The sequence below is a fragment of the Peromyscus eremicus genome, chromosome 8b (assembly GCF_949786415.1).
Source record: "Peromyscus eremicus chromosome 8b, PerEre_H2_v1, whole genome shotgun sequence".
Classification (NCBI taxonomy): Eukaryota; Metazoa; Chordata; class Mammalia; order Rodentia; family Cricetidae; genus Peromyscus; species Peromyscus eremicus.
In genome coordinates this window covers 12,704,560-12,823,692 of record NC_081424.1, presented here as the reverse complement: position 1 = coordinate 12,823,692, position 119,133 = coordinate 12,704,560, and the positions used below count along the sequence as shown (strand labels likewise).

General features: G+C 42.8%; 2 protein-coding genes and 3 pseudogenes across 2 annotated transcripts; 2 read left to right on the top strand and 3 right to left on the bottom strand.

Annotated features, from left to right (window-relative positions):
* Positions 1 to 8,528, bottom strand: part of LOC131918770 (sodium-dependent glucose transporter 1B-like) — a 9,520-nt pseudogene extending 992 nt beyond the window's left edge.
* A 14,671-nt stretch (positions 8,529 to 23,199) lies between these two features.
* LOC131918769 (sodium-dependent glucose transporter 1C-like) lies at positions 23,200 to 39,985 on the bottom strand (annotated as a pseudogene).
* A 16,633-nt stretch (positions 39,986 to 56,618) lies between these two features.
* On the bottom strand, positions 56,619 to 69,921 carry LOC131918748 (sodium-dependent glucose transporter 1). Its single transcript, XM_059272953.1, has 4 exons — positions 69,763 to 69,921; positions 61,808 to 61,976; positions 59,817 to 59,933; positions 56,619 to 58,452 (listed from the first exon to the last, which is right to left on the bottom strand). Exons 1-4 carry the CDS (start codon positions 69,919 to 69,921, stop codon positions 57,446 to 57,448), a joined length of 1,452 nt encoding a protein of 483 aa, XP_059128936.1. The 3' UTR covers positions 56,619 to 57,445.
* A 24,415-nt stretch (positions 69,922 to 94,336) lies between these two features.
* LOC131918766 (uncharacterized protein C9orf85 homolog) lies at positions 94,337 to 97,057 on the top strand (annotated as a pseudogene).
* A 569-nt stretch (positions 97,058 to 97,626) lies between these two features.
* Positions 97,627 to 102,486, top strand: LOC131918746 (sodium-dependent glucose transporter 1A-like). Its single transcript, XM_059272951.1, is given in 4 exon segments — positions 97,627 to 97,994; positions 99,158 to 99,274; positions 101,270 to 102,254; positions 102,256 to 102,486. Coding segments are annotated over 4 exon segments (1,434 nt in total). The 5' UTR covers positions 97,627 to 97,828; the 3' UTR covers positions 102,422 to 102,486.
* The last annotated feature ends 16,647 nt before the right edge of the window (positions 102,487 to 119,133 follow it).

The following is a 119,133-nucleotide window of genomic DNA, read 5'->3' as shown; positions in this document are numbered from 1 at the left end:
ACAGAGAGTCTGAGGTGGCTCCAGAGGATCGGTTCAGCATCAGAGGGACAAAGTCTGTCTCTGTGTGGTTCTGAGTGGATGCTGTCCTACCCCAGGCCAGTTTAGCCAGCAGGGGAGCCAGGGAGGCACCCAAGGCAAAACTGAAGTGCAAGGCCTGCATGTGTGGAGCTCCTTTGTCACCCCACAGATCCAAGATGAGGACGTTCCCACCTGCAAGTAAAGAAATAATGTGACAGGCACTTCTTGACAACAAGAAGAGTTGTCTCTATTAGGTGGTAGGAGTTTGGGATGTTCTGAGTTTACAACCAAAGCCACTCTGTAATTAAGGTGCTCCTACCCACTATCACTGGAGGACTGTGGTAAGTCTCATTTTCATCCACGGAGTTTACAAATCACTAAACCATTACTGGAGCTAGGTCTGTTCGAAACAATATACTATAAACCAGTGGTAATCTCACTGGGGCTTAATACTAATTGTGGATTGAATGAGAACAGCCCCCATAGGCTCACATATTTGCATGCTTAGTCCCCAGTTGGTGAACTGTTTAGGAAGGATTAGCAGGTGTGGCCTTGTTGAAGAGTCTCAGTGGGGGTGGGCTTTGAGGTTTCAAAACTCCAGGCACAGTCAGTCTCTATCCCTTTCAGAATGAGGATGTAAAGCTCTCATTTTCAGTGCCATGCCAGCATTCTCCCTGCCATGATGATCATGGACTAACCCTCAGAAACTGTAAGCAAGCCCCCAATTAAATGCTTTCTTTTATAATCTGCCTTGGTCATGGAGTCTTTTCACAACAACAGAACAGCAAGACACTGATAAATTTGTTTGTATTTTTGAGACAGTTCTCAAATATGCCATACTGACCTTGAACCTGCTATGTAGCTAAAGATGATTTTGAATTTTTGATACTCCACCTGTACCACTTAAATACTAGGATTACAAGAATGTGCCCATCGGTTTATGCAGTGCTGGGGATTGAACCCAGTATTTCATGCACACTAGGCAAGTACTCTGCCCAGCTGAACTATATCCCCAGGTCCATATGTAGATATATGCTAGGCACAACTTTATCTAATGGTGGGAAAACTACCAAAGCTTCAGTACTTCCAATTAGGTTTCAATTCCAATTGAAGAATATTGTTTGCTTAGGTATAAACCAGATGCTAAACACCCAGCTGGGAGCCAGACTTCCCCAGAATTCTGGCATGCTTGTTTTAGGAAACAAAAACAATTTTCAGAATTGTACACTACATAGTTCAACACCCACAAGGTAAAAATCCAGAAGCATCTAGTATTTGGCTGTCATTTAAAAATCAGGTATTTTAGGCCGGGCGGTGGTGGCGCACGCCTTTAATCCCAGCACTCGGGAGGCAGAGCCAGGCGGATCTCTGTGAGTTCGAGGCCAGCCTGGGCTACCAAGTGGGTTCCAGGAAAGCGCAAAGCTACACAGAGAAACCCTGTCTCGAAAAACCAAAAAAAAAAAAAAAAAAAAAAAAAAAAAATCAGGTATTTTGAGATAATCATAAAGTTCCATACTGTAAGTTTACATTCAAATGAAGCTTGAAGTGTAAAATATTTCCATGATCTGTCAAATATCTTTTCTTTCCTAAGAGCAAGAAAGGTGAGGGTGGAAAGCTAGGATTAGGGATAAACAAGATTCACATGTAATTTAGGAGGTCTTCCATGATAGAGTGATACATGGGGATTTTCTGCAGTGGAGAAAGAGAAAACAACTGTATGGGGTGGTTTTTGTGTGTCATCTTGACACAAACTAGAGTCACCAGAGAGGAAGGAGCCTCAGCTGAGGAAATGTCTCCTTGAGATCCAGCTGTAAGGCATTTTCTCAATTAGTGATCAGTGGGGGAGGGCTCAGTCCATGGTGGGTGGTGCCATCCCTGGGCTGCTGATCCTGGGTTCTATAAGAAGGTGGACTGAGCTGGGCGGTGGTGGTACACGCCTTTAATCTCAGTACTCGGGAGGCAGAGGCAGGCGGATCTTTGTGAGTTCGAGACCAGCCTGGTCTACAGAGCGAGATCCAGGACAGGCACAAAGCTACACAGTGAAACTCTGTCTCAAAAAACCACACACACACACAAAAAGAAGGTGGACTGAGCAAGCCAGGGGAAGCAAGCCAGTAAGCAGCTCCCCTCCATGGCCTCTGCATCAGCTCCTGCCTCCGGGATCCTGCCCTGTTTTGAGTTCCTGTCCTGACTTCCTTCAGTGATGAACAGCAATGCTGAAGTGTAGGCCTAATAAACCCTTTCCTCCCCAACTTGCTCTATGGTCATGGTGTTTCATCGAAGCTATAGAAACCTTAGCTAAAACAACCAAAAAAGAAAAGCAAGAATATGGAACCCACACTGGTTTCTCTAAGTGCAGAATCTGGAGTGCATTTGAAGTTGAATGGCTCCTTCTGTGCTTCTGCAGCCATATAATAATTCCATTCTTGTATGGGGGTTTACCTTAGAATGTCCTCCATAGTCTTTGGCATTTGAGTACTAGGTCCCCAGTTGGTGGCATCTTCTAGGTAGGGTTAGGAGGTGGCCTTTCTGGAGAAAGTATGCCACTGGGGCAGGCTTTGAGAATCTAGAAGATCCCTGCCATTTTTAATTGCTCTTTCTGCTCTGTGCTTGTGGTTCAAGATGAGAGCCCAGCTTCCTGCTCCTGCCACTGTGCCTTGGCTCCCCCAGCATGGACTCCAACCCTCTGGAACCCTAAGCCCAAATAAACTCTGTCTCCTATAACTTGCTTTCATCATAGTGTTTTTATCACAGCAATTACAAAGTAATTAATGAACTTTGTCTATCAGATCATCATTTTCTCTTATACTAAAGTGGTGAAACTCTGTCTGACCATGAAAGCCTGCCCATTTGCATTATAATTTCCCACAGAAAGGGAGTCTTTTGATGTTTGGATAATCCAACAATCTCTCATAAAGCAAAGTCCTCAAAGTTCACTTCATAGTTAGATGTATAACAATTGGTTGGTTGTGATTAAAGTTAGTGTGTACCACCATGCCCAGCCCTGAGTGGCAAGAAGTGGCACTGGAACTGTAATGCTGATTGTATGAGTCCATGCCATTTTAATAGCAAGACTAATGACACTACAATTTCATATAGTCTACTTTTCCTTATGGTACAATCCCAAATTCTGGAAATGACACGGAAGGGTTCACTAACCTGTATCCACAACACTAACTGAAGCACCAAAGACAGACATCATGACAATCAGTAAGACTGCTTTCTTGCAGAAAGGAATGAGATAAAACCCAGCTGTGGTAGCCAACATTGACACACCTGAGGAAAAAAAAAGACAATAAAGTGCTGTGGGATGTATGGCAAATGTGTTGCTAATTAATCAATAAAACACTGATTGGCCATTGGCTAGGCAGGAAGTATAGGCGGGGCAAGGAGGAGAATAAAGCTGGGAAGTGGAAAGCTGAGTCAGAGAGACACTGCCAGCCGCCACCATGACAAGCTGCATGTGAAGATCCTGGTAAGCCACGAGCCATGTGGCAAGGGATAGGTTTATGGAAATGAATTAATTTAAGCTGTAAGAACAGATAGCAAGAAGCCTGCCACGGCCATACAGTTTGTAAGCAATATAAGTCTCTGTGTTTACTTGGTCGGGTCTGAGTGGCTGTGGGACTGGCAGGTGAGAGAGATTTGCCCTGACCGTGGGCCAGGCAGGAAAACTCTAGCTACAATAAAGCCAGCTGTAAAAAAAAAAAAAAAAAAAGTATTCATCGGGGTCCAAGGTCACAGGAACTTCATAAAAAATTGTAAAAATGCAAAATAATACTGAATTAACAGGTTGGTCTTGGGCTGTGCATGGTGGTACACACTAACTTTAATCACAACACCTGGGAGGCTGAGGCAGGCGGATCTCTATGAGTTTGAGGCCAGCATGATCTGCACAGATAGTTCAGGCCAGCCAAGACTACAGAGTAAGATCTTGTCTCAAAGACAAACAAACCAAAAAGGCAAACCACCACCACCACCACAACAAAATGTTTCATCATGAGAGAAACAGTTGATGTATATGGTGGTTTTATCTAAATCTTTTATAATATTTGCAGACTATAAAAACGTAAAATACCATGACTTGAATACAATTCTATTATTGCTAATGATCAAATTAGAAATTATAACAAAGATAAATTTTATAGTGTATGAGTTAATTCCAGAAGTATTACTTCAAAGAGAATTTTTATATGAGGCGACAATGTAAAAATAAAACTCAACCATTATAATAGAATATAGGAAAACTCTACCAAATCAGTTCATTTGGGGGATAAAGGGAAGTACAGAAAAAAATAGTCTTCTAACCCACTTTGTAAGTAATTTATTTGTCAGCAATAAAATATTCACCTTGCCTCCAAAGGAGTTTTATCATAGTAATCTAAAATATTTTTAATCATTCCAGTTTATTGAAAAAGGCATGCTAACAGCTCTGCCCTGTTTTCCATGGTCAGGATCTGAAAGGATCAGCCTGTGCTCAACTCTGACATGGGCAGCAGGACTTAAGTTCAGCCTTCATCAGTTCACTACTGTCCTGGGTCCCTTCATCTTCAACCCCAAGTCCACAGAGCCTGGTCAGGTTCCAGGAGTCATTCTGACCCTCATGGCCCCAGAAGCCCTGCCCTACCCCCAGATAAGCAGAGCTTCATGGTCAACCAGTGTGTGGGTCTGGAGCAGAGCCTACATTACAAGAAAGGCCAGCACTGGTCAGGGTTGCCGACATTCACTCCCAAGAAAGAGCTATTCAAGTTTTTAGAAGGTTTGGTATAGGTTCCATCCTATGGAAGCCCAGTTGTCAGGGAGGACATCCACACCCATTTCCATTGTCAGCCATTCTGGTTTATGCTTTTAACGTTTAGAGTCAAGTTAAAATTTTGTTTATAAAAAAAAAGCAAAAAGCAGTGTTTACTTACCCAAAAGTAAAAAATGATTCATATAGTCAAGGAGAATGCCACCAATCATGGTACCACATATGAATCCAGAAGCACGGCCCACAAAAATGAGAGAAAGGCTGCTGATGTTTTGGTTCACATTTTTTGCCAGATCTTGAAATGTAGGCCCAAGGATGGCAATGCTTATTCCCTAAAATTTAAACCAAAAAAAGCTTTAAACTCACAACCATTAAATTGATGTTTATTCAAATGGTAGTGTTTTCCATGATAAACAATGGGAAGGGGAATTGCAATGTAGTGTAGAGATTCCCTTTTTTCAAACAGGACAAAATGTACAACCCTTTCCTATTAGAGGAATACACTCCTGTGAGTTTTTTTCTACTCTATTTTTAAATATTGTCTGGCTTTGGTTGCAATTTTTAGATTTTGAAGAACACCTTACAAGATTTTTCTGCATTTATAGTTAGTAAGATATATAAAATTTATTCTCAAAATATTTTATTTTAGATATACTCCATTTACAACTGATATAGGAATTTAGATGTCAAAGTTTAAATTCTCAAACTTATTGCTCGTGTTGGTTATGTAAAAAACACAATACTCTGGCATAGGTTTCTCTGAACTACACAAATACAATATGCTGGAAATCAACTATCTGAATGTTTCTAAATCTATAGTCTTCTCTAAGGAAAATCCCAAAGCCACCAGGAAGGAATATAGACTCTAAGGCTTTTAAGGAAATAGTACATACATACATGCAAAACGGTTTTATCAATAAAATGTTGCCTTACACTGTGTTAGCAAGAACCAAGGGTTGAAGAGGAATCATTGGTGCTTTCAAGAAAACGTTTCTAAGAAATCAACATTTCCAGAGTAATTGATGGTAATTGGACTGCTCTGCTGCAAACCAGTGTGTCCCCTGTCCTAGCGGCGGGAACCGGGGACTAAGGACTAGAGTGTGGACAGGGCAGCAGCAAGCACCAAGTTCAATGAAAGAGGGCTGAGTACAGATTTTTATCAAGTCCCTTCAAAGGACTTGTGGGACTTCAGCACACAGTGAAGGCTCCCTAGGCACCTGTGGTGTTTTTCCTTCGAAGTTTCTCCCATATCAAAGTAGCCCAAGAAGCAAGCCAGGTGTTGGTGATCTGTAATCCCGGAACTTGGGGAGACTGAGGCAGAAGTACCACATGTTCAGCCTCAGTCTGGGGCTGCTTAGTGACCCAGTGCCTGAAAATTCTATAATCTTAAAGACCTAACCACCGGATGAAGAAGGAAGTTACTTTGCTTCTGCAAACTTGCCAGTTGGTTGAACTTGCTCAGGCCACCAGGAAGAGGTAGTAATTACTATATATTCTCCCAAAGCCAGCACACTATCCCACAGGCTTCATTATTCTTCTACTGTAATATGGGCTGTTCCTTACACACACACACACACACACACACACACACACACACACGCACGCACGCACGCGCACACACACACACACACACACACACACACACTGAACACCTAAGTGATTTGGACTTTGCATGGGTGGTTGCAGAGGAGATCAGGTGGAGGCCCCGGTCCCCTTTGCTGTATCTCCAGCTATCGCACCCAGGTGACCTTGACAGTTTATAGATGTTGGAAAACACATTAAGGCAATCCAGGCAATCCGTTTGGGTTGACAAAAACCCTCCAAGATTAGAACTGTGCTCATTTTCTAGATGGGGAAACAGAGACCCGGGAAGATGAATGCACCCAAACTCCTCCCGTGCAGGCTAGGGAAACTGGTTTGCAGCTGGGGAATGCTCCTCCCCTGTGGGAGCCTCCTGCCCCAGCCCGGGAAGGGGCAGCCTAGGCTCTCTCACCATTCCCACGAAGGCGGCATACAGGACCAGCGTGATGAACCAGTTCAGCCCACACCGGGTCCCACTGCAGCGTCCAGCCGCCGCCGCCCCTCGCTCCTCGCGCGTCCCTGGGTCCCGGTATTCCTGCAGGAGCCGGAGCCCAGTAGCGGGGGCCGGGGCCCCGCGGAACTCCAGCTCTGTCTCCAGCTCCAGCTTGGCGGTTACCAAAGGTTCTGGGCGCACTTAACATCCTCCTGGCTGGTAGGATCTGGGCGCAGCCTGCCCCGCCCCTGCGTCCCGAGGCCTCTCCCCATGCCACTTCCCAGGCTACCTTTCCATGAGGTGCCAGCACTGCAGCCGGCGCCTCTGCTGGGCTCCCCGGGGCAAGGGCTCAAACGCAGCATCAGGACAGAAGACACCCCTGTGCCCAAGGAAAATCACTGCCAGACCCACGAGGTGAGGCCAGCCCCCAGGGTCACCCGAGGAGGGGAAGAAGGGGAAAGCTTGACTCTCAAAAACTTGCCAGAGCCCTGCCCCCAGCAGAGAAAACAAAGTCCATCTACAATTCCTAGCATAAGAAAGTCACTCAAAAGCTGGATGTGATAGTGCACACCTTTAATTTCAGCACTTAGGAGGCAGAGGCAGGTAGATCTCTGTGAGTTCGAGGCCAACCTGTTCTACAGAGCGAGTTCCAGGACAGCCAGAGCTACATAGAGAAACCCTGTCTCAAAAAACAAAACACAACAAAAAAGTCACTCAAAGTTTTGATCGATAAATTATTACATTAATTAAAGGATTAAGCACAGCCAGGAAACCAGAATTGTCCTCGGAGTAGAGCAGGTGTGTAGTCGGGTATGAGCTGAAGCCAGATTTCATAGGTGAATAATACATGAATTAAACAGATAAGTCAAAGGGCAGCTTATAAAGGGCAGGTGTGAATAAATCTTAGTGTAGGCCCATCCTCCCCATTGGCCGAGGTGGGCAGAACGCAGCTGAACAGGGGCAGGGGATTCTAACCCTGGCCCTCAGTGGAACTCCAACCAAGTGCCCACCCTGTGCCATACTGCAGGGGTGGATGGAACGCAGCTAAACGCACCAACCAGGAGCCTGCCCATGATGCCAGGAGTTGGGCACTATAATTATCCCCTTGTGATATGGTAGCATGGCTCAGCACAGCATCATGGCGACCTGAGTGAGACAGGGAGACCCACAGGCAGGTCTGGGGCTGCCCACCTGGTACCTTGCAGCACCAGCCAGGTGGGCACTATTGGAGTGAGTATGGTGTCTTACGGGAGGGAAGGAGGAAGGAAGAGAGGAAGAGAGAGAGAGAGAGAGAGAGAGAGAGAGAGAGAGAGAGAGAGAGAGAGAGAGAGAGTTGATTCAGAGCCTGTGGACAGAGGCATATCTGAAGGAAGGGAGCAGGCTGAGATGGTGAGGGAGCTGACCCCTTAAGCAGCAGCAGCAGAGATGACCCTGTGGATGAGAGCGCAGGTGAGCCAACCCTGAGGACGTGAGCAAGGGAGACCTAACCCCACCCCTCACCTGCCACAGAGTAGCACAGGCAGCTGAGAGATGCTCCCTTACCCCCACCCATTAATACTGGGGCAGATGGGAGAGCTGGCCCTGTGGTCATAAGAGCCAGAGAGCTGTCCCTGACCTCAACCAGCTGCAACACTTGGGAGAGCAGGTCCTGCACCTCACCAGAGCGGACACAACAGAGCCAAACCTGTTATTGGAGGTGTGGGTGAGCCAGCCCCAAAGATGTGAGCATGGGAAAGATGTCCCCATTTCTCATCTGTCTTGTGGAGCATGGGAGGGGGAATGAAGCTCTCCCCTTACCCTCCACCCATCCCTCACTGCCCAACTATCAACACCTGGGGTAGGTGGGAGAGCTGGTCCTGTGGTCAAAAGAGTGGTCAAGAGAGCCGTCCCCAACCCCCACCAGCTGCATCTCTAGGGAGAGCAGACCCTGCACCTTGCCGGGGCAGCACATAGAGTCACCACTGTTAAGGCAGGTGTAGGAGAGCCAGCCCCAAAATGGTGACCATGGGAGAGCTGTCCCTATTTCCCATCTGGTGGACCAACCCTACCGCTGCCCAGACTCAGGATTATGACTTGGCCTGCTCCAACATCCAACCCATCCGTGATCTGCTGGAGCACATGAAGGGACCTGACCCACAGACCCAAAGTTACAAGATCTCTACAACACAGGATGGCAGCAGGATGTCCAGGAAGAGTCCTAGTGGGAACACAGCATCAATCCTGTAGTGGAGACCAGGGGCCTCCAACCACACCAATGACTCTTTGCAATGAACACTTGTACACAGAGATGTATGGATGAAAGGGTATACAGTGTGACCTGTTGGGTCACACTGCAGCTTCCATGAAGAGATTTCTAATTTCTTCTCTTTCCGTTTTATTCATTTTATTTTTGTCCTTTATTCTTTTGAATTTTGTTTTATTGGTGGGGAGGGGGTTGCAGGAACAGATGCGAAGGGATGAGGAATGAATGGGATCAAGATACATGATGTGAAAGACACTTAGAATAAAAAAAAATAGTGCAGCTTAGTGGAGAGAGCACAGGTTTTGGAGACATGCAAATCTCAGACCGACTTCCGGCTTCTTTTCCACTGGCTTCACCACTCAGGAAAAAACAGCCCCTAGATGTATCTTCCTCCATGAAAAAAGCACCTAGCATCTGCCTTACAAAGCTTCAGGGTTCAGGGATAGGATCAAAAACAGTGTTGTTAGTGTGTAAAAAGTTACCATTGTAACTAAGCTGGTTCCACCTCATCTGTGTTTTCATGGTCCCTCCTCATATTCAAAATTATACAGTTCCTGGTCACACCATGGTAAATGTAACTTGGTATATTCAGTATGATATATCAGCCTGTTGGCCCGGACACAGAAGGGGTTAAAGGAAATCTTGGGGTGATAGCTTAGGAACTACATCTGAATTCAAGCTGAATTGTTTTCTTATAGAATGGCTGTTTTAGTAAAGAGTTAGAAAACACCATCCCTACACCATTAACCTTTCCAGAGGGAAGCATCATAAAGCACCAGTGAGGCCTCAAGTGTGTCCTGTGAACTGTATAATGTCCCATCTTTCTGGTCCCAGGGAGCATCTCACAGAAAAAGTGTACGCTCACACCCAACCCAATCTATGAAGATAAAATAGGAATGCAGAAATAACCAAGCCCTTCCTTGTAGAAAGTACGCGGTAGCAGGGAATTTATTCAACACTCATGTGCTTAGGACATTGAATACTGCCTCTGCTACTTAGTGCCAAGGTTGCCTAAGAAGAGACACAAAGGTCAAAGCTTGCCCAGTGTCCCTAGTGCAAAACAAAGGTAAAGAAAGTTCTGTCGTGAGCAGAACACACAGTTATAAACCCGGGTCACTCAGAGCAGGAATGGCAATTGTTTAGATAGGACATTTAATCTCTTTCAACTTCAACTTTGCCATGTTAAAAATATCTTTCCCAAGGACTCATAAATGTGGAGTGAGGAGATCAGCATACATGTGAACCATGCTGAGTTGGAAACATTGAGCTGTTTCACTGTTCTTGTCTAAGTGCAGAACAGGGCCATGGATCCCGACATCAGGCTTCCAGGTACCCAGTTCCTGCCTGACATGCCATTCAGAAAATCTCCTTTCTCCTCTGAGACAGAGGAGTAGCTATAATAATCTCCATTAGGAAATCTATCAACAATATACACAGTAAGTCATGTAGCAAGTAACAGTTTTATTGGCAAACTGGTAAGTTTAGAAATTGTCAGAAAGTTCTTGAGGCTGAAAAAAAAACAAGGATTGTGCATGTAATTTTTACAGCAACAGTGTGAAGTGAAATGCTACTCACATTGTAGGAACCTCATGTAAGTGTGCAACACTCAAAAACATGAAGATATTCTTGACTAATTTCTGAAGGACAGTGCTATGGAACAATCTTTTTGTACACTATGAACATGCATTACTCTCATTGGCTAATAAAAAGCTAATTGGCCAATAGCTGGGCCAGAAGAGGTTGAACTCAAGAACCAGACTAGAAGAATTCTGGGAAGAGGAGTGCAGAGTCAAGAGAGGTACCAGCCAGCTGCCCAGAAAGTAAGATATGCTAGAGTACAGGTAAAGCCATGATTCATGTGGCAATGCATAGATTAATAGAAATGGGTTAATTTAGTAATAAGCCTGAGCTATCAGCCAAGCATCTATAATTCATATTCAGCCTCTGAGTCAGTTATTTTGGACCAGGTGTTTGGAACAGGAAAATTCCATTTACAGGAGAGAGGTCAAGCTTATTTTTAAAAATAAAAAAAATAACTAATGACCTGAGTCTAACCTTAAAGCATGTTTTTGTTATGAATTTATAATTATAATGTATTTATATCACATGTCACAATATTCTACTTAAACTGATATACAAAACTATATAAATAGTGAATGTATTTATATGTAGATGTAATAAATCCACAAGACCACTCCTGCTCTATAGAAATGATAAAGGATAGATTATTGAATCTACTCTGAAAAGAATAAAAGAGAGGATATAGATATGATATAGATCATAAAGTAGATTGAATCTACTTTTAGAAATCAACTACTAGTTTATAATACTTTACATTGGATTGGATTTTTGTATATTGTATACAAATTATGTATATTGATACCAATTTGAGACTAATTTTGTTAGAAAATACTGTACATGTAATTCTAATCTTGTTCAAGGTATAGTACCTATACAGTTCATTTAACAATTTAATGCAATTTGCTAATCCTTAAAAGTTGTTATTATCCAGGTTCTGGCTTTTACAAATAATACTGCTATGAACATAGTTGAGTACATGTTCTTGTGGTAAGATTGAGAATTCCTTGGGTATATGCTCAAGAGTGGTATAGCTGTGTCTTGAGGGAGGTTGATTCCCAATTTTCTAAGAAAACGCCACATAGATTTCCAAAGTGGCTGTACAAGTTTTCATTCCCACCAGCAGTGGAGGAGTGTTCCCCTTGCTCCACATCCTCTCCAACATAAGCTGTTTTCAGTGTTTTTGATCTTAGCCATTCTGATGGGTGTAAGATGGTATCTCAGAGTCATTTTGATTTGCATTTCCCTGATGATTAAGGATGTTGAGCAATTCCTTAAATGTCTTTCAGCCATTTGAGCTTCTGTTGAGAATTCTCTGTTTAGCTCTGTACAACCTAGATGCCCTTCAACTGAAGAATGGATAAAGAAAATATGGTACATATACACAATGGAGTACTACTCAGCAGAGAAAAACAATGACATCATGAGGTTTGCAGGCAAATGGATGGAACTAGAAAAAATCATCTTGAGTGAGGTAACCCAGACTCAGAAAGATAAACATGCTATATACTCACTCATAAGTGGATACTAGATATAAAGCAAAGGATAACCAGACTGCAACTCACAACTCCAGGGAGGCTGCCTAGTAAAGAGGACCCTGAGAAAGACATAGAGATCACCCAACAACAGAGAAATGGATTAGATCTACATGAGCAAACTGGGGGTGGGGGGTAATGGAGAGCAAGGGTCAGGGGAAAGAGAGCTTAGCTGGATCAGAAGCAGAGTGGGAGAATGGGGAGGGAGATACCATGATGAATGAAGACCCCAGGGGAATAGGAAGAAGCAGAGTGCTAGAAAGGTCCCCAGAAATCCACAAAGATACCTCCACTGTAGACTACTGGTCAAGAGAGCACCTGAGCTGACCTGCTCTGGTGATCAGATGGCTGAACACCCTGGCTGTCATGATAGAACTCTCATCCAGTGTTTTATGGAAGTGGATGCAGAGATCCACAGCCAAGCCCCAAGTGGAGCTCCGGGAGTCCAATCAGCGTCAGCAAGAGAGAGGAGGGATTGTATGAGTGAGAGATATTGAGACCATGATTGGAAAAAGCACAGGGACAAATAGCCAAACTAGTGGAACCAATAGCCAAACTGTGAACCAATGAGGAGCCCCCATGGACCTGGACCAGGCCCTCTGGATAAGTGAGACGGTTGATTACCTTGAATTGTTTAGGAGGCCCCCAGGCAGTGGAGCCAGGACCTGCTCTTGGTGCATGGGCTGGCTTTTTGGAGCCTGGGGCCTATGCTGGGACACTTTGCTCAGCCTTGGTGTAGGGAGGAGGGGACTAGACCTGCCTGGGCTGAGTCTGCCAGCCTGGGCTGACTCCCCAGGGAGACTTTGCCTTGGAGGAGGTGGGAGTGGGTTAGTAGTTAGTTATTACAATTTAACTTGTAGTCATATTAGGTATGTTTTCAAGGTCAAGCAGAAATATATTTTAGATAGACAGGCATCTTCAAACCCTTCAGAGATCTACGAATATGGCATTTAAGATGTTTTAATAACAGATTCTTTTTTATGACTATGAGTCATGTCTGCTCCTGGCAGCACCAATCTACTTCAGAGAAGATATGGGCATTGAAGAATCTCCACATGGAGTTAACTTTCACTGTGGCAAAAGTTAGCCACTGGACAAGAAAGTACCCCTGCACTGACTGCAGACAGTATTCTGTCCAAAATGGACAAGCAGGACCCTACACACACACACACACACACACACACACACACACACACACGGGACTGCCGATCTGTGCCAAGACAAGTGTGGTTGCAGCTTTGGCAACAGGCATCCTCTGAGGCAGAACAATATGGCACCATCACTGAAGTAGCTTTGCAATCTGGAAAAGGTACAGTGCCCCTTCCTTCAAAAGCAGCTAAGCAGGCAGTGGGCCCATGGTTCCTGGTGTGCAGTGGAACAGTTATTCTTGGAGGAGTAACTAGGCTGACAGAGTCTGGCCTCTCAATGGTAGACTGGCATTGAAAAAAGGAAATGAAGCCACCCACAAGCTGAGAAGAATGGGCAGCTGAATTCCAAAAATTCCAGCAATTTCCAGAATTTAAAATCCTGAATCATGACAGGACACTGGCAGAATTCAAGTTTATCTGGTACATGAAATACTTGTACCTAATGTGGGGTCCAGCTGTAGGCCTTGCGTACCTCCTGCTTCACAAATGAATCTGTCAGATATGTTAAGCCTGTAGTCTGAAGATGATATCCCAGTGTTGCAGAGAAACCTCAGGTGACTGTCCAGGCTGCTGACTGTTTCTGTCATAACTCACATTTTTTGGAAGTTGCTTGTTTGCACTTCCTGTTTTACTAGGTAATATTATTTCCTTCTTGGGTCTCTGAGTGAGTTGAAGATTAGGTAGTTGTAGTTACAGTTTTCCTTGTTAAGAAATTTCAGAAAAGAAACTCACTAAGAGATGTAAAGTGGATAAAATTGAAACACATCATAAGATAGTTTTCTGTTGGTAATATAAGTTAGGATAGAAAGTGAATCAGGCACACTTTGGACTCATCAAAATAGGATAGATAATGGAATATTTTCGCTGAATTTGTCAAATGCAAACCGACTAGACATTGTTGATGTATTTATTGTTTGTATATATTGTATATAGTTATTTTATATAGTTTTTCTTATATTAGCTATAACTTCTTTATTTTTTATTTTAGACAAAAAAGGGGAAATATGGTAATATTTTATTTGTGCTCTAATAAATAAAGCTTGCCTGGAGATCAGAGGAAAAAGCCAGCCATTATATTAAACAGAGGTCAGGCAATGGTAGCACACGCCTTTAATCCTATCACTTGGCAGGCAGGGATCTGTCTGGATCTCTGTGAGTTCAAGGCCACACTGGGAACAGAGCCAGGCATGATGGCCCATGCCTCAAATTCCAACACTAGTTAGCCATGGAGGTTCAGAGGTCTGTACAGACAGACAGGTAGTGACAGAGCTGGGCAGGAAGAGGAAGTGATGTAGCTGGACAGAAAGAGTAAATCAGATGGCAGAACAGCAAGGCATATAGGCATGAGTAGACAGAAGTAACTCACTTTTGGAAGCTGTGGAGTTGTGAGGTGAGGTTAGCTGTGGCTTTTCCTTATTTCTCTGATCTCTCAGATTTTCACCCCTATATCTGGCTTCATGTTTTTATTTAATAAGACTTTAGAAATTCTACATCTGTAGATGTACCATGGGACCAAAGACTTATCACTAGTGCTGGGGACAAGAGGACACTGCAGTCACCATTTTCCTGGGTCTATTCTCCTCCTGGAGCTTATGGGTTCTAGAGGGGCAGGAACAGATGGCCCTTTGCCCACTTCAACATCACTAAGCACTTCTCATATCACAGTCCAGAGAAAAGCACTTTGCACTCCGAGATAAGAAATCAATCTATTGGTTGTGTGTTTAAAACAATAAAACCTTGATCACTTCTCATAAACCTGGACCTTACCAAGGGCAGTTCTGTGGGGTTTTCTGTAGCTGTATTTGCTCCTATGAGGACCTGTGATCTTCAGAACATGACGACCATGGATGTTACTGTCATTCCCCTTCAAATACAGTACTGCACATTAGAAACTTTCAGTTTTGTTTTGTTTTTCCATCAAGTACTTTTATTTTTCAGTTAAGCCTTCTTAAGCTCCCATAGCAGGTAAACTGTCCTTTCTGGAATGCCTCTGCCCCGAGTCACTTCAAGAAAGTAAGTGTCTTGGCTGAAGAGGTGGCTCAGTGTGTAGTGTGTTTTCTGGGCAAGCCTGGGTACCTAAGTTCAATCATGTAAAAGTGGATGGAAAGAACTGACTGTACATAGTTGACCTTTGACCTCCATATGCATGCAATGTCATGTGTATACACACACATACAGACACATACACACACACATACACACAAACACACATACACACAAACACACACACACACACACACACACACACACACACAAATAATAATAATTTAAAAATAAAGCAAGGTCAAAAGGCCCAAATGTTGTCTGGACTCAGAAGAGGACATGCTCCTCCCAGAATTAGCATTTTCTGTAAGTGATAAGGGACAGGGCTGAAAACTGAAACTCCTGGTAGATAAAGAGAAACACTTTAATTCATGTTAAAAGACTAGCCAGAAGTGTGCCTAAGCTACGCTGAGCATTCGAAGTTAATAATAAGTCTTCTGTATCATGATTTGGGAGCTGGTTGGTGGCCTAAAAGAAAAGCTCTGGTACAGTGCCCTCTTCTGGCCTCCAAGGGTACCTGCACACACATGGACTACACACACACTAAGTAAATACATTTTAAAAATAGAACTTACTAACTTTGAATAATAGACTTTTTCAAAAAGAAATTTGCAATTAGCTGTTTTTTAAAATTCCATTTGAAAAGAAGAACCTTGTTCCCAGGGTCTGCTGGTGTCATTCGGATACCCGTTGACAGTAGTCGCTGAGCACAGTCTACCCTGGAATAGACTAAAAGTGAAATTTCCCACTGAGTGATAAGTGTTCCTGCTTTCAGAGTAGTGTGTGTAGGAGTGTGAGAGAGCCAGCTCTCTAGGAGGGAGCAGTGGATCAGACCTAAAGCCAACCCATTCACTCCATTCACAGATTGACCAGAAACTCCAGAGGGTAGTCTCAATAGAACAATGGCATGAAGATGGGTAGTCAGGGGCACACCAGGCAGATCTCTGTGAGTTCAAGGCCAGCCTGGTCTACAGAGCCAGTTCCAGGACAGCCAAGGCTATACAGAGAAACTTTGTCTTAAAAGACCAAAATGAATAAATAGAACAATGGCATTTACTCCTTGTGTGCCAGGTTACACAATCTCCTTTCAACATCTAGACAGAAGTTCACAGAGGATGGGAGCCTAGGGAGAGGAGGAGGGAACAGTTCTAAAGAAGGGCAGAGATGCTGTGAGAGGCAGAGTCTAGCCCAGTCCTTGATTCTCTAGCACACAGCTCTCCATCCAAGGCATCCCAAGGAGAGAACAGTGTATATGATGCAGCACTGTTCACTTAGCAGAAGATTGGGATCAAACCCTGCAGTAGTCAGTACTTGATAAATACATGAGAGATTGCTTGACATGGAAAGGATTGATTGGGGTTCACAGTTGCAGAGGTTTCAGTTGATGCTCAACTATCTCTGTTGTTTGGGGGCCTATGGTAAGAAGGATCTGTGGTTGTTTGTCTTGGCTCTTTCAGGGTGCCCACCATCCAGCTCATAAATAAATCACACACAGAGGCTTATTCTTAATTATGAATGTCTGGCCTTAGCTTGGCTTATTTCTCACCAGCCTTCCTTAACTTAAATTAGCCCGTCTACCTTTTGCCTCTGGGTTTTTCCCTTTCTCTTACTTCTGTAAATCTTACTCTTACTCCATGGCTTGCTGTGTAGCTGGGCGGCTGACCTCTGTGTCCTCCTCCTTCTCTGGCTCCTAGATCTTTCCTCTCCCAGATTTCCCCTTGTATATATTCTCTCTGCCTGTCAGCCCTACCTATCCTTTCTCCTGCCTTGCCATTGACTGTTCAGTTCTTTATTAGACCATCAGGTATTTTTGCACACAGAATAGGAGGGACATTTTAACAGAAAGACGAACAAAATTTTTCTCGGGGGTAGACACTCCCAGGTGGAGGGAGGATTCTGCCTGGAGGCACACTAAGCCATAGCCATGGTGGGAGGCGACTGGAGACCCACAGGGCAGTATCAGTGGCAGCAGTAGTGGGAGGGAGGGAGTGAACAGAGACAGAAGCAGCAGGTCAGAGAAAGGGGAGTAGCTGCTGAGTGAAAACATGTGATGCTGGCAGGCAGAAGCAGGGAAGGGGATATTTTGGGGAGAAATAGATGCAGAGATGCAGACAGACAGCAAGAGGGGGAGGGACAAATGCAACGCTCTCGAACCTGGATGAAGGAGCTAATTTGGATAAATTTCTTAGTGATAGGGGATCAGATTTGACTCAGAAGCACCCATTTACCATGTCTGGGGCCAGAGGCTGCAAAAATTCTGTCCTATTTCATAAGCCAGTGGCTGGGAAACAGTATGTGGAATTGTCTCTGAGTAGAATTGTAAGTAAACTGCAAAAACTCTGGGTTTGGTGTCCCAGGTTTCAGCACCAAAATGTTAACAAATTGATGGCTGAAACTGCAAGGAGACAGTTCAGCCCTAGAAGGCGAGGTATCCCGGACACCTCGAGCTACTTAGGACAAGAGCCCTGTCCTGAAGGTGTCCCAGACACCTGGAGCTGTTTAGCACAGCTCTGATGGCTGGGACTGCAAAGGAACAGCCCAACCTTGGAAAGGAAATTTTTCTGACTTCTCGGGAGAGTCAGGCCTGGAACTGCTTCAGCAAGGAAGGGTATCCTGACTTTTCGGGAAAGTCAGGATATACCTGGTGTGATGGGGGATGTTCTCCTCGCAGGACACAACAATCCTGCTCCTCTCCTGGAGAGCCACAATCTCCGGCTCAGTGTTACCAGCTCTCTCTTGCTCAGTCCACTATGGGACATCCCAGTAAGTTTCTTCTGTTCAGCTCCTCCTTGCTCAGTCCACTATGGGACGTCCCAGCAAGGTTCTTCTGTTCAGCTCCTCCTTGCTCAGTCCACTATGGGACGTCCCAGCAAGGTTCTTCTGTTCACCAGTCAATGAAGGTCTTCACCCAATACTCTTTTGAGAAAGAGGTTTATTTGGGAAGGAGGAGTCCAGGAGAGCAGCTGCTTCTACCAGGGTGGAGAGAACAGCTCACAACTGACCAGGCAGGGCGGTTTATATATGATGTCTAGGGGGCGGAGTCAACTGTGATTGGTTAGTTTATTTTCTGCCCAGGGATTGGCCAGTTTTGTGAGCAAGGGGCAGAGATGGCCCTGATTTCAGGGCCAAACTGTGTTTCTTTCACTGGTCTTTCTTGGCTTTTTGACACTACCTCTAAGGCCAGGGCACATTTCTTTCATTGACTCTGATTCTAGGGGCCAAGAGTGTTACTTTGGCACTAGTTTCAGAGTCAGGGCATGTTTCCTTGGTTCTGGATTTGGGAATAAAGTGTTCACTTCTCTGGCTCAGGTCCCAAACACAGGCTGTGTTTCTTTCCCTGGTCCTGGGCCCTAGGGCCAGGATTCTGCTGCCCTGCTCTGTGATTGGTTGATTTCACAAGTCAGTTGGACAGGGGCAGAGATGGCTCTGATCTGAGCTAAACTGTGTTTCTCTCACTGGCCTTATCTGAGCCATCCTTCCCTAATTCTGGGCTCCAGGGTCAGGGTGGGTTTCTCTGGCCAGCCCCTTTTCCCTACAAGAATATCTTCCAGACAGGAAAATTCCAAGGAGCAGGGTCCGTCCCTGCTCTGGAGCGTGCCGGAGCTACCTAGCGCTGAAGCAATGACCTCAGCAGGTGCCCTGGAAGCCTCTGGGGATCAGAGACATGGAAGGGATCCTGGATCCCTTGTGGGCATGGTTTGGAAGTGGGTGGCTTACTGGGCTTAAGATGGTCTGGTGTAGCAGAGGCGGGGGTGAGGGGAGAGTGAGTGGCTTTCCACGGCCACACCACACCATGTGGTGATGGGAGGAAGACTCAATTCACCTCGGCCAATGCACCAGCTAAAAAGTTTAAATCCCTCAGTAGTGAGTAATGCTGCTGATGTAATAAGTCAAACCAGGCCAAATTAATAAGTCCAGGTTTAATCTGAGCAAAGCATTCCTGGGTGGTCCCAGGGGAAGAGGAGAAACCATGAGGAAAAGCCAGAAGGAGAAGTCTGTGGGCCAGACCTTAAGAACCCTCCTGGGGTGGAGCTGCTGCTTGTTGGGCTTTCTCAGGGGCGGGGTCTGGAGAGGGGCGGGGTCTGGAGAGGGCAGCTCTGGGGAAGATTCCCACCAACCATAAAACTTGGGAAGAAGTAAACAAAATCACTTAGTTCTACCATTTATAAAGGATAGCACACATAAGGTTTTGCCACATTTAATATGAGTAGCCTTTCTCCTCTCTGACTCGTGGCCATTCCACCTTCTCATTGTTATTTTGGTTCCCTGGGTACTTTAAACCCAGGCAGGCGGGTTTAAAGTATGTATGGTGGGCATGTTCCAACCCTTAGACAGACTGCCTAGCTGTAAATGAAAGTTGTCCAATGTTTGCAGTGTTTATAATGTAATTATACTCAAAACTAGTGAAAATCAAATCTAGAAACAGCAAGTCCCAGACCTACCTTACTGAGGTAGTTAAGGGCTCAAAAAGACCCATCTACAGCACTCATATTTAAGGCAGGAGAGCAGGTATCTAGAGATCAATGAATATGACTATATGCAAATTCACCCTCCCACTCAGGTAGTAAAACAAAGTGTCACTAATACCATCTGAACACAACTAGACACATTCATTCTATTGTCGAGATATTGGAACACACTGTCAACAAATTCTATCTGAACACAGACAAAATTCACATATTAAAAAGTATTCAATGTTGTGGTACATTCCTGTAACTCCCAGGAACTCAGAAGAAGCAGGATTGCTTGAGTCCCAGAGTTTGAGACAAGGCTAAGATGACATGTAAGACCCATCTTGAAATAAACAAATAAATAAATAGCTTTTCCCCTAGAATTTTCTTTAAAAGTACTACTACAATGTCCACAACTGAAGTGGTTACTGTTTTTTCACTAATATAAAACACTGAATGTAAACCATGTTATCTTTAATCTGTATATGAAACCTGCTGTCAAATATAATTTGTCATGATATTAAATGATCATTGACGATGAAACATATTCTGTTTCAGGTATGCATAAAGGGCCAAGGAAAGAGATACCTTCAGATCAGTGAAACACAGCAGTAAAAACACACTTGTCAGAAAGCCAGAGGGCACATAAACATAAGCATATCAAATTGGCATATATTCACAATCAGTAGTGCCTGCTCAGAGTCTTTCCATCATTCTGTCTTACTTCTCATTTGAAACAAACTGTTGGCTCCTCCAGCAGACATCCTGGACAAACTCAGCTGGAAAAGCATCTCATTTGCATTTCTAGAATCACAACTCGGGGATGAGTCAAATGAGGCCACAGTAAGTGCCCCAGCATAGACCCAGAAGGCAGTCAAGACTTACAGACAGTCCTCTCCAAACCCATTGCACACTGTCTTTATAGGCATAGGAAAATGAGCCATTAGCATTCTATAATCCAGCTGACCAGTAAAGTCAAGCAAAATGAAAACATCTGTCTACATCCAAATACAATCTTTCATGAAACTACTCTCCACAATTTCCCTGGTGAATATGGATGGCCTGATCATTTATTTGCTCAGCAGAACCATTCTCTTCCTTAGTGGTGGTGTTCCACTTGAACACTACCCAACTTTTCAAACATGCATGAATTCTTTGTACACTCTGAAGTTAGAGACCATAAAATACTGCCTAATGACTGTTGTTGGTTGTTTTTGCTCTTGTGGCTCTTTGGCTCTTTGGGGGAGCCCACCACCCAGCTCCCAAATAAATCACACATGGAGGCTTACTCTTAATTATAAATGCCCAGCCTTAGCTTACTTCTTGCCAGCTTTTCTTAAATTATCCTGTCTACCTTGTGCCTCTGGGACTTTGCCTTTTCTTACTTCTGTATATCTTACTTTCACTCTTATTCAGTGGCTGGCTGTGTGGCTGTGTGGCTGGCCCCTAGCATCCTCCTCTCCTTGTTCTCTTGCTCCTTCTTCTTCTCTCCCAGATTTCTCCTTCTATCGATTCTCTCTGCCTGCCAGTCCTGCCTATCCTTTCTCCTGCCTTGCTATTGGCCATTCAGCTCTTTATTAGACCATCAGGTGTTTTAGACAGGCACAGAACACAGCTTCACAGAGTTAAACAAATGCAACATAAAAGAATGCAACACATCTTTGCATCATTAAACGTTCCACAGCATAAACAAATGTAACACATCTTAAAATCATATTCTACAAGAAATGGCTCAGGTCAAAACAAGCCTTGTAACAAGAGATTGATGGTACAAGACCATGAGGTATTTGTGTAACACTCTGGGAATTACAGACTATTTCAAAATATCTCAGCATTCCCTATACATTGACCTTGAAATCTAAATCTCCAGAGACCACTGAAACATTGCTGATGATCATCTCTGATTGGCCTATTTACATGTTTAGATTTGAGGAAACCCCAGCCTGAATGGTAGAACGCTTGCCCGGCCCATGCAGCATCCTAAGTTTGACCCCGCACTGTGCTCCTCCACCAAGAAATAGGGAAGTTAATAAGAACTCTTTTTTCCCTGGTTTTTGCCAAGATGCTTGCTGTAGCTCGAATGTGAAATGCCACCCCACCCCCCAAACAGGCTTATATGTTTCAACACTTGGTGCCTTCCTGGGGATGCTGTTTCAGAGGGTTGAGGAACCTTTAGGAAGTGGGGCTCCTCTGGAGGAAATGGGACTTCTCTGGAGGGAGTGGGGTTCCTCTGGAAGAAGTGGGGCTCCTCTGGAGGAAATGGGACTTCTCTGGAGGAAGTGGGGCTCCTCTGGAGGAAATGGGACTCCTCTGGAAGAAATGGGGCTCCTCTGTAGGAAATGGGACTTCTCTGGAAGAAATGGAACTCCTCTGGAGGAAGTGGGGCTCCTCTGGAGGAAGTGGGACTTCTCTGGAGGAAGTGGGACTCCTCTGGAGGAAGTGGGACTCCTCTGGAAAAAGTAGGGCTCCTCTGGAGGAAGTGGGGCTCCTCTGGAGGAAGTGGGACTTCTCTGGAGGAAATGGGACTCCTCTGGAGGAAATGGGACTCCTCTGAAGGAAGTGGGGCTCCTCTGGATGAAGTGGGGCTCCTCTGGAGGAAATGGGACTCCTCTGGAGGAAGTGGGGCTCCTCTGGAGGAAGTGGGACTCCTCTGGAGGAAGTGGGACTCCTCTGGAGGAAGTGGGGCTCCTCTGAAGGAAGTGGGGCTCCTCTGGAGGAAGTGGGACTTCTCTGGAGGAAATGGGACTCCTCTGGAGGAAGTGGGGCTCCTCTGGAGGAAATGGGACTCCTCTGGAGGAAGTGGGGCTCCTCTGGAGGAAGTGGGACTCCTCTGGAGGAAGTGGGACTCCTCTGGAGGAAATGGGAATCCTCTGGAGGAAGTGGGGCTCCTCTGAAGGAAGTGGGGCTCCTCTGGAGGAAGTGGGACTTCTCTGGAGGAAATGGGACTCCTCTGGAGGAAGTGGGGCTCCTCTGGAGGAAATGGGACTCCTCTGGAGGAAGTGGGGCTCCTCTGGAGGAAATGGGACTTCTCTGGAGAAAGTGGGGCTCCTCTGGAGGAAATGGGACTTCTCTGGAGAAAGTGGGGCTCCTCTGGAGGAAATGGGACTTCTCTGGAGAAAGTGGACTCCTTTGGAGGAAGTGAGGTTTCTCTGGAAGAAGTGGGATTTCTGTGGATGAAATGAGGTTTCTCTGGAGGAAGTCCATCACTAGAGACAGAGTTTGAGATTTTATACCTGGACACATTTTTGGTCCCCTCTCTGTTTTCTCTTCTTCCCTAATGTGAAGGAAAAGGTTCCTAGCTCCACATTCCTGATACATGGGTCCTCTTGTAGCCATGCCCACCCCTCCATGATAGACAGCACCCTCAAACTGTGACCCAAATAAGTCCTTCCGTGGTTTCTCGTCAAGTATTGGTCACAGTCACAAGTAAAGAACCGAACGTGACATTCCAAACTGTTTGTCCAAATCAATGCACTTAGGAGGAATTGGTGAGGACACCATCAACGTTTCTAGACAACTACAGATTGCCTCATTGCATTGTTGAACAACTTCAAAATCCATTTCATTCAGTTTGTCTCCATCTTTCCATTCTTCCTTTTCTTTATGGTACGGACTTAGAGGGCAAAGTGTTCTGGCCCCCTGAGATGTTTTCTTTTTATTCATATTACAGAGGTAAGGTGGCTAATTTATACATCACAGGAAATAAAACAGCAGTGGATATGGCTGAAGCTAAACAGATGTACAGAACTACTGGCAGTTCTGGGTAGTGTCCTTGAAAAATTCCGATTACTGCAGGAATAGCCATTTCTCCCAGGGTACCGCCAATTACAAAGAATGCTGTGGATTTTCCAGTTAAGGTGGTGTACTGCTCAATCCAAGAAACTCCACTGGGAAATGTGACTGCCAATGAGGCTCCGTACACAGAAGTTGCGATCCAGAGACAAAGAGGGCTTTTGTGAAAAAACACCAGAAATAAAGATGATACAAAGCTACCAATGTTGCTCAACACAATCATGGTTCCAGGCTGTAGAAGTGTTGCAAAAAAGATGGCCAGGCCCCTGCAGGCTGCAAAGGTCCCCCAGAAGACGGAGTTCAAGCCGGCTGCTTCAGTTTCTTCCATGCCAACATGAGTGGTGGCAAAGGAGAATATGTAAGAGCCGTAGGTCACCTCGGCTCCAACGTAGAAGAAGAAGAAGAGGAAGAGGAGACAGAGCAGGGTCCTGTGATATTTAGCTCTTCGAGCTTCCTGAGCAGATGCTGTGGATGTTTTCTGCCTCGGGCGTTTCTTACAAAACAGACCAAACAGAAAGACAGAGACTACTAAGACATAGGTGCCGATGGAAGCATATGCCCACAGCAGGTTCATGTCCTCAGGCGCTGCAAACAGAGAGTCTGAGGTGGCTTCAGAGGATCGGTTCAGCATCAGAGAGACCAAGTCTGTCTCTGTGTGGTTCTGGGTGGATGCTGTCGTACCCCAGGCCAGTTTAGCTAGCAGGGGAGCCAGGAAGGCACCCAAGGCGAAACTGAAGTGCAAGGCCTGCATGTGTGGAGCTCCTTTGTCCCCCCACAGATCCAAGATGAAGACGTTCCCACCTGCCAAGGAAACATGGGGAAAATCATCTGCTGGACATGGTAACTTAGTGAAATTACGGAAGATCGTGGATCGGGGTGGAGTGACAGATCAGCAGTTCAGAGTACTTATTGTTCTTTCAGAGAACCAGAATTGAGTTTCCGGCATCCACATCTGGTGGTTTACAAGCCCTATAACCCCAGTTCCCAGTGGGATCAGCAACCTCTCCCTCCTTGGACACGTGCACTCATGTGTACGTGCCCACATATAGACATAAATGCATACACATAATTAAAAATAGTAAAAATAAAAATCTAAAGAACCTTATAAAAACGAAGTTTCATTTCTTCTGGGATAATCCTTTTGTACACTATGAAGGTGCGTCTCTGCCTAAGGCACCTTCTGATTGGTTTAATAAAGAACTGAATGGCCAATAGCTAGGCAGGAGAGATCAGGTGGAAGAGAATAGGTGGGACTTCCAGGGAGAGAGAGGAACTCTGGGAGGAAGAAAGGCAGGTTTAGTCAGCAAGACGTGGAGCAAGTCCGACACACAGAATGGAGGAATGGTAACAAGCCATGTGGCAGAGCATAGGTTAATATAAATACAAATAAGAGCTAGCTGGGAACAAGCCTAAGCTAAGGCCAAGCTTTCATAACTAATAAGAAGTCTCTGTATCATTATTTGGGAACTGGCAGTCCAAAGAATGACTGGCTATACTCAGTGCCACGAGAAAGCAGATGAATATGCATTGCACAGTGTGAGCATGACAGATGTTCTAAGTAATCAAATGCCAGATGTGAGTTGATTATGTGGTTAAAGATCTCTAATGCACCACCAAGAGCTATGTATTGTAATGTCTTATAGACATGGCCTAAAGGCTGGTGATCACCACCTTCTAGAGCCAGATACATTTGCAAAGGTTTTTACAAAATAGTATAAATGCCTCACTGGGGGTATAATATTTATCCATGTACTTGTTACTATGTACGTGATAAATATATGCAATAAATACATTGCATAAATTATAATATATTTAATAAATACATTTCAAACTTTAATAAATATATTGCACCTTTTTAGCTTTATGTACTTGGAGCTGGCAGCAACCAAAGATTATTTATTTATGAGCAAAGCACCTGTCAGGACCTGGATGCTCCTGTCACAGGACACATGAGTATCTTCTAGGTGATAGTGTAATTTTGTCCTCTTTCCCCTAAGTCAACACTCAGAGTCACTGACCTGTATCCAGAGCGCCAAATGAAACACCAAATACAGACATCATGGCAATCAGTAACGTTGCTGTCTTGCAGAAAGGAATAAGATAAAGACCAATTGTGGTGGCCAACATTGACATCCCTAAAAGAAGGGTGAGAATGTCAGCTATAGAAGCAGCATTCACACAGAGTCAAGCCAATGTCGTAAAAACAGAAATGAAAGTAAAGTCATATGAAAACTGGATAACTTGAGAATTTCTGCAAATGGGTTATGTCTTATAAATATTATATTTATGGATTAAAAGTAATCAAAATAATTACTCGGTGTGACCATGTACATCTTTAATCCCAGCATTTGGGGGGCAGAGGCAGAGAAATCTCTGTGAGTTTGAGGCCAGCCTGGGCTATGTAATAAGTTCTAGGACAGCCAGGGCTACATAGAGAAACCCTGCCTCAAATCTCAATCTCCCTCTCCTCTCTCTCTCTCTCTCTCTCTCTCTCTCTCTCTCTCTCTCTCTCTCTCTCTGTATATATACTATAAACTGTGAGCTGAGGACCATTGTAATACTACAAATAAATTGTAAACAGGTGTGGCAGGTGTGGAGAGCCTATTCTGACCTCTGCAGCCCTGGAAACCTGCCCTACCTTCAAATATGCAGAGCTGTGTGGCCAAGCAGTGTGTGACCTGAGAGTGGAACCTCAGGACCACCAACACACAAACTGAAGAGTTTCCAGAGGGCTCAGTACATATTCCCTCCACCAGCCGAGGTAGAGACAGGATCCATGGAAGCCCAGTTGCCAGGGAGGTACCCACACACTACCCATTTCTGTTGTCGAGTCTGAATTAAGGCTGCATTTTTCATACTTAGAGCCAAGTTGCGAACAAAAGTTGATGTTTACTTACCTAAAAGTAAGAAATGATTCATACAGTCGAAAAGCGCCCCGCCAACCACAGAGCCACACAAGTAGCCGAGGGCGCGGCCCACAAAGACTTCTGAAAGGCTGCTGATGTTCCGGTTCACATTCCTTGCCAGGTCTGGAAATGTGGGTCCCAAGATGGCAACAGTCATTCCCTGAAATTAATAAAGATGAAAGATCTACTTGCAAACAAGGTAATATGTATTTCATTTTTGTCTACTACAAAAAAAGTGAGGAGTGGTGTGGTGATATTTTAATTGTGCTGAAATGTGATTTTATTTGTATGTTAATAAATAAAGTTTGCCTGGAGATCGGAAGTCATTTGTAAGCCAGGAACAGCAGTCAGGTGGTGGTAACCCACACCCTTAATCTGATCACATGGCAGGCAGAATCTCTGTGTGTTCAAGGACACAGCCAAACGTGGTAACACGAACCTTTAATCCCATAGAGACAACCATAGAGACCTGGAGGTCTGTATAGACAGGCAGTGACTAGGAAGTCATGTGGTTGGGTTTAGAGCCAATGAGAAGGCAGAACAGAAAGGCAATAAAAAGACAAGTCAGACAGGAAGAAACCCTCTTTTAGGGGAAGGATGGCAATGAGTGGTAAGTTAAAGGTGGTCTTGGCTCTTCGCTAGTGCTCTACCTCTTTTAACTCTGTATTTGGCTCTGTGTTTCTTATTTAATAAGACTGTTTAGAGATTCATCTACAGAGTGGATTATAAAGCAGAAATTTATTTTAAGGCCCATTCACAGTAGGAAAAACTTTACAATGATGATGCTACTAATATTATAGAGCCATAGATCCTGATTGATTTTCTTCATTTCAAAACTTTTTTCTCTCCAAAACTATTGGATTATTTTTAAAAATATTAAAGGTTTGTTTACTTTTATTTATGTTTGTGGGTGTTTTACATGCGTGTGCAGCACAGGTGTGCAGTGCTCAAGGAGGCTAGAAGAGGACATCAGACCCCTTGGAACTAGAGTTATGGATGCTGTGAGCTGCCATGTGGATGATGAGAGTTGAACCTAGGTCCTCTGGAGGAATAGCTAGTGTTCTTAACTGCTGAGCTATCTCTCCAGCCAAAAATGACTTAATTTTTAAAGCTTTTCCCCATTTAAATAAAAGTTGATAAGAAGCTGGACGTAAGTACCTTTGATCCCAGCATTTGGGAGACAGAGGTAGGCAGACCTTTGATTCAAGGCCAGCCTGATCTACACAGTGAGTTCTGAGACAGCCAGGGCTATACAGACAAACCATGTCTTGAAAATCAACACAAGATACGCTCACCCTGCACCTATTGGGAACAGGTAAGGCCCCAACCTCTGGACTGGAAAGCCCAGTTCTCTAGCCCCTAGGCCCCGTGGACACTTTTTGTGTCCCCCCACCCTGCCCCCAGCCAATGCAGCCCCAGAGACGAGCAGTAGCCTCTTTCCACTCCCACTCCCTCACAAACCATCTCCTGTAGCACCAGCGACTACTGGAGACATACACCCACTCCTGGATTGATTGGGAAGAAGAGCACCCACAGGAGCCAGAGGCTCCACCTGCACCGATGGAAAGAACAGCGACCTGGAGCTCCACCTGTTCAGATTAAAGAAAAAAGGGTAGATGGCAGTTTAAGAACACATTAAACAACATAAAGAGAAATACAGTACCACCAGAACCTAGTGATACAACAGGAAGACCTGAACATCTCAGAGCAGATGATCCAGAAGAAAATGACCTTCAAAACAACCTTATGAAGATGATAGAGGCCCTAAAAGAAGAAATGAAAAATTCCCTTAAAGATTTGGAGGAAAAGGCAAACAAAAAATTGGAGGAAATCAAGAAATCTCTTAAAGAAAGTCAAGAAACCCAAGAAAAAAACAATCAAACCGATGAAGGAAACAGTTCAAGACTTGAAAATTGAAATAGAGGCAATAAAGAAAACACAAACTGAGGGAATTCAGGAAAAGGAAAGTCTGAGTAAATGAACAGAAACTACAGAGGCAAGCATAACCAACAGAATACAAGAAATGAAAGAGAGAATCTCAGGCATTGAGGATACAATAAAGAAAATAGATTCATTGGTCAAAGAAAATGTTAAATCCAGCAATTTTTAACACAAAATATCCAGGAAATCTGGGACACCATGAAAAGATCAAACATAAGAAAAATAGGGACAGAAGAAGGAGGAGAATTCCAGCTCAAAGGCGCAGAAAATATATTCAACAAAATTAGAGAAGAAAACTTTCCCAACCTAAAGAAGGAAATGCCTATGAAGATGCATACAGAACACCAAATAGACTGGACCATAAAAAAAGTCCCCTTGCCACATAATAGTCAAAACACTAAACATAAGTAATAAAGAAAGAATATTAAAAGCAGCAAAGTAAAAAGGTTGAGTAACATATAAAGGCAGACCTATCAGAATTACACTGAACTTCTCAATGGAAACTCTGAAAGCCAGAAGGTCCTGGACAGACATTCTGCAGATACTAAGAAACCACAGATGCCCCCTCAGACTACTATACCCATCAAAGATTTTAATCACCGTAGATGGAGAAAACAAGATATTCCATGACAAAACCAGGCTTAAACATTACATATCTACAAATCCAGCCCTGAAGAAAGTACTAGAAGGAAAACTCCAATCCAAGGAAGTTAGCTGCAACCACCAAAACACAGGCAATAGATAACCTGACACCAGCAAATCCCAAAGAAGGGAAACACACACACACACACACACACACACACACACACACACACACACGACCACCAAAAAAATGACAGGAATTAACAATCACTGGTCATTAATATCCCTTAATATCAATAGACTCAATTTGCCTATAAAAAGACAAAGACTAACAGAATGGACAAAAACCAGGATCCATCCTTCTACTGTGTACAAGAAACACACCTCAACCTCAAAGACAGACATTACCTCAGAGAAAAGGATTGGGAAAAAACTTTCCAAACAAATGGACCTAAGAAACAAGCTGATATCCTAATATCTAACAAAATAGATTTCAAATTAAAATCAATCAAAAAAGATGGAGAAGGACATTTCATATTCATCACAGGAAAAATCCATCAAGATGAAGCCTCAGTTCTGAACATTTATGCCCCAAATACAAGGGCACCGACATTCGTAAATGAAACATTACTAAAGCTCAAATCGCACATCAAACCCCATACACTGATAGTGGGAGACTTCAACACCCCTCTCTCACCATTGGACAGGTCTGCCAGACAGAAACTTAACAGAGAAATAAGGAAACTAACAGATGTTATGACTCAAATGGACCTAACAGACATCTATAGAACATTTTACCCAAACACAAAAGAATATACATACTTTTCAGCACCCCATGGAACCTTTTCCAAAACTGACCACATACTTAGTAACAAAACAAATCTCAACAGAAACAAAGAAACAAAAAATTGGAATAACCCTCTGTGTCTTATTGGATCACCATGGCTTAAAGTTAGAATTCAACAACAACACAAAATGTAGAAAGCCTACAAACTCATTGAAACCAAATAATGCTCAACTGAATCACCACTGATGGGGACAAAGGAAGAAAGAAAGAAAGAAATTAAAGACTTTTTAGAATTCAATGAAAATGAATGCACAACATACCCAACCTTATGGGACACTATGAAAGCAGTGCTAAAAGGAAAGTTCATAGCAGTAAGTGCCTGCATAAAGAAGTTGGAGAAATTTCACACTAGCAACCCAACAGCACACCTAAAAGCTCTAGAACTAAAAGAAGCAAACTCACCTAGGAGGAGTAGAAGACAAGAAATAATCAAACTGAGGGCTAAAATCAATAAAATAGAAACAAAGAGAATAATACAAAGAATCAATGAAACAAAGAGTTGGTTCTTTGAGAAAATCAACAAGATAGACAACCCCTTATCTAAACTAACCAAAAAATAGAGAGACAATATCCAAATTAACAAAATCAGAGCTGGGCAGTGGTGGCATACACCTTTAATCCCAGCACTTGGGAGGTATAGCCAGGTAGATCTCTGTGAATTCAAGGCCAGGCTGGTCTACAGAGTGAGACCCAGGACAGGCACCAAAACTGCACAGAGAAACCCTGTCTCCAAACAAACAAACAAACAAACAAACAAAACAAAACAAAATCAGAAATGAAAAGGGGGACATAACAGACACTGAGGAAACCCAGAGAATCATTAGATCATACTTCAAAAACCTGTTCTCCACAAAATTGGAAAATGTAAAAGAAATGGACAATTTTTGGATAGGTACCACACACCAAAATTAAATCAAGATCAGATAAACAATTTAAATAGAGCTATAACCCCTAAGGAAATAGAAGCAGTCATCAAGTCTCCCAACCAAAAAAAGCCCAGGGCCAGATGGTTTTACCACAGAATTCTACCAGAATTTCAATGAACAGCTAATACCAATACTCCTGAAATTGTTTTGAATAATAGAAACAGAAGGAACATTGCAAAAACTCTTTTTACGAGGCTACAGTTACTCTGATACCCAAATCACATAAAGACACAAGTAGAAAAGAGAATTACAGACCAATCTCCCTCATCAACATTGATGCAAAAATTCTCAATAAAGTACTAGCAAACTGAATCCAAGAACACATCAAAAAAAAAAATCATCCACCATGATCAAGTAGGCTTCATCCCAGGGATGCAAGGATGGTTCAACATACAAAAATATCTGTCAATATAGCCCACCATATAAACAAACTGAAAGAAAAAAAATATGATCATCTCATTAGATGCTAAAAAAGCCTTTGACAAAATCCACCACCCCTTCATGATAAAGGTCTTGGAGAGATCAGGGATACAAAGAACATTCCTAAACATAATAAAGGCAATTTACAGCAAACCCACAGCCAACAACAAACTAAATGGCGAGAAACTCAAAGCGAGTCCACTAAAATCAGGAACAAGACAAGGCTGTCCACTCTCCCCATACCTATGCAATATAATACTCGAAGTTCTAGCTAGAGCAATAAGACAACAAAAGGAGATCAAGGGGATACAAATTGGAAAGGAAGAAGTCAAAATTTCACTATTTGCTAATGATATGATAGTATAAATGACCCCAAAAATGACTCCAAAAGTTCTACCAAGGAACTCCTACAGCTGATAAACACTTTTAGTAATGTGGCAGGATACAAGATCAACTCAAAAAAAAAATCAGTAGCCTTCCTTGGTACAAATGATAAATGGGCTGAGAAAGAAATTAGAGAAAAATCACCCTTTACAATAGCCACTGATAACATAAAATACCTTGGGGTAACTCTAACCAAACAAGTGAAAGACCTGTATGACAAAAACTTTAAGTCTTTGAAGAAAGAAATTGAAGAAGATATCAGAAAATGGACTTTGGACTAGGAAAGCAGTTGGATGTTGTGAGCAAGGCCTGGAAGACACTAGTGCTGAGAGAAATGTGAACTACAGAGGCAGAGCTCTAGAGGTGTCCGGGGGAACAATCTTAGCAATGGCTAAAGACCATTCTCGTGATGTTTTGGCAAAGGATGTGGTTGCTTTTGGTCCTTGTCCTAAGAACCTGCCTGAGGCTAAATTAAAAAGTAGTAGGTTAATTTTACTGGCAGAGGAGATTTCAAGAGAGCTGTACTATTGACTTGGTCGCTTGGTTATTAGCAATGATTTTTTTTATGCAGATCTACAATTAAAAAGAGCAAGAAGGAGAAAAGAAATACAAAACATACAATTTGGAGAGAAAAAGAGCACCAGGAAATTTAATGTTGGAGCCAAGGCTTGAGCTGAAAGAGATAAGAAGAGGCCTGATGTGAAATGGAATAAAGAAAGTGGTACTCTCAGGGCAAGACCCCACCTAGCTAAACTCCCAATTTATAAAAAAGAAAGCTTATGCAAATGCAATTCAAAGAGGGGCCAGGTTCCATCACACAGGCAGAAGAACTTGGCTGCTTCCGCCACATGATTCTGGATTTAGAGTCATGAAGGATACAGGAGTAAAGAGGCCATGGAATCCTTCCCCGACATTAAGTAATGCTTTAAGTAAAGTTGCTAAGCCAGGGATGTGGTAGGGGGTTCCCTTCATGGAGGCCCAGAGAGGCCATTGCATGAACCTGTGAAAGTGAAGCCTAGATTGTACTGGAGAACCCAGGGTTTTGGAGATGCCAGAGCTATGGGATATCTTCCAAGGAGAGCTGCAGACAGGGAGTGGAACCAGCCCAAGAGAGAGAAGTACTTGTTGGCATTGGACATAGAGCTACGGGACTTGGAGTTTGCCCTGCTGGATTTTGGTATTGCTTCGGTCCAGTATTTCCTCGCTATGCCCCAATCCTCCCTTTTGGAATGGTAATGTATATTCTATGCCATTGTAAGCTGCAAGTATGTGATGTGCTTTTTGATTTTACAGTTAAGAGTTTGCCTTGAGTCTCAGAAGAGACTTTGGACTTTCAAACCGTGTTGAGACTGTGAAAGACCATGAAGACCTTTGAAGTTGGAATAAATGCATTTCATATTATGATATGGACACAAGTCTATGGGGGTCAGGGAGTGAAATGTAGTACTTTGAATGAGAATGTCTCCTATAGACTCATGTTTAGCAACACTTGGTCTCCAGTGAGTGGAACTATTTGGAAAGGATTAGGAGGTGTGGCCTTTTTGAAGGAGGAGGAGGAGGTCTGTCACTGGGAGTGGGCTTAGAGATTTTATAAGCCCAAGCCATTTCTGCTCTCTCTCTCTCTCTCTCTCTCTCTCTCTCTCTCTCTCTCTTTCTCTCTCTCTCTCTGTGTTTTGTGGCTGTTGTCTCAACATGTAAGTTCTTAGCTACTGCTCCAGCGCCATGCTTGCCTGCCTGCTGCCATGCTCCTTTCCATGATGGTCAGAGACCCTTCGAAACTGTGAGCCCCACATACACTCTTTTATGAGTTGTCTTGGTCATGGTCATGGCACTAAAAGAGTCACCAAGACAGGAAGGAACACTGTAAAGTATGAAGATGTATTATTGAAAGAAAAATGCATTCCCTTTTGTCTTAAAGTTGGACTATTGCTCCAAACTAAGAACAATATGGCTAAAAAAAATGAGTAAATACATTACAGGCAGTATGTAGAAGAATAATTTGGGAAAAGGACTTCTGTGTGGGCAAGCTGGCTGAGAGTAGAAGAGAATTGTTTGGAAGGTTCCCTAGAAATTGAGCATTAATACTAAGGTTCACTGTAAAACTAGAATTTGGTCTTTTTGTTTTCCTGGAGTATTGGATGGTGCTCAATGGGAAGTGTGAAGGATCTTTTTGTTATTGTTGCATTCGAGATGGTTGGCCCAAGAAACAAAGAGTCACAGGAAATGGCCAACATAATTTCCTGTGTTTCATGGTGTATTCATGATATTTTTAATATCACTTACGGAAACTGAGTCCTCTCTAATAGACCTAAGATCGTTCCACATTTATGAGATTTTTAAAATTTAGTTAGAAGCATTCAATACCACTTTGATTAAATAAAAGACTAGCTGGGCGGTGGTGGCACACGCCTTTAATTCCAGCACTTGGGAGGCAGAGCCAGGCGGATCTCTCTGAGTTCGAGGCCAGCCTGAGCTACCAAGTGAGTTCCAGGAAAGGCGCAAAGCTACACACAGAGAAACCCTGTCTCGAAAAACCAATAAATAAATAAATAAATAAATAAATAAATAAATAAATAAATAAATAAATAAATAAATAAATAAAAGACTATTTTTCACTATGATCTGCAATTCTATCTTGATCAAAAGTGTTAAACTTTTGATATTTTATGACCTTCTTTAAATTAAATTACGATTTTTTTTTTTTAACCTTGAGTTAATTTAGGGTCTTTCAGAAAGTCTCTTGGACTCTCTCAAAAACATGATCTAGTAGCCAGGCAGTGGTGGTGCACACCTTTTATCTCAGCACTTGGGAGGCAAAGCCAGGTGGATCTCCATGAGTTTGAGGTCAGCCTGGACTACAGAATGAGTTCCAGGAAAAGGCGCTAAGGTACACAGAGAAACCCTGTCTCGAAAAACAAAACAAAACTAAACTAAACAAACAAAAAACCATGATCTATATTCCTAGAAATAGAGAAATAGCAAATTAATTGGGTATATTTGATAAATAACAAGGGACTCATGGTCAAATAAACAATGTTAAAATCTCTTTAAGTTACATTTGTATTAATGTGTTAATATTTCAGAAATTATTTGAGATTCATAGAAATGTAACAATCTTAATATAACAGTCATAATTCTGCTGTTATCTTTAAGTGCATACAAGAGCCTGGAACAATGGCCCACATGTATAGTCCTAAATAATCAGGAGGCTGAGGCAGGAGGTTCAGCCTGGCAGTTCTGGTTCAGGGACAGCTTGGATGACTGTCTGGAGCTACTGAGTCCTCATAGCTTCCAACAGCAAAGCTCTGCCCTCTAAGACTCCTCATGGAAGAGCTGAAATGACCCACATAACGATGAAACATCAATGGGGGGCCTCTCTATGAAAATTGCACAAAGGCCTCATGTTTGGTTTGTCAGATCCAATATTTTGGTAAGAGAATAAAAACCTTGGATAATTCTGTAGCAACTTCTTGAACATTTTTGTGTGGATTCACTCACTATTCGCCTTCAGCGATTATCTCCTAGGTGACAGAAGCTTCCTATACAGAAGGGCTAATGCTATCCATAGCTACAGTTACTAAAAAGGAGCTTTCCTTGTGGGGCATTCCTGCAAAGATCCCCAGCAGCAGCAATACTTGTCACACTGCACAAGTGTCACAAACACAGTGGCATCAAGCCTGGATTGGCCAGATTGTCCTCAATGGCTTTAATAATTGGTGGCAATTGGGTCCACTCCCACAGACTTATTAGCCCTTGTGATGTAGCCACTGCAAGACTGCACCCCTTGTGATTATCACCCAGGTATCCCCACTCCATTCACATGAAGTGTGACATGACTCAGTAGTTAGGCCAAAGTATATTCACCAGGGAAAAGAAGTCTGTGAACTTTCATGACCTGGATCCTGAACAACAGTCTTTTTAGAAATAACACAGTAAGTGCCTCCTTCTGACTTGGCTGGAAGAGACCGCACCAGTATTTACACACCAGAGACCACACCAGTATTTACACACCAAAACATCAGAGCCCTTAGTCCTGGACTGGCAGCTCTCAAGACTCTTGGAACTATACACCTGCTGGGGACCTTAGAGCAAATCTAACTAGGAATGTTTCTCCTGAGAAGCAGAGAACATCCTAGGTAGGGACAGCCTAACTCATGGATCAAGACAGATCTGCAAAACCTTTTTTCTTTCCCATCACTGGCTGTCTTGATGCTGTCTCTTTCCTTACAGGAAGATACACAGCACCATGGAGGCTATACCAAGGCTAATGCCATGCAACAAAACAAAAAGCAGCAGCTGTCAGGTTTATGGCTAATCAATGCCTCCAAATCAGGAAACACTACCACTAAGGCCAACGTTATTCCATGTTTCTATTTCACCACCTTGAATTCCCAGAGGGAGAAGAGAGAGCTCTCTTTGATATGCTGACGTCACTGCTCTGTGCCTCCTACACTTGTTAGGAATACAGCTCTGGCTTTCCATTTACTAATGTAGACACCAGCAAATACAGGGAACTGGTCTGAGTGACGTCTGCAAGAGGTTGATCTTGAGAACACAGTGCCAAGAATGATCTATGTGACCACTAAGTCCAGGAAGTTGTCTTTCCACTAAATGATCTTATGCACCATTAGTTCATGCTAAAGGATCACAAAAAAATGTTTTATATTGGACCATATTCAAGAGCTGTATAAACTTAGCAGTATGCAAATTTAACTGAGTTCTGCTCAAAAGCCCAGAGGTAGTGATGTTTTCCAGTCTCCAAGGCCCAAGATTGGTCTATGGAGAATTTCTCCACTCCATCAGCTTTTCTGGTCGATCAGAACTTGCTGTTTAACCTGGCTTTCTCCTGCCTTCTGAGCAGTTTTCCATACTTTCCACAATCATACCAAAGCGGCCAACACCCAAAATTAGTTCCAGCCATGCAGGGAACAACTGAGCTTCCTCTGAAGAACAGTCCTAACAGGACCCCTGGACTGGATCCACTCTGGCAACAGGTGGTGCTATAGTACAACACTTGAAGCTAAGATTTAAGATTTGGGAAATGTGTGTTGAGGTAGCTCAGATCTCCCTGTTCAGAAGGGTGGGAAGCACTCAGAAAGGTGGACGAGAACATTTATGTCCATCAGTTAGTGGAACAAAATTTAGCTTTGGCTCTTCTTGCCTGTGTTGTGGGCTTGTGTGTGGTGCTGAGTAAAATAGAATGCTGTACATAACTTCATCTTGATTTTCACTACTATACAAAGAGTAGTGAAGCTCAGTGTGGAGGTCCACACCAGCAATCCCAGCACTCAGAAGGCAGAAGTGGGTGGTTGTCTATGACTTTGAGACAAGCCTGGTCTACACAGCAATTCCGGATCAGCCAGGGCTGTATAGAAAAAAAAGTAATGAAAAAGGTGGGTGAGGAGCTGGGTATAGGTCAGCTGGGTGAGCATGTGTGCCAAATGGACAACACCCTGGGTTCAGTTTACAGCAATAATGATGATGATAATGATGATGATAGTTATCATTATTGATGATAAATGAATGAATGAATCAATGAACAAAATAGCTGGTAGTGCTGTTGCTGAATGAAGGCCTTAAGGAAACTTCTCAGAGAAAGGCATAACGTGTGTGGGAGCAGCTAAGTTAGTTTGCTGATGTGCACAATGGGGGTGGCAAGCCTGGCTGTCCTAAGACTTCCTTGTCATGGCAGTTCAGTGTGTCTCTAGGTTCCCACGTGTGTTACCAGGCTAACTACTGGAAGACTAAGTCTGCGGATTTCACAGCCTGCTGTGACCTTAAGTCACCATGACAACCCAAACAAAAATTCTGACCAATAGCAGGAAATAAAGTACTTTGAACTCTCTTTTAATGTAATGTTTGGGTTATTTGATTATGTTCAGTTTGGTTCCTAGAGACAGCCATAAGGACCGTGCTGAGCTTCACGGTATTGTTTTCTTCATAGCATCATGTAATCTCCCAGTGTGTCATATCCCCGCAAGAGAGAGAAACAGGGCCGGGCATGGTGGGGTATACCTATAATTCTAGTACCCAGGAGGCCGAGGCAGGAGAATGCAGAATTTGAAACCAGCCTGGGCTATATAACAAGACTCTACCCCCCCAACAATGGGGTGGGACGTAAATGTTCCTACTCAGCCGTCCTTTGTAGTTTAAACAGTAAACAAGAACAAAGAAAACAGAACCATGCAATGAATGAATGGAGATTCTCTTTAGAGCAATCAATTATGGTGGCGATAGAAAAGCTTTTCAGTGCTTAAGGTTTCAGTCAGTCTCTCAAAAGTGGAGGCTTTCAAAGAGGGGGAAAGAGCTCTCTCAGGGGAACCCGACCCCACAGCTCCCCCAGATCCCAATTACCAAGTAATAGGAATTTCCCACAGTTTACGCAGCATTTTGCCCTAGGAAACATTTAAAGTGCTACAGGACTGACTTCAATAGAATCGTGGGAAGAGGCAGACATGTTTCGGCTCCACCACCAAAACACCTGTATGACGCCGCTTTCCTCTTGGGCCTATTTCCTATTTGCAAAGCCAAGTGGATGGCCACCGAAGTGGAATGGCTAGAAAAGTCAATTTATTGTGTAGTAAGTTATACTCGGAGTGCAGTGGCTACAGACCCAGGCAATGCCAGGAAAGTTTGCTGCAGTTAGAAAGCGGCACAATCAATTTCGAACTGGACAGTAACCCTCAGTGATTAAATTAGCGCCCACGAGATAGCCCATGGGCCTAAAGTGCCAAAGTCACAGAAGGTGCAGGGAGCGAAGGTGACAGTCCCGCTGGGAAGGGCAGGTCGCCTGCAGGAGGCTCGCACCCACACTGGCAGGGACGCAGCCTCAGCTCTCACCAGCCCCAGGAAGGCGGCATACAGGACCGCGGTGGAGAACCAGCGCAGCGCGCTCCTGGCCCGGCTCCTCCGTCGGGAGGCCGCCGCCTTCTGCTCATTCTGTGCCGGGGTCTCGGCCTGGAGGAGCCGCTGCCCAGCAGCCGCGGCCCCGAACCCACGGAACTCCACTTCCAGCTCCAGCTTGGCCACTCCAGGCTACTGGTCTTGCCGCTGCCGCCAAGCTTTTCGGCAGATCCCTCTGGATGTCTGAGCTCGGGTCCTCCCAGTCCGGGAGGTTCCGCCCAGTGTCACCTTCCCCCAGGGACCTTTCAGAATCAGGCCAGGGAAACCTGGACTTCGTACATAACTGTGTTGCAAGAGGAAGACTTTCAAGCCTCATCTTGCACAATCCTGCGCGATCACGTGATGAAAAAGAGGCTCCAGCCAGCGAGGGCGGGGGCTCCAGTTAGATGCAAACGTGGTTGGTTCCCCGGGAGACCGCTGGTCGCTCTCCTGCCAGCCTGTCACCTGTCAGAACCGCAGACACAGACGACTGACGGGTGCCGCGTGGCGGAGAAAATAAGAAGTGCAGCTTCGGATGGGAAGGGGGTTAAAATGAGGCAGGCAGGCCTTTCATTCCAGCATTTGGGACTCAAGGCTAGAGAACGGCTAGTTGGAAGACAACATGGAGAACATAGCAAGACCCAGTCTCAAAAATAAAGAAAAAGGTGTGAATATTGGAGGTGTCTGCGCCTTTCCAAGCCCACAAGCACGTTTTCTGCTGAGGGGCTGTCTGAGCGACCCTGGGAGCTATCTAACACCCCCACCCCCTGCCCTGCCCTGAACTCTCCACCAGCTCCAGGGGAAGAAAAATGACTCAAAGCCCAGCATATACACAGTGAACCAAGTTAATGGTCAGTGTAGATCGCAACCAGCAGTTATCACAGAAGAGCAAGGTAGCCTTCCGTTCTCACACTGCGGCTAAGATGACAGAGACCAGTACAATCCAGTATGAAATGGAACGCACCTGATACATTGGCAAATGAGGAGCTCAGAAAAAGTAAGATTACCACCACCAAGTTCTGCTCAGGAACAAAGATTCCACGTCCCAAATGCTAGTGACAGAACAAGATCCGGAGAGGACTGTGTAGCAAGAGACACCACCACCGAGCCGCAGTCCAAGACATTTTACTTTCAAGACCAGCAAATCTTGACCTTAGTCAACTCATTTTAAAACCTCTAGCTCTAATATTAGCTCCTTGCTTACTGGGCCAAATGAAAGAGCTCTTAAATTTCTTAAATTTCTGGATTTAGAAATCCCTCAAAATTAACTAAACCTTGCAGTTGGCAGTCTGAAAAAAGTGGGTGAAAATGCTGTTCTCAAAATGGACAGCTGTTCAGAAATGAACTCACGTGAGAAGATGGAATAAATTATATCCCAAGACCTGTGCTGTCACAAATGTGGGAAAGGCTTCCTGTGCAAGTCACAGTTGTCATCTCACCAACAAACTCACACTGGTGAGAATCCTTAGGAGTGCTGGATGTGTGTGCAATTGTCCCGCCATACATACCGGCTGAAGGTACGTCATCACATTGAAATGGAAGGAATTGTTGCCGGTACTTGACTAGCAAAGTTTTCAGCAGCTGAAGGCTCATCTGTTTTATTCTGTGCACAAAGACCTGATTCCAGTAGACCCAGGGACTCATACCTCACACTGTTCTAACAGATACTGTGATCATATGAAAGGCTTTACCACAGTCAATTCCTTATCCATGTTTTTTTTTTATTAACTTACTTTTTATTTATGCTTTGTAGATGGATTTTTCTTTTAGGGCCACCAGCTCACAGAGAATGACACAGAGACTATTAATTGTGAAAGTTCTGCTGATAGTTTAGCCTCGTTTCTATTAATTTACTTTCTGCTTTGTGACTTGGTTACCATTACTCTGTACTGCCCATCCTGCTTGCTCTGTGTCTGGCTGGAGAATCTGCCCTTCTTGTATCATCCTCTGTCCCTGGAAATCCTGCCTAGCTATTGACCATTCATCTTTTATTACACCAATCACGGTGACATCTTCACACAGTGTAAAGGAATATCCACAAAAATTCTTTGTGTCTTTTACATCATGCATCTCAATTCTATTCATTTCCCTCCCCTTTTTATCCACCCTCTGCCCTTGCAATGCCCATCCAGCCCCCCAAATAAAATTTAAAGAAAAAAAATGAAATGAAAATTCTCTCCTCTCTCTCCTCTCTCTCCCCTCTCTCCCCTCTCTCCCCTCTCTCTCCTCTCTCTCCTCTCTCTCCTCTCTCTCCTCTCTTCCCTCTCTCCCCTCTCTCCTCTCTCTCCTCTCTCTCCTCTCTCTCTCTCTCTCTCTCTCTCTCTCTCTCTCTCTCTCTCCCCTCTCTCTCCTCTCTCTCCTCTCTCTCCTCTCTCTCCTCTCTCTCTCCTCTCTCTCCTCTCTCTCCTCTCTCTCCTCTCTCTCTCCTCTCTCTTAAAAAGAGAGAGGAGAAGGCTGGGAGGCAGAGGCTGGTGGATCTTTGTGAGTTCGAGGCCAGCCTGGTCTGCAGAGTGAGATCCAGGAAAGGCGCAAAGCTACACAGAGAAACGCTATCTGGACAGAAAAAAATCACACCTGCAAGGTCATTGCTGCTGTGTTCTCGCTGAGTCAGAAAGCAGCCACTTTAACTTTCTTCCCTGCTTAATAAAGAGTCTCTCTGAAGACAGTGTTTGAGTGCTGTTTATGCCTAATCCAGTTTGAGGAGCCCCCCTGTGTAGGGGGTTTTCTTCTGTATATATGAGAACAATATTTTCTCTGTGTGGGCGGTGTTCCCAGCAAATGGAGAAACTCCGATGAAGAAACATAGGCCAAGAACTGTGTCCAAGTGTGCTTTTCTGTCGCCGTGGTTAACACTATGACCAAAAGCAACTTGCGGGGTTTGGGGTTGGGGGTGTTATTTCTACACTTTACAGTTCATGGCTGAGGAAAGCCAAGGCAGGAGCCTGGAGCAGAAACTGAGGCAGAGACCATGGAATGCTGCTTCTGTCTACTGTCTTGATCTCTGTTGCTTGCACAACTTGCTCTCTTGCACACCCATAACCACGTAACAGGGTGACACTCCCTACAGTTGGTTGGGCCCTCCACCTCAATCATTATCAAGAAAACGCCTCCACAGACACGCCCATAAGCCAACCTGATGGAGGCAATTCCTCAGTCGAGGCCCCTTCTTCCAGATGACTCTAGTGTGTGTCAAGTTGACAAAAACTAACCGCACACTTCAGGGTAGAATCTCAAGCCCATACTGCCCAGGTCATCCAGGGAACCCAGAGGTTTTGCCCTTTACAAGGTGTTCCAGAATTCCTGTGTGTCCAGATGCATTGCCCACATCTGATAGTTCTTGTTCTGTCATTCTGTTCATTCCACAAATCCTTGTTGCATGTGATGTGTAAGTTTTCACGTGTGCTTCTTAGGTAACCCTCACAACACTCTAGTTCTTCCTTAGCCCTATTTACAGATAGGAAAATTAAGGCATAAATAATATATAACAACTTGTCTGATGCCAGATAGCAAGTTACTGGCTATACATGAACAGTTTAATATAGCTCAAACTGGGTCTGGAAATAACCCAGTGATAGAGTACATGAACGAGACCCTAGCCTCCATCTAAGCATCAATATATAATTTATGTATTTACAAATATATATAATTATATATAACATATATACAAGTATATAATTATATACACATATATATTATTATTTGAAGCTGAGGTTTCTCACCTATGCACCCTTCCTGGAGAAACTCAGATGTTGTAAAGAATTTCAATTGCATCATTGCTTAGTGGGTAGCTTTGTTTGTTTGCCTGTTGTTATTTTAGACAGGGTCTTACTATGCAGCCCTAGCTGTCCTGGAACTTACTATAGACTGGACCAACCTGAAACTCACAGAGATCCACTTGCCTCTACCTCCTGAATACTTGGATTGAGGAGGGTAGTCCACGACTCCTGCCCCATTGCTTAGTTTTTACACTAGCAAAGGGAAGAAAAGGGTCTTATATTTTAAAAAATTACATTTATTTGTGTGGTTTGTGTGTGTGTGTGTTTGCACACACATATTAGTGCACCTTGCTGCAGTGTGCACACGGAGGGCAGAGGACAACTTGAGAGTGTCAATTCTCTCCTTCCACCCTGTGGGTAACGGGAATTAAACTCAGTTCAGGCTTACAAATCAGCGTTTTTACAGTTAATTTCACCAGCCTGAACTCTATAAGTTAATGCCTCTAGAAATAAGATTAACAGCAGGAAGGAAGAAAAAAAATAAACAAAACAAAACAAAACAAAAAACTCCTGCTAACAAGCAACCCACTCATCATCAAAATAGCAGTTTAACTGAAACACTTTGACCAAAGTCTAATACTACCTACACAAACTGCCCCACCAATCAGCAAAAAGAGAGGAAAACTGCTTTAAAAACCCAAATAAGCTTAGTATTTTCTCACAAGGATAACAATGGTCCAGCTCCTGAGAGTGCTCTGAGGACTAAAGGTAGAGTGAAGGTCATGTCAGGGATTAGCATCCCACAGAAATTAACTGTAACATCCCAGCTAGAGATATGGCCTTTGACTGACCTAAGGAAGATTGTTATAATTGATTTTTCTTCTCTTGTTTTTCAGTAAGCCCAATAGTAGTGTAACCTTATAAATGGAGTTATAAGCCAATACCCCTAAATAAACCTGAAGCAAGTGTTTTTTCTTGGACATAAAAAAATTACATAAGCTTAGACGGACTTGTAACACAAGTGTATTTAATGTCAACTAACACAGATTGTTAAAAGTGTGCCCATTGAGTGTTTGATAATATATGAAAGAATTTCTAGACAGTATTTTTGAAAGTAACATTGTTTGCTATTGCTTAAAAAAAAAAAAAATCGGCGTTTTTCCTGTCGAGCCACACACCAGCCCAGCAGGGCTTGTCTTTACCACATTCCAGTTTGCTCTTCACTCAAGTCAACCCCATTCTCAAATTGTGATATGTTTTCCTTTAACTTTATACTAAATGACTTTTCCGTCTTCTTGCTCTTATCCACTTAGATTCTGAGATTACAAACCTTTGAGTCACCCTTTCTTACAACAGCTTTCTTTCCAGTTTTGTCCACTTGGTCATTAAGCTTTTCTAGTTTGCCTCAGATCTCTCTCTCTCTCTCTCTCTCTCTCTCTCTCTCTCTCTCTCTCTCTCTCTCTCTCTCTGTGTGTGTGTGTGTGTGTGTGTGTGTGTGTCCATCTTCCGCTCCTGTTGTTTGAATCTTAGATGATCTTTTAATAAAAAACCCAAAGCCAGATATCAGGGTGAAAGCTGAAAGATCAGAGAAGCAGAACAGCCAGCCACTAGTTCTTACCTCTGAAATCCTCAGCCTAAAGAGAGTGAGTTCCTGTTTCTTCATGCCTTATATACCTTTCTCTGCCCTGCCATATTACTCCTGGGATTAAAGGTGTGTGTTCTTCCCAAGCAAAGGCATGAGATCTCAAGTGCTGGGATTAAAGGTATGTGCAACCACTGCCTGCCCTCTGTGTCTAATCTAGTGGCTGGCTCTGTCCTCTGATCCTCAGGAAAGTTTATTAGGCTCTGATCCTCAGGCAAGTTTATTAGGGTACACAATATATCACTATATTTTCACTTTTTTGTCTAAAATAATAAGAGAAGGCTATAACTAATATACGAAAAACTGTATACAATAAGTACAATAAATATATACAATATATACAGTCAATAATTATTTTAACAATGTCCAGTCCATTTACATTTGACAAATTCAGAATGAGAAAATACACGATTATTTATCCTAACTTTGTGAGTCCAAAATGATGTATTTAATTCACTTTTGATTTCACTTTGATGTCTTTCAAACTTATGCACTTTACACCTACAAGTAAGAAACTTATTACAAGTAAGGTTTTTTTCTGAATTTGGTAATGAGGAAAACTATAACTATCTAATCTTCAATTCCCTCAGAGACCCAAGAAGGAAATAATATTACCTAAGTAAGCAGGAAGTGCAAACAAGCGACTTCCAAAAAATGTGAGAAATGACAGAAACAGCTGGCTGCCTGGACAGTCACCCAAGATTTCTCTGCAACGTTGGGGTATTCATCTTCAGCCTAAAGGTCTAGCATATCTGACAGACTCATCTGTGAAGCAGGATTTTCTAAAGGGCCTTCCTGCCTTGTCTTGGCAAAGTTCAGCAGTCCTTTGTTTTGTGTCCCGCTTGTCCATTTTGGACAGCATACTGTCAGCAGTCGAGGCAAGAGCATTTTCTTGCCCAGTGGCTAATTTATCACAAAGAAAGTAAACTCCATATGGAGTTTATTCAATGCTAATTATCTTCTCTGAAATATATTAGTGCTGCCAGGAGCAGACATGTTTCATTATCATAAAAAAAAAGAAAGAATCCATGTTATTAAAATATCTTAAATGCCATATGCTGTAGATCTCTGAAGTGTTTGAAGATGACCTGTCTATCTAAAATATATTTCTGTTTCACCTTGGAAACATACCTAATATGACAAGTTGATTGTAATAGGTGACTAAATACTAACTTGCATTTCTTTGTATCCTAATTAGTTGGCAATAATAGCTTTCAAGGACTAGCAATTTGCATTAAATTCTTAAATGAGCTGTATAGGTACAATACCTTGAACAAGATTAGAACTATATGTACAGTATTTTCTAACAAAATCAGTCTCAAATTTGTGTCAATATACATAATTTATATACAGCATACAAAAATCCAAGCCAATGAAAAATATTTAAAGCTAGTAGCTGCTTTGAAAAAGTAGATTCAATAATCTGCCATTTTATCTTATATAGCCATATCCTCTTTTTTTCAATAATCTACCTTTTTATCCTATTATTTCTATATCTCTTTTTTTCAGAGTAGATTCAATAATCTACCCTTTTCCCTATCATTTCTATATCCTCTTTTTTCTTTTTCTTTTTTAAACAAGAACCCTGAATCTAATTTCCTTTGTTTAGCTTTTTCCTTGACCACTAACAATTAACAACTTGTAACCAACCATCCTAAACAATGACAATTATCCATGACCCATTGAAGGCCAAAACACACCCACCCCACCTCTTGGGAATGTGAGTGTCTTGTTCTTAAAATTACTTCTTGCTGTCTGGAGGTGAAGGCATCTTTAGGGGATCTTGAAAAGAATATTTGGAGTTAATTGTCAAGTCCTGGGAGAGTTGGCTGTATTATTTGTCCAGTCTCTGCATAATGGGAAAGTGCAGGGCTTGTCTCAAGTCCTTGCTCAAGTAGTCTGTGAGGCTGGATCATCTCAGCTAGCCATCTCAAAACTGTCCTGAGCAGTTTGTAGTCCAAAGTTGATCTTTAGGTGGTGTTTGTCAGCTTAGTGGTATTATCATCATCCTGATGGAATCGTGGTTGTGGGGCCCCATCATCTATTTGGAGACTTCAAAGTTGATGTTAGGTATAGTCATGATTCACTGCAGAAAACTGATGATAGAGACTCAAACCCAAAATCATTTACAGGAAGCTAGGTGAAGCCTTTTTTTTTTCTAAAATTAGTACTCTATATGACCATTAAAATCATGATAAAAGTTTAAAATGCATATATATTAATCTTATAAATTTTGATATAAAATTCGTACCTTAAGAAAAGCTTTAAAGAGTCAAAGTAAAACCAAAGAATTGTAAGATTAATGGCAATAGAATATTCCCTTAATTTTGGTTTTTCTTCTGTCCCATATCAGGTGGCTTTTCTGACATGAAACAGAGATTTTGGATTTTCCTTCTAACAAGTATGCTTGGGTTTAGAGAAGGAGAGAGCCATGCTCCAACTTCAAAGCCAGCTTTAAATTTTAATTGAGCTAGGATTACATAAAGACCATTTTGCATTATATGTCTGTAGAGAACAGCAGAAACACTGAATTCTTGAGACTGCTTCCTGCTGATTTGGAACAAAGTGGGGGGGGGGTTGGAAGCTGAGGTCATGCACATCGGGAGGTGTGAGTAAAGATGCACTCAGTTAGCTGTCATCCTGGAGATCTCAGGCATCTGTTCCTTGAGGGAGCTGAAAAGTCAGGTTGCTAGGAGAAAAAAATAGATTGTTATCATCAGCCCCATGAGTGTGGCTAACCACAGGAAGAGTGATAACTACCAGAAAGAACGGAATGGAGAAGAGCCCTGCTTGTACAGAAGAGGCAAGGGTGAATGAGTGAAACACAAGAGCAGATATCTGGGACATCTTGAAGAACTAGGTTCTAGTTGCTGGGTAGGTGCCTGCTTGAGCTTAGAGAGGTGGTACCAGCAGTGAAGTCCCAGGAGCTTGGTGAGATGGCATGGCAAATTTAGGGATGATGTGTTCTTGAGGAGTATGTGAGCCATCACACATTTCCTGTTTCTATGGAGATAGGAAATGCCTTTATTTATCCTGTAAAAGTATCAGCAAATTGAGAGATAATGGAGTTTTTATGAGTGGGCATGTGGGTGAAATTAACCTGCCAGTATTCACCGGTTGGTGTCCTAGGTTGGTGCAGTGGCTGGTGGTGCATCTTGAGGGTCCCTGAGGATTTGGCCTTGGCACAAGTCTGGCAGGAGGTGTGGACTGTGCAGGAACCTGCAAGTGTCTGTGAAACAACTGGAACAGATTTTTATCTTGGTGTCATAGCAAAAGGCTGTGGCTTTGAGCTAAAAGGTGTGAGCATTTTTCCTAGGGCCTGGTTTCAGCCTGATGAAACATACTGTTAAGTCTATAAATAGAGGAAATAAAAATCCTGCTGCATCCTTGTGGAAGGATCTGGTTGTCTGATGCTGCCAAGCTGACAAAGTCACAGCTAGCCTAGCCATCAATACTATCAGAGTTCTGAGAAGAATAAATTATACCCACGTGCAGACCAAGCAGTTTCCAAATCTATTAAAAATTACAGGGACCAGTCCATACCCAGTTAGCCATACACAGGTCTCCATATCATTGGAGGCAGAAGTATCAGAACAGCATCAATTTTCAGCCACCAGGTCCATAAGGTAAGAGTTTTTCCTTTGAAAGAGGAACATGGGGAAGACTGATCTTATTTCGTCTAGGCAAAATGGGTACAATCAATTCTCCAATGTCCTGCTGCTTGTCCACAGTCTGGGTCATGTCCTGGTGACAGATGTCACATTGGGGCATCTTACCCAGTGGTCAGCATTGCTATAATCCAAGTGGAGACACCATGGTGCCCTGCAATCTTCTTTGGAGACCTTGAGTCACTGCTAGGATCTGGAAGTCTTTATCTTATATAATAAGCTTTTTGATCAACATTTTAAATGCCATATTCTGCAGATCTCTGAAGTATTTCAGATTGCCTAGCTATATCTGGATAGACAACTTTGTTTCTAGTTACTTGTTTTAAGCTCAACCCTGAAAACATATACAAGGGGACTAAGTAAAGCTTACCCCTGTAATTAATTACATCAGCAGCACTTGTGTTCTCTAACAGTCTTTAATATGCTAGCAACTTTCACAAGACTAGGGCGTTACAATTTATCCCTGTCAGGTTCAGCCCCCAAAAATAATGATTTTGAATTAAAGCTCTTCTAGTATCAAAGTAAAACTTTGATATGACTCAGTTTGTCCAAATAGCTTAAGCTTAACAAAGTTAGCAAAGACAAGGAGGCTAGACATACATTCTTAAGCTTGAATAGACCTTGAGTAAGGAGAGACATTCTCTAAGTCATTGGTTCTAAACTTTCCCAATGCCTTGGCCTTTTAGTGCAGTTCCCCATGTTGTGGTGGCCCCCCATCACAAAATTTTCCCATTGCTATTTCACAACTGCAGTTTTGTCATTGTTATGAATCTCAATGTGAACATCTGACATGTAGGTGGTCCTAGGCTACCCCTGTAAAGAGATTTTTTTTCAACCGACAAAGGATCAAGACTCATGGGCTCAGAAGCTGCTCCAAGCCCTTTGCCAGACCACTTAGGTCACCATCTTGCTGCATCACAAGAAATAAGCAAAAGAAGCAAGATCATTAAGGGGCTAGATAAGGCAGACACCAGGATGGTTTCCTTGTTGCTGCTGCCTTTTTCTGTCATGGATCTGCTTTTTGAGCAGGGCCATGGAGTTTCTAATGACCCCTGAGCAGTTAACATAAAAACAGTATTGCTCTCCTAAGGCCTTGCATAGGCTCCTTTGTTAAAGGAATGTTAACCAGGGGAACCACTTGAACAAATTTTAGGTCAAGGCCCTTTCTATCCTGGAGAACTATTTCAGCTAGAAAGGAGAGCAATTCCTCTAAATGTGTATCAGATTTTTCTAGAGCAGTGATACCTACATCTACTGCCTTTTTAAAGGCCCTGTAGTTCTGATTTTTGGGTACAGCCAGATTATAATCCTGAATGATATATACAGAAATAATAATTTCTTAAGGCCATATAATATCTCTTTGGTTCTGCATAAAGAAGGTCAAGTGTCTTATCTTATTGAAGAACCATTTTAGTTAATAAATCTATCAACTGACAACTCTGGGCCAAGTTTCCTAGTATGTCAATGGGCTTTATATGTAGCCATTTTGTGCCTTGTGTCAGGGAGTTTTCTTTTTACTCGGCATTTCAACCTATTATGGGCAGGAAACACAGGACAATGTATTCTCTCCTGTAACTGTTTTTGGCTGACATTGGAGAATTGTTATCAGGGCCCAAAAAGGCTGGAAGGCTAGTCAAAGGCTGAGCAATGGGGCATTTGTCAGAAGCATGTGGTTATCTGACCCAGCTGTAGAGACAGGGAAAAATTATGTTGGCTGGGCTGGTCCACATCTGCTTTCAGCAAGTCCAGAGCTCATAGTCATTTGGAGCAGGTTTCTGTCAGCAACTGATGCTTGGATGTGTCTGCCAGCCACGTGGAAACCTGTTGAGACAAGTTTAAACTAGGAACAGAAATTAAAATTTATGAACTTATTTGGAACTTTTAGTCCCATAGTCTTAGTAATTGGGAAGGACAGGAGTTTTCCAAGACCAGGAGAGAGAAAAATAACATCCCCAGGAATAGACAGGGAAAACTCAAGCTGTACTATAGTACTTATCTGGAGTCCTTTTGACCTCTGTCAAGTGGATCCAAGTTTTATGACTTCTTATAAGCTTATATAAATTCTTCTTTTGCAAAAGGACACAAAAGTTTTAGATATATTAGTATTACCAATCAGTATTGAATTCCATCCACATCATAGAAAAGCAGGTAATGAGTATCTATCTGTAAAGCAGCAGGAATAGACTCATATCTTTGAGTCGTACCAAAAACTACAGATTTGGGTTAAAAAGCATGCATATTTTTCTTCATCCAGAGCTCCAGGTATAGATTGGACAGAGATGTCTTTAGCCTGATAAGAAGTACCTTTAAGTTTATATTTAAAAGACAACCAAAGAAAATCTAAAATCTTGAACCAAACAGTATCAGAATTCTATTAATGTTAAACTCTGAACTTTTGAAATCTTAATATAGCAATATCATAGAAGGGAAAGTAATATGGAACATTTAAATAATTTATTTATACCTTTGTAACTAATATTTATATCTTAAATCATATTCTGAGACCCTCAAAGCTTGCATAGACTTTTATATCTTCGAACATTTTCATATCAAGAGACCTAGTAGTTTTAGAAAAAGCAAGGTTTGATTTTTATATACAAAATGAGCTGACAGGTTGGTCATAACCTTATAAATTTATTTATGCATAGATTTTTAATTATCAATTCCCAGAGTTACTAGTTTTAACTAATTTTAATTTTAATAGATTTTTAATCATATGTAAAAAAAATAAACTTATAAACCTCAAGGTACAGAATGTTCACATAAACCAAATGCAATTTTTTGGCTGGTCTGCTTTGTTCCCTTCTCCCTGTCACTGTGTCAGGGGCTCAGACTGACAGAGTGACAAAGAGGAAACTTTTAAATAAGCATGCCTGGGTCTTGTGAAAGAAGAGCCATAATCCAACTCATGAGTCAGCTTTCCAATGAAAAAGAACATCATAAAATAATCCTAACATTACCTATCAAAAGTCATCTGAACTAACTCCTGCTAACCTGAATCCAGTGACCAGAGCTCAGGGATAAATTCTGATCCCTGAACATAAATGCAGCCATGGCCGTGGTGGGTGGTGACTGGCTGCTGTTGGCAGTAGAGACAACAAAAATATCCACACCATTTCTGTTTCAGCTCCATGCATGCAACAAAACTTACAAACATACCAGAACACAAACAAAACTTTCCAGCAAAACAAGCATACACAATTTTCTCAAGAAATAGACAAAACTTGGGTTGGGGATTTAGCTTAGTGGTAGAGCGCTTGCCTAGCAAGCCCAAGGCCCTGGGTTTGATCCTCAGCTCAAAAAAAAAAAAAAAAAAAATAGACAAAACTTTCCAATAAGACAAACCAAACTTTCCAACTGGAATCAGAACCAGATGGGTGGGTGACATCTCACAACCAGATTGTCACAACGGAGCTGCTGTAGCTCAGTGTGCTTCCCCACCACTTCATTCTTCAGCATGCCAAGGGAAAACCCACCCACCACTGCCTGCAATCTGGGCCAGAGAGCAAGGGAACAAAGTGGGGAGGCAGCCCACATTTCTCATCCATCCTGGTGGCACCATGCCCCTTTTCAATGAAATGCTCCGGGGGTGGGGGTGGGGTTGCAGGGCGGGAGGCGGGTAGGAGGTTAGTAGACAGAAACACAGGAACAGCAATGACACAGGCAAGCAGGTACCAGTACACCAAAATCAGGACAACAGAGTTCCCCTTTGCAGCAGCAGTAGCGACCTGCTCTGTCCTAATTCAACCAGGGGGACCCTCTGAGAATGAAAGGGGAAATGCAGCTTAAACCTTGTTTTTAGGACAAAACAGGAATTGTCATACAGAAATCTATCCAGTTCACATGGTTGCCCTTACTAAAGATGGTGGTGGAGCCGTATGACTCTTTTTAACCTTAGTCAAGATGGGGACTGCCCACACGGTTGCCCTCATCAAATATGGTGGTGAAGTCACATGACCTGTCTGTCTTTGACCTTAGCCAAGATGGCGCCTGCCCACATGTTCACCCTCATCAAAGATGGTGACAAAGTCATGTGGCCTCACTATCTTTGACCTTAGCCAAGATGGCACCTGCCCATGTGGTCATGTGTTTTTTTTTTTTCTCTTCCCAAGACACATGGAACATATATAGAACACATAATCTCAAACATTCAAAAATCAGTCAGAAACAGTCATGTGGCCACATCAGTCACACATTTCCATCTGCACATATGAAATAGACTTATTTTAAATAGGAAGACAGACAAAACTGCCCAGGAAATTGTCAACTGACCAACTTGAAAATCCAGAAATAAGAATATACAGTATAAAGAAGGAGCTGCAGGACTGCAGGCATAGACTGAGAGACAACACGATGGGAGAAAGTCAGGAATGGGTCTCCCAGGCTGGGAGAGGAGAGTGAAAAGGACAGACAAAGAATTCTGGGTAGGGGGGCTTGGATCTATTGGATGGCTGGCAGAAGCTGTAAAGGTCCCATGAAATACTGAGATACGGGGTGCGGGTAAGCGGCTGTTTGGACTGGTATCTAAGGGGCATGGGACCAAGGTGGATATGTTTAGGCATGTTTTCCGTGAGTAAGGTAGAGAAATAAGATCCAAGGGCTGAACTCTAGTGTCCCAGAAATTTAGCGAGGATCGATGAGGCAGCACAGGCTGGCCAATCGGTCGTTACCCAAAAGTTCAGGGCCTGTGGGGTGCTGAGTAGGCATAAGCTCTCCTCTACATCATCATGCAGGAAAAGGAGCTGGAGGCTCTGAGCCCGAGTGATACACACGACTGGCACCAGGACTTCGAGAAAAGACAAAAGGAGGGGGGGGGGGCTTGCCAATTATGCTGGTGTAAGAAAGTAATGCCGGTGGGCAGGAGAAACTGCCTGGAGGGCCTGCCTAGTTCTCAAAGCACCAATGCTGTATTTTAAAAGGGGTGGGAGAGAGACCTTGGTGAGATGGAGCCAAGGTGCCCAGCAGCAGGTAAGGCGGGTGAGAGACAGAGACAAAACAGACAGCACTCATGTGGAGAGTTTTACTGGGGTTGGGGAAAGGAAGAGGGGAGAAGGAGAGAGAGAGAGAGAGAGAGAGAGAGAGAGAGAGAGAGAGAGAGAGAGAGAGAGAGAGAGGCAGAGAAAAACAGAGACAGAGAGACAGACAGAGACAGAGAGAGCGCAGAGGTGCAAATGTGACTTCCACCTCCTGGGAAGAGAAGAGAAAGAGAGAGAGAGAAGAAGGAGGGTGTTCCACTTTTATGAAGAGATGTACAGAGAGCTCATGTAGCAATGGGCGCTTGACACTGTCAGGACCCTGAGTGGGCCAAGGTATTGCCTGTGTATTGGCCAGGTCCCCAAGGGGCGGGCCTTTTTTTTCTTCATTTTTCTTCATTAAGAAATTTTCTACTCACTATACATACCACCCACATATCCCACCTCCTCCCTCCTCCCACCCCCAGCCCTCTCTCTCCCAAGCCATTCCCCCATCCCCACATCCTCCAAATCAAGTTCCTCCCATGGGGAGTCAGCAGAGCCCGGCACACTGAGCCTAGGCAGGTCCAAGCCCCTTCCCACTGCACCAAGGCTGCGCAAGGCATCGCAGCACAGGCACTGGGCTCCCAAAAGCCTGCCCAGGCACCAGGGACGGATCCTGATCCCCCTACCTGGGTGCCCTCCAAACAGTTTGAGCCAAACAACCGTCTTCCATATCCTGAGGGCCTAGTCCAGTCCCATGGGGGCTCCACAACCACCAGTCCACAGTTCATGGGCTTCCACCAGTGTGGCCAGTCATCTCTGCACATCTTCCCATCATGATCTCCACGTCCCCCGCATGCAGAATCCCTTCTCTCTACCATGGATTGGATTCATAGAGCTCAGCCTAGTGCCTGGCCGTGGATCTCTGCATCCTTCCTCCATCAGTCACTGGACAAATGACAGGGTATTCCCTAGACCGGTCACCAGAGTAGAACAGTCCAGGCACCCTCTGGACCACTGCCATCAGTCCAAGGTGAGGTCATCCTTATGGATTCCGGGGAGCCTCCCCAGCATCCTGTATTTTCCTATTCCCATGATGTTCTTATCTATCATGGTATCTCCCTCTCTGCCCTCCCACTCTGTCCTTGTTCCAGTTCAAACCTCCCATTCCCCTATGTTCTCTTCCCCAACTCCTCACCCTCTGCCACCCCACCCCCCTACTCCCAGTTCGCTCATGTAGATCTCATCCACTTCTCCTTTGCAGGGTCATCCATGTGTCCCTCCTAGGGTCTTTCCTTGTTAGCTATCCTCTCTGCAGCTGTGAGTTGCAGTCTGGCCATCCCTTTCCTCACATCTAGTATCCACTTATGAGTGAGTACATACTATGTTTGTCCTTCTGAGTCTGGGTTACCTCACTCAGAATGATATTTTCTAGTTCCATCCATTTGCCTACAAATTTCATGATATCATTGATTTTTACTGCTGAGTTGTACTCCATAGTGTTTATGTGCCACATTTTCTTTATTCATTTTAGGGGTGGGTCTAAATGTTAACAGAACCATTTTGTGTAACTTAAAAACCATTTTGTGTGACTTGGAATATTGTAGTTCTACTATCTAGGACAGTGGTAATTTGAATGAGAATGACCCCCACAGGCTCATATATTTGAATGCTTGTTCTCCAGGTGGTTTTGGAATAATTAGGAAGTAAGGTGGTTTGAATGAAAATAGCCCCCATAAGCCCATAGGGAGTGGCACTATTAGAAGGTGTGACCTCGTTGGAGGATATGTGCCACTGTGGGTGGGCTTCAAGGTTTCAAAATCTCAAGCTAATCCCAGTGTTGATCTCTCTTCCTGCTGCCTGCCAATCCAGATGTAGAACTCTCAGCTACTTCTCCAGCACCATGTCTGCCTGTGTGTTGCCGTGCTTCCCGTCATAAGGATAATGGACTAAACCTCTGGACTGTAAGCCAGCCCCAATTAAATGCTTACTTTTATTTTTTTTTTAGAATAGTTGCTGTGGTCATGGGGTCTCTTCACAGCAACAAACCTCTAGTTAAGACTGAGGGTGTGGACTTGTTGGAGTAGGTACATCACTGGGGGAGGCTTCGATGTTTTAAAAGCCCATGCCATTCCCACTTAGCGCTCTCTCTCTCTCTCTCTCTCTCTCTCTCTCTCTCTCTCTCTCTCTCTCTCTCTCTCTCGATTGTTGTTACACATGAAAACTCTCAAGTAGTGGTCCAGTACCATGCTGCCTGCCTGTTACCGTGCTTCCCACCATTATGGTTATGGATTCTGATCCTCCAGGAACCATGAGCTCCAGATTAAATGCTTTCTTTTGTACATTTTCTTGGTCATGGTGCTTTGTCAGAGCAGTAGAAAAGTAACTGAGACAACTTTCCTCAACTGGACAGCTTGAGGAGAAGCAGCAAGTGAAGCTGGAGGCCTTTGCCTGCTCTGACCAAGGGCACAATGGAACACTAACTGGCTTGAACTGACGGTTTGTCTACCTGTCCTCCCTGGAGTTCTAAAGTGAATAACATGAGCCAATGGATATCAGGTTTCTGAGATTACAGCAATTGTTGAGAAAGGAGTTGTCCTGGGGCTGGAATGTAGAGAGCAGAGCATTTGCCACGTGTCCAAGGCTCTGAGTTTGATCCTGAGCACTGAAAAGAGCTGCACTTCACTTACAATCAACAAATTCACTTTTCATCAAAACTTCAGACCTGCAGATGTGAGATGCAGGTAAACAAGCACATTGCAGTGTAGGAAGACAATACTGGTCAACAGAAACCCTGGGGACATTTGTCAATGTTTACTGTGCTTATGATGCAATTACTGCTCCAAACTACTGAAAATCAACTTTAGATTTGACCAGACCCCATCACTCATCAATTCCAGTCATTTATCCAGGGATGGCCCACACCAATTTTGCCACACGCATGTAAAATAGACTTTCTCATCCTTGACTCCTAGGCCATCAGCCACCTTCTCATTATTTCTTTGGTTTCATAAGTATTTAAACTCAGTGACGAGGAGCTTCAGATAAGGATGACTGCAAATTGACACTGTGGGGCTAGGGAGATGGCACAGTAGTTAAAAAACTCATTGCTCAAGTGTGAAGACCAGAGTTTGCATTCAACCCACATAAATGCCAGATAGGTGCAGTGGTCCACCTGTAACACCAACACTCTCAGAGAGCAGAGACAAGGATCCCTAGAACTAGGCTAGCCAGGGAGGAGTCCCTGAGAGTTTTGGGTCAATTTAAACACTTTGCCTCAGTGAAAAAGGTGAAGGACAATTAACTCTATATGTCAACCTCTGGACTCCTCAGATACCTGCACACATAAGAACATGCAGACACATGTGCATATAAATACATGAGAAAAATAAAGGTTAATTTGTCAAGTGTTTAGAGTGCTTATGGTGTAACTACTACTCAGAACTAGTGAAAACCAAATCCAGAAAAATAGTAAAACACAGGCCCAACCCCTGAAGTAGGACAAGGGCCAGAGAAGACCTTTTCTAGTCTCCAGCTCTCCAGCTCTTATGAAACCCAGTGCTATATACAATGAGTATATGCCAAAGAAATAGAAAATGTAATGCTGAACTAGGTGTCTTCATAATCCTTAATACAATAGATTGTGATGTGTTGTTGAATCTAATCATGAGATGCAATGACATTATATATATATATATATATATATATATATATATATATATATATATATGGAGAGAATTGATTAATCTTGCCACAATGTTGAACAATCATTTATTATAAGGAGTGTTATAATTTTAAAGTAGTTAGAGTTGATGAAATGCAGTTTTAAAAATCACACTTTTCAGGACTAAAATTAGAACCATAGTATAGCACTAGATGTATTAGATGGGTGGCACATTTTAAAAGCTGTTTATGGTTTGTGTTTCACTTCTTCATTGAAATGAAGACTAGGCTAGCAATTACACTAAGTTCTCAGAGATGTCTTACAGGAACTGTAGAAGACATGGATTTTAATTTGGAAATCCTTGTATTTTCTTTTCTAGAATCATGGGTTGGGGAAATGACTTCAATGAGGGCAATGTTAAGGGTCTCAGAAGACCTGGGAGGCAGGTCTCCTGAACTATGCATTCTCTTTGAGGAAAAATCAGTCAAGTGAACCATTACATCCTTTGCTCCAACCTACAGATAACATAAGCAATGAATAAAACTTCCTCCCCATTGTCTAGGACACTATGTCGTGAAATTACACCCCTAGCTTCTCAGGTGGAATGAGAAAACTTGTTATCTGTCCAGCAAATACAACTCACTCTGTGGCTTCTCCACATTAGGGAGCTCCCTAAATTTTCAAGTGCCTCAGCAGTCAGGAAACTGAGGCAGGAAGATTGCAAATTTGAGGCTAGCCTGGGCTACACAGTAACACCCTGTCTCAAACAAAACAAACACCAACAGATGTCTTCTATGAACTCTTTGAAAGTTGGAGATCATAAACTATTACTTAATCAGCTTCCTACCAAACATGAGGTCCTGAACAAGAACACCTGGTAGCTTATGGGAGACCCTGAGGATCAAACACTTCCCAACTTTACCACTGACTATAAATGGACCTGTGTTGGGTTCCTGAAACATGCTGAACGTCTAGTGCTCGGCTCTGACAGGCTCCTTAGGAGTCACTCAGTGAGGCCACTCAGTCACCAGCCCATTTTCTCTCTTAGTCCCTTGTCCTGGATATTCCCAACTGAATCCTCACTGTTAACTGGATAAGATGCAGGCTGCAGAGCATTTCAGGATAGTTGCATGCAGACCTCAGCTATGGGTTATCTAAGAACATTTCTATTGTATTTCTATTAGAAAATGCCTCATTCTTCATTTTAACCACTTCAAAATCCATTGCACACCAACCCCCTTCCCATCTTCATTAGCTTCCTTGTTTAGCTAGAGTTGGAAAGCAAAGCCTTCTGGTCCCTGCTCCTGCTTTTCCCATTTCAGTGCATTTGTCCTCATCCTTTCATTTCCTCCCTTGCAGTCCAGAGCTGGAAGGTAAAAACTTCTGCCTCTCACTCTTGATGCTTTTTTTCTGCTTGCCATCTAGAGGTAAGGTGGCTAATTTATACATCACAGGAAACAAAGCGGTCGTGAATACCGCTGACCCCAGACAAGTGTACAGAATTATTGGCAGATCTGGGTAGTGTCCCTGAAGAATTCCAGATAGTGCAGGAGTAGCCATGAGTCCCAGGGCAGCACCGATCAGAATAAATGCTGCAGACTTTCCACTTAGGCTGGTGTACTGCTCGATCCAGGAAATGCCACTGGGAAATGTGGCTGCCAGGGAGGCTCCGTACACAGAAGTTGCGATCCAGAGACAAAGAGGGCTCTTGTCAAAAAGGACCAGAAACAAAGATGAGACAAGACTGCCAACACTGCTCAACACAATCATGGTTCCAGGCTGTAGAAGTGTTGCAAAGAAGATGGCCAGGCCCCTGCAGGCTGCAAAGGTCCCCCAGAAGACGGAGTTCAAGCCGGCTGCTTCACTTTCTTCCATGCCAACATGGGTGGTGGCGAAGGAGAATATGTAAGAGCCGTAGGTCACCTCGGCTCCAACGTAGAAGAAGAAGAAGAGGAAGAGGAGACAGAGCAGGGCCCTGTGATATTTAGCTCTTCGAGCTCCCTGAGCAGATGCTGTGGATGTTTTCTGCTTTGAGCTTTCCTTAAAGAATGGAGCGAACAGAAAGACAGAGACTACTAAGACATAGGTGCCGATGGAAGCATATGCCCACAGCAGGTTCATGTCCTCAGGTGCTGCAAACAGAGAGTCTGAGGTGGCTTCAGAGGATCGGTTCAAGGCTGACCGGTCAAAGCCAGGCTCTGTGTGGTTCTGAGGAGATGCTGTCGTCCCCCAGGCCAGTTTAGCCAGCAGAGGAGCCAGGAAGGCACCCAAGGCGAAACTGAAGTGCAAGGCCTGCATGTGTGGGGCTCCTTTGTCACCCCAAAGATTCAAGATGAGAACGTTCCCACCTGCCAATGAGAGAAATGATTTAAGTTAAACACAGTGATTCAGCTAACATGTGTGTTAATTAACAAACTCCACCAAAGGTACATGTCTGTATTACACAGCACAAGCATGACCAATGTTCTAAACTATTGAAGATACAACTGATTCAGTCCTGTGAGGTAGGCTCTCTGCACACGTCATTTTATACCTACACATGGAATTGAACTATCTGATCAGCTACCACCTCTTAGAGCCATGCATATTACAAAGGTTTTTACAAAATAGGCTGACACTTCACTGGGGGATTTAATTTGATACACCTGTTTATTTATATATACTATATAATATACATATGCATATATGTACACATACACTTCAGACACATTACCAACTCTTTTTGTACTTGCAATAGTATATATTATTTATATCTGTTTAAAACAGGTACAAATTACCCATTCAGAAACCGAAATACCCCAAAAGTCCTGGTATGTATATTACAGGAAATAATACATATTCAGAATCTGCCCTTAAATGCTATCAGAAGACCTACAAGATGAGAAGTTTAAAGCCTCAAATCCATGGTTCTGTTTTTAAAAATGATTGAAGTATTCCATTACATTCTGAATTTACAACCAAACAAAGCCAAAAGGATAAAATAAAAGATATTCCACATCTATAAGATAACATTAGACAGAGAAGGGAGGGATAGAAGGCTGGAGTTTGGAAGAAAAAATATCACACATGTCATTTAGTAGGTTTTCCTGTGTGTGTGTGTGTGTGTGTGTGTGTGTGTGTGTGTGTGTGTGTGTTGCATATGAGTGTGTGGGCATGCACACACTTGTGTGCACATGCAGAGGCTGGAGGAAGATGCCCAGTGTCTTCCATCATGCCCTGCTTTATTGTCATGAGACAATGTCTCTCACTAATCAGGGAGCTCGCCATTTTGACTAGGCTAGATGGCCAGTGAGGTCTTGGATCTGCCTACGCAGTTACCTCCCGTACCGCTGTAGGTTTTCAAAGACATTGTGACATACGCAGAAGCTTTATGGTAAAGGAAGTTTTGAGAAAGCAAAGAGCAAAAACCAAACACACAGGAAGCAGGACAGAGCACAGGCTCCTGGCTCTCCCTCTGTGGATACTGGTAGCAACAACCCGTAATCTCTCATAGGACAAGATCTCTAAGATCATTCAGAGTCAGATATTTAGAAAATCGATGCCGTACTTTACAAGAAGAAGTTGCTGGCAGGGTGGTTCTGAGTAGATGATTCCAGCTCAAGAGCTCCTTGTCGTTTCAAGTCCATCACAAGGAACAATTTAATACCTCCTGCTCCCCTTCTCCTAGCAGGAGTGTCTCAGTCCTGGATCTGACATCGAGTGATTCACTAACCTGTATCCAGAACGCCAAATGAGACCCCAGTGACAGACATCATGGCAATCAGCAAGCCTGCTGTCTTACAAAAAGGAGTCAGGTAAAGGCCGGCCGAGGTGAGCAGGTTTGACAGCCCTGAGAAGACAAGGTTGAGAGAAAAGTAGCTGTGAAAAACAGTGTTTGTGTGTCAGGAGTCAAGTCAACGTAACTCCCGCCAAGGCAAGTGGGATCAAATTTAAAGAGGTAACCTTGTGGGGGGTGAGCATTGTACTTTCTACAAAGCCCTTTAAATCTTGTATAATCTTTATGGATTATAAAATATAAAAGTTATAAAATGAACGTAATTCTATCATTGCTAGAATCAAACTACAAATCACACAATTAAACCAAGTTTCATAGCAAAAGAGGTAAAAGCTATTTACTTAAATGTTTTATACTGAAGAACCAAAAGAGGACTGCAAGGTGGCTCTGTGCTGTCAAGCCTGATGACCTGAGTTAGAGCCTACAATCCACATGAGGAAGGAGAAACTGAGTCCCGAAAGTTGCCCTCTGACCTCCATGGGAGTGCTCTGGAACATGCACGATAATTAATTCAATGTATTTTAATGATTAAAAAATAACCAAAATAGAGGGGAGTCTCTAGAGAGCTGGCTCAGAGGATGAGCATACACCATGCATGTGTGAGGACTAGAGTTCTGATGCCCAGCTGGGTGGAAGCCGGGCCGTGGTGGTGGTGGTGGCGGTGGCAGCGGCACACACCTTTAATCTCAGCACTTAGGAGGCAGAGACAGGCGGATCGCTGAGTTTGAGGCCAACCTGGTCTATAAAATGAGTTCCAGGACAACCAGGGCTACAAAAAAAAAAAAAAAAAAACCCAACCACAAAAACAACAACAACAACAACAAAAAAAAAACCTTGTTGGGGCATGAGGGGTCCTGGGGAGTATGGTAGCATTTGTAATCCTAGAGTTTAGGAGGCTGCCCAGAGCAAGCTAGCTAGCCAGACTAGTCAATCAGTGAGCTGTGGGCTCAGTGAGAGACCCTGTGTCCATCAGTAACGTGGAGAGTCATCAAGGAAGACACCTGACCACCATACACACTCACACATACCTGAACATACATGAGCCCACACCCATGTGAACATGAATGCAACACACACACACACACACACACACACACACACACACACACACACACAGGCAAAACAAAAATCCAAGAACCAGAGGGAATGTTTACATATGGAATAACAAAAAAAGGAGGACGAGTAGTAAACTTTCAGTAAGATAGTTTGTGGACCTGGGAAGAAAATATGAGGCACATGGTTCTGGGCTGGGATTTAGATCAGTGCTTAAAACCTGTGTAACAGGATTCTCCACAAACAAACACTTATATCTATATAATTCGTTATATGTATTCTTCAGTCCACTTTGAAATAAGAGGAATCTCTTATTTATTCACCACGAATAATAGACTGTTCCCTTGGCAAAATGTTTTGTCTTATTTTCCTTAGAGGTCAATTTATTCAAAGCACGTATGGTAAAGGCTTTCACATCTGCTTCCAGATGTGGTGGAGTAGCCCGGGCTTGTCTCTAACATAGGATAACAGAGGCAAAAATGCAGCCTGTGTTAGTTCATCAACCTTCCCTGCCCCTTCGTGTCCAGCCCAGGTTCCAAGAGCAGTTTCTTACCTCTGAGGCTCTGGGAACCCTCTGATAAGCACAACGTGAGGGGCAACGCAGTGTGTCTGGAATGGAGCCTGAGTTTGGGCCAAGGCTGGCAAGACTTGGGAGCGCGAACACTCCCACCGCAGGGTTAGTCAAGTTTCCAGAGGGCTCCGTAATGATTCCCTGCCACTGCCCCAGGGACATAAGACTCTGGCAGCCCAGTTGTGGGGACAGTGAAGCACAATGCATTTCGACTGTCAACGACTCCAGTTATTGCCTTCATATTTAGCGACAAATTGTACGCTTCGCGACAGAAACAAGAAAACGAAAATCACTGTTAGCTTACCCAAGAGTAAAAAATGATTCATACAGTCGAAAAGCACCCCGCCAACCACAGAGCCACACAAGTAGCCGAGGGCGCGGCCCACGAAGATTTCCGAAAGGCTGCTGATGTTCCGGTTCACATTCTTTGCCAGGTCTGGAAATGTGGGTCCTAGCACAGCAGCGCTCACTCCCTGCAATTTACGAAGACAAAAGGTGTTATAAACAAAGTAATATTTATCTAACTATATCCACTGTAAAAAAAATAATGGGGAGCAGTAACAAGGCAGAGATTGACTTGAAGGTCCACAGCAAGGAAGGAATATTCAATAACACTAAAGTTACCACAGCCATGGACTCCCGTTGCTTTTCTCTGTCTCAAACCTCTCAATGTTTCAAAAATCCTTTAATTCTGTGGCTTTTTTTTTTTTTTTGCATTATTTCCTCTTTGACAATACCTTAAAAGGCTACACTGTATTAACAGCTCCTATGGAGCTGGGGATGTGACTCAGTGGGAGACTGCTTGCCAGTCCAAATTTAATGTCTAGCACTACAAATAAATGATTATTTTTAATTTTTTTCATTTACTTAGTATGTGTGCATGCACACATGTGTAGGCCATGATGTGCATGTCTAGTTTAGGGGACAACTTGTGTAAGTCAGTTCTCCCTCTCCACCGCGTGGCTTCTGGGGATCAAACTCAGGCTGTCAGACCTGGTGGCATACATCTTAATCTTAATTTTTATAGATAAAAAATTATTTATAATAATTTTTAAGATGGACCATTAATCATGTTTTTGAAAGAAGTTTTTAGTAGAGTATTTGCAAATACGTTAGAAGCACTAATGTGAGAATTTACATCTCAAAATTTTAATTACCAGAAGGTTCTAATTTTTATATTATTAAAACAACTATTTCTGATGCATATAGGGTTCAAAAACATATACAATACATAGGAGATAAGTCCTCTGAGTTTGCTCAAATTTACACTTTCGTCAAGGACATCCTCAGCCATCAGAACTGCAGAATGTCAATGTTCCTTACAGAATGTTACACTCACAGGTATAGCATGGCTTTAACAAACGTTAAGGAATGGCGATCTGTTACTCAAAGTAACTTGGTCTATAGCTACCTCAGCATGTAAGGAACTCTAGTACAACTGTCGCATACTGTAACCTTCTGAGTGTATCTCTCATGACAAATGGTCGACCTCACGGGCTGCACAGTGTGTAGACAATGTGTTGGCTGAACCAAAGCTACTTGCTCACCTCACCTCCATTTTCTGCCTATAAATCTTCCTTTCCTATACTGCTGGGTAGAGTTGTCTTCTTCCATTGGCTCCAGGAGCTGCCCAACTTATGAATCCTCCTCTGCTCAAATAAGAAGTTTTAAAAATACTTACTTATTCTACGTGTATGTGTGGGCGCCTGAGTGTGTGTATGTGCACTACATGTATGCAGGTGCAGAAGAGGATGTGGGGTATTCTGGAACTGGAGTTAGGGGTGGTTGTGAGTCAGCTACATACTGACTTTTTTTTCCCTTATTTCTGGTAGTTTTAGCTTCCTGCATGACTTATAATTTAACATTTATTTACCTTAATCTCTAGTGCACAGTAGGAAGGAAGTTACTAGGAATGTCAGGGAACAAAATGCAGACTGGGAAATCTGCAAATTGTCACCTCTAGATGCTCAGGCCTTTCAAAATTAAACCAGCAGCATCCTATGAACCAAACCCTACCAAGACACTTTAGTCTGAAAAGAATGTGGATTACTTCTTCTTCATTCACATAAGCATGCATTCTCTCATCCTACCAGAGTCTCAGGAGTGCTAGGACCACAGTCACTGCACCTGACTCAGCATTTAGAGAGAGAAAAAGCCTCTTACAAGTTAGCAAGATCAGCTACTGTGCAAGATCACTGGTCACAAGAGACTCTGGCTGCTACATTGGTATGGAGGTCTTTTTCCCACCACACATATACAATATGTAGTGCACATATACACATACTCAGGCGTCTGTTCCCAGCATCCATATCTGGTGCTCACAACCACCTGTAACTACAACTCTGGAAGATCTGATATTGCCCTTCTGACACCTGCACACACATGACACACAGTCACAGAGACACACACGTGTACACACAAATAAAAATTAAAATACGTCTAAAACAAAACAAATAAAACACAAGGGTTTGGACTGGCGAGATGGCTCAGGGGGTAAAGATGTTTGCCGCCAAGCTTGTCCCGGTAGAAGGGGAGAATTGATTCCTGCAAGTTGTCTTTCCACACAGGTGCTGTACACACAACAGCCCCTACGCCCGCTCGCTCACACCCACACACACACCCCACACACACTTTCCTATTATATTGTACAGGATATTGTAAAGGAATTGTCTTTGCTATTGGGGTAATTATTAAGGGAAATGAAATTCCTGGGTTTTACTGTGATATTTTCCTGTGCTCTGGGATATCCTTATTAGGTTTTTGTTGACTTAAGATCAGGCCTTTAAACCTAGCCCTATGGAGGCTGGGTCAGGAGGATCAGAGTGTCCAGTCCAGCCTGGGACTACACAGGGAGACCTTGTCTCAAAACAAATACAGTGTCGTTCTCTGTATTTGCCTTTGAAATGCTGACATCATTCTGGTAAATTAAAGATTGTGGTTTGCCAGAATCAATCTTTCTTTGATCAGATGTTGAAAATCTTCACTGTTTCTTTCTTTTTTCATTTTCGTTTTTTTTTTTTTTTACAAATTTCTCCAAATCAAATGAAATAAATATTTTTCTAGATATTGGATTAATTTAGCAACTTTCTAGATGGGTCCTTGGAATATCTCCAAAGGATATATCTTTTTATAAAAATAGAGATAATTAAACCCATATCTGCTAGTTTATTAGACACATTAAAGTGTGTGAGAAGTACGATGAAATAATAAATGTGAAATGTATACAAATGATACATTGAAGTATATGAGAACTATGATGACATAATAAGAAATGCAAAACTAATGAGTTATATTCAGGTGGGTGTGTTACTAACATGTGTTTTCTGAAATTGTGTGAAATTCTTAGAAATATAGTAGTCCTAAGTATAACACTAGTAGTCACAACTCTAACTGTTGCTCTGTGATTTGAAGCAGGGAATCATGTAACCCAGGGCAGCTCTGAACTCCATAGGCAGCCGAGGATAATCTTGAAGTTCTGATTCTACTGCCCTGTACCTCCTGAGTGCAGATATGCTTACAGGCGTCTGTGCTAGGGACAAACCTCCTGTGCTAGGGACAAACTTCAGGCCCTCCTGTGTGCCAGCAAAAGCTCCACCAACCGTGCTGCCACCCAGACCTCCACTTGTCACCTTTAAGTGTTATATGCAAAAGTCAGGCCTAGTGACCCTCCCCGTAGTCCTAGCTAATCACGAGGCTGGGGCAAGAAAATCAACTGAGCCCAGGAGTTCTAGTCAGCACGGACAGCCTAGCAAGAGCCAGCTCATAAAATGTGTAAGCAACAGACACAAGCAACTTTTCCTGCCCAGTGCATTACTATTGTACCGAACTCTCATGTGGTCTTTAACCGTGGCCATCTTAAGTCTTGTCATTTGCGGTTAATTGTTTAGTATGAAAGGACAATCGTGGGAAGGACTATTGAGTTCCGCTGGCCTGGGTAGGAGTTCTCAACTTCTAATGAAGAAACCAGTGGTCATAAACATCACATTGATGTTTAACCCAGGGCCGAGCACAATGAGAATTAATTAAGTGCTCAGGAAATGACTGGACAGATTTTCATGCTAAGTCAGTCAGTGGTGAAATTACAAGCTTTACAGTTTGAAGGAACGCCGTGGATTGGCCCAAGTCCAGTTACCTATCAGAATCTATTCAGTATGCAGTACTAAGCACCTGAACTTGAGAGGATGCAAATCCATTCCCAAGTGTGGACCTGTGGAGAGCTTGGATGGCTGCTTGGTGCTTGCTGAGTCCTCAAAGCTTCTAGTAAAAGCTCTGTATCTTAAAAGCTCTGCACTCTAAGATACACCATGGTAGGGAAAAATGATCTAAACTGTAACAAAACATTGGTGGGTAGGTATTTTCCCTTCTAAGGGCTTCTAACCAGCGTTCACTTTGGCATCTCCCCATTTAGTTAAGACGATAAAGCTCCAAGTCCTGCACTGTTAGCAGCTGGATGAGTCAGACACTCACGGACAGATTTTTTTCACTTGCCCCTGGAAGGGCTCATTTTCCAGGCGATCAGAGGCTGTCCCATGCAGAAAGGCTGACCCTGTAACAGCAACTACAGTGACATGAGAAGTTATGTTTTCCTAGCAGGATTCCTGGAGAAATCCCTGGCCACAGTGGTACTTGTTTCACCACACAAGTTGTTTAACAGCTAAGGAAGGAACCACAGACACAAGGCAACAGAAAGCCCAACTCCTGGACCACCTGGCAGGCCTCAGTCACAAGCACCTCCAAGAGATGGCCACTGGATGTGCTCCTGCTGGAGAACACAGACTGAGCCCTTGTGAATAGTCACTGCAAAGCCTCACACCTAACGAAGCACCCAAGTATCTCCTACTCACTTAAAAGGTGACATGATCCAGAAGGCTACGCTCTTATGCGTTAATGCAAAGTGTATTTTCACTAGGACCATCCTACAAGCAGGCAAAGTTCCTTAGCTTTCTACACACACACACACACACACACACACACACACACACACACACACACACACACACACACCCCTACTACTGCTGACATTGCAGGAAAGCACAGGGAAATGCTGTCGTCTTTGGACAAGCTGTATCCAAAGTGCTATCGCCGAAGCCCCTCCAGGTTCTTAGCGAGTTGACTAGAACTGCAGAGTGGAAAGTGCTCCTTGATATTCCGGACATCACCGCTGCTTGTGATACACTCACTGGAAATGACCTGGCCAATGACTAAATAATATTATCAAATACATGCCAGTGAAAGTGTATCATGTGTCCAGGCATTGTATGCACAAGACCTAGGGACTACTGTAGGTAAAAAAAAATACTTGAGTGGTGCCACATTAAGTCAAAATTAATGCCACTAAGTGAGATGCTATACCCTTGTAGCATGGAAACTTCACACCAGACCCTGCTAGGGAGCTATATGTTCTCCTAGAGGTGAATGAACTTCATTGATGTCTGCTCAGTCGCCACTAGGGGGCAATCTTTTCCAACTCAAGAGCCTTCATTGCACTTGGAGACGTGCTCAGTCTCCTTGGTAGTGTAAATCTTACTGCTAGACATGGCAAATTTCTACCTTCTGAATTGCTTTTCTGGAAGTTTCTGTACCTTCCACAAACAAAGCAGTCAATACTCAAAAGGAGTGCCCACCTTTGATGTAGATAAAAATGTTAATCTCCATTGAAGAAAGCTTCTAACAGGGTTTCTATGAATTGATTTTGTAGCAGTGAGGTGCTGGTTGTCTAGGACTGAAAGCTACCTGTAACTCGGGGACAATTTGGATCTTGTAACCAGTCAAACCTCCCATGGGTCCTGAAATGTGGATCCACTCTCTGAAAGGTGAGAACCTTCACATACTACAAATACTTACTGGAACAAAATTTCACATTAGATCTCCTTCAGGGCTGAAGAGATTGCTCCATGATTGAGAACATGTACTGATCTTCCATAGGAGCCCTGTTCTATTCCCAGAACCCTGGTCAGGCATCTCACAAATGCCTGTAACTGTCTGGCTTCCAGGGCACTCATCTTTACTGCATGTTCCTGTGTGATTGCTGGTGATTCTGTGATTTCCCACGACACTGAAAAAGAAACTTCTCAGGGGAGAGGACACACCGTGTGTTCATGGGAACAGTAAACAGTTAGTCTGCAGGGGAGGGGACACACCATGTTTTCATGGGAACAGTAAACAGTCTGCAGGCATCAGGGATGGTGGACGACAAGTCCAGCCTCGGCAAAGTTTTCTAATATATGTTATTAGTGGCTACAAAAGTTTCTTCTGCTTATCCAGCTAACCACAAAAGTAGGTAACTCTTTTTTTTTGTTTTGTTTTGTTTTGATTTTTTGAGACAGGGTTTTTTCTGTGTAGTTTTGATGCCTGTCTTGGATCTCGATCTGTAGACCAGCCTGGCCTCGAACTAACAGAAATCCAACTGCCTCTGCCTCCCAAGTGCTGGGATTAAAGGTGTGTGCCACCACCACCTGGCCCAAAAGTAGTTAACTCTTTAAATCAGCCAATTGTACCATCAACTTAAAGTCTTAACTGTCACTGTGCCCTGGAGTCTAGACCAAGGCTATGGAGAGTCGTGCTCTAACACTGCTGCTCTTATTATGTGAGTTCGAATTGTTTGGTTTTGATCTGGTTGGTCCTGGCAGAAACCTGTTAAGGTGTGTGCTCTAGTTTCTTAGTCCTGTCTACTGTTAACTATCATAACAGCTTCCTTTACCCGTCGGAATCATAGATGTTTGTATGCACTCAACCTTTGAGCTCCAGTTAAAAACATGAAGAAGGCATAGAGAACTACCTGACTAATCTGTTATTGTCCATTCTGAATTCTATAACTGGACCAAACTGACCATGACTACGGTCACAGAAAGTGCTGCTGGTGTCCAAGGTCTCAGCCCATTTCAAACTGAGCAGTTGACCCAAAAGGAAGGTGGGATTGTTAAATCAGGGTCTAGCTGCCTGTGTGGGTAGGATTCTGTAACCTTAGTACTCCAACAACTGAAGCCTAAGTGAAAGAATATTCTTAGATAAGCAGCTGAGTTGCCAAGTGTTGTCCATTACAGGTGCATTTGCCCAAACTGTCCAAAGAAGGTGAGTGAGTTGTATGCAATATGCAATCATGTTATTTCTGTATACTCTCTCAGTCTATAGACACTGCCTGCCCATATTTCAGAGTAGAGTTTTCTCATCCTTCACTGGCTCAGGCCCTGGCCAGTTTCCGAATCATTTCTTTGTGCAAAGAAACTGTTAAAATCAACAAGGGTAACCTTTGCTTTTCAATAGGTGCAGTAAGACCAAAAGGTTAACAGCTGACTTTCAGAAGAAATTCCTTGGGCCCTTTAAGAAAAGGTTTCTAATTCATCTATGTTCCAAGAATCACTGATTCTAATAGTGCCATCCTATGCCCCAAGGCAAGGTGGGCCTTGCCCTTCCCCAGGCAGAAGGCATCCAGGACTCAGGGCCAGGGTGAGCACAAGTGCACACAAGCCGTGAGTACAAGGGTCAGAGCAGTGACGTTACCCAAGCGCTCCATGTTTCCAGAAGGACCTACAGCAAGACCTGGTCCACGGAGGGACTGACGCTGCAACTGCAGTGATTTCTTCTGGAATCTTCCACTTCCCCCCATCAAAACCCAATTCTGATTCCATCTCTGAAATGCTTAGTTACCAGAGTTACTCCACAGGCTACTCTCCTTCAACTCTCCAAGGTCACAGTTACCCAGGCACAGAAGGAGGTCATCATGGTAAAAGGCACTTCTTGCTTTGCACTTTGATCCAAGAAAAACTTTAAGGATCTGAAAGCTCAGTGTAAATAGGATTATCTTAGGGAGTGAGACATCTTCCAGGTGTCACCACCTAACTGACTCTGCCACCTGGCAAAAGTCACTTCCCCTACGGGGCCTATTTTTCAGCTGTGAAATTAAAGGTCAGGGCAGAGGGAAGAACTCTTAGGATGGATCCTTTCTGTGTAACAGTCTGGGGTGCTGAGGGCCATTGGTACACACCAGCACAACCCACCCCCCTTTACCTTCTACAGAAACCAAGTAAAGCTTGCTGCAGCTGGGAAACATTAGGACAATCAATTTCATTTGATTAGAATTGTACCCATTTTCCTGTTGATGAAACCGCAGCCCGGGCAGTTTAAATAATGCAGCACAAAGGCCACACAATGTGCAGGTGGCCAAAAGCAGGTCTCCCTGGAAGGGCAGGTCCCCTGCAGGAGGGTCCCCTGCAGGAGGCTCGCACCCCAGCCTGGGAGGGGCACACCCTCAGCTCTCACCATCCCCAGGAAGGCAGCATTCAGGACCACAGTGGTGAACCAGCACAGCACTCTTCCCACTTGGCCACTGGGCACAGTCTGGAGCCCATTCTTCCCTGGGGTCTCGGCCTGGAGGAGGCGCTGCCCAACTGCCTTGGCCCGGGACCCACGGGACTCCATTTCCAACTCCAGCTTGGCGGCTCCAGACAAGGGGTCTTGCTGTGGCCCAGCTGTTTTGCAGGGTCCTTGGAGCTCTGAGCTCCTGTTCCTTCTGACCAGGAGATCCCTCCCAGAGTCTCCTCCCACCAAGGATAGCCCTGAGTCAGGGCCTTGGGAAGTTACACTTTGGACTGTGCTCATGGTGAGAGCAGGGGGGCACTTCCGTCCATCTCACACAGCTCCTGAGAAGAACATTTGCCAGACATAGGCCTTTCTGAGCAATCAGGAACCCTGCTTCTTGGGGGAAAGTAAGTGTGGTTGTCTGGAAGACCACATGTTCTCCTGGCCTCATTCAGCATCACTTCCAAGTGCGCACAGATGGACACACCGGCACCCGAGACTGAGAAAGCCGGAAGTTCAGCCTCATAGAGCTCGGTCAAAGAGGCTTTGGGGCCTAGAGAGATGGCTCGGACATCAAGAGAGCTTGCTGACTTTTTCAGAGTGCTTGAGTTCGGTTCTCAGCACCTGTATTAGCAGTTCACAACCTACCTGTAACCTTAGCTCCAGGGGACCCAACACTTTCTTCTGGACTCTGTAGACACAAATTCAGAAAATGGATCCATTCTTAGTTCTTGTGAGTTCTTCTCTCCAGGCAGCAGAGGACAGTCCCTAATGGTGCTTGGTCTGGGCACCTAGGTGTCCTCCACCAGAGACTTTAACAAGACCCCTGAGGCTCCCTGGGAGTCAATGGCAGCGTTCCTCTCTGGGAACTCTGTAGCAAGCCCAGGGGCACGAAAGTGGCTCTAAGTCCAGCAGGTCACATGGAATGGATTAAAGAGTTGATGCGGAACACAGAAACGGTACCAAATAGGTCCTAGAACAATTTGAGGGAGTTGGTTCTCTCCTTCCAAGTGTGAGTCCCAGGATAAAACTTAGGTTATCTGGCTCTGAGGCAAACATCTTTATTTAGGCACTGAGCCATTTTGCTAGTCCCAAGTACCTGTTTTGTGGGCTAGTGAGACCCTATAGAAATGGAAGAATTTAGTATGAAATGGGATGCATCAATGCATTACTGAATGAGGGTCCCAGAGAAATTTAAAACACCATTATAAGTGCTGTGTCAGGGATGATGTTCTCAATCCCTGTGGGCACTGGAAACCGAACTGAGGTCCCAGGGATGATGCTCTCAATCCCTGTGGGCACTGGGGACTGAACTGAGGTCCCAGGGATGATGCTCTCAATCCCTGTGGGCACTGGGGACTAAACTGAGGTCCCAGCACTTGCTAGGCAAGTGCTCTATCTAGGCCCAGGAGTGAAGGGACATCCACTTTATTCCTCCCTTTTCCTGCCAGACTATTAAACCATGGTCTCTAAGGAACTGGAATTTCCTGTATGCTGGGAGAAGTGTTAATCTCAAAATTCTCAAGAGAGGAAGGACCAAATCCCAAAATTCTCAAGAGAGGAACAACCAAGCCCATGATTGTCTGAATTAAAGCAAGCTGTATTTAGGGGTACCTGAGGCTAGCCAGCCTCTGTCTCCACTTAACTTGGGGTTTTTGAGAGCAGTCCCCACTGGCCTATACAAGTCCCTTTTATAGGAGAGATAAGATGTTCACAAGGGGTTGGGGGGGTTGGTGGTTATCTATTGTTTAAAAAATAAAATAAAAGGGGAGGAACGGTTAGTTAGGGGAGGAAATCAATATGGCAGTTTCTCAGAAAACTGGGAATAATCTACCTTAAGACCCCACAATACTACTCTTGAACATATACCCAAAAGATGCTCAATCATATCACAGGGAAACTTGCTCAACTATTTCATAGCGGCATTATTCATAAAAGCCAGAAACAGGAAACAACCTCGATGCTCCTCAACCAAAGAATGGATAAAGAGTGGTACATTTACAGAATTAAGTATTATTCAGCTGTAAAAAAAACAAAACAAAACAATGACCTCATGAAATATGCCAGCAAATGGATGGAACTAGAAAAAAAATTATTCTGAGCTAGGTAAACTAGACCCAGAAAGTATGTACTCACTCATAAGTGGATACGAGCTGTAAAGTATAGGATAACCAACCTACAATCCACAGCCCCAGAGAGGCTAGATAACAAGGAAGGCCCAAAGAGAGATGCATGGATTTCCCTGGGAAGAGGAAATAGAAGAGATCTCCTGGGTAAAATGGGCATTGGGGGATGGGATCTTGAGGGAGTGGGTTGGGTAGGCTGGGTATGGGAGGCAGGTTGGAGGTGGGAAGTAAGGAAAGAGATGTCTTGATGGGGGGGTGCATTTTGGGATTAAGGAAAAACCTGGCACCAGGGAAACCCCCAGGAATCTACAAGGATAACCCCAGCTAAGACTCCTAGCAATAGTGGAGAGGGTGCCTGAACTGGCCTTCTCCTGTAATTAGATTGGTAACTACTCTAATTGTTATCACAGAACCTTCATCCAGTAACTGATGGAAGCAGGTGCAGAGATCCACTGCCAAGCACTGAGCTGAGCTCTGGGAGTCTTATTGAAGAAAGGGAGGAGGAATTGTATGAGCCAGGGGAGTCATGACGGGGGCAGGGGCACCCACAGAGACAGCTGATCTGAGCTTGCAGGAACTCATGGACTCTGGACCAACAGTTAGGGAGCCTCCATGGGAACAATATGTGTGTGACAGTTGTGTAGCTTGGTCTCTTTGTAAGGCTCCTAGCAGTGAGATCAGGACCTGTCCCTGGTGCTATGCTGGCTCTTGGGAACCTGTTCCCCATGCTGGATTACCTTGCCCAGCATTGACGCAAGGGGAGGAGCTCAATCCTGCCTCAACTTTGATATGCCATGCTTTGCTTAAGCTCATAGGAGGCCTGCCCCTTTCTGAATGGAGACAGAGGAGGAGTGGAAGGGGAGGGAGGTAGATGGGGAGTGGGGAGTAGATGGGGTTTGGAGGAGAGGAGGGAGGGGAAACTGCAGTCGGTGTATAAAATAAGTGAAAAAATGTTATTTAAATAACATTTTAAAAAAAGAAAAATTCAAATGCACTTAGAGCACATCAGGAATAAAGCTGAAATGCTCTTTCTCCACCCAGCTCTGCACTGCAGCAAGGAAAAGACACAGCCTGTCACCACGTCACCGTGCGTGTCTTCATTCTGTTTCATTCTCCAAAAGCACTTGGGGTGAGTGAAATTGGACATGAGGAGGAGGCAGGTGTTCAGGAGCCAGAAGAAAACCAAAGTGAGCATTGGGTCCTGCCTCCAAAGCTCTAAGTCAGTAGTGTGGCTATAGAGAAAGGCAGCTTGGGAAATGTAGTCCATAAGAGAGTAGCAAGATGCCTAAGGGAAATATCGAGCAAATGCATATTTTTAATTCATTTTAAACAGCTTAAGGAGTTAAAAACACTTTTCCCACAAGCCTTGTTAGCCTCACCACCTTAAAACAAGAAACAGGCAAAAGCTTGCCTGTCATGAGGCAATTAAAATGCTAATACTGTTTGTCAACAAGCCACTTTGAAACACTCATGGTAATCTTAAAAAGCAGCTTTTAAAAAAATTAAGAAAAGGGAATTTTACCCTCAGTCAAGCTTAAAGTCACTAATGAATTAGGCTCTGACTTCAAACTCTGAAGAAAACTTTCAGAATGATATCAAAGCTGACTATAAACTCTGAACTTTAGAATTGATTTATGTACTTTCTGTCTTGTTGAAAGAAAATGTAATAGTTGTATCTTTTCTAGATGTTTGCTAAAATTTGTAAATGTAAGTTAGTTCTGTTAAGAGATTCTTTCTAGATGTAGATTCTTGCTAAAGTTTGTAAAATAATCTTATAGAGTTTCCTTTTGAATATGTTTGTAAAAAGTATAAATAAGTATAGTTATATTCATGTTAGTTGTAAATATGTATAGTGATGTTAAGAGATCTTTTCTAGATGTGTGCTAAAGTTTGTAAAATAGTTCTATAGAGTTTCCTTTTGAATTAAGCAAGCAAAAAGTGTAAATATTGAGTTAAAAGTGTAAATATTGAATGTAAAAAGTGTAAATGTTGAATGTAAAAAGTATAAATGTTGAATGTAATTTTGTAAAAAATATATAGTGATGTTAATACTAGAATTGTTTTTACTACTCTTTTACCTACAGATATATTTGAATACTTTTTCTGATAGCACAAAATATAATTTTATGGTTTCAGTGGCCCCTGGAAAACTTAAGTGAAGGTGTCATAATTAGAGGAGCTTTTCTTCTTCCTAAAAGTTTCCACTCCTCATCTCTTTCTGTTTAGAAAGGGGTAGGCCTCCCACAAAGGGGTAGGCCCCCCATAATCGAGTTAGTTTGTACAGAAATTCTACTGCTGTGATAGGAACACAGGTATATATGAGCTACTTGAACAGCTAAAAGTGTCTTTATAATTAGCATGGGTTTTCGTTTACTTGAGTGGATACTCTGAAGTGTTTTGAAATGACTACTTTATCCTAGGAATGAAATACTCTTGAAAATTTTATTGAACATGTTAGGAGAGAGTTCGATTTAGAAAACTCTAAACAGCTAAGACTGTTGTAGTCACCTTAGACTCATTCCAAAAAGGATATTTCATCTTTATCATCCTCTACTCCTTTACTGGGAGATGTGGCAGCTATGGAGATCACTGTGGATGTTTGCAAGCTCTTACTGGGGATCTGAGCCAGAGCTGAGTTAGGCTCTATGCCTTAGGCTGGTAGCCAAAGATGAGCAACTTTCTTCTTTTTCTTCTTCTTCTTCTTCTTCTTCTTATTATTATTATTATTATTATTATTATTATTATTATTATTAAGAAAATTTCTATTCATTTTACATACCAATCACAGATCCCTTCCCCTCCCTCCTCCTATCCCCAGGCTTCCCCCCATCCCAACCCCCATTCCCACCTTCTCCAAGGCAAGGCCTCCTGTGGGGAGTCAGCAGATCCTGATACACTCAGTTGAGGCTGGTCCAAGCCCCTCCCCCTGGACCAAGGCTATGTAAGGTACCCCACCATAGGCAGCAGGCTGTACAAAGCCTGCTTATGCCCTAGGGGGCCACTGCCAGGGGGCCCCTTAAGCAGATCAAGCTACATAACTGTCTTGCCCATGCAGAGGGCCTAGTCAAGTCCCATGGAGGCTCCATAACTATTGGTCCACAGTTCATGTGTTCCCACTAGTTTGGTTTGGTTGTCTCTGTATGTTTCCCCATCATGATCTTGATGCCCCTTGCTCATAGAATCCCTCTTCTCTCTCTTCAACTGGACTCCTGAAGTTCAGCCTGGTGCTTGGCTGTGGATCTCTGCATCTGCTTCCATCAGTTACTGGATGAAGGCTCTATGATGACAGGGTACTCCTGTCTCCAGGGGTAGGCTAGTTAAGACACCCTCTCCACTATGGCTAGTAGTCTAAGGTGGGGTCATCCTTGTAGATTTTGGGAACTTCCCTAACACCTGGTTTCTCCCTATCCCCATAGTGTCTCTCTTTATCATGGTATCTCTTTTATTGCTCTTCCATTCTGTCCCTGTTTCAGCCCGACCATCCCATTCCCTTATGTTCTCATTCCCCATCCCCTATCCTCCATTGACCCCTCACTCCCAGTCTACTCATGGAGATCTCATCCATTTCCCCTTCCCAGGGCAATCCATGTGTCCCTCTTGGGGGTCTCCTTGTTAGCTAGCCTCTCTGGAGCTCTCTGGTTATCCTTTGCCTTTCATATAGTATCCACTTATGAGTAAGTACATACCATGTTTGTCCTTCTGAGTCTGGGTTACCTTACTTAGGATATTTTCTAGTTCCATCCAATTTGCCTGCAAATTTCATGATGTCATTGTGTTTTTTTTTTTTACTGCTGAGTAGTATGCTGTTGTATATATGTGCCACATTTTCTTTATCCATTCTTCAGTTGAAGGGCATCTAGGTTGTTTCCAAGTTCTAGCTATTATGAACAATGCTGCTATGAACATAGTTGAGCATGTGTCCTTGTGGTATGATTGAGTATTCCTTGAGTATATGCCCAAGAGTGGTATTGCTGCGTCCTGAGGTAGATTGATTCCCAATTTTCTGAGAAACTGCCATACTGATTTCCAAAGTGGCTGTACAAGTTTGCACTCCCACCAACAGTGGAGGAGTGTTCCCCTTGCTCTACATCCTCTCCAACAAAAGCTGTTATCAGTGTTTTTGATCATAGCCACTCTGACAGGTGTAAGATGGTATCTCAGTGTCATTTTGATTTGCATTTCCCTGATGACTAAGGACGTTGAGCAGTTCCTTAAATGTCTTTTGGGCATTGGAGATTCTTCTGTTGAAAATTCTCTGTTTAGCTCTGTAGCCCATTTTTAAATTGGATTGTTTAGTATTTTGCTGTCTAGTTTCTTGAGTTCTTTATGTGTTTTGGAGATCAGCCCTCTGTCAGATGTAGGGTTGGTGAAGACCTTTTTCCATTCTGTAGGCTGTCATTTTGTTTTATTGATTGTGTCCTTTGCTGTTGTGTTGGATTTATGTTGAGGTCTTTGATTTACTGACTAGGTGTGGTGGTATTGTGTTCCCCAAAATATTGTGCACCCTAATAAACTTATCTGGGGTCAGAGAACAGGACAGCCACAATATTAAACAGTGGTAGCACATGCCTTTAATCCTAGCATTCCTGAGGCAGAAATCCCTCTGGATCTCTGTGAGTTCAAGGCCACATTGGAAACAGCCAGGCATGGTGACTCACTCCTTTAATCCCAGGAAGTAAGCCTTTAATCCCAGGGAGTGAGGCAGAAAGCAGAAAGATATATAAGGCATGAGAACCAGAAACCAGAAGCATTTGGCTGATTAAGCTTTTAGGCTTTGAGCAGCACAGTTCAGCTGAGACCCATTCTGAATGAGGACTCAGAGACTTCCAGTCTGAGGAAACAGGATTAGCTGAGGAACTGGGGAGGTGAGGTAGCTGTGGCTTGTTCTGCTTCTCTGATCTTCCAGCATTCACCCCAATATCTGGCCTCAGGTTTGATTTTATTAATAAGACTTGTTAAGATTCATGCTACAACTAGGTAATTCATAGAATCTTCTCTTTGTATTTTTTCAGGAGCAATTTGTAATTCCCAACAAAGCAAATTTTTTAAACTCTTCATATACTTTTTCTAAGGTATTTGAGTCTGAATCAGCTAGTAAGGTATCTTCAATATAATGATAAATTATAGATTGAAGAAACTATTTCCAAATTATTTCCAATGGCTGTTGAACAAAATATTGATACAAGATAGGGCTGTTTAATGTCCCTTGTGGAAGAATTTGCCATTGATATCTTTTAATGGGCTAGGAATTATTATAAGTAGGCACTGTGTAGGCAAATTTTTCTCTATTGTGTTCTTGTAAAGGTATAGTAAAAAGCAGTCTTTTAAATCAATCACTATAATAGACCATTCTTTAGGTAATATAGAAGGCAAGGAAATTCCAAGCTATAAAGAGCCCATTGGCTTAATCACCTTATTTATGGCTCTTAAATCTGTTAACATTCCCCATTCTCCAGATTTATTTTTAATGATAGATTAGGAGAATTCCAAGAACTGGTTGATTCCTTAATATGTTGAGCGTTTAGCTGCTCCTGTACCAGCTGTTCTAGTGCTTCTAATTTTTCTGATGTCATAGGCTATTGTTCCACCCAGACAGGTTTGTCAGTTAAAGATTTTAAAGGTGAAATGTTGGTACCTTTGAAAGATCAGCAGCTATTGTACCTTGCTTATGTACAAACTGAATGGTTGGTGACCATTATTGATAATACCTTTTAATATTTTTCCCAGAAGCATATGTTAGTTTATGGTTTGCTTCTGAGATTGGAGGAATGTTAATCTGGGTTTTCCATTGCTGTAACAAATCACATACCCATAAATTCATGGCTATTTTTAATTTTCCTTTGTCCTTCTGGCTCTGTACACTGAACCCATCTCGTGCTTTGTTTTACCTGAGATAAAGTTCCAATCCCTAGAAACTGAACATTTACCTCCAGAAGAGACCAAATTTGGATGTCAAGATTATGGTGAAATTATTGTTACATCTGCCCCGTGTCTACCAAACTTTAATTTTCAAAGCCATTAATTAGTATTTTTAACTTTGGTCTTTGATAATTTGGAGAAGTTTGCCGTTTTATTGTTTCTCCTCAAAATTTTGTTTTATCCAATGAGTTGTTCTGTCATCCAGAGCAGTACTGTTTTTCACAACAGGCATTAAGTCTTTTAATTGCTCTGTGGTGGAGTTTTCTCAATCCTGACAGGGAATGATTGAACCAAATTTGACACAGGGCCCTGGGAGAGGCCCTTAAGGTGTTTCCCAATGGCAAATGGTTACCTTGTCTGTCCCATGTTGATCCACATTCATTAGTCTAATGCCAGCCTTCGTCACACCTTCTGCATATTCCAGAAGGCGGGGGCCTTCTGTTTGAATTATCTCTAGAAGAAAAACATTGTTCCTAGAAATGCCTTGACTGTATTTCCTTTCCAATGACCTTGTTTACTGCAGTTAAAATAACTGACATTTTGATATTTCTTAAAATTTCTAGAAATTACTTCTCCTATCCAAGTATCATCATAAGAGTAAGATCCAATCAGCTGTATTTCTAAGCCATTCATCTGTTGGTGCTGATCTTGCCTTTAGAGGCCTAATCACCCTTTTGCATTCTGAATTATCATTTTCAAAATCCAAAGAATCAATTAATATTTATCTAACTTTTGGATCTGATATCATTCTATTTACAGCTGAAGTCAATCTTTATAAAAAAATCAATGAAGCCTTCTTTTGGGCCTTGTATGATTTTCATAAATGACTCAGTCCTCTTTCCTGGTTCTTCAACCCTGTCCCAAGCATTCAAGATTGCTGTATGGCATAGAGCCAAGGTGTGATCATCCAATATAATCTATCTTTGCAAATCAGCAAACTGGACCTTACCTCACCGAGGAGCTATTCTTGGGAAATTTCCATACCTCTGGCCCTACTTTGTTGTTCTATGACCCTAACTTCCTCTCTCCACCATGTTTTCCATTGTAATTGAGGACCAGATTCCAATACTGCTGTAACTAACTTCTAGTCTTGTGGAATAATTCTGTTCTGAGTGACCCATGAATTTAACAAATGCTTCACAAAAGGTGAATACATACCATATGAAACTATTGCTTCCTTAAATCTCTTCAAATCTAACATTTCTCTAGGATCCCAGTTAACTTCTGAATAGCCTTGGGGATGCCTATCATCCAGTAGTTGTTCTTGAATAGTAACTGGATAAATTAAGGTTAGTTTTCTAATCACTTTGGGCTGCTCCTCTTCAGTTTCATAATGCCATGGTGTTGTAGGTTCTACTTTAAACTCCTCTGTCTGTATGTGAATATTTTTCTTAGTTTCATTAGTAAGTCTTTCTAACAATTGTATCTTATCAGTCAATTTTTCATATTTGGCACCAGCACCAATATCAAACAACCTTTTAAAAGATAAAACAAGAATTACCAAACTGATAATGATTATAATTGTCATTATGTCAATCCCAGGTAAGTAGATTATCCCTTCATTAATTTTTTTAATTTTCAAGCCATCAATGTTCTAGAGACCTAATTCCTTGCATCACAATATAAAAAGGTAAAAATTAAAAATTTAGAAAATTTTCCCAATTTAAAAAAAACTGGCTCAAATAAAACAAAAAGTACAATATGCCTATATAGATCAAATAAATCTCACAACTAAATACATTTTGATAATATTATCTTCTACCCATTCCTCTACTGGACTTATCATACAAAATATAGTATTTTAAAATATATACTTTCAGCCTATAAACTATAACATAAAAATTAAAAACCTATATAATAACGGTTTCTAAATTAATTATAAAAGACTTCGTCAATGGTCAAAAATATATCCAACTGAGTTTGTAGCACCTTATACTAATGTTAAATTTTACAATTATGGGTAATTAATAATAACAGACAAAAAGTTTGTAACAATTATTTTTTAAAAAGTCAACAATAAATACCCCCAAAATAAAAGACTTCAGTTTATAAAAAAAAAAAAAAAACTAAATGGATTCTTCCAAACAGAATAAGGAAAACATCTGCGACTCTTATATGCTATACTAACAAAAATAAATTAAAAATGGCAAGTTACAAAAGAAAAGATCTAAATAAAATAATTCAATTATTTTATACTTCAAATATATACTTCAATTCAAAAATCAGAGTTATATGTTATTCTAATGGTTTTATTAAATTTAATAAATCTCTTAATTAATGATTCTCTATATACAAAAGGGCTTCTATTACATATCAAAACTATTATACTTATTCTCAATAATTCAAAATTAACTTTATTATTTATACAACTACAACAGATAATCCAAAAACAGTTGCCTACATTATATTACCAATATTCAGTCTCTTACTGGATTACCTAGGCCATTAACAAAAAAATAAATAAATAAATAGATCAACTATTAGTAAAAATATTTTAAAAGCTTCAAAATTTTATAAAACACATCATGTTAACAATAAAAACTTAAAAAATTTCTATAACCTAACAACAAACTAAAAAAATTATAAAAATCTGTTCTTTATATAATCAAATTCCTTTACCTACAGAAAATAATGCCAAAGATATTCAAAAAAATAATGTTTCACAAATAAATATATTTTATTTAACAAATTTTTTAAAATTAAAATATATTCATTATATTGATACATACTCTAGATTTCAATGGACATCTGCCCCTTAAGTTCTAAAAAGACTGATTCTATAATTACACATTTACTAGAAACAATGACCATAATGGATATACCAATACAAATTAAAATTGAGCTCCTGCTTATGTTTCCAATAATATAAAGCATTTTTCACATCTTATAACATAAAACACATTACAAAAATATCATATAATCCTACAAAACAAACAATTACGAAAAAATCTAATCACACTCTAAAAAATACTTATTAACAAAATAGGGATATTAGGACTCCCAGAGATAGATTACATAATGCTTTACTAACTTTAAATTTTTAAAATACTAATGAAACAGGGACAACAGCTGCTGAGAGACATTGGACCATTAAACAAAGTGCTAAATTGAGTCAGGCTGTGTACTACAAGGATGCTTTGACATCAAAATAAAAAATAGAAAAGATGTTACAATGGGGCCAAAGTTATGCTTATGTTTCTACAAGAGACAAAAGTTGTGGATACCATCAAAATTAACAAAACTTAGACAGGAGCAAGAGAAGTCTCTTGGATGCCTTGGCTGCTGATATAGATGTTGCAGCTCTGGGGAGAAAAATATACAAAAAGCCCTTGAAGCAGACAGCTCATCCTTCTACATAGGGACAGCTCAAAAAATTAACTGGAAAAAAAAAGCAATAGCTCAGCTGGCCAAGAAACCTTTAAATGCTACAACACTGTTTCTTGTTGTGCTGTCTGTGGTAACTGTACAGGTAACAGGGACCAATCATACTTACTGGGCTTATATTTCCAATCCTCTCGTTCACAAAGGGGTAAATTGGAGAGATACAGATATTCCTGTAGTGGTCAATGAATACTTTTGGCTACCTAGTCACTATGACCACAAAGAATCTGCTCAGACTGAGGAAGAGGATAAGGAGATTATAAATTATACTGTGGGGATACAAGAAATTCCTATTTGTTTTGTGGGATATTTGTACACTGTGTGAAGGTGTATTGATGTGATTGGTGTAATACAAACTGAGTGGCCAATAGTGGGGCAGGAGGTATAGGCGGGACTTCCAGGCAGAGAGAGGAAGCTAGGTGCACCAGAGACAAATGAAGACACAGAGGAAGCAGGATGGGCATTAGGTGACAGAACATAGATGAATAAAAACAAGTTAATTTAAGTTATAAGAGCCAGTGGGACAATGCTGTGGGATGTTCTGTATGGCAAATGTGTTGCTAATTAGTCAATAAATAAAACACTGATTGGCCATTGGCTAGGCAGGAAGTGTAGGCGGGACAAGGAGGAGAATAAAGCTGGGAAGTGGAAGGCTGAGTCAGAGAGACACTGCCAGCCACCACGATGAGAAACAGCATGTGAAGATGCCGGTAAGCCACGAGCCATGTGGCAAGGTATAGATTAATGGAAATAGATTAATTTAAGCTATAAGAACAGTTAGCAAGAAGCCTGCCATGGCCATACAGTACGAAAGCAATATAAGTCTCTGTGTTTACTTGGTCGGGTCTGAGAGGCTGTGGGACTGGCAGGTGAGAGAGATTTGTCCTGACTGTGGGCCAGGCAGGAAAACTTAAGCTACAGGACAATTGATTATTGATGTAATTATGGAAATTATTACATTGACTGCTATTACTACAACAGCCAGATTACCACTTCATAAAAAATTCAAACTGCTAAATTTGTTAGAGACTGACATCAGCATTCTATAAAACTTTGGGCTCAACAAAAAAATAGATAATGAGATAGTTAATAAAATAACTGACTTGTGACAAACTATGTTACTTTTGGGAAATCAGTTAGAGACTTTAAAGAAACAAATTAAACTAAAATATGATTAAAGTGTTAAACTTGTTGTATTACACCTTTAGAGTTTAATAAAAACAAGTATGATTTTAAAAAGGTTAAAATACATTTGTTGAGTCACCCTAATTCTTCTCAAATGATTGATGATTTACAACAAAAAATTTTAAAAGCCTTTTAAAATAATTTACCTGATATATCTAAAATGGATGATATAAAAAGCCTTACAGATATCATAGCTTCATTTAATCCTATAAATCATTTAATAGATTTAATATTTTAGCGGTTGTTAGACTTCTTTTGGCTATAATTTTACTGACTTTCAAATGTATTCTAACTTACACACCTAAAGCTATAAAACAACATAAAAGAAAAAAGTCTCCAGGCAGTGGTGGCACAAGCCTTTAATCCTAGCACTCAGGAGGCAGAGCCAGGCTGATCCTTGTGAGTTTGAGGCCAGCCTGGTCTACAGAGTGAGATCCATGACAGGCACCAAAGCTACGTAGAGAAACCCTGTCTCAGAAAAAAAAAAAAAAGAAAAAAGGCTGTCTTCACTGTGTGGCTACATAATCTTCAAAGTAATTAATATAGATTAAACAAAAGGGAAATGTTGTAGGAATTTAGCAGTCGCTGTATCTGGGGTGGACATTAGAATGAATAGTTTTCACTTTATCTAGGGTAGACATTAAAGAGAATAGTTTTCTATGTATCCAGGGTAAACATTAGAGTAAATACTTGTTTTCTAGAAGTACTTTGACCTCGAAGAATAATTATGGAAAAGAGTAAAAAAAATAAAAATCTTTGTGGAAAACAGTGACTGTTTTCCATGATTTATAGATTTGTTTTTCTGAAGGGGTATCACAGCCTTTGCATGACTTTGGTCATGAGGTGCCTCCGGCACACCTGAGGCTCTTAAATTATTATGTATTGCAAACGATACACAATAAAGGACTAGTCATGAGGACATGTGATGCTTTCCTTTAGAGAGACACAAAAATTAAATAGGACCGTGGTATGAGGAAATATTTTACCCCCCCCAAAAAAAACAACTTTATGTAACAATCAAAAAATATGACTTTGTACGGCTGTTCAGGTTTAAGTTCATTGGAGACTGGGCCTTCCTGCTGTCTGCCACATAGGCTTTAAAATTTCACCTTGGAATGACTTCTTTCTTTACCAGCCCACACAACACAAAACACCACGACAGACATTAACCTGTGGAAAGGGACCTGTGGGGACGGTGATAAAGACAGGAGGAAGATGAGAGGGTAGAGGGGTGAGAGGAAACACAATGCACTATACACATGTGTGAAATTGTCAGAGAACAAACTTAACCATTTTTTTCTTTAAAATAGAAGTGTAGATGTAACGGTCTTGTTAAATAAGAAACACAGAGCCAAATACAGAGTTAAAAGCCCAAGAAGTCAGAGCAGTAGCTAAGAGCTGATACTAAAAACCCTTTCTTACCCTTCACTGCCGCTGCTGTCCTACCTCTCCACAAAGAGAGCTACTTCCTGTGTGTTCGTCCTTTTTATTGATTTTTTGTTCTGCCTTCTCATTGGTTGTAAACCCAACCACACGACCTCCTCATCACTGCCCATCTATACAGACCTCCAGGTCTCTATGGTTGGTATTGAGATTAAAAGCATGTGTCTCCGTGCTGGTGGTGTCCTTGGAACACACAGAGATCTGCCTGTCATGTGATCGGGATTAAGGGCATGTGCCTCCACTGCCAAACTTCTGCTATGGCTTGCTATTAGCTCTGACCCCCAGGCAACTTTATTTATTAATGTACAAATAAAATCACATTTCAGTACAAATAAAATATCACCATACAGAAGGTTAAAGAAACTAGAGTTATTTAATTTGTGGGTAAAACCACTATCTGACTGGAATCTCCAGCTCACTCCTGCTTGATCTGGCCATTCCTCCCTTTCCAGACCCCGCCCTTTCAGAAAAACTGCCAAGCAGTAGCTCCCCAATTGCACAATCCCCGCCTAAAGTGTTATAATTGGGCACAAACCCAACTTGTGGAGGACAGGTCAAGGCCCAGCGCCTACAGGGTATTTAAGCCCCCTCCTTTAGAACGGCCATGTGATTTTGCCACTGACCCCTTCCCCGCCCCTGTCTGGAGGCTGGAGGACTGACCAGGGAGGTGTTTGGATCAAATATACCTGGTCTTCTACTTTTTAACTTGGTTTGGTCTGGCTTACTGCGTCAGCAGAGAAACGGACTATCAGGGTACAGAAAACCTATCAACCACCACCATGTAGAAGAGTAACCTTACCACTGAGACAGTTCATGGTGGTGACCTAGAGTCCACATTAACTTTAGTGAGGGAGGGAACAGAGAAGGACAGACAGAGCTGACAGACTGGGAGAGGAGATGGGGGGGAAATGGAGTCACCAAAGGATGATCCCAATATCAAAGAGCAGGTATAATGGAAATGATGAAGAAGGAATTAAAGGGATGGGAAATTGTAGCAAGAAATGAGAATGCTGGGTTTTAAGATCTCAAAGTAAAGCCATTGCCAAAGATGATGTTTTGAGCATTGGTGTTAAGCCTGTGGAAACAAAGTTGTGTGGCGTGAACACTCAATCTTAGACCAAAGCCACTGGCTGGAGTGCCTGACAGATGTCCAGGAATGATCTGGGAGGTCCACAGCTATGACATGCATAGACAAAAGATGGTAGAAATTCCCAGCTATGGAGTGGATGGGGAGGCAATGGAGTGTGAGGGGGAGCTCCTGTCTTTGGATTTAAAAAGACAGCTGACTATGAATTAGAGATTTTTGAAAACCTGAATTTTAAGTTTTATGTTTATCTATAAAAGACTGAGAACTTTCAATACTAAATCTGACAGTATGAATCATAATTTTCAAGTTAGGTTTTATGAGTAAGTTAGAATTTGTCTGTTTTCCCCTAAAAATTCTTTTATCCTGTGTAGGACTAGTAACAGTTGGTCATAATTTTTCTTCTGATTTCCTCAATGGCCGACATGGCCAGCATAATCTGGCATGTAAACATCTATTGGATGAAATGATACCACAGATTATACAATTTCCTGTTTCCTTAGTGTCATGAAACAAATACTGACTTGTTCTGTAGTTAGGATTCAGCAAATAATAAGCAACCCTTGACAGAAGTCAGCAAGTGGGTAATCTACAGGAATAAGGGTTTTTGTTGTGTTGTGATTTTTTTTGTAACAAAAACAAAAAATCCTCCCGGTTTGGTTCTTGACCAACAATCTTATGAAACGATGTTTTCTCATTATAAGTAATCAGTGATGTAGAGAACGAGGAGGTTTTCCGGTGGATAGGACAGATTTTAGACAGATGATAAACACATCACACTGTTGGCTTGAGTGAAGCAAATGGAACAAAGCTGCCGCCTGATAACGGTACAACCTCTCTCCGATCACATGACTTTACTCGACAATCATGCAGTCTCCAGGCGGGAATTCGGGCTGATGGACGTTTGAAGCCGCAGTTTTGAACCCACACGTGTGCCTTGAGCTATTTGGCTGTTGACAGGGCCAGTGATTGCTGACTGACCTTGGGCGAGCTCTGTAGACACCTGGCTAAGGTGACAGCAGAGTATGGTGAGGATTGACAGGGCTCCGGGAGCCTGTTCCAGAGCTTCAGCAAGTGTCCGTAGCCTGAAAGCTGAATAACAGACCGGGAGAGCGCAGGAGTGGACAGAGGGCAGGGATGCCTGCCGGCCTGTGAGGACGACCTCCCCTCGGGGTTCCCTCAAGCTTAGCAGCACAGGCTTTTGAGCGGCTGTTGCCAGGCTTCAGTTGCTGCTCCAAGTCGCGCGGCGGCGTTCGGTTTCCTGGGCAACCAGCACGCCTTCCGGTCCGACTCTGGCTCTTGGTTGGCCAGAGGCCTGATTCCCTCCCGCGACCGCAGGCGATTCTTGAAGATGGAGAGAGAAGGTTCTCAGCGGCCAGCCGGGGCCAGGGTCGAAGTCCAGCCGCCCGAGGTCCTGAGTCGGGACGATCCCCGGGGGCAGGTGGTGCCTGGAGGGACCTCGGAGCCTGGAGGAGCCGGAGCGCAGAGCCCCGGAGCGTCCGCCCGCAGCAAGAGCTCTCCGCAGGCGCCGAGCTGGAGCTGGACCTGAAGACCGGGAGCGCCGGGCCCGCGGCTGCCGCACAGCGGCTCCACCGGCCGGAGACCCCGGCGGAGAGCGAGCCGGCCGCGGCGGCCTCCCGGCGGAGGAGCCGGGCCAGGAGCGCGCTGCGCTGGTTCTCCACCGCGGTCCTGTATGCCGCCTTCCTGGGGCTGGTGAGAGCTGAGGCTGCGTCCCTGCCAGTGTGGGTGCGAGCCTCCTGCAGGCGACCTGCCTTCCCAGCGGGACTCTCACCTTCACTGCCTGCATGCTGTGTTACCTTAGGCACTGTAGTTAGTCCTCCCGGGCTTCGCTTTCGCCAGCTAACACAGTTCTAATCTTGGAGGGTCGCTGTCAAGAGCGCGGTTGATTTAACCTAACATGTTTCCCGGGTACAGCCTATCTTTGTAGGGCTCCTCTGAGTACTGGGGAGACAGAAAGCAGGCTGCCCGGGTCTGTAGCCACAGCCGTCTAAACCTTAGTTATTATACAGAAAAATCTACTTTTGGGGATCTTCTCTTTCTGGTGGCTTGACTAAATTACGCCAATCGGTTGAATTTACGGATGGGGAAATAATGGCAAGAGGGAAAAAAATCACTTTTCTGGACCGTACGGCTGGTTAAGTGGCAGAGCTGAGAACACCTCTTAATTGGCCAACAACCCTCTTCAAATCAACTCCTCCATTGCATAAGTGATTTTCATGGAGCAAAGTGCAAGGCTTGAGTGCTTTTTGCAAACCCTTGAGCTACCCATCAATTCAGTATTTGTGGCCAACCATCCCCCTTCCCCATCACTTCATGATTGTGATTCAGGGGAGTTGGGAGGCAGAGTCCTCTGGGGAGTCAGTCATTCTCTCCTAGACTCTGAGCCACAGTCATTTCTTAGATTGTACTGATGGGGCTGGAGAAAGAATTCCCTGAACGTGCTTTTCTGAGCACTCACTGGGCGGGTGGGAGTCCTTGGAAACATGAAGTGCTTTTCCTCTTCTTGTATCAGCTCCCCGCTGTGTACCTGGGCTCATGCTGGGCCTTAGTCCTGGACCAATGCCGCCTATGTAAGAGCAGAGTGGTGCATTTAGAACCAACAGTTCTTGAAATGTTGTTGCAGGATATTTGATCGTACCGTGACACTCTGAGACTCTTAATATAGTTAACCTTGAATTGGGGGCAGAGTCAATGACTAGCTGACTGGAGTTTGCCATAGAGATTTTTGGAAGACCCAGGCTACAAAACACTAGAGAGGCACAGGAAAGAGTAGAAAGGGGCTTAGAAAGATTCTCCGACCATTTGATCTGGGAAGTGTGGAGACAGAGAGGGTCGGTTGTTTGTTCTTCCAATGCTTTCTTGATCTCTCAGGTTTTTACCCCAATATCTGACTCCTGAGTTTTTATTAATAATAGAACCATTTAGATACATGCTTCCAGATGTAAATGAATTAGAAACTTTATTAAGAGTCTAAGGAAGCCGGGCGGTGGTGGCGCACGCCTTTAATCCCAGCACTCGGGAGGCAGAGCCAGGCGGATCTCTGTGAGTTCGAGGCCAGCCTGGTCTACAAGGTGAGTTCCAGGAAAGGCGCAAAGCTACACAGAGAAACCCTGTCTCAAAAAACCAAAAAAAAAAAAAAAAAAAAAAAAAGAGTCTAAGGAATTTCTTTTAAAAGACAGCTCCTTAGACTTTAGGTCTTGTTATACCTATTAAAAAGAAGAGCCTGGAAAAGTCTGTTTTTGCATATTCTTTATACAAATGAAAGTTGCAGGAACATCTGTGTCAGTATCTGTAGGCAGAACAAAATGTCACATGCAGAAGGAGCGTTTTTATTGCAGTTCATGTACAACCTTTGCCCATTTCTGGGCATTGGCAGTCTGATGAACAGAGTGCCTGTCTGCTCAGGCTCTTTTCCAGAATATTCTCTCAGCTTGCAGTTTGCTGACATGTTAAGGTAGGTGACTGTGTCCTAACCAAGGAGGTAGTTTTAGGCACTTTCTGTTACCACAGGAATGGCCGTTTCGTCTGTTTGTGGAATTCAAATGTCAATGACCGGTTAGTTTTCTAGTTCTTTCAACTTTCTTCATGTTTTGTTACATCAGTTCCTACGGGTCGATGAAAATATTCATGAGTCTTGAGGCGATACAATGGACCAGCGAGTCAGTTATGATGATCACTAGGAGGATAGTGCTGAGTAACTGAAATGGGTTAAGATCAACAATACAGTTCATGCAATAGGTGATCGATAAAATTCGACTCCCATTGGTCTTAATTGTTAGGATGGTGATCAAGGCCCACATAAGACTGCCTGATATAGCCAAATGGCACACACCTTTAATCCCAGCTCTGGGGATGGGGTGGCAGACAGATCTCTGAGTTTGAAGCCAGTGTGGTCTACAGAATGAGTTCCAGGACAGACAAGGCTACACAAAGAAACCCTGTCTCAGGGAAAAAAAAAAAAAAAGATTGCCTGTTGTAAAGAAGCATCCAACTTTGGCATGGTGGCACATGCCTGTAATCTCAGCACTTAGAAAGTGAGGCAGATTATCAGGGATTTAGCATCATCTCAGCTACATATGAAGTCTGAGACTAGTCTGAGCTCCATGGGGCTCTACCTAAAAAACAAAACAAAATCCTTTGCTTTCCTGAAGAAAATTACTAATTTAGTAAGTTCCACAGACAGCACAGCCCCATCAACATTGAGTTTAGTCTGAAATCCTACATGCATTAGGATTAAGAACAACCAGTAATTAAGAACTGGCCTGAAGCCGGGCGGTGGTAGTACATGTCTTTAATTCTAGCACCTGAGAGGCAGAGCCAGGTGGATCTCTGTGAATTCGAGGCCAGCCTGGTCTAAAGAGCGAGATCCAGGACAGGCACCAAAACTACACAGAGAAACCCTATCTTGAAAAAAACAAAACAAACAAACTAACAAAAAACGAACTGACCTGAAGCATGGCTGAGGATATCTGTAGTAAGTCTGAGGTCCACACTAAGACATAAAATTAAAAAAAAAATGTTAAAACTTCACAGCAAACCAAAAGCTAGCAGTTAGGTTTTACCAAATTTCAACACCTTTGTGGTATTATCTGATTACACTTTCAAAATACTGTGAATTAAGTGCAAATAACCTCACTGTTTTCATTCACTCATGAAGTTTGCCCAACACTTTAAAATGGCTACAGAATTAAAACCTTTAAGAAGTCAAAATGTACTCTACATACTACACTTTTTTTATGGGCTGTGTTAGTATCTTCCATGGCAAGATCCCCAAACTACTGTAAAAATGCACTGTAAAATCGATAACTAGTTGCTGCAGAGATGCTGTGGTGCACAGCTCTTACAGGGGCCACAGTTTGTTTCCTAGCGTCCAGGTTAGGCTCTTCACAACCACCAGTACCTCTAGCTATGGGGTCTGATCCGTTTGTCCTCTGTGGGCACCTGCACATCCCCCCTCCACAGCACATACATACACCTAATTAAGAAATAAAACTTTTTTTTTCAATTAACAGGCACTTGATTGATTCCTTGAAAATAACACTGTTAAAAAAATTACCAAGAAACCAAAAAAAAAAAATTACCAAGGATTTGTAAAGTTTGATACCTTAGTGTTAAGTTTATCTTCCAGAGGGAGAAAAACTTCTTATAAATTGACTTCTTTTGTCCTTTTGTGATCCCTTGATGACCAAAGAAAAGTCTAAACAAATTACGTTTCATGTTTCCTGCCTTAATAAAAAGCTAAAAGAGAATTTTCTTCTTTCTTTCTTTCCCTTCTCCCTCCTCCTCTTTTTGACAAAACCTCTATACCTGGCTGGTCCTGAACTCATTCTGTAGCCGATAATGACCTTGAACTCCTAAGGTATGGGGATAATAGCTGTGTGCCAGCATGCTCAGTTTGTGAAGAACTGTGGATGAGGCCAGGCCTTTACGAGAGCTAGGCAAGTGCTCTACCAACTGAACTATATTCCCATCCCCAAAGCTAAAAACTCCAAACCAAGAACTAATACGCTAACCAAGAGCTATCACCTTTGACGTGTAGCTCTTCCAAACCTTCTCGAAAAGCATGATGAGGAAGCTGTTCACAGGTGTTCTACTGCAGACATTGCTGAGATCTGTGCAGTGTTCTCTCTCCATCTGGTCCATATGGCATCACCCTCGGGACCACTTTAAGATTGGCAGTGGAGTTCTGACTTCCATGTGGACTCTACTTTTTTGGCTTCAGCATCTGCTTCTTCCACTGTTCTTGTGGTTTGAAAACCTTAAGTGTTTTCACAGTCTCCAAATCTAGCGTAAGCTCACTGCAGCACTGTCCGGCATCCTGCTGCTGACCCACATTCCGGGTGTAGGAAACTAAACAGTTCTGCAAGGAGAACACCAAAGGCAAAGGCCAGCCCCACAGTATTAGTCACTCCTGTCCATACATGCTGGAGCAAAGGTCTAAGGATGCTCCTCTAGCAAGCAACATTCCATTGCTCCTGAGAGATAGGGTCCAATTCCCCTATATAACTCACCCTTCAGGGAAACCCTCGGGAAAGGCATCCAAAATGCATGGTTTTAGAATACAATTTACAATATATTTTGTGTGTGTGTTTGCAGCATGGTGTGCGTGTGGAGGTCAGAGGTTATCTTTGGGAGTCCGTTCACTCCTTCCACTGTGTAGGTTCCCCGGGGCAGAATTCAGACTGTCAGGGTTAGTAGCGCTTGCCTTTCCCTGCTGAGCTGTGTCTCTGATCCTGAAAAATCTAGACACAGCATCAGAAATCTCTCTTGTATGACAACAGACGACTCCAGATTCCTTTAATTTACTTGCCAAAAGCACACAAGTAAGAGCCATCAACACGGAGCCAATGCTGTATCTGACATAGAGACAGAATGCCACAGTGGCCGTGCCTTGTCTTTAGAGACGCACTTAATGATTGACCAGCATTTGTGGGGAGAAACATGTACCTTTTGATATTCTTCTTTCTGCAAAAACATTAAATTATTTTGTCACCTTCGACAGCTCCTCTGTCCCAAATCCTGCTCCTCTGTCCCAAGCAGGAGGAGCTGTAGAAAGTTCTCAGTAAGGGAACACGGCTCACCAGAAAGAAAAAGCCTCAGTATCCCCGAGTGGGCTGAGAGTGGACTGTAGGCTCAGCAGTCAGAGAATCACTGTCAGGGACCAAATCAGCTCCTTGCTGTTCTTCACGGTGGTGACTGAGAGGTCTCCATTTTCTCAGTTGGTCTGGTAACAGGAGCCATATGAACTTAGACAACCACTTAATATAATTGCTCGAAAGCCTTGATATGGCAGGCTTGGCATCCACCAGTCTGGGTGCTTGCAGACCAAGTGCTGGCTGTTCCCATGAATACATCACGTGGCCCTTCCTTTCCCCTGGGAAGTTTTCCTAATGTGTGCAGGAGCATGTCCAGAGAAACAGCAGTATCTTCATGGGATGCTGGGTTGAAACTTGGACCTCCTCATCTTCCCGTGAGCTGAGCCCCAGCGCCTCAGGCATCCTTTCATTAGAGCTCCACTGTCCAGCAGTAAAGCAAAGGAAAGGAATTAGGAGGAACATTGTTTTCTCCATCACCATACCCTAGACCCAATGTGGAGGGAGGAAGTCTATAACAATAAGTTTGTTCCACTAATTTATGTGAAATATTAATGTTCCCACTCACCTTTCAGAGTGGCTTCTCACTCCCCTGAACCCCTGGAGCATTTGATCGGCTGTAGGATTCATCTTTCCCCTAACTAAGTGTTCACTGCAAATGACATACCAGTGCCCTGAGACTACAGAGACCAAACGCCCAGTATCCCTGTTAGAAACATCAGCTAGTGACTAGGTTGTTAGTTGAAAAGGTCATATTGTCATTCATTACCAGGGAGTGTAGGAAGCAAGGGGTGGAGTTGTCTAGCATATCCAGAAGAGCCTTCCATCCTCTGGAGTGTGATGATGAGTCACTGGACACCTGGAACATCACTGGCAATAGTAATGTGTTTCCTGGCTGGGAGCACCTAGCCCACAACCCCATCATTATTCTGGTTTCTTGCTACAGCGTTAGCTTTTCCTGTATCCGCACATTATGGTCCCAAATATTTCCCTCAGAGGAAAGGGGAGGGGTTGGGACACCAGGTATTAGAAAGGAAAAGTAACAAGGCTTGTGTGATGATAGAGAAGGTCCCACCATGTGATCTTAGAGAAGTGACCCATAATTATAAGGGTGTCTACTTTCTGGGGAGAAATGTCCCTGACCAGCTTTTCCTAAGGTCTCCTGCACAGGCACAATTAGAGCAGACAGGAGCAGTCCATTCCAGTTAAGAGATACAGATACAAGACTGAAGGCCCAGAAGTTTTTGCTGCAGAGAAAGAAACAAAATAAAACAAAACAAAACAAAACAAAACAAAAAACCTGGAATGGCCTCTTCTGAGAGTGAAGGGTTGTAAGTTTATGGTGGTGTTTCTAAAAGCCCCATTCTCCAGACTCTAGATCATGGAAATCCTGGCTAGCATCAGTTAGTGGGTGTAATGAGCTTTTTTCATCCTAGACAAAATATACTTTGGTGGAATCCCTTAAAGCCATGACTACTGAGTAGAGTTATAGTTTATGAGAGTGCAAGATATGTGAGTTTCTATCAGTAAGGATGCAGCCCTTTTAAAAAAGATATCACTCATGTTGTATGGGTATGCCTGTATGCATTTGTGTATACCATGTGTGTGCAGGTGTTCATGGAGTCCAGAAGAGGGTGTCAGCTCTCCTGGAACTGAGTAACGGGAGATAATGAGCCATCTCGTGTGGGTGCTGGGAACTGAACCTGGGTCCTCTGCAAGGGCAGCAAGCACTTACCCACTGAATCTTTCCAGTCCCAGGATACACCCTTGAAGTGACTACTCACAGGGTTTAGTCTATGCTCTCCAGTGGGAGTGGACATAGTTGCCATCAGTTGGTAACACCCGGGACTGCGCCCTCTAGCTGGTTCACACGTGTGCCCTAATGCCACTGTGCAGAGAAACAGGCACTGCTGTTGCTGGAGAGCTCTCTGTGAGCGCTCCACGGGAAAGCATCCTTTTCTTCTGGGGCAGGCTGTCACATAGCCCAGGTTGGCCTCACATCCACTGTGTAGCCAACAATGACATTCAATTTTTAGTCCTCCTACCTCCACCTCCCAGATGCTAAGATTCCAGGCCTGTGTCATCACACCCAGTTTATGAAAATTAAATTCTCTAATATCACAGCTACATAGCTCCAGCCTTTCTGTATGGGAAAGGCTCATACTGGAAATAACCTCTGTGGGCATCAGGTGAACGTCCACCCACGAGGGTTTAAAGCATGAAGCTTCTGGTAACATATCACTTAAGGCTTTTATAGTGTCAACCAAACTTAAGGGTTTGACAAACCAAACATTGGTTAGGAGCCTCCTTTCATATCCATCCACGGATGCTTGGTTATGTTCTGGGTCATTTCAGCTCTGCACGGTGAGTCTTAGAGTACAGAGCTTTCGAGGTTGCAAGCTTTAAAGACAGCGAGCACCAGGCAGACATGCCAAGCGCACGATTGGCCATGGATTTCCATCCCTTAAACATCAGTTTTGCTCTTCCACTTCAGGTGCCTAGAATTGTTCATTAAATAGATTATGGTAGATCATTAAACTTGGATCAATCTTGTGGAGCTCATTCAAACCACATAGCTTAATAATTTTACCACTGGCTATTTAGCATGAAAATCTGCAAGTCATTTCCTTGGTACTTAATTCTTATTGTGTTTGCTGCTGGGTTAAACATCAGCTTGATGTTTATGAGCCACTGGTTTCTTCATTAGAAGTCTGAGAATTCCTACCCAGCCCAATGGAACGATCTTAAAGTTACAGAATCCTGTTCTTGTCAGAGTCTCTGCCATGAATGCCCTTGAATGCCACACTGAGAGTGTCTTGGTAAAGACCCCTCAAACAATGAACTGTAAGTGACAACACTAAAAGTGGCCATGGTCGGAGACTATAAAATAGTGATGCACTCAGCAAGAAAAGTTGTTTATGTTGATGAGCTACAATTCTATGTGGTGGATCTTGCTGTGTTGCCCATGTTGACCAAAACTCGTGCTCTGCATTGACCCTCCTGCCAGCTTCCTGATTATCTAGGACTCCAGGCAGGGCCACTCTGCCTGACTCTTGTATATAACACCTCCTGGTTAGCTAGGACTCCAGGCAGGGCCACTCTGCCTGACTCTTGTATATAACAGCCTCCTGATTAGCTAGGACTCCAGGCAGGGCCACTCTGCCTGACTCTTGTATATAACACCTCTTGATTAGCTAGGACTCCAGGCAGGGCCACTCTGCCTGACTCTTGTATATAACAGCCTCCTGATTAGCTAGGACTCCAGGCAGGGCCACTCTGCCTGACTCTCGAATATGATACTTACACATAACAATTAGGATTGATGCTCTACTAGAACTTGTATTTTTATGAATGTTACATAATTTCTGAGACACATTAAAAATAACACACCCCCACAAAAACAACTGAAAATTATAGCATTACTTAATTTTTAGCAGCATTTCCCATGTAATTAATATAACAAATTAGCCCAATTAATTTACTTTCTCTAGTTTTGTTAAGAGAATTATCTCTTTGAGACATGCCAAGGATCCACTGGGACACAGGGATAATGAGAATCCCCGTTTTCTAGGCAAAATGCCTCAAGTTTAAAGTAAAATCCTCCACGATATCAAGACCCTGCCACGCTGACGGGGGAAGGAGGCTGTAGTGCATAGAACTAATGTACTAATATTAAAAAGAAAAAGAAGGAGCCAGCCAGCATGATAAGAAAACCTTATTGTAGTTTTGCAGTGTACTTTAGAAACTAATGCTCAAATTTTAGAAAAATTTGTAAGTAGTTCCCTTCCAATCTCAACAAATATAGTCACATGTCTACAACCTTCTATAATGTTCTTATCTGTTCAGTTTTTGCCCTATTTCCTCATCTTATTTTTTAACTTATCATATACTTTAGTACAAAAATTGCTGCATTTTCCCCTTAAAACAAGTACCATTGTGTTCTGAGATGACCCTTCCTGAGGCACATCTTATCTTTCTTGTACATGTCTTCTTTTTAGTAGTTTTCATTTCATGCATTAATTAAAATTTAATTTTTAAGTTCTTTTTAATTGTGTATATGTGTGTGTTCATGTGGGTATGTGCACATGAGAGCAGGTGCCTGAAGAGGCTGGAGGTGTAAGATTCCTCCAGAGCTGGAGTTTTAGTCATTGTGGGCTGCCAGTGTGGGTCCTGGGAACCAAACTGGGGTCTTTGCAAGGGCAGTAAATGCTTTTAACCTCTGAGCCATCTGCCAGCCTCCTCATGAATTAATTAGTTTTTAATCTTTGCTCTCAGGTGCTGTCCATATTTTGAGACAAGGTCTCTCACCTGACATAGAAATCAATGAGGTTGGCTGGCCAGCGAGCCCAGGGAGCTGTCTGTCTCTGATTTCCCCAGCTCTGAGATTACAAGAGCATGTCATCATACCCAGTTTTTTAAAACGTGAATCTGGAGTTCTAACTCAGGCCTCATGCTGGAGCGGCAAGCTCTCTACCCCTGACCCCTGTTGTTTTCAATCTGGAGGCAATGTCTCACTGGATTACTCAGGCTAACCCTGAGCTCAGGCTAGCCCAGGGGGGTCCTGAATTCTCTACTCTCTTGTTTCAGGCTTCTGAGGTGCAAGGTTTATAAACCTGTGCCATGATGCCAGGGTGAAGAATTATCTTGTTAAGTTTAATTCTTAACAACTGCACAAAGTACATTTGAAACTATGCAAAACCTACTCAACCTGGTCGATAGTCTCAACCTGGGGTGGGAACCTTCCCCTTGGCTGTAAAGTAAAGGCTGCAGTGACTTGAGGTCCTTGTGATTTAGTGGTGAGTTGCCAGAAAGGCACCGAGGCTCAATCCAGGTTTCAGAAGCACCAGAATACGTTCACCTTCAAAAAATGACTAGTTTGATAAAAGAAAACTAAGGCAAACCTTCGTGATGGAGCATGCCAGCGCTGCAAAGAAGTTCCTAATGTGCATAAAATACAGCAAATACAAACCGCTGTCGAAGCCTAAGAAGTGTGTCAAATGTGTACCAAAGACAGTGAAGGACTTTTACACATAATGTGTGAAGCACGTGCCTGTGATCTTGAAGTGTGCTAAATGTGGAAAGACAGAAGCTATTGTCCTTGTGTTTAATAAAGAACCAGAAACTTCCTAAAGTCATGGTCTATCCATAGAAGACCCTCAGAGGGAAGGGAGGCCGTGAGGAGGATTTAGATGCTGACAGTGAGTCAGATGACGAAGATGGGGACATGCAGGTGGCCCCACAGCATGGAGTCGGCTGCAGAGGGCTCAGCCAACCCTGGCATCCGATGGGGGAGTCAGGAAGACTGTTCAAAATGGGCAGAACCGACACGTGAGCAATGTAAATTATAACACTTGAATAACAAACAGCTGCATATACAGAATATGTGTGTAAACACTTACTGTGGCATGCTGTATAATCTATGGAAATTGTTTAGAAAAACATACTACCTAATGTCAAACCATCCAGGAAAAATTGGTGACTTTGTCAGAACTATCTCATAGAAAACTGAGATGATTATCTCACAGTGAACACATTTCCATAGCCTGACCTCAGGTGTGTGACTTCCTTAGTAAAAGCCCCCTTGCATCTTTTTTTTGTTTGTTTGTTTGTTTTTGTTTTTCGAGACAGGGTTTCTCTGTGTAGCTTTGCGCCTTTCCTGGAACTCACTTGGTAGCCCAGGCTGGCCTCGAACTCACAGAGATCCGCCTGGCTCTGCCTCCCGAGTGCTGGGATTAAAGGCGTGCGCCACGACCGCCCGGCTGCCCCCTTGCATCTTACAAAGCAAAACCGTTTGTTTTTAAACACACACACACACACACACACACACACACACACACACACACACACTACAATCATGTGTAGTGATTTTCCTTCAAAAATATTTTATTTTATATTTTTTTGGAGACAGTGTCTCTCTGTGTAGCCCTGGCTGTCCTAGAACTCTCTGTAGACCAGGCTGGCCTCAAACACAGAGATCTGCCAGCCTCTCCCTCCCAAGTGCTGGGATTAAAGGTGTTTACTACTGCTACCTGGCAAACTATTTTCATATACTACATCCCATTGTTTTTACCTTTTCCTAGCTTGGAAATATATCAGAAAAAAATGTGTGGACTATATAATTAATAACTAGAAAGGAAAATCCAACATTACATAAAAGTAACCCACTGTCTTACATCACCCCCTCTTTTTACGGTTGAACAATCTGTTACCACTCTTTTTAGACATGACTTAAATTATTGTATATCAAAAGCTTTCGTCTTTTTCAATTCTAGGGAATGAGTGTTGCTATCCTGGGACCCACATTTCAAGACCTGGCAGCAAACGTGAACAGAAATATCAGCAGCTTGTCTCTGATATTTGTGGGCCGTGCCTCTGGGTTCTTGTGCGGTACCATGATTGGCGGGATTCTATTTGACCACATGAATCAGTTCTTTCTTTTGGGTGAGTAAACACCACCTTTGCTGTTCTGTGCCTGTCCTGACTCTGCCCTTTGGCTCTCTGTGTGGAGAGCACAGCCTGCAGATGCTTGACAACTAAGTGGCCAGAGCTCTGGTGTCTTTTCTGGCTGCTGGACTTCTAGACTCCTGCCCTAACTTTGGCAGCTGGAAGGAGTCTGGGCTGATCCCTCTGGGAACTTGATCGGCAACCCTGAGCAGTGCTGACCTTTATTGTAATGTAGGCTCTGCTCCAGACTCACACACTGGCTGACCATGAAGCCCTGAGCAGTGCTGACCTTTACCGTAATGTAGGCTCTGCTCCAGACTCACACACTGGCTGACCATGAAGCCCTGAGCAGTGCTGACCTTTACCGTAATGTAGGCTCTGCTCCAGACTCACACACTGGCTGACCATGAAGCTCTGTTTATCTGGGGGTAGGGCAGGGCTTCTGGGTCACAGGGTTCAGAATGACTCCTGGAACCCGGCCATGCTCTGTGGATTCTGATTGAATATGAAGGGCAGGGGACTGTGAGTGAAATGATGTAGACTTGTGTCCCTGTTTCCCAGTGTCACTGAGGAATCCAGACTGTCCCTTCCATCCCCTGAAAAGACAGCAAAACTCTTAGCATAATATTTCTAATAAATTGACACAAGAGAAATTTAGATGAATTATAAGACACAAAGCAAGGAAAATAAGTTTTTGCTGATGAATAAAAAAACTGACTCTTCTTTACTGAAAGCATTGTTAGCCCACATCTAAAAATTCTCTAGTTTCTTAAATGTGTGACAGTAAGTAAATGATTTCTGGCCTGTCTCCTTTGCTATAAAACTTTGCGTTGCTGTATAATTTATTATGATTGTTAATAGTACTGTAAACCGGCTTAGATCATAAGTTACAAAAGCCTTATAGAATTTACATGATTTTGCATTGCCACTGTAGAAGCTGCTACTCTCAGTGTTAATTCATTCTTATTTTTGTATTCTCAGAGGTTTGATGATCCCGAGGAATACAATTTTTTTATAGCTCATTTTCATTTTTTAATATTAAGGTTTATTTCTGCAGTGGGGATCAAACCCAGGGGCTCATGCCTGCTAGACAAGCATGCATTTTACTGCTGAGCTGTGTTCCCAGCTCCCACAGCTGTATTTCTTACCTTTCTTCCCAGGGCTGTCAATGGTGGCAACAACGGTGGGCCTTTATCTCATCCCGTTCTGCAAGACAGCACTCATATTGATCATCACCATGTCTGTCTTTGGGGCTTCCGTGGGCGTTGTGGATACAGGTGTGTGAAGCCTGCAGTGTGGTATGTAGGGGTGGGAACTCTACTGGAAAAGTACAGCAGATGATATCAACTGTCCCATGCATACTTTTGTAATGACACAGATGTGCTGACTTGGTCGTGGGGTCACTCAGACAGAACACCCTTGTAGCAGCTGCACTTGGTGCTGATTATGCAGTGATTTTGAACAGCCAACTATACAATTGGACGTAACGCTTTGTTCTGCGAGAGACTGATTTGCAGGAGCAGCCCTGGGAAAGGCCCTTCTGTGGTTGCAGCTTGGGTGAAATGGGCGTGCGTTAGGGGGTTACATCTTATCATTGTAAAGCAGGAGGGGCAGATGGTTTAGAACAAGCATCATCTGGCTAAGAAAGCATAGACGCAGACATACAGTTAAATACATCCTGTTTTCTGAGCTAAGAGAAACTCTGTGCTGCTTTCTTTCTTTCCTGTTAATTTGTTTCAGAAGTTCCAAATCTCCAAAGGTATAGCTTTTCATTTGTCAATATCTATTTGAAAATGTACGAAATACCACACAGGATATGGACTTTCCTTCAATTCCTGCTGTCTAGCTCTCCCTTGATATTCTTTCTTTTTCCTTTTATTGAAAATAGATTTTTTCCTCACATAATACATCCTGATTACAGTTTTCCCTCTCTCCTCTTCCCAGTTCATCCCTACACCTCTGTCATCTAGATCCACTCCCTTCCTGTTTCTCATTAGAGAGGAACAGGCTCCTAAGGGATAAAGTAAGAAATAATAATAATAATAATAATAATAATAATATAATATAATATAATGTACATTAAGAGAAAAACCTACATATCAGAATTGGACAAAACAAACCAACAGAAGGAAAAGAGCCCAAGAGAAGGCACAAGAAGCAGGCCCACTCATTCACACACTCAAGAATCCCATAACCACACTAAACTGGAAGCCATAATATATATGAAAAGGACCTGGTGCAGATGCGTGCAGGCCCTGTGCATGCTGCCTCAGTCGCTCTGAGTTGATATTTGCTTTGCTCATGTTGATTTAGGGGGCCTTGTTTTCTTGGTGTCCTCCATCCCTTCAGGCTTTTACACTCTTTCTGCCTCCTCTTCAGCTGGGTTTCTGAGCTCTGAGGGGAGGGATCTGATGGAGACATCATCTAGAGCTAAGGGTTCTAAGGTCGGTCAGTCTGTCTGCCTGTCTGTCTGTCTCTGTGTGTGTGGTCACTGGCTGTGGGTCTCTGTGTTTTTTCCCCCACCTCCTGCAGGAAGCTTCTCTGATGAAAGCCAGCAAGTCACTGATCTGCTTCCCTGGCTGGAACATCCCTTGATGGTCTAATGTTATCTGATACATTATGTAATATTTTATAACTCAGGTTTCATATGGTTGCAAAATTACAAAGTAGAATTACATGCTTATTTCAAAGTAACTGGTTAAAATAAAATAGGCAAAGTTTGGATGCTTGTGGTTTTCCCCTTGCCAGTGTTCAGACAGTGTTGTGTGGATTCTGAAAGGTGTGCCTGTTTCCTATAACTGAAACATCTAAGTCTAGAGCACTTGGGTTCCTGATGGAATGTTTTATATTTATTATGTCCCCCACAATTTTCAAGTGGTTGCCAGAAAGCTTTGTCGTTTGGCCTCTATCTGATGATAAAATTGTGCCTAGTTATCACATATATTTCAAACACTTGCAAGGAGTAGGTCTATAGTCTTACTCCCCCGTGTGATGTCAGAACTGTTTATAACAGCCCTTTGTTAGCATGCCTGGCTCCAGGGAGGTGGTGCTTCACCGGCTTGTAGCACTCCAGGTATGAGGCTGAGATATTACAACACAGTTTTCTGGTGTTCATGGGTCAGTTCCTTGATCAGAATCACTTGGGGCCAATGTCGGGTGACTTAGAGTGTCGCAGGTTTTCTGCCTTATGACACAGGCTCAGCTCTTTATCCTGGTAAATGCCAATTTGGTTTTCCCTGCACGAAGTGACATCCCCCATGTTTCATTGGCAGGTGCAAATGTCCTCATCTTGGCTCTTTGGGGGGACAAAGGAGCTCCACACATGCAGGCCTTGCACTTCAGTTTTGCCTTGGGTGCTGTCCTCGCTCCCCTGCTGGCTAAACTGGCCTGGGGGACGACAGCATCCACCCAGAACCACACAGAGACAGACTTGGTCCCTCTGATGCTGAACCGATCCTCTGAAGCCACCTCAGACTCTCTGTTTGCAGCACCTGAGGACATGAACCTGCTGTGGGCATATGCTTCCATCGGCACCTACATTTTAGTAGTCTCTGTCTTTCTGTTTGGTCTGTTTTGTAAGAAACGCTCAAGGCAGAAAAAATCCACCGCAACCGCTGAGGGAGCTCGAAGAGCTAAATATCACAGGGCCCTGCTCTGTCTCCTCTTCCTCTTCTTTTTCTTTTATGTTGGAGCTGAGATAACATTTGGCTCTTATGTTTTCTCCTTTGCCACCACCCATGTTGGCATGGAAGAAAGTGAAGCAGCCGGCTTGAACTCCGTCTTCTGGGGGACCTTTGCAGCCTGCAGGGGCCTGGCCATCTTCTTTGCGACATTCCTACAGCCTGGAACCATGATCGTATTGAGTAACATTGGCAGTCTGACCTCGTCTTTCTTCCTGGTCCTTTTTGACAAGAGCCCTCTTTGTCTCTGGATCGCAACTTCTGTGTACGGAGCCTCCATGGCAACCACGTTTCCCAGTGGAGTTTCCTGGATCGAGCAGTACACCAGCCTAAGTGGGAAATCCGCAGCATTCTTTGTAATCGGTGCTGCTCTGGGAGATATGGCGATTCCTGCAGTAATCGGAATTCTTCAAGGACACTACCCAGAACTTCCCATCGTTCTTTATACATGTCTGGGGTCAGCCATATTCACTGCTGTTTTATTTCCTGTGATGTATAAATTAGCCACCTTACCCCTGGAACGCCAGTGCAAACGGAAAAGAAAAGGCGAGGACCAGAAAGCCTTGTCCATTAGTTCTAGGCTATGAGCAAGAGACTGAATGGGAAGATACAACAACAACAACTAAAAAAAAACAAAATGAAATTGATTTTGAAGTGGTTGGAATGAGTGACCCAATGAGGCCATCTGTAACAGGGTCATCTAGAGATGTTCTGCCGGGACCCACAGAAGTACCCCTCTACTGAGTCCTCCACAGTTAGCAAAGGCAATCCCCTGAGACACTCCTGGACTAAGTGGACATTTACTTAGAGAGGATGAATTGATTAATGACTTCACTGAATAAAGAGTTCAATCAACTAGAGAGTGAAGATTTTTCAATTCCTACTTAGCATTCAAGATTTCCCAGTCTACTTTAGAGAACACTAGATGATTTAGAAATGTTCTGTGATTCTCAGTCACCCATAAGTTACCAAATGGTCTCATATATTAGGATCTTGTTAGGAGACTTGTTTTAGCAGATGAATAAGTAGGTAATGTTTATGGTCTCTGATGGTTTTGATAAACGGCGCTGGTGGCGGCGCTGGTTACCGATGGAAAAGACACGGGCCACGACCACGGCTACCAGAGTTACAAAGAGCTTTATTAGAAAGAAGGAGGGGATAGAAGGGAGGGGAGACAGGCCTGGAGAGAAAGAAAGATGGCGGGAGCAGAGCGAGAACAGAGAGAGCACAGAGAGAGGGAAGGGGTCCGCATCCGGCTTTTTAAAGTGAGTACGTAGTCACCAGTGCCCATTGATGACGTAAGACACAAGACCCCAAGCTGTGCATGCGCCAGAGTGAGGGCAGGATCCTAACAGTCTCCACCTTTCAGAACATATAAAGAAGGCAGTTGGGGTTGGGAAGCCATGGGACATTCCAACAGGTCATATGGATTTGCTCAGCAATGATCACCCACCCACATTCTGTCAAGTGTGCTGGGAGTGTTTTTGTGAAAGCTTTCTTGTAAGGGTCAGATGTTTCCATACCGCTATAGGGCTGGGTCACAGTGTGCCGGTGACAACTGGTTTCAGTTTTTTATTTCTACACAGGAAACACAAAGCAAGGTTTAAATTATGTGTGGCTTCTCGACATGAATCTAACTTTCAGGTCTTCCCTGAGGCACTCAGCACAGGCCTCAATGTCATCTCCAGACCCTGAATTTTTAAACTGAAGATGAGATGATTCGTAAATTGAAAAATCTATGCATCATGAAGTTTTTGCAAGATGCCTCCTAGAAATTAATGTGAGCTCTAGCTCACTCATCATTGCAAATACTGAGTGAACAAAGATGATCAAAAGCTTAATTAAGAATGTGATACTGATTACATTTGCCATTTAATGTACTCAGTGCTCAATACTCTTATGAAAAATACTGTTTTCAGTGCAGAGTTGAATCCATCGTAAGGTACATCCTCCATACTTCTAACACCTCTGAAATCAGGATATACCTTACAATAAATGATCATTTAACACTGGGACAAAGTTACTTGACAGTGTTTTCTTATATAGATATAGAAAATAATGATCTGTCTACTATTCCATCCAGTAAAATAGAATCTGGTGCAAAATTCTCTGTCATGCTTCAGAAGTCTGAAGCATCTGAAGTGTTGGCTTGAAAGTCCATCCCCAGTCTCAGAGACTCCAGGCAAACTTGTAGCTGTGAGCTTTTCTAAAGATTGAAAGAGACAGGCATGGTAGCTCCTGGTGGCATGAGTTTCAGGCCAGCCTGAAGTACAGTGAGACCCTGTCTTTAAGAAAATCAAAAGAATGTTACATACTTCCAAACTACAATGGCAGGGCAGTCCTGTTCACATCTCCTCCAACAGGAGAATACAAATAATCAGACCACCAGACAAACCCACGTGGGAAGACACTAAATCCTTTAGGCCCGTGCACAGCACATGAAGTATACTAGGGCGAGCTGGGGCTCCCGTATTCTGGATTTGCTCTTTGTAGGACACGTGGTCACTCCCTTTGGCTGGAACTGTTCACTGTCTATAGCTTGGTATGCAGGACCTAGTCTTGGCAGTCTACGTTCCTGTGGAATCTTTGATAGCTTTGCCGTGTCATGACCTGCAAGCACATGCCCTGGCCTCCTGGGCTTTCCTTTAAAATGTTGGTGGAAGCCCAGATACCCCATAACTCTTTCATTCTATATGCTTGCAAAATCAGCATCACATGGATGCTGCTGAGGTCTGCTGCCATCGTGAACTATGCCTGAGTCCCCATGGACTCAGGCTGTGGCAGCTTCTCAATGTCTTGCTGGCCAAACATGGGGTATTTAGTTACTTTTCTGTAGATGTCATAAGATGCTCTGACAAAAGGGAGTGTTTATTCCGGCTGACAGTTTGCGGATTTAACCTGCCATGGCGGAAGTATGGAGTTTGAGGCCACTAATCCTCCTGCCTCAGCCTCTCTAGTGCTGTGATTACAGGTGTGTCCCCCCCAAACCTGGCCTACAGATAATCTCCTCTTGATCAAAATGTGAGTGGCTCTGGCCCCAGAATACCAGTTCACATTGCCCTAAACAACTTGTTTCAAATCAAAATGGTTTTAAGAAGACTTTACAGAACAAAATAAGGTTATATATAAATCAAGGTGTCTTTTAAATACATTGCTTGGAATACCAGGTAAGCATGCTCAACAGAGTGAGGAAATCTCTAGAGGCCTCCGGGATTGTGGAAACACAAACCATCTGCTGTTTAAGTCATTCCAAATGTTTTCACCTGATAGTCTGAAGGGGCTAGTTCAGACACACGGGAGGGTAATGAACGGCCTAAGGATCTCTGAGGTTGCAACATTCCAGTGTCCACAATCTTTCCAACAAAACAGCTTTGCACCACACCTGGGTGTGGATTTTTATTGTTTTTCTGGGAACTTCAGTTTACATAGGCTACTCTGGGGGAGGGGGGGGGTCACTCCGTGGATTCCCAGACCACGGGGTCATTTCAATTCAAGCCTCCATGGAATTTCAGCATAGAACTTGAAGTAGTAAACCCCAGAAGATCTAGGCAGACCTCCAACCACTGAGATAAAATTAATCTCACTTTCTTTTCCAGGAAATGGAAAATTCCATTCAGGGGTGTGTGTGTGTGTGTGTGTGTGTGTGTGTGTGTGTGTGTGTGTGTGTGTGTTAGATGTTAAAGAGACAAGCAACCCCTTTGTTCTCTGCTCTCCCTCTCCTTTGCCCCCTCATGGCCTGGTCCACTCTGCTGGCCAGGTTCAGTCTACTACTTTCCCTGCTCTGAACTCTTCCAGATGCCTCTGGCTATACTCTCCCTCATATTTATAATAAAAACCTTCCCCTCAACCATAATAAAAATAAGTTTTATATATATATATAAAGAGATGAGCAACAACAGTTACTCCATTCTCCAGCTAGATCTCTTTTAATAAAAGATGAGGCCAGCCTGGGCTACAGAGTGAGTCCCAGGAAAGGCGCAAAGCTACACAGAGAAGCCCTGTCTCATAAAACAAACAAACAAACAAAACAAAACAAAAAAAAGATGAGTAAAGAAAATGGTCAGAGGTATCCTGCATCCAGGCTTTTAAAGGTTCTAAGTCAGTGGTTCTCAACCTGTGGGTTGTGACCCCAGGGGGTCACAATATCAGATATTTGCATTACAGTACATAATATTAGCAAAATTAGTCATGAAGTAGCAACAAAATAATTTTCTGGTTGGAGGTCACCACAACCTGAGGAACTGTGTTAAAGGGTTGGCAGCATTAAGAAGGTGGAGAACCACTGCACTGTGTGAAAAAGTCCAAATGATCAGGATGTCAAAAAGTCCCTACATAGGCCAGAGCGTCTGCTGCTGTGGCCACAGAAGTGGCCCTAAAAACAGGTGAGCACATGGAAAGAACCAGCAGGCCCCCTCCCCATTTGCTTCACATTCAGTTTTCTGGGGTGTTTTCATGATTAGGATTTTTTTTTTTTTTAAGAAAATGAAAGCAGAAGGAACTATTAAGTGGAAAAAAATATTTTTGGTTAAGAAGCAATAATAAAAAAATGAAATGCTTTTCCTATCATCAAATAAGACTTTATTCCAAAGTAAAGGATTACTACAAAATGGAAACACAGAGAAGGAACAGAAAGCCTATGAAAGCTGTAGTTTAAATAAGGTGGTGTAGTTATGATTAAGTTTGCTATAATTAAATATATAATTTGTCACATAAGGTCAAAACTCAGTGTTTTAATATAAATCTGAAATCTAATTCTGTTTAAGCTGGGCAGTGGCGGTGCATGCCTTTGATCCTAGCACTCAGGATCCTAGCAAAGGCAGGTGGATATCTATAAGTTCAAGGCCAGCCTGGTTCAAACAGAGAAAGTTCCAGGGCAGCCAAGGCTACACAGAGAAACCCTGTCTTGAAACTCTCTGCCCCTCCAAAAAAAGAATGTAAAAGATTTTCTTAATATATTAATCTGCTCTAAGTATCTGCTTGCTTGTAAATTCTTTTATTAATTAATATTTGTTTGTTTATTGAGGCTGGGTCTCACTATGTAGCCACAGGTAGCCTGGAACTCCCTTGTGTAGACCAGGATAGCCCTGAAGTCACAAAATCTGCCTGCCTCTGCTTCCTGCGTGCTAGAATCAAAGGCATGTGCTACCACACCTGGCCAAGGTTTTTTTTTGTTGTTATTTTTAAAAGATTTCCTTTTATTTTTAATTATGTATATGCCATGTATTCCTGAATGCCTGTGTATGTCAGAAGAGGACATTGATCCCCTGGAGCTGAAGTTACTCACAGTTGTGAGCTGCCTTGTAGGTGCCGGGAACTGAACTTACGTCCTCTGCAAGAGTAGCAAGGGCTCTTAACTGCTGAGCCATCTCCCCGGCCCATGAAGACTTGCAAATGATCACTCTAGGACTCTAGTTAGAGAAATATCTTACTTTAGGTGGTCACAGCATATTTAGTGCCATGTATGTGCCCAGAACTGTATGTATATCTAAAAGCTAAAGGTGCCATAGGTCCAAGCTTTACCTAGATGTTCATAAGGAAAAATCAAAGCCACTAGCTCTTCTTTAGGGCTGCTGATGCTGACCCAGGTATTCAACAACCAAACTTAGGGCAAAGACAAGAGAATAAGGCTCTAAGAAAGCAGTCAATATTGTCCCCTCACCCACCAGGGTGAGCCATTGCCAAGGGACAATGGCATGCCCCTAAAAGGCTCCCAAAACTTCATAAAGTTTTTGATCGGGGATGCTGTACAGACCTCAGAGAACAGTCTCAAGAGGAGCTGTCCTCTGTGCTTCCCAGAGGCTCGAGACCCTGACCCACCTGACCCTGAAGGTGGTACAACTTAGAAGAAAAGACTAAAATATGTAAAGGGGCTCTTTGTAGGTCCCTAAGACTCACCCCCAAGTACCCTCGCTGACAAGAATGGTAAAAGGGAAAATGATTGGTGTAGGGCCACCTGCATGACCAGAAACACTCAGCAGGGAAGTATGACTGGGTGGAGCAATTAGTAATAATAACACCGAGCAAAGAGCTATTTCAGCTATTACATGTTCTACTCAGGATACCAGTGGACATGGTGTTAGAGAGGAAAGCTGAGATATTCCTGAAGCCTCTGGCCATACCTGTGACAGCTTAACCTGCAGCCATAAAAAGTCCAGGCCAGGGAGACATTTCCATAAAAAAAATGCTCTTTGCACAAGCCTAGTACCTTGAGTTTGATCCCTGGAACTCATGGGAAAACAATGTGGTGGTATACATCTATAATCCCAGCACTCCTGTGGAGAGATGGGAGGCAGACAGGAGAACTGGCTAGCCAGAACCCTTGTATGCAGCACAGGGCAGAAACAAGAGACAGTGTCTCAGTGTAAGGACTATAGGGGAGGAGAGAACTTGGTTAATAAAAAAAAAAAACTGATTGGCCTATAGCAAGGCAGAATAAGGCTAGGTAGGAAAGCCAAACTGAAAATGCTAGGGGCAAGAAGGACAGAGTCAGAGAGATGCCAGGAAGCCGCCAGGCAAGGAGGACCTGTAGAAAATGAGGTAACAAGCCATAAGCCATGTGGCAGAATGTAGATTAATAGAAGGGAGTTAATTTAAATGTGAGAGCTAGTTAGTAACAAGCCTGAGCAATCAGCCAAGCATTTATACACAATATAAGCCTCTGAATGGTTATTTGGGACCAGAAGGTCAGGACAGGAAATGCCCATTTACAAGAATTAACTCCCAAAAAGTTGTCACCTGGCCTCCACATATGTGCAACGGGACATGCACATGCAAACCAGTGAGTGTCTCCCCCCAACCCTCTCAAATAAATAACAAAATTTAAAAGTCCAAATTTCCAGTTGCATTAGCCCTTCCAAAAATGGATCCAGTACTTGGAAGGTAGAGTCAGGAGAATCAATTCAACCCAATCACCCATATAAAAAGCCAGGTATGGAAGCACCAGCTTGTAATACAGTGCTGGAGAAGCAGAGACAAGAGGATCCCCAGGCTTACTGGCTAGCCACCATAATCAAATCAGTGACATGATCAAGTCCATCACTCCTAGTGCCCCCTCTCTTTCATGACTCCTGGTGTATTGGCTACTTCTCATTATTGTAACAAAATACCCAACCAAAGCAGCTTAAAGAAGGAAGAGTTTGTGCTGGTTCACAGTCACAGAGGACATTGTCTACCACACAGTCTATCTATACCTGGTCAGGCAGGAAAGTTCCCTGAAATTGAGGGAAGCATGTTAGCTTTACACACTGTCTCTTCCCTGAACTCAACGGTTACTCTCTAGGCACTTCTAGGGAGCCATTAGTACTGTATTCTCCCAAAGGATACTATCTTGTCCGTGGGCACAGTTCTACTCTACTACACATCCTGTTTTCACACATTCCAATCTTGCTCCCAATTTTCAGTGCATAGAAACCATCTTAGTTAGGGTTTCTATTGCTGTGAAGAGGCACCATGACTACGGCGACTCTTACAAAGAAAAACATTTAATTGGGGCTGGCTTGCAGTTTCAGAGGTTTAGTCCATTATTGTTGTGGCAGGGAAAAACTGGCAGCATGCAGGCAGACATGGTGCTGGAGAAGAAGATGAGTTATACATCTTGATCTGCAGGCAGCAAAAGGAGAAACTGTGTATCCCACTGGGTGTAGCTTGAGCATAGGAGACCTTAAAGCCTGCCTCCACAGTGGCACACTTCCTCCAAGGCCACACCTACTCTAACAAGGCCATAACTCCTAATAGAGCCACTCCCTATGGGCCCAGCACTCAAACACTATGGGGGCCATATCTATTCAAACCACCACAGAAACTCACCAAAGAGCTTCTCACTTGGGATATATGATTCTACCAGGAGTTTCTATTCACAACATCACTCACATCCATAATAAGCAAGGGACTGAATCTGTTGGGTCCAGTATCACTCTAGGATGGGCTTACCTATTGTGAAGATATTCCCTACCAGAACAAACAAACAAACTTCTACAACATGGGCCAAGTCTGAACATGGCAGCACACACCTATAATCCCGGTACTAGGGAGGTAGTACTAGAGAGGTCATTTTCAACTACATAGTGAGTTCACGGCCAGCCTGTGCTACATGAAACTGTCTCAAGAAAACAAGACAAAACAAAACACAGCTGCCTTGGCTCCTACCTAAAAGCCGGAACTACCTTCCTTGAAGTACCAACCAGTGTTACATCAGACATCAGCTGGCTTTAGAATACCTCTTAGCACAGCAAGGTAGAGTCTCGCTGGTAGCAAAGTTGGGGGCGGTGCTACATCAACACCTCAGGAATGATAGAGACTGATATTCATAAGGTTCGTCCTCAGGCTACCTGGTTCCATGATTTTAGCCTGGGATCTGGTCCTGACTTCATCTGGTTTACTATCAAGAGATTTAACTGGGGTGTCTGGAAAGAGAGCTCAGTGAGAGGTGTGCTTGCTTTGCAGATGTGAACCTTGAATCTGATCTCCAGAAGCCATGCAAAAAGTTGGGAGTGGTTGCACAAGAGTGGAATCCCCATGCTGACTGTAGAGACACGTTGATCCCTGGACCATGCAGGCCTGCTAGCCTAGCTTGACTGGACCCAGTGACTCTCAAAAAACAGACAAAGAAAAGAAAGAAAGAAAGAAAGAAAGAAAGAAAGAAAGAAAGAAAGAAAGAAAGAAAGAAAGAAAGAAAGAAAGAAAGAAAGAAACACAAAAGACAGGCAGCTTCTAAGGAACCACACCAAAGAGGGTTCTGACTTCCTCATGCACACTCATACACATGTACAGGCACATGTACCCCCGCTTTCTCCCCACCAAAAAGAAAATATTTGGAGTTGTTGATATGGCTCAGTGGTGCAAGGCCCTGAGTTTATCGCCAGCACCAGAAAAGGAAAAGGAAAGAAAAAGAAAAGAGTTTCCTCATTACTTAGTTCCTATCTTTTCTTGGTCTCTGGCCACCATAGTCTTATTAGTCGATTATGGTGTTTGTGCGTGCGTGAGTGAGTGCGTGAGTGAGTGAGTGCGTGTGTGTGTGTGTGTGTGTGTGTGCGTGCGCGCGCGCGTGCGTGTGCGTGTGCGTGTGCGTGTGTGTATGTGCGCATGTGTGTGCGTGTGTGTGTGTGTGTGTGTGTAATATAATAGTTTGTTTCTTCTACATCACAGATACCAGCTGCTTCTGTCAGACCACCAGCATTGGCTGCTGAGACCTTTGGATCCAGCAGTCCTCAGTGTTTATCCCCCACTACAGTGACCTACTCTTTTTTTTTTTTTAAAGATTTATTTATTTATTATGTTTACAGTGTTCTGTTTGCATGTATTCCTACATGCCAGAAGAGGGCACCAGATCTCATTACAGATGGTTGTGAGCCACCATGTGGGTGCTGGGAATTAAACTCGGGACCTCTGGAAGAGCAGTCAGTGCTCTTAACCTCTGAGCCATCTCTCCAGCCCCCCAGTGACCTACTCTTAATTATCAAGGGATGATGGACATTTGCGAGTATTTTATTTACCCCAGAAGCCTCAGGCCTTCACTGTTGGGCCTTAAGAGGCATAGAGGAAGTTAGGAAATTATAAATAAGTCAGTTTACAAAAAGGATTTACTTTTCTTATTTAAAAAAATCTTGTCTTGCATGTGTGTGGGTATGTGCATATGAGTGCTGGTTCCCATTGAGACCAGAGGTGTTGGATCCCCTGAAGCTGGAATTACTATTATAAGCCACCCAATGTGGGTTCTGGAATCAGATTCTGAACCTCTGCAAGAACTGCTGATCTATCTCTCCCTCCCAGGAGGCAGATTTCCAGCACTGTAATGGAACATCTCTAAGCTGCTGGCTGACCTCCCATTGTGGGTTAAAAATGAACCAGTGCTGGCCTGGGAGTGAGTGATACCATTGCACAAGCTGTGAGTTAAAGGTAAACTAAAGGAAGAGGCTTCACATTGGCCACACAACCAGAAAAACAGTTAGCCATTCCTTCCTAGCCCAGAGCTAACAAGACTAGCGAGTAACTCAAAGGTAGTAAGTGTGGCTAGTTTATTCCTTCCTGGCTTCAAGGCTGAAAGGTAATCTGGTGGCCCAAAACGCAGCCAGATTTTACTCATTCAGAGTAAATCTTAGATACAGCCTGAGTTGTCAGCCACACAGAGCAACTCCTAGGTGATTATAAGGTTAGACCAAAAATACTAAGGTAAACTAGTTCCTCTCTGAATGAGCGTAAGAGCCAAAGTTAACCCTTTAAACCCCACCTACCCAAAGGCAAGGTAACTTTGTGGAATGCTGGGAGTTGTAGTTCTTGGGAAATAACAAGCCACGTGTTCACTCCCCTAAACGAGTTTGTTTGAACCATCTGCACTGGATGTGCTTGATTACATGTGGGCAGTGTAGGGTCCAGAAACGCTGAAGAATGTAGCTGGAAGTTTCTCTGGTCCTGCCTTGCCCAGCAATCTGGATGAATCTCTCCTACCCGTGTCCTGCAGCTGCTTGGTCCCAAGTAAACACACAGAAGCTTATATTACTTTCAAATTGTGTGACCTATGGGTCAGGTTTCTTACTAGCTAGCTCTTATAACTTAATTCAACCGACTTCTATTCATCTATGTATTGCCACATGGCCCTAGTGTTACCAGTCTGCGGGCATCTTGTTGCTCCTTCAGCTGTGGCTGGCATCTCTCCCCACTCTGCCCTTCTTCTTTCTGTATCTCTGCTTGGATTTTCCACCTGGCTGTAAGCTTTCTTGCCATAGGCCAAAACAGTTTTCTTTATTATCCAATGTGAGCCACACATATTCACAGCACTTCCCCTTTTCTGTCTAATCAAAAAGGAAAGTTTTAACTTTAACATAGTAAAATTATATATAACAACACAGTTATCAAGCAAGAATTACAGCTATAATATCTAGTCTATTCGTATTTGGCAAAATTAAAGAAAATACTCTATCATCTATGCTATTTTTGTGAGTCTAAAGTTTTATATCTAATTTATCTTTTATCATGACTAAGGAAAACTATAATTATAACTATCTAATCTTCAACTCTATCAAAGACCCCTGAAGGATATATTACCTGAGTAAACAGGATGTGCATTGTGCATTGCAAGCAACATCCATAATTCTAGAAATGACAGAGACATCTGGATGCCTGGACAGTCATCTAAAGTTCCTCTGTAATGTTGGGGCATCCATCTTCAGCCTACAGGTCTAGAGTCTCTGGCATAGCTTTCAGTGAAGCAGGAAATTTTAAGGACTGTTCTGCCCATGCTGGCAAAGTTTGTCAAGTGCTTCTCCCCTTGTCTTGTATAATGTCTGGCAGTTTCTTCTGCGATGCAGGAATCTGAAGGCCTTGCAAAGTTCAGTGATAATCTTCCTATAGGTCCTGCATGTCCAGTTTATACAGCATCCTATCAAGCAGTTGAAGCAAGGGCACTTTTTTGCCCAGTGGCTTACTTTTGCCACAAAGAAAGCAAATTCCATATGGAGTTTCTTTGATGCACATCATCCTCTTTGAAGTAGATTGGTGCTGCCAGGAGCAGATGTGTCTCATTGTCCAGAAAAGTCTAAGTTCTCAAAACATTTTAAATGTCATATTCTGTAGATCTTTGAAGTGTTTGATGATTACCTACCTAATTGAAATATACCTTTGTATGCCTGAAAAACTTAACTAACATAAGTTTGATTATCATACATGACTATTAATCTGTATTTCTCATTATATTTTACAATTTTAAATGAATTGCATAAACATAATACCTTAAACAAGAGTAGAAATATACATATAGTATAACAAAATTAACTTTAAATTTGTATCAATAAACTAAAATCTATAGCAATGTAAAATATTTCAAACGAGTTGTTGCTCTTTAAAAGTAGATTCAATAATCTACCCCTTTATCCTATCATATCTATATCCCTTTTCTTCTTTAGAAAGAGATTTCATTTACAATCAACCCCCTTTAAATAAAAATAAACATTTATAAACAGTATTTTGGGAATGTGGGCATAGCTTCTCATGCTACTTCCTGCTTGGTTGGGGGCACTGGCAATTTTATGAGGATTCTGAGAAAATTAAGAAATTATAGTTAAATCTTGTCTGTAGTAGTCTGTGAGGCTGCATTGACCTTTCAGGGGTGTCTTGGTTGATCAAACCATATTAGCCTGGAAGTGATCCACAGGTTCTCATCTGTGGAAACAAAAGCAGAACCTCTTTCTCAAAGCAATGTATCCTTAGACACAAATTTTGAAGTCAAGATACCTTTAAAATATACATACTGGTTTAACTCAGCAGGCTTTACAATTAAATGTCTCTCTGCAGTTAAAAATCTCAAAGACAACACAATTCAAACTCTCCGTGTAATTTCCATCTTTACACGGCTTATTGTATTTTTATATATTATTCTATTTTTTAAGACTTTATTTTGTTTTTATGATTATCTATGTCCTTTCTCTTCTCTCTCTCAAACCTATGTACCATTTTACAAACTGTTTAGAGGTTTATTCCATAATCTGTCTTATTGTGAATCTATAATCCTTCTCTGATCAGAAGAGATTTTAAACTGGTAAGCTGCTCAGTGACTTTGGCTGTTGATTCCTCCCCATTCAGCTTCCCAACATGGTGGCTGTATGTTTACAGTCAACTCTGGGATCCATGCTCACCACCGAGTCTGAGAAGCAGTGGGTCTATGTCTCCATCCAGCAGTGTGTAGCTCAGGAACCTTTTTTTTTTTTTTTTTTTTATACTAGCAAAGCTAAATCTACCATGCAATGTGCTACATGGCTTGGAAGCACCTTTGTGTACCACAGGAATCTGCCATGCTGTAGGTCAAGCCCACACCCCTCAAACCTGCCATACTGTAGCTCAAGCCTGAACGCTACAGTGTCTCTGTATCATAGCTTGCCTGAGAGACACAACTAGGAAGCTGCTCTTGGCTCCATTTTAGAACTGTTTCTTAAAGCTTTCTCAGGTTTTGAGTGGAAATTCTTGCTACCATGTTGGGTGCCAAGTGTATTAAAAGGAGCAAACAGGCTCCTTTTAATGGACCCAAGCAGCAGCTTGTCTTCACTGCTGCCATGACAGGATCCATAAAAACTCGCTGAAAAATTAGGACTGGATTCAGGTTCCTGACAGGCAACACCCAGATCCAGGAAAAGGCATAAGCTGACACCACCCAGACATGGGCCAGCATCTAAGGGGAAGAACCTGACATTCCAAACATTCCAAATATTAGATAAAATTAGATAAGATCACCAGATGTACCTGAGACTAGCACACACCTATTTCCCTTTCACCAAGATACCCCTAGACAAATGTCAGCCAATCAGGGTCCTGAACCCTGGAAATCCCCTAAACCTAACCTCTACAATGATTAAAAATCCCACCTGGGCTCGGGACTCTCTGCTCTCACTGCTGCATTGAACAGACAGAGAGTCCAAGCTTGAACTTGAAATAAAGGCTCTCTGCTTTTATATATGGGATTCCGTCTCTGTGGTGGTCTTTTTGGGGGTCCCTGCAATCTGGGAATAACACTTTTAAGCATAGCTAGAGGAATTTCAGAAACAGTTATGTCATCTCAAACATAATTGGTTAAGCAAGCAGCAGTTACATTAGTATACTTTTAATTGGCTGAGGTTTCATCTTTGAATGTACTTGGGTAAGTTTCAAGGGGGTTTCAGGAACTGTCCTTGAGACATTGTGGGGCTGAATCAGGCCTTGTTTGTGCTTTCTCCCTCATCCCTGAATGTAAGGATGTTTGTCTCTCCCTTTTGTTGAGAGAGACGCCTGTTTTCCCCTCTCAGAGAACTGAAATCTAAATTCAGTTGTAAAAGTAGGAAAGTTTAAACACTTCAAGCAGGGGGTATGTGGGCAGGAAATAAGTAGGGGATATGCTTGCCCCTAATTGGACCTGATGGGAAATGCAATGAATTGTGGATTTTGCATTTTTTTAACCCCCTGTAAAATATGCTTGTGGCCATCTCCTGGGAACCTAGAGATGGACCTGGCCAGAGTTCCTCTGCCTGGCTAGTATTTAATTAAAGCTTGCTTCAATTTTGGCTCAAAATTGTGAAACTGGTCTTTCTCTTGACATTCTCAGGATTAGCAGTTGGCCCAAAATATGAGCAACGCTTCTATGCCTCATGCCCATGTCACCTGGGAGGAGGGTGATGTTGTGCCACCCACAATCAAAACTACAAGGAAAGCCAAGCATAGTGGCCCATACCTTTAATCCATGTTATATTTCTTTTTTTTTAATGCCAAATGCCGTTTATTGAAGGAGGGAGGAGGTCTTAAATACAGGCTTACAGCACAATGGGAGAACCCCAGAGGGCAGAAGTTCAATACCATGTTTTACAATCTTCCATCTAAGCTGTTAACACCCATTATGCAGGATACACAGACAAGGAACTTCCCTTAAGCATTCAGCAAGGTGGAACCTGACAGGGAATTAGCATAGGGAGGATATCAAGGTCAAGGTCAGCAAGCAAGGCAACAGTTACCCAAAACAGGGGCCAGGGACCTACAGGTCCCCCTCTTACTAGAAAATGAGCTTCTGACTTAGGTTGCATGGGATGTCAGCAGGTCACCTTACCTGTCATGGAGATGCCTGCCCAGGCCACACAGGCACTCTGTCTTAGGTTGGTGAGCGCCCCCCTGGTATTACCCATCTGTGAATACTCATTATCGTACAGTCTCAACCATGTGTGAGAGGCAGAGTTAACTGCTGCCAAAGATCTCAAAGTGGCGCTGGGCTTGCAATCTGTGTATCCTGGTGATTTCTAACTTCACATTGTCCTTGAGTTTCCTTCTGTGTCATAGGCTTTAAAAAAGGATACAGACAATCATAAAAAAATAGTTTAAAAATAATAAAGCCTTTTTAAAAAAGAGTAAATTAATAATAAAATAAGCCACATAAGATGTGAAATACACAGGGAATCTGGATCCTGTATATTACTGTGTTGTCTTTAAATTTTTTGATTGCTGATAAGCAAACAATAGCTGCTGAGAGACATTGGATTATAAAAACTACTAAATTAAACCAACCTATATATTTTTAAAAGTCTTAACTTCAAAATGGAAGTCAAAAAATGTTGCATTGGAGAAGAGGTTATGCTGTGAATTTATTCAAGATTAAAGATGATCAAGTTTGAACAGGGGAGACCCCTTGAAAATCCTGGCTACAGACATAAAGAAATAAACTTAAAAAAAATACAAGACAAGTGACATATATTTTACCTGCTCAAACACAAAACAAAAAATCATATTTAACTGGCCTGTGCACACTATACTTCCATACTTATATTAATGCAGATATATATGCTACCTTTAAAAGTTTCTGTGTTTTCAGAGCAAGGGGACCAGACACCAAGGAAAACAGGTGGCCCAGGTAATCCAGCCTCTCAAAGTGCCTCTGTTGCAGTTTCCTTGGAGTTCTGCATCCAGAACAACTTCAAGGCTGCTGGCTGAGATGGTCCAGCCTCACAGATTACTCCAGCCAGGACTTGACCATTATCCTAATTTTTTCAGGGTCTTCCAAAATTCCAGTGCCCTCAGACAACATGAAGCAGTCTAGAGAACACAACATCCACATTCCCAAGAGATGGGATGAGTGGTTTTTGGTTATTAGATGGACTATGGATGTTTGTCATTGTTAAGGGGGGTTGGTTACAAATTGTTATTGGTCATGGTCAGAAAAAAAAACTGAACATAGGAGATTAGATTAAGGGACTTCTTTATGAAGAGAAAAAAAGGGGAATATAGTATAAAAATAGTGAGATAAAAGGGTGAATTGTTGAGTCTACTTTTAAACAACCACTAGTTTCAAATATTCTACATAGGTAAAGATTTTTGTATATTGACACAAATTTAAGGTTATTTTTGTAATACTGTGTATATGTTTCTACTCTTGTTTATGGTATTTTTGTATATTAATACAAATTTAAGTTCATTTTTTGTTAGAATATACTGTACATACATCTCTACTCTTGTTTAAGGTATTGTACCTATGCAGCTCATTTAACAAGCTAATGAAAATTTCTAGTCCTTGAAAGTTATTATTACAAATTATTTAGGATAATAAAGAAGTGCAGGTTAGTAGTTAGTCACCTAAAACAATCAAAGTTGTAGTCATGTTAGGTATGTTTTCAAGGTCAAACAGAGATATATTTTAGATAGACAGGTAGTCTTCAGACACTTCAGATATCTACATAATATGGCACTTAAGATGCTTGAATAACAAGACTTTTCATGACAATGACACACATCTGCTCCTTGCAGCACCAATCTATTTCAGAGAAGATGACGGCCATCAAAGAACCTCCATATGGAGTTTCCTTGCTGCGAAGTTAGCTACTGGGCAAAGAAACTGCTCTTACCTCAACTGCTGAAGTATGCTGTCCAAATTGGAAAAGCAGGACACAGAAGAAAGTGACTGCAGAACTTTGAGAAGACAAAGTGGGACAGTCCTTCAAAATTCCTGCTTCACAGAAAAATCTGTCAGATAGTCTAGGCCTGTAGGTCAAAGATGGATGCCCCAACCTTGCAGAGGAACCTTGGGTGACTAACCAGGCAGCCAGCTGTTTCTGTCATTTCTATAGTTCTGGAAGTTGTTTACTCTATACTTCTTGTTTACTTGGGTAATATTGAAGCCTGCTCAGGTCTCTGATGGAGTTGAAGACCAGATAGTTATAGTTACAGTTTTCCTTGTTATCAAATTCAGAAAAGAAACTCACAAAAGACATGTAAGAGACATACGGTTGAGAGACATAAAAGCTTAAATTGTTTATCTAAGAAAATGTTTGAGGTCTAAAAAAATAGTTTGGGGTTAGTAATACAAGTTAAAATAGTAAGTGAATTAGGTACAAAACTTTTCACTCACCAAGATAGAATAGATAATGGTGTATTTTCTGTGAATTAGCCAAATGCAAATGGACTGGATATTGTGGATGTAATTCTTAACTGATAATTGTTCTTATTGTATATAGTTTTACTATGTTAGAGTTAAAATCTTTCCTATTTATTTAGACAAAAAGGGGAAATGTTGTAGAATATTCTTTTACACTGTGTGAAGATGTGAATGTCACTGAGATTGGTTCAATAAAAAGCTAAACAGCCAATGATTAGACAGGATTTTCAGGAAAGAGAGAATGCTGGGAAAAAGAAAGTAAAATCACCAGCCAGACATGGAGGAAGCAGGATGTGTAGGAGATGAGGTAGCAAGCCATGAGTCACATTGCATCATGAAGAGTAATACAAATGGCTTAATTTAAGATATAAGAACTGGTTAGAAACAAACCTAAGCTATAGGCCAAGCTTTCAAAATTAATAATAAGTGTCTGTGTTGTGATTTGGGAGCTGGCTGGTGGGATAGAAAAGACTCACTATACTGACCCATGGGGTTCAGCCAGCAATGGTAGCAGGAATGAAGAATGGAGGCCTGGAAGCCCAGAAGTTGAACAGACAGGGCAGGGAGTTGGGAAGTCTCCTAAGGT

Bases quoted from the DNA above. Each gene is read 5' to 3' on its own strand.
- LOC131918748 (XM_059272953.1), bottom strand. From the start codon at position 69,921: ATGGAGTCCCGTGGGTCCCGGGCCAAGGCAGTTGGGCAGCGCCTCCTC. The intron at 61,977-69,762 runs GTGAGAGCTGAG...CGTAAATTGCAG, and splicing joins ATGCTGCCTTCCTGGGGATG to GGAGTGAGCGCTGCTGTGCT. The intron at 58,453-59,816 runs GTTAGTGAATCA...TCTCATTGGCAG, and splicing joins ATTTGGCGTTCTGGATACAG to GTGGGAACGTTCTCATCTTG.